The sequence below is a fragment of the Siphateles boraxobius genome, unplaced genomic scaffold, assembly GCF_051911475.1.
Source record: "Siphateles boraxobius isolate OS27281-9 unplaced genomic scaffold, OSU_SipBor_1 63, whole genome shotgun sequence".
Taxonomy (NCBI): domain Eukaryota; kingdom Metazoa; phylum Chordata; class Actinopteri; order Cypriniformes; family Leuciscidae; genus Siphateles; species Siphateles boraxobius.
This window is the reverse complement of record NW_027509190.1, coordinates 291250-413145: the sequence shown is the minus strand read 5'-3', so window position 1 is coordinate 413145 and position 121896 is coordinate 291250. Positions and strand designations below refer to the sequence as shown.

Genomic DNA, 121896 nt, shown 5'->3' with positions numbered 1-121896 from the left:
AATTGAATTGTAACAGCACATTGGCCAAAAATATAATAAAATGTAAAATGAGAAAATATCTATTGATCCTATCATTCATTATATAACTAAAGGACCTGCTTTCTTTCTTTAACTTATTTTTTTGTCTGTGTATTACCACACTCTACTACTTATACAGATTTAAATAAGCACCGTTAGAATAGAAAAATGTGTGGGAAGGTATTGCTAGAATGTGAGTATATAATATTTAACAAGTACCTTTTAAAAATGACTTAAAATCAAAAATAGTTTGCACATAGTTTGTAAGAGAAAGCGTTTATTAACAGTAATGAAGGTTACCCTTGAAATGGCAACAAAGCAGATTCATGATGACTTAATTAATAATACGTGTATAATTAATTGTGCATAAGTGGAATGTTACCTGAGAAATACAGAATGAAAGACGTAGCTTCAGTAGCCAGTTGGAAAAATCAAGAGAGATGCTATGAAGGACGCGAGTGTCCTTTAACCCATAATGGCAAAGCCCAATTAGAGAGGAAGAGGAGAATGCAAGAGCAGAGCCCAGAGAAGAAAGAGAGATCACATAGGTTACATTGTTCTTTCACCATTTTACTTGATCTAAACCAACCTGAGACAGTGAAACTGACCAATAAGCAGACTACAGCCGCCCCTGTACAAGGTGTCACAGCTGGCAGGTAGGTGTAAAAACATACCAGCCATTTCCACTGAACTTAAACCTTTATACTAAACGTATATTAAAACTGCAATTATATATATATATAATAAAAATGTTATTACCTTTGACAAACTTGGTATAATTTTAGAAGTAGGCTGGGGTGGGAGCTGACGCTGACTCTGCGCCATGACCTCCTGTGCTGGTCCAGTAGCGGCAGACTGTTGTTCAACAACCCTTGGTGTTTGTCCAATAGAGGCTGTGGCCTGCTTAAGACAACCACAAAAATACATAGGCTACAATAATTGTTGAACGAGAAGAATTTGTTCAGTAAATTAAATATATATAAAAAAAATACAAGTTACATCTTTACATTTTTACCTTTTGAGTGTGAAAACCACATATGCACTTTGGGACCGCTCCGAGCAAGGTTGTCTGGCCGCGAGACTGCATCGGACATCTTTCAATCTGTAAACATTATCACACATATAATATAGAATACATGCATTTCTAACTTATCAGTATGAATGCCACATTAATTTATTGTAGTCTGTCATTTATTTTTATTCATGTTCTTTGAAGGGGAGATACAAACTGTAAAATTAGAGATAAAGAGTGAGTAAAGTTTGTATCCTCCTTTAAAAGAACAAGAGAGGAACATTTCACACCTTCAAAAAAACATCCATTCACTCAACATCCCCACCCCCACTGCCTCAAATCTCTGAATCTCCCAGTGCAAAAAAAAGTTTTTTTTTTTACATAAATAAACATAAATCTCAAATACCTGCAACATTATCTACATACATATCCATAAATAATGATGACATTGATTTAAATGATTAGGATTACAATTATTACATCATGCAAAGGTGACAAAAGCACACTCACCCTTTGGTACACGTCATGCCACTTTTTCTGTCGAGGAGCTGGCCTGTTACCCTCATTTGATGGCCAAACTCCTGTGCTGGCAAACTTTTTTAGCCTTGCAATCCAGTCAGTATCTGACATGGCTTTATGGGATTTTTTGCCAGACATTTTTTTGTTGGGGGGCTAACGGTTAGGTTATATCGTTTTGAACAAAACTACTATAATACAAATTATTTCTTTAAAAAAAGCACACACGATATTTACAATTATAATATATACAATTATATACAAATATAAAATTACATTGTCCGAAAATACAGTTAAAGTTACCGAAAAATAAGTTTCGCAGTCCTCCGTTAAAATGATGCTGCCTGACCTCCGTGACAGTGATGCTCGACATCTGAACTTTTTGACCTCTGACACGCCCCTCAGGATATGTCATTACTTCGTACACCTTCGGCTCAGTTCGGCAACTTGATTGACACTCGGCTAGCTTCCTGACTCCTCCTCCTAGCGGTGCTAAGCGTAAACGTGCCATCGACATTTCCTTGTACTCTGATTGGTCAAATGTCGAAAATGATAAGGAAAAAGTCAAGAATGGCGCTCTCTGATTGGCTGCAAATGTTATAATGTCGAGAATGGCCCTCTCTAATTGGCTGCAAATGTTATAGCGCGTCGACGTGATTGGCTGTGGCGTTCAACATTGTTCAACATTAACCCCATTTTGACGGACTATCCTTCGGCAGCTGGCGTTCAGGTCGCAGTCTCCCCTGGAGGCGTGGGTTCGAATCCCACTTCTGACAAACCTAACCTTTGGCTGCAGGCTCAAGCTAGAGTCTTTAACCCTCTGGCAAGTTTATCCAGAAATGCAGTAATGTTGACAAAGTACTGCAATTCAGTTCATGCTAGAATTAACCAAACATTAAAGTAACACTGACCTGCAGTACATGACCTTTAAAGTAACACTTTAGTGCAATTTACGGGATTCTATGGCACTTGGAATTTCAAGTCATGACATTTCAGAAAAATTGTAAAGCAAACGTGTTATCCACTACACTACGGAAACCTATTGATGAGACGCATGTGTTTTTTAGAAGATGGCTCCTTCCCATAATCTGCCCTGCAAGCAGTGTGACAGTCTGTAAATTCCACAAACAACAGAACAGAGGTCATTCAGCATGGCAGTCTGCCTACAGCTCCTTGGTACGATGGCCTTCACCTGTCTCAAAAGTAAGGGTTTTGTAGCGAATTGCTGGATTACAGCGAAACACAGGAAACCTCAATGGTCATTTGTTTTATTTTTGTCCTTTTCTAAAGAGATTAAACCACAAACATTCCTGCAAGTGTACCGACCTGCTCAACAGAAAATCACATACGATATTTTTGCAAAAACCACCCACAGTTTCCGCCCAGTTTCGAACTGGGGACCTTTCGCGTGTGAGGCAACGTGATAACCACTACACTACGGAAACAGTCTTCATGTTGCAGACATAAATCTTTAGGTGCACGCTTATTAAAAACCATATAAAGGAAATGAGTGCTCCACCCACCTAGCGTGGCAAACAGTTTCTGTCAGAATCCAACCGCGATTGAATTTAAACCACAAACGTCCCTGCAAGTGTACTGACCTACTCAACAGAAAATCGCATATGATATTTTTGCAAAAATCACCCACAGTTTCCGCCCAGTTTCGAACTGGGGACCTTTTGCGTGTGAGGCGAACGTGAAAACCACTACACTACGGAAAAATGTCTTCAAGTTGCACACAAAAAATCTTTAGGTGCACGCTTATTAAAAAGCATATAAAAGAAATGAGCGCTGCACCCACCTAGCGTGGCAAACAGTTTCTGTCAGAATCCAACCGCTGTTTCTGCTCGGTTGCGAACCGAGGACCTTTCACGTGTTAGGCGAACGTGATGACCACTACACTACAGAAACCTATTGATGAGACACATGTGCTTTTTAGAAGATGGCTCCTTCCCATAATCTGCTCTGCAAGCAGTGTGACAGTCTGTAAATTCCACAAACAACAGAACAGAGGTCATTCGGCATGGCAGTCTACCTACAGCTCCTTGGTACGAGTGTTATAGCGAATTGCAGCATTTATATTTAAAATGCCTCCACTTGTTTCCGGACAGTTTTGAACTGAGCACCTTTCGCGTGTAAAGCGAACGTGATAACCACTACAATACGGAAACTTGATTTGGACGTCAGTCCCACCTCTTCTCAAGCACAATCAGCACCTACACCTGCACCAATGCCGTCTGCACTGACTGAAACAGCTGTTCCCAGCTACTCGAAGAAAAAAAGTAAAGACAGTTAAACACACGTGCATTAAATGTGTTATACACGCAGATATATATATATATATATATGCATTTATTTCCTTTGCTTTGTGTTCCGTGCAGTTCTGCCACAGCCTTCACCGACATCACATGCAGTCTCTAGTTCTCCCAGTCCACCAGCTCCTGTGTGTAGACCTTCTTCACAGACTGATGGCTCTGTACCACCTCCTGCAGCACAATCAGCACCTACAGCTCCTGCATCAATGACGTCTGCACAGACGGAAGCACCTGTTACTAGCTACTTGCAAGATGTTATGGAGTAAAGATGGAGGCTTTTGGAGTCCAGATGGAGGATGTATTGACTTGCATTATTTTATCTTGCTCAGATGTGTAAACACTAAATGTTAATAACTGTTATCATTAAACACTACATAATTATTGATTTAAAAAATCTTTTTTTTCCCATGTTCTCCACAGCTTTATATTTTATTATTATTATTATTAATGTTATTTTTGTTTAATCTATAAGTATTTAATACATTACCTTTTTCAGTTTTACATAATAATATGTATATTTTTGTACTATAAATAAAACGAGAAACTTATTATTTGGTGTTTACTGGTTATATTTCATATATATATTGGATTTGTGTACATAGTTAAACAAATATAATGTAAATATCTCAATGTAAAATGTAAAGGTCTAAAACATTATCAAAATGTTCTTTACAATTATTCACATTAAAATATTTTCTATATTAAAGAAAACTATACCCTATTATAATGTAAATGTTTATTAAGGTAATTGCACATTTTGTACATCCTACACAATAACAAATCTTACACGTTTTATTCTATTTTGTGCACAAAGTTAGTTTATTATATGTAAATCATACTTAACATGAGTTTCTAATCATTTTTGAATCTACAGTAGATACACTTTATGGTATTTGTGGTCGAGACGGGAATCGAACCTGTTATTTCGTGTATTTTTTCAGTCCCCCCTCCCTGGAATTTCCTGCGTTCTTATTGGCTAGCAACGCTCTACACCTACATGCGACTGGCCGTTGCGTGTAAAGCGAACGTGATAACCACTACACAACGGAAACTTGATTTGGACGTCAGTCCCACCTCTTCTAGGGTACGCTTGTTCAAGAGCGACTGAAACTATAGACTGCCCAGTGTTTTTAACATGGCAAAAAGCTGCTAATTTAACTGCAGGGCATAGTCTGCCACCGTAGAACAGCCCTGACGTTAACATAGCAGCTGATCGTGGATGGAAACCGCATTCGAGGTTTGTGCGAAGACAACTTGAAAGTGTTCCAGAAAGCAACTCAACGATTGTAGAGCAGGTTAGAAACCCATAGCTCATTCCTGTACCCATAGGATATCTTGGCTCTTTCAGAGATGAATTGGTGGGCGTGGATCTCCATGTAAAGTCGACACTGCAAAAGGAATCCACTGCAAGTCTCGTCTCCCGAATATGAAGCGGGTCGGGCCATGGGGCTACTGGATGCCGGTCGGAGACTCTGTAGAGTGCGACTAAGTTCAGCGAGGGTTTCTTGAAGTGTAGTAGGTGGACTGGATGATGCAGCGTCCGCTTCGAAGAGAGGCGAATGTACTGTGGCAGTCGATGCGGTGGCGCCCTGAGTGGTCTCAGCACCGGAATGTAGAACATTATGAGCCGATGAAGCTTGCATAGTATGGTCCGGTCTTCTGTCAGGCTTGTACTGATGGACGAAGACACAAAGATAGAGTGACAATGTTTATTTAAACAAGTATAAGCAACTTCAGAATACTTGAAGGCTCGTGATGTCCCGGGGAATTGACCTTTCGCCGGCCCCTCCCCCAAAACGGCCATTGACCAATCACACATCATAGCAACCGTTACTATGTGAGCAGGTCCGTCAAACATTGACTCCAAGCAAGATGGTGAAGCGGTGCCCACGGCGTTTGTAAATCGGACACTAGATACCCCGAGAGATTGTCTGGAGGAGTTGTGTTCTATCCGTTTCCAAAGCCGAAAACACAACGTGAGCGGTGCCTACAATGGATAAAAACAGTGTGGACGGCCCCACTCCCAGTTACATGTGTTGAACATGGTTAACTCGCGTGCAGCGTGCGTGAGACTGACACTGAGATTAGTCAAAGAAACATGGAGAAAGCAGATCAAGAGGATCCACAAAGGAATTACGTTTTCTAAAGGTTTGTTGTTAACATGATATTTTCGGGGAGAAATGAGCAACAGTCACTAGCAGTGCAGCACCTGTAGGCTAACGTTACAGTTTAGAGGAGTGCAGGTTCGCAACGGGGAAAGCATGAAGCTTGCTTGACAACATCAGTTAATATCAATATCGTAACGAATAGAAATAACCTTTAATAATGTATGATTATCTGCATCTTTCTGTCTCTTATGTATAGTTACTTTATAAACACGAAAATCGCATTCAGCATGACACGCAAGCGGTTGCCGTGGTAATGAACAACCTGCTCGTTAAAGAGAATGTATAATCCTGTATCGGAGGCAAAATTACTAAATATGCAGCGTGAGTTATATATTTCTAACTCCAAACAATTGGCCACTGAACCAGCTTATAAAATCTTCTTAAAGGCTGTGCTGGTTGCATTTGAGGTACAGGTCATAGGGTTTCTCAGATTTCGCTTGAGACAGTATAAGCATTAGCCTCGATAGTAGTCGTGTCTCCTTCATTGCGTATTTTATATTTGGAATATATCCCTCCTCTGCATACTGTAACCCATTTTGCCTCGATCTGGAGGATATCGCGGAGGTATTGATCCAAAAAAGGTCACTGACACGCACGGGTACACCTCTTCCCGTCATGGCAATCTGTCCCGCTGGTCGTGTTTGACCATTTGTTTGTCGGTCGTAGCAACAGTAACTAAGGGGGGCGGGGCTCGGCGAAAGGCTAATTCCCAAGTCCCAGAGGATTCCGTGAACAGGAGTGATACAGAAAGAGCTCGACTTGATCAGCTGGATCTTACTGAAGGACACTTGAACAGTCGTAGATCAGTGCAGGTGAAACACAGGAAGGTGATCGTGAGTATCAAGAAACCCAATTCACGGCCGCCGCAGAGGAGATATAAATAGGACATTAGCATGGAGTGAAAACCACTTGAAGTCAGGCAATAACTGGAACCAGGCGATGAACACAAGGAACCAGTGAGTCACAGGTAACGGATAGACGAGACCGGACGCTGAGTGAGAGGAGACTGAAGCTTATGAATGGTGTGCAACAAGGTGTGTAATGATGATGAGCAGGTGGAAGCGATTAGAATTCCGGGGATGTTGAGCGAGACCAGGTGCGCTGAGTTGCGATTGATGAAGTGGTGTCATTGATGAATGAATCGGTGACAATAGGAGGACCGAACCTGCAGAAATTAAAACTGAATAAATAAATATGTAAATGAATAAAAAGATAATTGGTGATAATATGTGATAATAGGAAAATAAATAAAGGATTAAATGGATTGATAAAATAAATATGATTTATTCTTAATCAAAGAATAAATTGTAGTTTTTTTCCTTAATTTATTTTCTTTTTTACATTTTTACATACAAAATATTTTTTAACTTTTATTTATTCTGTAATTCATTTTTATATTTGGTAAGCAAGACCAACCCACATTATTATTATGCACGGCAAAGACATGTAAGAATAAATATAAAAAGAAAGAAAGAAAATGTAAATAAATAAAGGTTAAAAATAAATAAATGTGGAAATAAATACATATTGGAATAAATGCATATAAAAATAAATGAATGCATAAATAAATATAAGAATAAATGGAAAAAATTAATTCAAAACAATAAAAATACATTAAAATATAAAAGCAAATAATAATTAATTAGGGGACAAATAATACAAAAATACATTTGATTAAAAATTAATGATATTTATTTTATTATAGTCGTTGATTCATTTATTTATTTTCCTATTATCATATTTATTTATTTATCTATTTATTCATTTATTTATTCATTTTTAAATTCTGCAGGTTTGGTCCTCCATACTACTGCACATTACATCTTACTTCACTTTTAACATATTTTAAACATATTATTTGAGTGCATCATATAATGAAACATTCAATGATGAAATCAATGATGAAACATTCACCTTTACAAACAAAGATACCATTGTAAAATAACAGCTGTATTTAAACCCAGGAGTTTGGTTTGCTGTTTCTTAACGTCACAAACCATTCAACACGATAACAATACGATTACATGATAATATACATGCAATTTAAATGATAAAATATTTGAATAATGATGTAAATGCAGTTACCTGAGTATAAATCTGTCTGCAGGTAAGGTAGTTTAGACAGTAACAAAACAAAACAAGTTTCCTAACAAGTTGGTAAACAAATATCTCTCCGATATTGGCACAAAATCCAAGATGGCGCCGCGGGTGGCTGCCTCGGTGTGGAGCTCTCCAGCTATTGTGTTGTTTTTGTTCGTTTGTTCTGCGTTTAGTCATTCTTTTCCTATCAGTTTAACTAAAGACGAACTACTGGACATTAGGAAACACACACCAGAAACCTTTTCTACAGCTTTTGATTATTCAGACGTTTTGCTGGACATTCTCGTCGGAGGTGCAGCGGTGTTGTTCAAACGCGCCAGTATTCATCTCGCGAATCTCCGATCCCTTCCTAACAAAACGGATGAACTACTTCTCCTCACCCACACTAACAAGGATTTTTTAAACTCTGCTGCTTTGTGCTTCACTGAAACCTGGCTGAGTGAAGCCATACCGGACAACGCAATACATCTGCCGGGCTTCCAGCTGTTCCGAGCGGATCGCATCGCGGAGCTAACGGGGAAAACGAGAGGTGGTGGATTGTGTTTCTACATTAACGAAAGTTGGTGTTCAGATGTAACAACACTGAAGAAGATGTGCTCTCCTAATTTAGAGGCACATTTCATAAACTGTAAACCCTTCTACTCGCCTCGGGAATTTTCCTCTTTCATTCTCGTGAATGTTTACATCCCTCCAGACGCGTGCGTGAGCGTGCCGCTACAACAGCTGGCTGAACAAATATCTGAAACGGAACAAAGGTACCCAGACTCTCTTTTAATCATTCTTGGGGATTTTAACAAAGCAAATCTTTCCCGTGAACTACCAAAATACAGACAGCACGTTACATGTCCCACCAGAGACAGTAATATACTGGACCACTGTTACACCACAATAAGAAATGCGTATCACTCCGTTCCACGGGCAGCTTTGGGGCTCTCTGATCACTGTTTGGTTCATCTCATACCGACCTACAGGCAGAAACTGAAATCAGCTAAACCTGGAATAAGGACTGTAAAAAGATGGACTAATGAAGCAGAGCAGAATCTACAGGCCTGCTTTGATTGCACTGATCGGACTGTTTTTGAAGCTGCTACCAATGATCTGGATGAGCTCACAGATACTGTAACATCATATATAAGTTTCTGTGAGGATACATGCATTCCTACCAGGACATTCTTATCATTCACTAATGATAAACCATGGTTTACTGGGAAACTCAAACACCTTCGTCATGCCAAAGAGGATGCTTACAGAAGTGGGGATAAAATCTTGTATAACCAGGCCAGAAACAGATTGACAAAGGAGATCAGAGTTGCTAAAAGGAACTACTCTGATAAACTGAAAAAACTGTTTTCATCCAACGACCCATCATCAGTCTGGAATGGCCTGAGGAACATCACCAACTACAAGTCACCATCCCCTCGATCTGTGGACAATCAACACCTGGCTGACGATTTAAATTCATTTTACTGCCGGTTTGAAAAGCCCTCATTCACAACACACACCCGGTCTGATCTGCACTTCACACATTCACCATCACCTCCTGCACTCCAATTATCACTCCCCCCTCCTGCCATCCAACCTGAGCTTAAGGTCTGTGTGGAGGACGTGAGCCGAGTCTTCAAAAAACAGAAGACTAGGAAAGATTCAGGCCCAGACGGCATCTCATCTGCTTGTTTAAAAGCCTGCGCTGACCAACTGGCCCTAGTCTTCACGCAGATCTTCAACAGATCATTGGAGCAGTGTGAAGTTCCCTGCTGCTTCAAACGCTCCACTATCATTCCTGTCCCCAAAAAACCCAAAATCACTGGACTTAATGACTACAGACCTGTCGCTCTCACGTCTGTGGTCATGAAGTCGTTTGAAAGACTGGTGCTGGCCCACCTGAAGGACATCACTGGACCCCTGCTGGATCCCTTTCAGTTTGCTTACAGAGCAAACAGGTCTGTGGATGATGCAGTTAACATGGGACTGCATTATATCCTGCAACATCTTGACAGACCAGGGACTTATGCAAGGATCCTCTTTGTGGACTTCAGTTCGGCCCTCAATACCATCATGCCTGGTCTTCTCACAGCCAAACTGACCCAGCTCTCCATACCATCCTCGATCTGTCAGTGGATCACCAGCTTCCTGACGGACCGGCAGCAGCGAGTGAGACTGGGGAAAAACACATCCAAGACACTCACAATCAGCACCGGAGCCCCCCAAGGGTGCGTTCTCTCCCCACTGCTCTTCTCCCTGTACACTAATGACTGCACTTCTAAAGACCCCACTGTCAAGCTCCTGAAATTTGCAGACGACACCAATGTCATCGGTCTCATCAAAAACGGTGACGAGTCTGCTTACAGACTGGAGGTTGAACAGCTGGCTGCCTGGTGCAGTTATAACAACCTTGAGCTGAACACGCTCAAAACAGTGGAGATGATCGTGGACTTCAGGAGGAACAGCTCAGCACTCCCCCCACTCACCATCATGAACAGCACTGTGGAAGCAGTGGAGTCATTCAGGTTCCTGGGCACTATCATCTCTCAGGACCTGAAGTGGGACAATCACATTGACTCCACTGTGAAAAAGGCCCAGCAGAGACTGTACTTCCTTCGCCAGCTGAGGAAGTTCAACCTGCCACAGGATCTGCTGATTCAGTTCTACTCAGCCGTCATTGAGTCTGTCTTGTGCGCTTCCATCACTGTCTGGTTTGGTTCAGCTACCAAATCAGACATCAGGAGACTACAACGGACAGTCCGGACTGCGGAGAGGATCATTGGAGCCCCCCTGCCAAACCTCCAGGACCGGTACTCTTCCAGAGTGAGGAAGAGAGCAGGTAAAATCATCACAGACTCCACTCACCCTGGACACCACCTGTTCGAACTGTTACCGTCAAGACGGAGACTCAGATCACTGGCCACAAGAACATCTCGGCACAGGAACAGTTTCTTCCCACAGGCCATTTCCCTCCTGAACAGTTAACACTCCTCCCAAGGCATATGCCTGTAAGTGCAATACTCCCACTGTTTAGTGCAATATCCTACAACTCAGGTGATACTTATATGTAGATTTATTTATTTATAATATTCAAAACACTGTAAATAGGTTCATAATCTGTAAATCTGAAAATGTCTATTCTGACTAAACCCAACTGTGATAGTTTTATTCTCATATATTTATATTTTTATTTTTTATTCTTATAATTTGTAGTATTATGTTTCATGTTGTATTTGTATTTGTATATGTCCACTGGAAGCCTCAGTACCAAAACAAATTCCTTGTGTGTGCAAGCACACTTGGCAATAAAGCTCTTTCTGATTCTGATTCTGATTCTGATCGTAAAACGGGTCTCCCCCCTCCACTGCGAATGATTGATTGACAGATGACACTACGCTTTTTAAATTCCCCGCCACAGAAAAGCGAAACAGCGCCAGGAAGTCTACGTTTGGCCAAAGGTATATTGCATCCGTAGTGTTAAGCACTACCATAGAGAATGAATAGGAAAAGTTAAGGGAAGTTAAGCTTAACCATTTTTTAAGTGCCAGGTCCAAACCAAGAGAGTTTCAAATTCATCTGCACCTGCCAGCTGCTAATGTATTGCGAAAATTCTTGCTGACCTCACAACCGGGCTTCCAGTCTACGTTCAAATGCCTGCGTTGGTGGTATAGTGTTGAGCATAGCTACCTTCCAAGCAGTTGACCTGGGTTTGATTCCTGGCCAACGCATCACATTTTTAAATTAAAGACCTTGATTACGAGCATTCTTGCTGTATGGGTTCGATTCCTGGGTCTGTCCATTCTTGCTGTATGGGTTCGATTCCCAGCCAACGCATTGCATTTTTCTCAAGCTGTCTTTAAAACAGTCATCCGGGTCCCCTTGCCAACTTCTCCTGTAACTTGTTTGCTGGTGCGAAACTTTTGTTAAGGTCTTTTGGCAGCAGTAAAGGACTGGATCTCCCCATCAGGGAATCGAACCCCGGTCTTGCGCGTGACAGGCGAAGATACTTTCCACTATACTAATGAGGAGTTGCAGAGACAGGTAGTTGTATCCGATCAGCTCAACTTCCAGGAACGGCGTCATGCGTCATTTTAGCTCAACGCTTCACAGAAGCCAGTGAATCCAAAAAATAATCTAATACCGTTTGAAGTGTCTGTATAAAACGTGTTACATTATTAAATTAGAGACCTTGTTTTTTAATATGGTGCCTGGTAGGTCAGGTCAATAAGTTCATGCAATTTTTTTAAGTGCCAGGTCCAAACAAAGAGAGTTTCAGTTCATCTGCACCTGCCAGCTGCTAATGTATTGCGAAAATTCTTGCTGACCGCACAACCGGGCTTCCAGTCTACGTTCAAATACCTGCGTTGGTGGTATAGTGTTGAGCATAGCTACCTTCCAAGCAGTTGACCTGGGTTTGATTCTTGGCCAACGCATCACATTTTTAAATTAAAGACCTTGATTACGAGCATTCTCGCTGCATGGGTTGGATTCCTGGGTCTGTCCATTCTTGCTGTATGGGTTCGATTCCCGGCCAACGCATTGCATTTTTCTCAAGCTGTCTTTAAAACAGTCATCCGGGTCCCCTTGCCAACTTCTCCTGTAACTTGTTTGCTGGAGCAAAACTTTTGTTAAGGTCTTTTGGCAGCAGTAAAGGACTGGATCTCCCCGTCGGGGAATCGAAACCTGGTCTTTCGCGTGACAGGTGGAGACACTTTCCACTATACTAATGAGGATGATGAGGAGTTGCAGAGACGGGTAGTTGTATCCGATCAGCTCGACTTCCAGGAACGGCGTCATGCGTCATTTTAGCTCAACGCTTCACAGAAGCCAGTGAATCCAAAAAATAATCTAATACCGTTTAAATATGAAGTTTCTGTATAAAACGTGTTACATTATTAAATTAGAGACCTTGTTTTTTAGTATTGTGCCTGGTAGGTCAGGTCAATAAGTTCATGCAATTTTTTTAAGTGCCAGGTCCAAACAAAGAGAGTTTTAGTTCATCTGCACCTGCCAGCTGCTAATGTATTGCGAAAATTTTTGCTGACCGCACAAGCGGGCTTCCACTCTACGTTCAAAGGCCTGCGTTGGTGGTATAGTGGTGCGCATAGCTACCTTCCAAGCAGTTGACCCGGGTTTGATTCCTGGCCAAAGCATCACATTTTTAAATTAAAGACCTTGATTACGAGCATTCTTGCTGTATGGGTTCGATTCCTGGGTCAGTCCATTCTTGCTGTATGGGTTCGATTCCCGGCCAGCACATTGCATTTTTCTCAGGCTGTCTTTAAAACAGTCCTCCGGGGGCCCTTGCCAACTTCTCCTGTAACTTGTTTGCTGGAGCAAAACTTTTGTTAAGGTCTTTTGGCAGCAGTAAAGGACTGGATCTCCCCGTCGGGGAATCGAACCCCGGTCTTTCGTGTGACAGGCGGAGATACTTTCCACTATACTAACGAGGAGTTGCAGAGACAGGTAGTTGTCCCCGATCAGGGCTACTTCCAGGAACGGCTTCATGCGTCATTTTAGCTCAACGCTTCACAGAAGCCAGTGAATCCAAAAAAATGATCTAATACCATTTAAATATGAAGTGTCTGTATAAAACGTGTCACATTTTTAAATTAAAGACCTTGATTACGAGCATTCTTGCTGACCGCACAACCGGGCTTCCAGTCTACTTTCAAAGGCCTGCGTTGTTGGTATAGTGGTGAGCATAGCTGCCTTCCAAGCAGTGGCCAGCCGCACGTAGGTGTAGAGTGCTGCTAGCCAATAAGGAGCTGAGGAAATTACATGGAGGAGAGCCAGAAATAATACACAAAATTAGAGGTTCGATTCCCGCCTCGGCCACAAATGCCATAAAATTACCATTCATATTTTTATCTAGATACACGTTAAGTACGATTAACATATAATAAACAAACTTTGTGCACAAAAATAAAATAAAACTCGTAAGATTTGTTCTTGTGTAGGATGTACAAAATGTGCATTTATCTTAATAAATATTTACATTATAATAGGGTAGCTATCTTTAATATAGAAAATATTTGAATGTGAATAATTGAAAAGAACAATTTGATAATGTTTTAGACCTTTATTTTTTAGAGATATTCACAGAAATCCAATATATATGAAATATAACCAATACACACCAAATAGTAAGTTTCTCATTTTATTTATAGTACATATTATATAAATCTGAAAAAGGTAATGTATTAAATACTTATAGATTAAACAACAACACCATTAATAATAAAAATAATAAAATCTAAAGTTTTGGAAAACACAGGAAAAAAAAGAAAAATATTTTAAATTAAATAATTATGTGTAGAGTTTTAGAAGTTACAGTTATTAACATTTAGTGTTTACACATCTGAGCAAGATAAAATAATGCAAGTTAATAAAATAAACTTTAATAACATTAAAATACAATGTAAACAGGCTTCCGGGTGGACTGAGAGACAAGATGGCTGTGTGATCTTGAGCTCCCGATAGCAAGTTCGAATTAGCCCCCCTGAATTCACTAAATGCAAACAACTCGTAGTAATTTTATTTTGGAATGAATAGGGGAGCGATGACTAGAAGTCAAAAGAAACGTGACGCACAGAAAAGGAAGAATAAACCAGAGATGGACGACGCTCAGAGCCCCGACGGTAACCCCGCGGGAGACATGTGCTCAGTGCTTCGAAGTATCAGTAGAGAAATACGCAACTTCAGGACCGAACACAAAGCGGATCTAAATAGTCTCAAAGCAGAACTCAAGGAAGACATGAAAAACGAACTCAAAGAGCTTAAGCAGGAAATTTACCAAAAACTTTCCGCTAATTCCGCCCAGACACAGGCAAATGAAGCCAGGCTGAATGAAGCGGAAACGCGGATCAACGAGACCGAGTTGGCTAGTACGGCTATGAAGGAGGCGCTCATTAAGTCCATGGAAAAACAGAAAATAATGCAGGAAAAATTGACTGATTTAGAGGGTCGGAATAGGCGGAACAACATTCGCATCTATGGCGTACCTTAAGGTAAGGAAGGCAACCTCGTGTCTGATTTTGTGGAGCACCTTTTGAAAAGCGAACTTGAACTGACAGCGGACACTAGCTTGCGGTTTCAACGTGCCCATAGAGCATTAGCTCGCAAACCAGAGCAGAATGAGCCACCCAGGTCCATAGTGGTACATTATCTGGAGTTTACCACCAAAGAAACAGTACTGAAAAAAGCCTGGGGAAAGAAAATAATGATTGATGGACGACGCCTGATGTTTGACCATGATTATGCTACGGAGATCGTTTAGAAGCGCAAGGCGTATGCGGGAATAAAGAGGCTTTTGAAAGAGAAGGGAATACGATTCCAGACACCGCTGGATAAGATACGCATCCACTGGGAATCTGGACCACGTATTTACGAGAGTGCACAAGAAGCAGCGCAGGAGCTGAGGAAGAGAGGGTACTCGGTGGAGACACCTGGCCGCAGCACCGCGAATCCGAACCGGAAGGTGGAGCAGTTTCTTCAGGCCCTGACATCGCAGCGAGCCGGAGTGTGGAGCGCTGAGGACACAGCGATCCGTGCAAGGGAAAGACTACAGGAGTTTGGGCGGTCCCCCTCTAACTAATTTCCATTCCCTATTTTGTCAGGGTATGTGAAACTTTCTTGGCCCTTAATGAAACCAGCTGTGAGAAGTTAACGTTAAACGACTATTACATCACTTTTGCCTGTGAGGTGAGCTTTAAATCTTTCTATGCATATTCTTACGCCACCCTTGAGACTATCTTATTGATACTACATGAAAAGTAACTTTACTACAATTTTGAGTGATATATCGTTTCACTTTATTCTATTCAATTTTTTATTTTATTCTATTTTTATTTAGTTATTCAGTTATTTATGTATGTATGTATGTGTGTATGTATGTATATGTATATATATATATATATATATATATATATATATATATTAGTGCTGTGCGTTAAACGCGTTATTAACGGCGTTAACGCAAACACATTTTAACGGCGTCAATTTTTTTATCGCGAGATTAACGCTCTTTTTGGCCTAGCAAACAACATCACACCGGATAGCTAGACCGGAAACAAAACAACAGGCACGCCGCACGTACTTGTTTGGGCTTGCGCGCCGGCCAAAGAGTAGTAGGCTAACGGTACGTTTTGAGTGGATGGCGCGAGCGCGAGACGCCGATCTAGAGACGTGCACTCTCAACGCAGTAGAGTGCGGCGCGGGACTAGATTTGATGGCCGAGTGCGAGGGCGGGCTCGAGCGGTAATGCACTCACTCTGTGTGCGGATACGGGAGAATAAAACGATTCGCGGGACTCCCGCAAACTAGAAATATCTATGAATAAAACATAAAAACTAATACATTTTTATTCATGTTGCAGAAAAGCAACAAGAACAACTAAAACAAAATAGAAACGATTTACAGGCCAGAGTTTCTTTTTATAACATGTTTGCAGCGTTGAGGGATGTAGCCAATCACAGACATATGAAGAAGCATCAGAAGCATTTAAAATAGACTCCCCTCACCGCTCAAAACAGACTTTTTGTTCAGTGCTGAATTCTGTAAGCTGGCAAATCCTCAAATTATAACAAACAAAGTGTATATATTATGAAAGATGCATTGTGCAGTCAGCTTCACTGATAATAACAGATGTGTGAGATTGCGATGAACTGATGTCAGCTTTTTAGGAATTATTAAGGGAGCGCACTTTACGCGCATTCAGTCATGCCAAACCATGCACTCAGTAGCCTGCTTGCTTTTATGTTATAACAGTGGTTTGTGTGTTAATGCTTTAATAACAAATAATTTATCAGGAGCATTTATGCTGATGTGTATGGTGGCGACACGTAGGCGAAAGTATTTGGAGGTAGCCTACAAAAAAGATTCTATTTGCGGGCGGGAGCGGGACAAAAATGTTGCGGGCGGGAGAAAGTAACATAGAAAATAGTTGAGAACGTCAGTTATAACGACCCACGTATGAAAAAAATTGACGGGTTTAAATCGGGCTTGGGCTCATAATTACAGTTTATGTGTCGGGCCGGGCTCGGACACAATGCGCACGGGCTCGGGTCGGGCTTGATTTTTTGGGCCCGATCTAAGCTCTACAATGGATGACTTCAGACAGAAGCACATGGATACCACAGCTAAGAACAAACTTACTGCTGATCCACTTTTCCATGTTGATAAGAGCATTAAAATTAGAAAAAATAATGAGACAAATAGAAATGAAGGGACATTTAGAATAGATAAAAATGTGCGATTAATCGCGAGTTAACTATGGCATTAATGCGATTAATCGCGATTAAATATTTTAATCGTTTGACAGCACTAATATATATATATATATATATATATATATATATATATATATATATATATGTATGTATGTATGTGTGTATATATATTTTTATTATTATTTTTTTAATATTTTATATATATATATATATTTTTTTTTTTATATCTCTATTTAACTTTAACGCTGGTGAAGGGGGGCCAAAATACTTAAGACTAATGCTGACGACTTCAATAGGAATAAAATAAACGCTATCGGACGACGTTGGACTACTAAGATGTGTGAAACGAGGGTTTTCACAACTAGTGAGGGGCCCTCCCGGAGGAGGCTCCCCCCTCTGCCTACCAATGGGGACTTAGGGTGGCAAAGGCTCACCCTATCTTGGAGGTTAATTGTTTCCTTTTTGTTCTTTTTAGTTAGCACAAGTTGTCCAGATGTTCAGGTCTGTGCAGTTTTAAGCTGTCTGGAGGTGAAAGAATGTAACATGGGTTTGGATCACTTAAATGCCATATAACAATATAAAACTAGTGTCACTTAATGTCAATGGGATGAATAATCCAAGTAAAAGAAGTAAGGTTCTGGCTAAACTAAAGAAAGAAAGGGCTCAGGTACTATTTCTACAAGAAACCCATCTGCCCCAAAAAGAACACGAAAAGCTAAAACGCTTTGGATTTAGGAATAAATTTTACAGTTCGTACAAACCTGGACGGAGGAGAGGAGTAGCTATTCTCATCACAAATACGGTTCAATTTGAATGCCTTAAAGAAGTTCGGGACACTGAAGGGAGATATGTACTAATTAAAGGGAAGCTAGAAAACAGAATGGTGACACTGGTCAATGTATATGCCCCCCCAGAGGTACCAAATGTTTTCTCAGAGCTCTGTTTAACACTATTGCTATAAAACTGAAGGTATTTTGATATGTGGAGGAGACTATAATGTGGTCATGAACCATAACTTAGATACAACAAGCCGAAAAGGAAGTAAGATGTATTTAACCAAGTTTATTAATACATTAGTCCAGGAAATGGGACTAATTGACGTATGGAGAGAACTTCACCCACAAGAAAGGGATTATACACACTACTCAGCACCTCATTCTGTCTGCTCCCGAATCGACTACTTTTTAATCAATGCAATTGAATGCCACAGGGTAACAGAGAGTAAAATTGTTGTGGCGGATGTATCAGACCACAGTGGGATCAGCTTGACAATACACCTCAATAATAGGAAAATAAACACTGTCTGGAGGGTAAATGTGGGTATCTTGAATAATAAGGGGTATGTGAGATACTCAGGACAGATATAGAAAAGAGGGCAAGATTTGTAAAGCAGACCTACTACGAATCAGGCACAAAAGCAACAAGACTTTTAGCTAGGCGCTTACGGAAACAACAGGCAGTTAACACGATTCATAAAATTAGGAACCCTCAAACCAACCAAATATCACATGACCCAGATGAAATTGAAAGAATATTTGAAGATTACTACAAGAAGCTCTATTCTAAACCTCTATCAGCAGATGAAAAAACAATAAGGGGCTTTGTAGACTCACTTGATCTGCCGTCTATTGGTAAGACACAGAATGACACTATTATGTCACAACTCACAGTTAAGGAGCTGGGAGCTGCAATAACTAGGCTAAAGGCTAGTAAATCTCCAGGTAACGATGGTTTTCCACCGGAATGGTACAAGGCCTTTCAGAAGGAGCTAAAACCTTTGCTTCTGCCCTGTTTTAACTGGACTCTTAATAAAGGTTGGGCCCCCCCATCGTGGAAGGAAGCAATCATTACAGTTCTACCTAAAGAAGGCAAAGATAAAAAGAACTGCAAAAATTATAGGCCAATTTCACTTCTAAATGTAGACTGCAAACTATTTACATCAATTATATGTAAAAGATTAGAGGCCTTCATTCCAGATTTGATCGACGAGGATCAAACTGGGTTCATTAAAGGACGCCAAACGCACGATAATATTAGAAGAACCCTTCATATTTTAGATAACGCTCGAAAAAGTGGTATAAGTACAATTCTTGTAAGTTTAGACGGCGAAAAGGCATTTGATAGTGTTAGTTGGTTATTCTTATATGAGGCAATAAAGAGATTTGGCTTCAACGACGGCGTAATTCAATGTATCAAAACTATTTATCAAGAGCCCACAGCGAGGATCAGAGTGAATGGAAGCCTGTCCAATACAATCCAGCTGGAGAGGGGGACAAGACAGGGTTGTTGTCTGTCTCCTACTCTTTTTGCTTTATATGCTGAGCTTTTAGCGCAGGCAATACGGCAGAATGGGGAACTGCTGGGTGTTAATATAGGGGGAACAGAACATGTAATTGGCATTTTCGCGGATGATGTCATTATTTTCCTGCAACAACCAGATATATGTTTCCCACACCTAATGTATTAACTGGAAAAGTATGAATACTATTCAGGATATAAACTGAATATATCAAAAACACAGATTCTCTCTCTAAATTATTCTCCAGCCCGACAAATAAGAGAGGCATATAATTTGGAATGGAATTCTAAGACAATGAAGTACCTTGGAGTAACTCTTACTAAAACCCTTAGTGATATGTACGAAAACAACTATAGTGAAATTGAGGAAAACATCCAAAAATATATTGAAAGGTGGTCTACCCTTCAGTTAGGCTTTAGTGCTAGAATACAAGCTGTCAAAATGAATATTCTACCTAAACTGTTATATTTATTTCAATCTCTTCCAATTAATATCCCCCAAAACAAATGTATTGCTTGGGACAAGATGATCTCTAGATTCATTTGGAATGGTAAAAAACCAAGAATAAAACTTAATACACTCCGACTACCTAGAAGTAAGGGTGGAATGGCTTTACCTAATCTTATAGAATATTTTTATGCAGCTCAGCTCAGACCTCTGGCCTGTTGGTGTAGTCCTGACTATGAGTCTAAATGGAAAGAAATAGAAAAGGGCATACAGGGCTATCCGACCCAGATACTGGTCGGGGATGAACATTTGATAGGTGCTTTAAGGCACGCTATGAACCCAATAATAGCATTTACACTAGAAATATGGAGTGCTGTAGTAAGAAAATACAAACTTAAGAGGGATACGTGCATATTGCAGTGGTTTGCGTATGACTCAAATTTTAAGCCGGGGATGTATGATCCAGTATTCAAAGAATGGGCACAAAAAGGTATGACAGCAATATGTACAGTTTCGACAGGTAGAGAATTTCCAACCTTCAAAGATCTTAAGGCAAAATACGACCTAGAAAACAAAGATTTTTATAGATACATGCAGTTAAGAGACTATTTCACAAAAGAGATAAAGCCACTTGAAATGACAAATAAGGTGATTAGAGTCATTGTGGACTTGTACAAACAGAAGGGGTCTCGGCTCATCTCTGCTTTCTATCAAGCCCTGGGTGAGAGTAGGCAGGATACGACACTCTATATAAAAGCAAAATGGGAAGCAGAACTACAAATTCAGATACAAGAGGAGGCATGGAATCGCATGTGCGAGACACAATGTACTTCTACAAGTTCCTTAATATGGAGAGAGTTCTGCTGGAAAAACTTAGTTCGCTATTCCATAACACCGAAAATAAAATCGAGGCAACTCGCTAAACAACAAAAATGCTGGAGATTGTGCGGGAATGTGGAATCAGACCATGCACACATCTTCTGGAACTGTACAAAAATGGGGACATACTGGCAAAATGTTCACCTAGTTGTTAAAAATGTTTTGGGATATGAAATCCCAAACACTTGTCTAGTGATGTACCTAGGGAATATTGAGGAGGTTGTAAGGAAAGAAGATCTGTATTTGACTAAAGTATTACTTGCATCCAGTAAGAAAGCGGTCACAAGAAATTGGCTCAATATCAATATCCCAAAACAGGAACAGTGGTTGGAAATTGTCCAGGAAATCTTTGAGATGGAAAAATTGACATACCTTTTGAGAGTCAAACAGAATGTCTTTGAAAAGAACTGGGAAAAATATGACACGTGACACAAACTGAACAAATGCCAAATAGAACAGTGGACTGTGTAGCACATCATCTCCAGACAGATTGTTAGTGTTATTACTATTGTTATTTTGATTTATGTATCATTTACTGTATTATTTTGTTGATATACATGTGAAAATTTAATAAAAATGAAAGTTATAAAAAAATTTTTTTTTAAATTATTTAAAAAAAATACAATGTAAACAAGGACAAAACTTTTGGTACAGTATTTTAATGAACAAATGGAAATTAGTAAACTACAATTATAATAAAATTTAAAGTTCAGGAGAGCACAGGAAAAAACAAGATCTTTATTTTAAATTAAATAATTATGTACAGAGTTTAATTGTAAAAAATAATTAACATTTAGAGTTTTTTTAAGTCTGAGAAAGATAAAATAACAATGCAAGTCAATAAATTAACTTTAAAAAACAATAAAATACAGATTCAGATTATTTTATTTAATGCCATGTCAGCATTCAAAGCTATTTTTATGGCAAAAATTCAATTACAAAAATACAAATATCATATAAATACAATAAAAACAAAACAAATATAAGCTACAAGTCATTAAATAAATTAATCTGAATCTGTATTTTATTGTTTTTTAAAGTTAATTTATTGACTTGCATTGCTATTTTATCTTTCTCAGACCTAAAAAACACTAAATGTTAATTATTTTTACAATTAAACTCTGTACATAATTATTTAATTTAAAATAAAAATCTTGTTTTTCCTGTGCTCTCCACAACTTTAGATTTTATTATAATTGTTCTTTACTAATTTCAATTTGTTCATTAAAATACTGTACCAAAAGTTTTGTCCTTGTTTACATTGTATTTTAATTTTTTTATTGTTTTTATTGTTTATTTTTTAAGTTTATTTTATTGACTCGCATTATTTTATCTTGCTCAGATGTTAATAACTGTAACTTTTAAAACTCTACACATAATTATTTAATTTAAAAATTTTTACTTTTTTTTCCTGTGTTCTCCAAAACTTTAGATTTTATTATTTTTATTATTAATGTTGTTGTTGTTTAATCTATAAGTATTTAATACATTACCTTTTTCAGATTTATATAATATGTACTATAAATAAAATGAGAAACTTACTATTTGGTGTGTATTGGTTATATTTCATATATATTGGATTTCTGTACATAATTGTACAAATATAATGTGAATATCTCTAAAAAATAAAGGTCTAAAACATTATCAAAATGTTCTTTTCAATTATTCACATTCAAATATTTTCTATATTAAAGATAGCTATACCCTATTATAATGTATATGTTTATTAAGATAAATGCACATTTTGTACATCCTACACAAGAACAAATCTTACAAGTTTTATTTTAATTTTGTGCACAAAGTTTGTTTATTATATGTTAATCGTACTTAAAGTGTATCTAGATTAAAAAATGAATGGTAATTTGGTATTTGTGGCCGAGACGGGAATCGAACCTCTAATTTTGTGTATTATTTCTGGCCCGCCTCCATGTAATTTCCTCAGCTCCTATTGGCTAGCAGCGCTCTACACCTACGTGCGGCTGGCCTCCGCGTGTGAGGCGAACGTGATAACCACTACACTACAGAAACCTATTGATGAGGCACATGTGCTTTTTAGAAGATGGCTCCTTCCCATAATGTGCTCTGCAAGCAGTGTGACAGTCTGTGAATTCCGCAAACAACAGAACAGAGGTCATTCGGCATGGCAGTCTGCCTACAGCTCCTTGGTACGATGGCCTTCACCTGTCTCAAAAGTAAGGGTTTTGTAGCGAATTGCAGCATTTATATTTAAAACACATCCACTTGTTTCCGCCCAGTTTTGAACTAAGGACCTTTCGCGTGTAAAGCAAACGTGATAACCACTACACTACGGAAACTTGATTTGGATGTCAGTCCCACCGCTTCTAGCGTACGCTTGTTCAAAAGCGACTGAAACTATAGACTACCGAGTGTTTTTAACATGGCAAAAAGCTGCTAATTTTGTTGGCAGACCGAACATTTTATATTATTGGACAGGAAACTTCAATGGTCATTTGTTTTATTTTTGTCCTTTTCTAAGAGATTAAACCACAAACATCCCTGCAAGTGTACTGACCTGCTCAACAGAAAATCGCATACGAAATTTTTGCAAAAATCACCCACAGTTTCCACCCAGTTTCAAACTGGGGACTTTTCGCGTGTGAGGCGAACGTGATAACCACTACACTACAAACACGTCCTCATGTTGCAGACATAAATCTTTACGTGCACGCTTATTAAAAAGCATATAAAGGAAATGAGCACTGCACCCACCTAGCGTGGCAAAGAGTTTAAATTTTCCGTCAGAATCCAACCACTGTTTCTGCTCGGTTTCGAACCGAGGACCTTTCGCGTGTTAGGCGAATGTGATGACCACTACACTACAGAAACCTATTATTAAGACGCATGTGCTTTTTAGAAGATGGCTGCTTCCCATAATCTGCCCTGCAGGCAGTGTGACAGTCTGTAAATTCCACAAACAACAGAACAGAGGTCATTCGGCACCCACCTAGTGTCATTCGGCATGGCAGTCTGCCTACAGCTCCTTGGTACGATGGCCTTCACCTGTCTCAAAAGTAAGGGTTTTGTAGCGAATTGCAGCATTTATATTTAAAATGCATCCACTTGTTTCCGCCCAGTTTTGAACTGAGGACCTGTCGCGTGTAAAGCAAACGTGATAACCACTACACTTCCGAAACTTGATTTGGACGTCAGTCCCACCGCTTCTAGCGTACGCTTGTTAAAAGGCGACTGAAACTATAGACTGCCCAGTGTTTTTAACATGGCAAAAAGCTGCTAATTTTGTTGGCAGACCGAACATTTTATATTACTGTACAGGAAACCTCAATGGTCATTTGTTTTATTTTTGTCCTTTTCTAAGAGATTAAACCACAAACATCCCTGCAAGTGTACTGACCTGCTCAACAGAAAATCGCATACGAAATTTTTGCAAAAATCACCCACAGTTTCCGCCCAGTTTCGAACTGGGGACCTTTCGCGTGTGAGGCAAACGTGATAACCACTACACTACGGAAACAAGTCTTCAGGTTGCAGACATAAATCTTTAGGTGCACGCTTATTAAAAAGCATATAAAGGAAATGAGCACTGCACCCACCTAGTGTGGCAAACAGTTTAAATTTTCTGTCAGAATCCAACCACTGTTTCTGCTCGGTTTCGAACCGAGGACCTTTCGCGTGTTAGGCGAACGTGATGACCACTAAACTACAGAAACCTATTGATGAGGTGCATGTGCTTTTTAGAAGATGGCTCCTTCCCATAATCTGCTCTGCAAGCAGTGTGACAGTCTGTAAATTCCACAAACAACAGAACAGAGGTCATTCGGCATTGCAGTCTGCCTACAGCTCCTTGGTACGATGGCCTTCACCTGTCTCAAAAGTAAGGGTTTTGTAGCAAATTGCAGCATTTATATTTAACATGCCACCACTTGTTTCCGCCCAGTTTTGAACTGAGCACCTTTCGCGTGTAAAGCGAACGTGATAACCACTACACTACGGAAACTTGATTTGGAAGTCAGTCCCACCTCTTCTAGGGTACGCTTGTTCAAAAGCGACTGAAACTATAGACTGCCCAGTTTTTTTAACATGGCAAAAAGCTGCTAATTTTGTTGGCAGACCGAACATTTTATATTACTGTACAGGAAACCTCAATGGTCATTTGTTTTATTTTTGTCCTTTTCTAAAGAGATTAAACAACAAACATCCCTGCAAGTGTACTGACCTGCTCTACAGAAAATCGCATACGAAATTTTTGCAAAAATCACCCACAGTTTCCGCCCAGTTTCGAACTGGGGACTTTTCGCATGTGAGGCGAACGTGATAACCACTACACTACAAACACGTCTTCAGGTTGCAGACATAAATCTTTAGGTGCACGCTTATTAAAAAGCATATAAAGGAAATGGGCGCTGCACCCACCTAGCGTGCCAAAGAGTTTAAATTTTCTGTCAGAATCCAACCACTGTTTCTGCTCGGTTTCGAACCAAGGACCTTTCACGTGTTGGGCGAATGTGATGACCACTACACTACAGAAACCTAATGTTGAGAGGGATGTGCTTTTTAGAAGATGGCTCCTTCCCATAATCTGCCCTGCAAGCAGTGTGACAGTCTGTAAATTCCACAAACAACAGAACAGAGGTTATTCGGCATGGCAATCTTCCTACAGCTCCTTGGTACGATGGCCTTCACAAGGGTTTTGTAGCGAATTGCAGCATTTATATTTAACATGCCTCCACTTGTTTCCACCCAGTTTTGAACTGAGGACCTGTCGCGTGTAAAGCGAACGTGATAACCACTACACTACGGAAACTTGATGTGGACGTCAGTCCCACCTCTTCTAGGGTACGCTTGTTCAAAAACGACTGAAACTATAGACTGCCCAGTGTTTTTAACATGGCAAAATGCTGCTAATTTTGTTGGCAGACCGAACATTTTATATTACTGTACAGGAAACCTCAATGGTCATTTGTTTTATTTTTGTCCTTTTCTAAAGAGATTAAACCACAAACATCCCTGCAAGTGTACTGACCTGCTCAACAGAAAATCGCATACGAAATTTTTGCAAAAACCACCCACAGTTTCCGCCCAGTTTCGAACTGGGGACCTTTCGCGTGTGAGGCGAACGTGATAACCACTTCACTACGGAAACACATCTTCAGGTTGCAGACATGAATCTTTAGGTGCACGCTTATTAAAAAGCATATAAAGCAGTGGTCTCAAACTCAATTCCTGGAGGGCCAGAGCTCTGCACAGTTTTGCTCCAACCCTAATCAAGCACACCTGATTCAGCTAATCAAGGTCTTCAGGATTGCTAGAAACTTCCTTGCAGGTGTGAGTTTGAGCTGGTTGGAGCTAAACTGTTCAGAGCTGTGGCCCTCCAGGAATTGAGTTTGAGACCACTGATATAAAGGAAATGAGCGCTTCACCCACCTAGTTTGGCAAACAGTTTAAATTTTCTGTCAGAATCAAACCACTGTTTCTGCTCGGTTTCGAACCGAGGACCTTTCGCCCTTTAGGCCACCGGGTTAGGGAAGGGGACCCCCGCGCGACGCCCCCTAGGTGATTTTTCGGGGACCGGCCGACGGCGCCGACGAAATCCGGCCCCCTCGCCCGCGATCCGGGCATCGGCCACAGGGGGGCGACTCGCCGACCGCCCTCAGTCGATTCGACACGCGCCGAACAGGTTGCGGGCGGGCGTCCACGGAGCGCAAGCGCGTCCCCCTGACCGCCCTTTCGCGAAATTCCCTGACCGCACCCACCGACCACGGAGCGCCCGTCCGTCCCACCTTTGACCTGCGAACAGCCCCCTGGCCACGCCCACTGACACGAACAGCCTATTCGTCCCACCGACCGCCTGTGTGACCACGAACGGCCTTTTCGCCCACGGCCAACCTGGGTGACGGCCCCTGGCCCCGCCCACTGACACGAACAGCCTATTCGTCCCCCTAACCGCCTGTGTGACCACGAACGGCCTTTTCGCCCACGGCCAACCTAAGTGACGGCCCCTGGCCACGCCCACTGACACGAACAGCCTATTCGTCCCCCTAACCGCCTGTGTGACCACGGACAGCCTATTCATCCCACTGACCACCTATGTGACCACGAACGGCCTATTCATCCCACCGACCGCCCAGTGACCACGGACAGCCTATTCGTCCCACTGACAGCCTATGTGACCACGAACGGCCCGTCCGTCCACGGCCAATCTAAGTGACGGCCCGTGGCCCCGCCCAGTGACTACGGACAGCCTGTTCGTCCCACTGACAGCCTGTTTGACCACGAACGGCCCGTCTGTCCACGGCTAATCTAAGTGACGGCCCGTGTCCCTGCCCAGTGACCACGGACAGCTTATTCATCCCACTGACAGCCTGTTTGACCGCGAACAGCCCGTCTGTCCACGGCCAATCTAAGTGACGGCCCGTGGCCCCGCCCAGTGACCACGGACAGCCTATTCGTCCCACTGACAGCCTGTTTGACCACGAACGGCCCGTCTGTCCACGGCCAATTTAAGTGACGGCCCGTGGCCCCGCCCAGTGACCACGGACAGCCTATTCGTCCCACTGACAGCCTGTTTGACCACGAACGGCCCATCTGTCCACGGCCAATCTAAGTGACGGCCCGTGGCCCCGCCCAGTGACCACGGACAGCCTATTCGTCCCACTGACAGCCTGTTTGACCACGAACCGCCTATTTATCCCACTGACCGCCTGTCTGGCCACGGACAGCCTGTTCGTCCCACTGACAGCCTGCTTGACCACGAACGGCCTGTCCGTCCACGGCCAATCTAAGTGATGGCCGGTGGCCCCGCCCAGTGACCACGGACAGCCTATTCGTCCCACTGAAAGCCTGTTTGACCACGAACGGCCCGTCTGTCCATGGCCAATCTAACTGATGGCCAGTGGCCCCGCCCAGTGACCACGGACAGCCTATTCATCCCCCTAACCGCCTGTGTGACCACGAACAGCCATTTTCATCCCACTGTGCACCTATGTGACCACGAACGGCCTATTCATCCCACTGACCGCCTGTGTGGCTACGAATGGCCTATGTGTCCCATCAGAAGAACTATGCATTATTAGACTTAAAATGGCATGTCCATGGACAGCCTATTTGGACTCTGTCAAATAAGTTACAGGTCGGCAAAGTAAGGGCCCACCTGTAACTTATTTGACAGGGTCCAAATAGGCTGTCCGTGGTCAATGCATTAATAGGTCATATTTCATAATTACAGTGGTTTTATTAGGTGAAACCTACTGTACACCACACAGGGGCCACAATACAACACACTGATGTACATTAAAGCTATCAATTATGCATAATTAGCCTAAAAATGGACTGTCCACGAACAGCCTATTTGGACCCTGTCAAATAAGTTGCAGGTGGGCAAAGTAAGGAACCACCTGTAACTTATTTGACTGGGTCCAAATAGGCTGAGCGTGGTCAATGCATTAATAGGTCATATTTCATAATTACAGTGGTTTTATTAGGTGAAACCTAATGTACACCACACAGGGGCCACAATACTACACACTGATGTACATTAAAGCTATCAATTATGCATAATTAGCCTAAAAATGGACTGTCCACGAACAGCCTATTTGGACCCTGTCAAATAAGTTGCAGGTGGGCAAAGTAAGGGCCCACCTGTAACTTATTTGACAGGGTCCAAATAGGCTGTCCGTGGTCAATGCATTAATAGGTCATATTTCATAATTACAGTGGTTTTATTAGGTGAAACCTACTGTACACCACACAGGGGCCACAATACAACACACTGATGTACATTAAAGCTATCAATTATGCATAATTAGCCTAAAAATGGACTGTCCACGAACAGCCTATTTGGACCCTGTCAAATAAGTTGCTGGTGGGCAAAGTAAGGAACCACCTGTAACTTATTTGACTGGGTCCAAATAGGCTGAGCGTGGTCAATGCATTAATAGGTCATATTTCATAATTACAGTGGTTTTATTAGGTGAAACCTACTGTACACCACACAGGGGCCACAATACAACACACTGATGTACATTATAGCTATCAATTATGCATAATTAGCCTAAAAATGGACTGTCCACGAACAGCCTATTTGGACCCTGTCAAATAAGTTGCAGGTGGGCAAAGTAAGGAACCACCTGTAACTTATTTGACTGGGTCCAAATAGGCTGAGCGTGGTCAATGCATTAATAGGTCATATTTCATAATTACAGTGGTTTTATTAGGTGAAACCTAATGTACACCACACAGGGGCCACAATACTACACACTGATGTACATTAAAGCTATCAATTATGCATAATTAGCCTAAAAATGGACTGTCCACGAACAGCCTATTTGGACCCTGTCAAATAAGTTGCAGGTGGGCAAAGTAAGGGCCCACCTGTAACTTATTTGACGGGGTCCAAATAGGCTGTCCGTGGTCAATGCATTAATAGGTCATATTTCATAATTACAGTGGTTTTATTAGGTGAAACCTACTGTACACCACACTGGGGACACAATACAACACACTGATGTACATTAAAGCTATTAATTATGCATAATTAGCCTAAAAAATTACTGTGCACGAACAGCCTATTTGGACACTGTCAAATAAGTTACAGGTGGGCAAATTAAGGGCCCACTGTAGCCTAAAACTGGACTGTCCATGAACAGCCTATTTGGACCCTGTCAAATAAGTTACAGGTGGGCAAAGTAAGGGCCCACCTGTAACTTATTTGACGGGGTCCAAATAGGCTGTCCGTGGTCAATGCATTAATAGGTCATATTTCATAATTACAGTGGTTTTATTAGGTGAAACCTACTGTACACCACACTGGGGACACAATACAACACACTGATGTACATTAAAGCTATTAATTATGCATAATTAGCCTAAATATGGACTGTCCACAGACAGCCTATTTGGACCCTGTCAAATAAGTTACAGGTGGGCAAATTAAGGGCCCACTGTAGCCTAAAAATGGACTGTCCACGAATAGCCTATTTGGACCCTGTCAAATAAGTTACAGGTGGGCAAATTAAGGGCCCACTGTAGCCTACAAATGGACTGTCCACAGACAGCCTATTTGGACCCTGTCAAATAAGTTACAGGTGGGCAAATTAAGGGCCCACTGTAGCCTAAAAATGGACTGTCCACAGACAGCCTATTTGGACCCTGTCAAATAAGTTACAAGTGGGCAAAGTATACCTGTAACTTATTTGACGGGGTCCAAATAGGCTGTCCGTGGTCAATGCATTAATAGGTCATATTTCATAATTACAGTGGTTTTATTAGGTGAAACCTGCTGTACACCACACTGGGGACACAATATGACACACTGATGTACATTAAAGCTATTAATTATGCATAATTAGCCTAAATATGGACTGTCCACGAACAGCCTATTTGGACCCTGTCAAATAAGTTACAGGTGGGATCTTTTTTATATTTTGTTGTCATGATTGATAAAAATGCATAAAAATGATTAAATATCAATTTTAAGTTCATCTTTGGGCCCCCCTGAGCAATTAGCAGCCTTCAGAACCCCGAAATTCCACTGTCCACGAACAGCCTAAATTTTTGAATGGGATAAGTTGCAGGTGGGACGTCCAGATCTCAGCCTCTGGACACAATTTGGAGCTGAAACCTGAAACAGGGACCACCTGTAACTTATTTGACGGGGTCCAAATAGGCTGTCCGTGGTCAATGCATTAATAGGTCATATCTCATAATTACAATGGTTTTATGTCGTCAAACCTACTGTAAACCACACCGGGGACACAATACAGCACACTGATGTACATTAAAGCTATTAATTATGCATAATTAGCCTAAATATGGACTGTCCATGAACAGCCTATTTGGACCCTGTCGAATAAGCTACAGGTGGGATGCTGTTTTTAACTTAGACATTTTCAGCGGATGAATCCCCGTAATGATTAGGCGATTTTATCACATGTGGTGAAGTCCCACCTGCAACTTATTTGACGGGGTCCAAATAGGCTGTCCGTGGTCAATGCATTAACAGGTCATATTTCATAATTACAGTGGTTTTATGAGGTGAAACCTACTGTACACCACACAGGGGACACAATACAACACACTGATGTACATTAAAGCTAATAATTATGCATAATTAGCCTAAAAATGGACTGTCCACGGACAGCATTTAGGGCACCCGTCAAATAGGTTACAGATGGAATGCTGTTTTTGACTGTAACGAACTTAACGGGGTACTACGGACCCCAGTCTTTGCGGACCGTCTGAGGGGACCCTGAGGGGCCACAGATTTCAAATCGGAGCCATTCGGAGCTATTGGGACCGTTGCGTGGGGATGTCCACCAAACGCCTATGAAAATGAATGGGATAAGTTGCACGTGTCAGTGGCTCCCGCTCGGCCCCCGGGGGTCCGAGGGGCCCCAAACTCTACAAAAAGTTGCGTCACGTGGCCCTCTGCGACAGACAGAGCGGGCTAGGTCGAGACATGCCAAGTTTATTTTTAGCTATTTTTTATGCACCTCTCTGTCTCCCATTGATCTCTATGGGAGCATGTGTCTGCAAGGGTTAATTCAGCAGTTAGGATTAGACGGCCTACTTGTTCCAACTTATGTGCAACTTATTCCATGGGGCTGTTGGTGGCCAATTAGCGCGAAAAAAGGTCAGAGTGACGCGGAACTCTAGAACCCGTCCCCGGGGCCCGTGACGAGACCCACGTGTCGGTTTCGGGCCGATCGGGCGTTTCCTTCAAAGCGTTTGGCTGAAACACATACTTAGAACCCATCTAGAACCACCAAGCCCGTGATCTAGAACCGGGGGCCCCCGGACCACAGCCGTGCCGAATTTGGGGCCGCTGCGACCTTTCGACCCCTTTTGGCCCCTGTTTTTTTGACGTCCCACGTGCAACTTATTCCATGGGGCTGTTGGTGGCCAATTAGCGTGAAAAAAGTTCAGAGGGACGCGGAACTCTAGAACCCGTCCCAGGGGCCCGTAACGAGACGCATACGTCAGTTTCGGGCCGATCGGACCTTTCTGTCCACCCTTCACCGAGCACATGGTCCAATTAATGGCAGCCCTCTTGCACACACAGAAAGACATATGCTCAGTAGAACCAAAAGTGAGGAGATTTTTGAACAAAAAAATGATACACTTGGAACCGATTTAGAACCCTGCGATCCGGGATCTAGAACCGGGGGCCCCTCGACTACCAGGGCGGCGAATTTGGAGGCGGTGCGACCTTTCGACCCCTGTATTTCCGCCCTCCCACGTGCAACTTATTCAGTTTAAACTTCACAGTCGCTTCCAGGTCAAGGGGGGCTTTTTTCGGCCAAACGAGCAGTTTTGGGCACGGAACTCTAGAACCCGTCCCCGGGGCCCGTGAAGGGACGCATATGTCAGTTTCGGGCCGATCGGGCGTTTCCTTCGAACCGTTTTGCTGAAACACATACTTAGAACCCATCTAGAACCACCAAACTCGTGATCTAGACCCGGGGGCCCCCGGACTACCGCCGTGCCGAATTTGGGCCCGCTGCGACCTTTCAACCCCTTTTGGCCCCTGTTTATTTGACGTCCCACGTGCAACTTATTCCCTGGGGCTGTTGGTGGCCAATTAGCGCGAAAAAAGGTCAGAGGGACGCGGAACTCTAGAACCCGTCCCAGGGGCCCGTGACGGGACGCATACGTCAGTTTCGGGCCGATCGGACCTTTCTGAAACACGTCCACCAAACACCTGTGGAAATGAATGGGATAAGTCACACGTGTCAGTGGCCCCTGTACGGCCCCCGGAGGTCCCACGGGCCCCAAACACTGCGTGCCGGGGCCCCTCGGGCCCCCGAACGACATAGCAGGTGGACGAGTCTCTAGAGCTCAGGGCTAATTTTTTCTCCACATTTGTTCAAGTTTCTCTTCAAATGCCACTTGCACTCATAGTCAGCTCATAGACTGGCATTCCCTCTTGAAGGGTCAAACTGAAAACACACTCGGAACCGATCTAGAACCACCAAACCCGGGATCTAGAACCGGGGGCCCCCGAACACCCACCGCGTCGAGTTTGGGGCCGCTGCGACCTTTCGACCCCTTTTGGCCCCTGTTTTTTTGACGTCCCACGTGCAACTTATTCCATGGGGCTGTTGGTGGCCAATTAGCGCGAAAAAAGGTCAGAGGGACGCGGAAACTCTAGAACCCGTCCCAGGGGCCCGTGACGGGACGTACGTGTCAGTTTCGGGCCGATCGGACCTTTCTGTCCACCCTTCACCGAGCACATGGTCCAATTAATGGCAGCCCTCTTGCACACACAGAAAGAAATATGCTCAGTAGAACCAAAGCGAGGAGATTTTTGCACAAAAAAATTATACACTTGGAACCGATCTAGAACCCTGCGATCCGGGATCTAGAACCGGGGGCCCCTCGACTACCAGGGCGGCGAATTTGGAGGCGGTGCGACCTTTCGAGCCCTGTATTTCCGGCCGCCCACGTGCAACTTGTTCAGTTCAAACTTCACAGGCGCTTCCAGGTCAAGGGGGTGTTTTTTGGCCAAACGAGCAGCTTTGGACGCGGAACTCCAGAACCCGTCCCAGGGGCCCGTGACGGGACGCATACGTCAGTTTCGGGCCGATCGGGCGTTTCCTTCGAACCGTTTTGCTGAAACACATACTTGGAACCGATCTAGAACCACCAAACCCGTGATCTAGAACCGGGGGCCCCCGGACCACCGCCGCGCCGAATTTGGGGCCGCTGCGACCTTTCGACCCGTTTTGGCCCCTGTTTTTTTGACGTCCCACGTGCAACTTATTCCCTGGGGCTGTTGGTGGCCAATTAGCGCGAAAAAAGGTCAGAGGGACGCGGAACTCTAGAACCCGTCCCAGGGGCCCGTGACGGGACGTATGTGTCACCGGGCCGAACCACCGAAACGCACACTTGGGAACCACGTAGAACCTTGAAACTAAGGATCTCGCCTCGGGGCCCGCTGGGCTACCCTCACGCCAAATTTCGAGGCCCTGTGACTTTTCGGCTCAGAGTTAGAGACACAGTGAATTGAGACAAAAAACAGGTGGTTAGGGGTCAAAATAGGCACTTTGTGGTACTGAGGATGACTATGGTGAAGTTTAGGTGGTTAGGGGACCCCACAGGCACTTCGTGGCAATGGAGAAGAAAATAGGTGGATAGGGGTCAAAATAGGCACTTCGTGGTACTGAGGAAGACTATGGTGAAGTTTAGGTGGTTAGGGGACCCCATAGGCACTTCGTGGCAATGAAGAAGAAAATAGGTGGTTAGGGGTCAAAATAGGCACTTCGTGGTACTGAGGAAGACTATGGTGAAGTTTAGGTGGTTAGGGGACCCCATAGGCACTTCGTGGCAATGAAGAAGAAAATAGGTGGTTAGGGGTCAAAATAGGCACTTCGTGGTACTGAGGAAGACTATGGTGAAGTTTAGGTGGTTAGGGGACCCCATAGGCACTTCGTGGCAATAAAGAAGAAAATAGGTGGTTAGGGGTCAAAATAGGCACTTCGTGGTACTGAGGAAGACTATGGTGAAGTTTAGGTGGTTAGGGGACCCCATAGGCACTTCGTGGCAATGAAGAAGAAAATAGGTGGTTAGGGGTCAAAATAGGCACTTTGTGGTACTGAGGAGGACTATGGTGAAGAGTAGGTAGTTGGTGTACCCCAAAAGCACTTGGTGGACTCCCACGTGGTGCAATGGCACCCCCAGAGGCGTCCACAGAGAGCCTATGGTAATATATGCTAATCTTGGCCTCTTTATATGCGATTTTGGAAAAGTGACACGGCACCACTGAATAAGCAGCTTGTGTCGTCCATTTCGAGCACGCGGACCTCGAAGTGTCGGTGCTGACAATGGCAACTTAAATGAATGGGGAAAAGCAAACGTGATAACCACTACACTACGGAAACTTGATTTGGACGGCACCCACCTAGTGTCATTCGGCATTGCAGTCTGCCTACAGCTCCTTGGTACGATGGCCTTCACCTGTCTCAAAAGTAAGGGTTTTGTAGCATTTATATTTAAAATGCATCCACTTGTTTCCTCCCAGTTTTGAACTGAGCACCTTTCGGGTGTAAAGCGAACGTGATAACCACTACACTACGAAAACTTGTTTTGGACGTCAGTCCCACCTCTTCTAGGGTACGCTTGTTCAAAAGCGACTGAAACTATAAACTGCCCAGTGTTTTTAACATGGCAAAAAGCTGCTAATAGGCGGCGAGCTACATAGGCCTACCGTGCACCTCCCCCACCTCCCAACAAAACCATACTTTTCTGAAAGGTCTGGATGTGTAGAATATGAATCTGAATGTTAACATTGAAAATGTTGGGTTGCACTACCTGTTTTAGGCCTGTGAATAGGGAAACCCTAAAAAACGATTGTAAGCGATTTTAACACGTCGAGATTGTCCTAGTCAATCAGAACAGCTTTTAGGGGACCCAATACACACTCAAACTTAACATATGATGACTTAGGTCAAATATCTACCATGCTGCTTATTGGTAGGTGTCTAAAATGAACATAGGTAAGGCTTTATGTTGATATAATGAGCCCATTTCATGCATAGGCCACGACCTAGATTCGCCTATCATACACCCCAACCCCCTCCCCTGACAAAATCATGCTTTTCTGAAAGGTCTGGATGTGTAGAATATGAATCTGAATGTTAACATTGACATTTTTGGGATACACTACCTGTTTTAGCCCTGAATATGGAAACCCTAAAAAACGATTTTAAGCTATTTTAACACGTCGAGATTGGCCTAGTCAATCAGAACAGCTTTTAGGTTACCCAATACTCTTACTACACTACATTGATAGTTACTTTAAATAGTTGTTTTTAATTATTTTTTATTTAATATAGTTAAGGCCTTGTATGGATATAATCGATCAAGGTCCATTTCCATAGTATCAGTTAATATGCTAACGTGCTAACATTCCAACCCTCATTACCCTTTCCATCAAAGGTGTGTGGCTCACAAGTCATTTCATTGACAAATCAGAAACCTGTCTGGGTTGTTCATCCAATGACAAAATAAGATATTTGTTGAATTTTCATTAATAGTTTCCTCTGTGTCAGACAGGTATATAAAGACCGTCCTGAAAGACTGTTCTTACTCACACAGACAGATTCTCCAAGTCTGCATCCTCTGCCTATACAGCAAGAAATTTGTTTCACTGAATTGCTCGATGTTTGATATTTTAGTTTACAATTTAATATAATTGACCCGTCTTACTACACTACATTGATGCTTACTTTAAATATTTGTTTTTAATTATTTTAAATGACATTTGATAGATTAATAGATATATACTTTATTCATCCCAAAGGGAAATTTTAGACGTCCAGTAGCTTATACATACACACACACACATATCTCATACACATAGATAATCTAGTCGGTTATGTAGTTGGTTTCTTCAACATAGCTGAACTGCTCAGTTATGTCTGAGTCAAGACATGAGTCAGTGGGCCAAGTGACTGCAGGTCCTTCAAGGCATAGGGGATGTCATGGGACAAAACCAAAGTCCAGATGTATTGTGCATGTCCCTGGTCTTGTATATGGACCACTCATGCAATTATGGGCAAACGCAGATTCTGATGCAAGATTAGCCAGAATGAAAGAAATACGTGACAAGAGATTAGCTGAACCACTGGAATCTGCTCACAGAATGACTGTAAGGCAAGGCAAGGCAAGGCAAGGCAAGGCAAGGCAAGGCAAGGCAAGGCAAGGCAAGGCAAGGCAAGGCAAGGCAAGGCAAGGCAAGTTTATTTATATAGCACATTTCATACACAATGGTAATTCAAAGTGCTTTACATAGAAGAAATTAAAATAATCAAAAGAAATCAGAATAATTAAAACAGTTTAGAATAAAAGATAAAATACAGAAATCAGAATAATTAAAACATAAAATAAAATACAGTGCAAACAGTCGGACGAACAGTGGCACAGTGCTCATTCAGTAAATGCACAGCTAAACAGATGTGTTTTGAGTCTGGATTTGAATGTGACTACTGTAGGAGCACATCTGATCTCTTCTGGAAGCTGGTTCCAGCTGCGGCTGGCATAGTAGCTAAAAGCGGACTCGCCATGCTTAGAGTGAACCCTTGGTATTTCTAGCCGATGTGATCCTAATGATCTGAGTGATCTGTTGGGTTTATATTCACTGAGCATATCTGCAATGTATTGAGGTCCTAGGCCATTGAATGATTTATATACCAGTAATAATACTTTAAAATCAATCCTAAATGTAACTGGCAGCCAGTGTAAAGACCTGAGGACTGGTGTGATGTGTTCATATTTTCTGGTTCTGCTAAGAATCCTAGCAGCAGCGTTCTGTATGAGCTGCAACTGTCTTATGGTCTTTTTGGGAAGGCCAGTGAGAAGTCCATTACAATAATCCACCCTACTGGTGATGAAAGCATGCACAAGTTTTTCTAAGTCTTGACTGGAAACAAAGCATCTAATTCTTGCAATATTTTTCAGGTGATAATATGCTGATTTAGTTATTGCTTTGACATGACTACTGAAACTAAGGTCTGACTCCAGAGACACACCCAGATTCCTGACTTGATTTTTAGTTGTTTGACCCCTAGACTGAAGGTGTGCATTCACCTTGAGAACTTCATCTTTGTTTCCAAACGCAATGACTTCAGTTTTGTCTTTGTTTAACTGAAGAAAGTTTTGGCACATCCAATTGTTTACTTCATCAATGCATTGGCAAAGGGAGTCAATGGGGCTGTAATCGTTAGGCGATAGGGATAAGTAGAGCTGTGTGTCGTCTGCATAGCTATGGTAAGCGATTTGGTTCTTTCTCATTATTTGGCTCATTGGGAGCATGTACAGGTTGAATAGGAGTGGCGCAAGAATTGAGCCTTGAGGGACTCCGCATGTCATGGATGTCCACTCAGACTTATGGTCTCCTATACTCACATAATAACCTCTGCCTCCTAAGTATGACCTGAACCATTTTAGGACTATCCGAGAAAGCCCGACCCAGTTTTCCAGCCTGTCAAGAAGTATTTTGTGATCGACAGTGTCAAATGCAGCACTGAGGTCGAGTAGTACCAGCACTGATAATTTGCCTGTATCAGTATTTAAGCGAATATCATTTATTATCTTTATGAGCGCGGTCTCTGTACTGTGGTGCGGTCGGAAACCAGATTGAAAATGGTCAAAGTATCCATTCGAGCTTAAGAATTTGTTCAGCTGATTGAAGACAACTTTTTCAATGATCTTGCCTATGAAAGGAAGATTTGAGATCGGTCTATAGTTGTTTAATATGGTCTTATCCAGATTGCTCTTTTTCAGGAGGGGCTTGACAACAGCAGTTTTCAGGGAGGTCGGAAAACTCCCAGAGAGAAGTGAGGCATTTACCACTTCTAGGAGATCTGCTTCTAAGCTGTGTAACACATTTTTGAAAAAAGATGTGGGAAGTGCGTCAAGGGGGCAGGTTGATGTTTTTAGGTGCTGCACGGTTTCTTCCAAAATTTTGCCATCAATTTCTTCGAAATCAGACATAGTGGCTACTTTCTCAGGCTGTTGTCTGATCTGCCTGACCCCAGCGCAACTCAAGGATGAGCTGATCACCTTTCTGATATTATTGATTTTCTCAGAGAAGAAAGAAGCAAACTCACTGCACTTTCTCACTGAGAGCATTTCACTGGGAATCTGGCTTGGGGGGTTTGTCAGTCTCTCTACAGTAGCAAAAAGAGTGCGCGTGTTGTTTATATTGCTGTTTATAATATTCGAGAAAAAAAGTCTGTCTAGCTTTGCTTAGTTCCTTATTGAAAGCATGGATGCTGTCTTTGTAGATGTTATAATGGACTACAAGTTTTGTCTTCCGCCACATGCGCTCTGCTTTTCTGCATTGTCTTTTCATATTTTGCACTACTGTTGAGTTTCTCCAAGGTGCTTTTTGTCTGCCACTCTTCTTCCTGACTTTCACAGGAGCAATATCATCAATTACACTCTTAACTTTTGAGTTAAAAGAATCAAGGAGAAAATCAACAGAGTCAGCAGATATGCTTGGTGTTAAAGATATAGCCTTCATAAATAGTACACTAGTGTTCTCATTTAAGCATCTCTTCATGACAGACACAGATCTAGCTTCAATGGCAGGAGAGATCAATATATCAAAGAAAATACAAAAATGATCAGACAGTGCTACATCCTTAATAACAATTGATGAAATGTTTAGACCCTTACTGATAAGTAAATCTAGAGTGTGTCCACGATTATGTGTGGCTCCATGTACATGCTGAGTCAGATCAAAAGTTTTTAAAACAGTTTTGATTTCTTTTGCCATATTGTTTTCTGCATTATCTATGTGAATGTTAAAATCTCCAGCAATGGCAAAGCAGTCAAACTCTGAGGAAATAGAACTTAACAGTTCTGTTAAGTTCTCAGCAAAAGCTGGAGAGTATTTTGGAGGCCTGTAAACAATGATAAGTAAAATGCGTGGAGCACCTTTTAACACAATAACCAGATATTCGAAAGACGGGTAATTCCCAAATGATATTTGCTTACATTGATAGACATCTTTATAAAGAGCAGCTAAACCTCCACCTCTTCTGACAGCTCTGCAGACACTCATAAAAGTAAAGTTAGGAGGGGCTGTTTCATTGAGGACTGTTGCACTGCAACTTTCTTCTAGCCAAGTTTCATTTAGCAACATAAAATCCAGGTTGTATGTGGTTATTAAGTCATTGACTAAAAGTGATTTATTTTTAAGTGAGCGGATGTTTAAAAGTGCTAACTTAACAGTCTTACTTTTTGTCCCCACAGCAATCTTGGTATGTCGTGTAATAGGCACCAGTTTAGATGGGTTTGCTGTACGGCTTTTGAAGGCCTTAGACTTTCTATCATGTAATTGAACAGCAATAGAAAAAGATACAGGCACACTGGGTTCCCGCTTGTTCTGTAAACATTTGAGAAAGTTATTGTTATCATAGCGGGGACCCGACACATATCACTGAGAGCTGGTATCAGTTGTTTTTGGTTCACCTCGAGCCGCTGGAGGAGGGTGTGGGCCCTGGCGCTGTGGCAGAGGCCGAAGAGCTCTCACAGGAGGAGGGGGAGGGCGAGCTGGGCCCGTAGGCTTTGGTGGTTGTGGGGCCTGGCGTTTTTTGGTTGGTATCTTGGGGCTCGCAGCAAAAGAGTGGGATAGTCTAGTTCCAGCGTGCACCAGTTGTTCCATTTTCTCTGAGAAGCACAGAAGTGGAGATGCTGGAGAGAGTGATAATGTTTCCAGTGAGAGTGATTTTTGTTCTGGTGTTATTGGAGGCTGTAATATGCTGTCCTGGTTTCCCTGGCTGTTTTCCAGAAAGTCGTCCTTGGGTGCTGTATATTGGAGCAGTGCTGGTATGTCACAGTCTGTCTGTGGTGAGCTCTGTGGGCAGGGCTCAGCTGAGATTGTGTCCGTGAGCAGAGGTTGTTGTGGCTGAGTGGTGTTATCACTGTCCTTGTGTGATGTGTCAACCGCATGTCCATTCAGGGGCTGAAGTGAAATCCTGTGGTCATTCATACTGTATCCAGGTGTGTGTGTGCCATTCAGGTTGAGTGGATTGGCACACATTGCAGAAGGATGACGGAGGGAGAAGTAGATATTGTCCTTTAGCACTCTTGAACCAAGTTTGTTTGGGTGGTGGCCATCCTGTTGAAACAGTTGCCTCTGACTCCAGAAAAGATTGAAGTTGTCAATAAAGTTCACTCCTTTTATATTGCAGGTTTTTTGCAGCCATGTATTAAGCCCAAGCAACCGTGAAAACCTGTTTGTTCCTCTTGCTGGGAGTGGTCCACTGATGAATGTTTGAACTTTCAGTCTTTTAAGTGTTTCAAAAAGTTCATTGAAATCCTTTTTAAGAAGTTCCGACTGCTCTTTATGAATATCATTCTTCCCCACATGAATGATGAGTCGATTTGCAGTCTTATGTTTCATCAGAATGTTCTGAAGTTCCCTGTTTACATCAGATGTTGTTGCTTGTGGAAGGCAGCACGTTGTTGTATCCCTGCTATTAATGTTTCTGATTACGGAGTCGCCCACTATCAGAGTCCTGGGCTCGGATGCACTGTGAGCTGAGTGCCGCTGTCTGCTCGACCTTGAGCCCCAGTTAGCATCAGTGTTAGCTACTGGCTGATTCTGTCTGTGTGTGATCACATTCATCAAATTTGGGGATTCCTCATTCATTAATACTTCAAATCTGTTCTCAAGATGTATAGGCGGTGGTAGGAGACCAGTGTTTGCAGTCCTTGTCAGAGCCGTATCTGGGGTAGAGGATGCTACTGCAGTAATATGTGATGCTCGTGACAATCTGATGTCTCGAGTGCCTTTGGGTCTCGCACCCTGTTTGTGCCATCGATTAGTAAAACGATCGGCTTGTTTCTCTACACTCAGTATGGCCTGTCGAGAAGCACTAGATTCATGGGACTCACCGGCTGTATGCTGAGGACGTCCATGACGAAGCTCTGTTGTGTGTTCCGTCTGGTTTGGTGGTCCCGCAATTAACTTTGTTTCAAGAATTGCAATCCTTTGTAAAAGTCTGTGGCAGTTGGAGCAGCAAGTAGATTCCAGAGGAGGCATTTTCTTATCCTTATGAATGTAGGCAGTTTTGTTTTCTCTTCCCCGGAATGTAAGCTTTCAGTGGGAGGCTGGTTGAATAAAATAGTTCTGCTTTTTTTTTTTTGTAGTAATCCAAACGTTTGAGCACTGTGCTGATTTGCTGAAGTTAAAATTAGGTGATAAAAGGAGATAAAATATAGAAATATAAAAGCGATAGAGCAAAGCGCGGAGCAGTAAGCGAGAGCGTCCGAACAGTAGCTGAGCAGGAAGTAAGTCTGTAACCTGTGAACTTATACCAGACACCATTACAGAAGGTGATGGATATCACAGAGAATGCTACCAAAGATTCACCATGAATCTCAAAAGACTCGACCAGAAGCCTGAACTATTAGCAGCAAGTTCAAGGCAAAGTCAGAGGGCCTCAACTGGTGACAAGGTGCTCTTCACACCTGACTGTATATTCTGCAACTCAATTACACGGAAGAAGGTAAAAAATAAAGGGATATGGACGACTGAGGGGTTAAAAGAGTTTGAGTGTGATGGGTGGAGAACAGTCCTCAAAGTTGCAGAACAAAAATTTGATGAAAATTTGCTTCACAGAATTAGAGGAAAGGATCTATTTGCTACAGAAGCTAAATACCACAAATCCTGTAGAGTCCAATATACACAAAATTTAGAAAAATGGAGAAGTGCAAGCACAGAAAACAAGGCCAAACAAATCCAACTAGTAGAAGCTCACGGTGAGGCATTTGGTGCTGTATCTCGAGTAATTGACAAGGAAATCATCGGCAGCAACAAAATGATTGAAATTGACTGATCTGACCAAAATCTACATAGCTCATCTGGAATGCACAAACTTCCCCAATCCCAAATTGCGTGGGGAAAAGCTCAAAGCTAAGCTAGAAACACATGGACAATACAAGGAAAAGGTGGCATTCTGCAAGCTAAACAAAAAAGGCCGTTTCTCGACATACATTGTGTACAACTCACAAAGTGACATTACAAACCTAGTGCAGTGTGCATATGAACTTGGTTCCAAAGACATGATCCAGGAGACTGGCCATTATCTACATGAGGAGATTCTGGAAAGCTTTGCAAAAGCTGATGAGTTGAGATGGCCACCCTCTGCCCAGGATCTTGTAAGCATGAACATTGTAATTCCATCTAATTTGGAGACATTTCTGTGTCATGTGATATGTGGCAAACCAAAATCACAAAGCTCCAAAATGAACAGGCTTGTAAATTCAATAGGGCAAGACATATATCGCGCCACAACAAATGGAGAATGGAAACTTCCAAAGCATATGCTTATATGCATGACACTTAGACACCTTTTTAGGAGTGAAAAATTAATTACCCTATTTAATCGATTGGGCCATTCAGAGAATTATACATTCTCCCTTGAACTGGAAACTGCACTTGCTGAGGCTGTGGCTGAGACATCCAGTCTTTTGTCTACACAAATCATTAGATCACCAGGAGCCCCTTCCATTTTCCACTCAGAATTTGATAATTTTGATCAGTTGCTCAACAACTTAACTGGAATGGATTCAATTCACACTGCACATGGCATTATGTTACAGGACATAGAAGGCAAGCCGGAGAATCATGGCGGAGTCCGTATCGATATTCCATCCACTTCCAGGAAAACAAAACGACGTTCTTTTGAGCAGGGGTCAGCTGAAGCTCTTCCTGACTGCTATATTACACAACGGAAAAGTCCTCAAATAACCATACACCAAAGAGTAATTCCTGATGGTGAGAGGGCTCTTCAAGATGCTACCATGAAGCACTTTCTGTGGGTCTTGATCCATACAGCATGCAGCAAATCAGATCAACAATTTCCAGGATGGACAGGTTTCATCACAATGTCAGGACGAACCCCTGAAAGTCTGACAACTATTGATTATTACCCTGTTATTCCAAGCCCAATTACAGACTACAAGACAGTAAAAGAATGCCTTCGATATGCTGAGGAGGCAACAGCAGAAATCCAACAACAGTATGTTGTTACAACATTCGACTTGGGGGTATGCATGAAAGCATATCCCCTGATTTGGAATGATCAATCTAGGTATGATAAACACATAATATTGATTGGTACATTTCATCTGGCTTGCGCATATCTGAAGATGGTGGGCAAGAAAATGGATGGATCGGGTCTCTCTGATATCTTGTTGGAAGCTGGGCTGATTGCATTAGGTTCTCTTCAAGGTGTCCTTACTGGTAAACATTATGACAGATCACTACACTGTCATAAGACAGTATTGGAATGTCTTGAAAGACTTCTCCTATCACAATACCTCACAAGTATTGGAGAGAAAGAAGTATTCTCTCAATTACCAGAGGGATCAAAGGGGATACTAGATGAACTGCTGAAAGCTCCTTCTAAAGAAGCCTTAGATGCAACAAGGAATGATGTTCCACTGCAGAAGTACATCGAAGGATATCAACAGTTTCGAGAGAGTGTAAAAGCTGGACATCTAGGGAAGACAGCACAGCTGTGGACATCTTACATGGACCACATCTGGTTGGTACTGTCTCTCATCCATGCAGTGAAACATAATGATTTTCTCCTTTATGCTCATTGTTTGCACCTTATGGCAGACCTGTTTTTCAGCTTTGGAGGCTAGAATTATGCCAGATATCTCTCTTACTTCTCCATATTCATTGCGAACATTGAAGTGTCACATCCTGGAGCCACAGAGTTGTTGAAAAGAGGGGCTATTAGCGTTGCACGTTCCTTCATTCCAGGTAACCGCTGCGCCGTAGATAAAACTATGGAGGAGACCTTCATGCGACATGCTAAATCTCATGGGGGTGCTGGTGGAAATGCTTTTGGTGTGTCAGGAATTCTGACAAATTATGATGCCTACCACCGTTGGGTACGATCAACCCATGCTAGATCTCAGTATGTTAATGCAACCCTCAGTATGGCTGACATGCTGTCTGGAACAGCTGCAGAAACCAAGCATAATGAGCTTCGTCCAGCTGAGATGTTGAAGAGTGAAAAGTTGGTGAGAAAAACAATTGAGGCAGTGGAGAGCTTCCTTAACCCTTTTGAGTTGGGAAGCACTGACAACTTGTTTATTCTTTCTTCTGATGCTGCAGTATCTGCTGAGGTCCAAAGAGATGTTTTGAGAGCTGAACAAGCAGGCAAGGTTGCCAAGGATATTTTTATTGCGACACGCCTGGAAAAAGGTTGTGACTTCTTTGAGCCTATCAAGCGCCTTGGCCTCAAAACCTTCACGGACATGAACAAAAAGAGCAAAGTTACAACAACAACACACAAAGTAATACAGTATCAGCAGCAAGGGAACATTGCTTTCCAGTTGTTCATGAAGTCCCAACAGCAAGGTCTACAATTGGACATGAGGGAACTACTCACGTACCCCTTGACTCCTGTGCCGTACAGTATAGGCACTGCTGATGGTTTCTTGTCCAAAACAGATAAGTCAAAGTCATTTGCTTACCTGGTAAAAGACATCAATGATGCTGCCCTACCATCCACAGATCAAACTCTTGTAATTATTGATGGAAATGCCTACTTTTACTTCTTGAAGGAGGTACCAGGCAGCTTCAAACAGATATGCAGTAAGGTGTTTGACATGATGCCAAAGACAGGCAATGTTGTGTTCAGCACAGATAGTTACTTCCCCAATTCTGTGAAAACAATGGAAAGACAGAGGAGGGGTTGTGGTCAAAAGCTTATCATAAAAGGTGAAAATACCAAAAGGCCAGCATATTGGAAACAGTTCCTCGCCAATGATGAAAACAAGCAACAATTTATTGCACTACTCACCCGCCTTTGGAGTGAAGACTCATATGCCAGGAAGCTACATGGGAGACAAGTGATCATAACCTGTGAAGGAACAGCATATCTGCTAACATCTGAAGATGGCAGCTCAACATGCAGAACAGAAGTCCTGGGCCTTAAGTCTACCCAAGAAGAGACAGATTCTAGAGTCATTCTCTACTGTGACTTTGCCAGAGACAACAACTACAGCAATGTTGTCGTTAAGAGTCCTGATACTGACATATTTTTCATCTTGTTACACTATGCTCTGGCAATGTCAGACTTAAATATTATGTTTCACACTGGCACAGGAAACAAGAAAAGGCTCATTGATGTGAGTGAAATGTCTCGTAGTTACTCTCAGCAACATTTGACAGCACTAATGGCACTTCACGCCTTCAGTGGTTGTGATACCACTTGAAGGGGTCGGATTGGAATCCACTGCTGCTTCAATGTATATGTAATGATTGATTATAATTAAGGTATTAATCAATATTTTTCCTTCTAAATATCAAATGAGTTGAATGACTTCTCTGGAGATTTTACTTTATTTATATAAGTTACCATTGTGATTACTGAAATGTTCTTTTCATGTATTCTTTAATGTCTGTATTTGATATCTGAATGCAGTGCTTGCGTATTTAACACAGCTTCCAGAAATGAAATAGGGACTTGTTTTGTGTTTGAGAAAGGTCTTCAATGTGTTAAAACATATAGGGGTCATTGAAGCCAATAGTTTAAGGGGCCATTTCTTCGTTAAAGCCTTTCTTTCCAGTTAGACTAAAGTTTAGCTATCCTTCAGAGAAAGAACGCATTATCTTGATGTTTTGAGAGGACTCTCCTGTTTATAGTGAGAGCCTGGCCAAATCCAACCTTGGAAAAGCTGTGTGTCGGTGTGTGTGTTAGTCTTCTTGGTTACAGGTTAAGGAACCACTGGTATTATTGGAGATTGACTGAGTTGTTGTTCTGGACATGCTGGCGCCCAGCAACCCAAATCTGCGACCTGGAAGGTCATGACGTGCCTAACTTCAGCTGCATAATCGATGAAGATATGCTTCAGTCTATCTGTATATGTGTGGAAAATTACTGTGTTTATCTATTTCATAGCCAATGAGAATCATTCATCCTGTAAGCAATGACGTAGCTTAGACCTTGGAAATCGTATTACTTGCTGTGATCTTTGTAACTGTAAACGGGGCGGCCTACGAACTCCTGTACGAGTATTAAAGCTGACTTCTGCTGATGAAACTGCAAACTATCTTCAGTAAATATTTTCTTTAATTTTTTATAATTCTGACTATGGGTCTTCATTCTTCATATCTGGTTCTGGGTCTTTAACTGTACACCCCTTACACACTAGTGCATTCAAGGGGTTAGGCAAAGTCAGGCCATTGAAAACCCTCTCTAGGATGCCAAAGTTTGGAGAAACTCTTGCCAGGCTGGGAGACACATGGGATGTACCGAGGGATCTCTTTGATCTCCTCAATGAGTTCACCTGTGCTCTGTTTAGTAGACCACGAGTACGAAGTGTTGATGAGTTGCGTTTCTTGCGAATGAGTGAGCTGTGCTCCAAAGATGACAAGCATCTAGCCCACTCAAGAAATGTGGACCTGGCTACACTCCCCCCATGTGGGAGGAGTTTAGAGCAACACATCAGGAGGGTTAACTACCAGGTTGGAATATGGAAGGTGGCCCATATTGCCAACCCTGACATCCCTGATGCTTGCAATGGACACGGTTGGACACTGGTTGACCAAAAGATTGAGCCTCTGTGGTATGAGGGATGTGTTCTCCCACAGCAATTGGCAGATATCATTGAATCTGTGAGTGGCAGGGATGAGGAAGATGAATCAGATGATGATAGCGTAACAGATGAACAGTACTTATCTGATGATGACAACTCTGAGTCAGACCAGGATTGAAAAACAGTTTGAGTGTCATGTTACACCTGACATATGCATGAAATATACATGTATTTTATTGATTGGTAAAACATATTACCCTAATAGTAGGTCATTATACCTACTATTTGTTCAGTGTTTCTTTGGGAAAGGGAAGCTATGTATGCTGTAGTTCTCTTACAGCATGTGTGTGTGTGTGTGTGTGTGTGTGTGTGTGTGTGTGTGTGTGTGTGTGTGTGTGTGTGTGTGTGTGTGTGTGTGCATGATGTATATAGGTCTTGTGTGTTAATGTGTGTTCTTGTGCATTTGTGTGTGTGTGTGCGCATGCAGTATATAGTTATTTTCAATGCTGTATGTAGTTCTTGTATATAATTATTGTGCGTTTGTGTGTCTGTGTGCATGCTTGCATGCTGTATATAGTTCTTTTCCATGCTGATTTTAGCTTTTGTATATAGGCCTAGTTATTTTGTGTGTCTGTGTGCATGCTGTATATAGTTATTTTCCATGCTGATTGTAGTTTTTGTATATAGTTATTTTGTGTGTCTGTGTGCATGCTGTATATAGTTCTTTTGAATTTGTGTGTGTGTGCATGCTGTATATAGTTAATTTCAATGCTATATGTAGTTCTTGTATATAGTTATTGTGCGTTTGTGTGTCTGTGTGCATGCTGTATATAGTTCTTTTCCATGCTGTATGTAGTTATTGTATATAGTTATTGTGTGTGTCTGTGTGCATGCTGTATACAGTTCTTGTGAATTTGTGTGTGTGTGTGCATGCTGTATATAGTTATTTTCCATGCTGTATGTAGTTCTAGTATATAGTTATTGTGCGTTTGTGTGTCTGGGTGCATGCTTGCATGCTGTATATAGTTCTTTTCCATGCTGTTTGTAGTTTTTGTATATAGTTAGTGTGTGTCTGTGTGCATGGGAAATCCGGAAATTACAAAGGTAAACAACAGCACGACACACGTAGATGGTGCACGTGTCAGCAACGTCTTTGTTATTAAACATTGTGAAGTGCTGTTCCAATCCCATCTATACCTATCTGAGCCCATGTGGTCTCACACACTCACTCACTTAGCACCTGAGATCAATTAAGTCTGTGAGTCTTTAGTCCTTAGTCCTCAGGGCTCACTTTGGGATTGGCCCTTCGTGTGTGTGTGCATGCTGTATATAGGAAATGGGCTCATTAAATCAACATAAGGCCTTAACTATATTAATTTTAGTCACTTACCAGGAAGCAGTATAGGGTGCCCTTTGACCTAAGTCATCATATGTTAAGCTTGAGTGTGTAATGGGTCACCTAAAAGCAGTTCTGATTGACTAGGCCAATTTCGACGTGTTAAAATCGCTTAAAATCGTTTTTTAGGGTTTCCCTATTCACAGGCCTAAAACAGGTAGTGCAACCCAAAATTTTCAATGTTAACATTCAGATTCATATTCTACACATCCAGACCTTTCAGAAAAGTATGGTTTTGTTGGGAGGTGGGGGGGGTGCACGGTAGGCCTATGTAGCTCGCCGCCTATAATTTTGTTGGCAGACCGAACATTTTATATTACTGTACAGGAAACTTCAATGGTTATTTGTTTTATTTTTGTCCTTTTCTAAGAGATTAAACCACAAACATCCCTGCAAGTGTACTGACCTGCTCAACAGAAAATCGCATACGAAATTTTTGCAAAAATCACCCACAGTTTCCGCCCAGTTTCAAACTGGGGACTTTTCGCATGTGAGGCGAACGTGATAACCACTACACTACAAACACGTCTTCATGTTGCAGACATAAATCTTTAGGTGCACGCTTATTAAAAAGCATATAAAGGAAATGAGTGCTGCACCCACCTAGCGTGGCAAAGAGTTTAAATTTTCAGTCAGAATCCAACCACTGTTTCTGCTCGGTTTCGAACCGAGGACCTTTCGCGTGTTAGGCAAATGTGATGACCACTACACTACAGAAACCTATTGTTGAGACGGATGTGCTTTTTAGAAGATGTCTCCTTCCCATAATCTACCCTGCAAGCAGTGTGACAGTCTGTAAATTCCACAAACAACAGAACAGAGGTCATTCGGCACCCACCTAGTGTCATTCGGCATGGCAGTCTGCCTACAGCTCCTTGGTACGATGGCCTTCACCTGTCTCAAAAGTAAGGGTTTTGTAGCGAATTGCAGCATTTATATTTAAAACGCATCCACTTGTTTCCGCCCAGTTTTGAACTGAGGACCTTTCACGTGTAAAGCAAACGTGGTAACCACTACACTTCCGAAACTTGATTTGGACGTCAGTCCCACCGCTTCTAGGGTACGCTTGTTCAAAAGCGACTGAAACTATAGACTGCCCAGTGTTTTAAAAATGGCAAAAAGCTGATAATTTTGTTTGCAGACCAAACATTTTTTATTACTGTACAGGAAACCTCAACGGTCATTTGTTTTATTTTTGTCCTTTTCTAAAGAGATTAAACCACAAACATCCCTGCAAGTGTACTGACCTGCTCAACAGAAAATCGCATACGAAATTTTTGCAAAAACCACCCACTGTTTCCACCCAGTTTCGAACTTGGGACCTTTTCGCGTGTGAGGCGAACGTGATAACCTCTGCACTACGGAAACACGTCTTCAGGTGGCAGACATAAATCTTTAGGTGCACGCTTGTTAACCCTCTGGGGTCCAAAGTGTTTTTGGGGTTCTGGAGGTGTTCTGACATGCTCTAACATTTGAGCTTTTTTCAGTTATTTATAAACATGTTAATGGCAAAGGTGTAAATTCACTCTATATAGCACAAACAGGGCTACCATAATATGTTAGCAAGATGTATGTACATGTTTGTATTTTTGAGAGAATATTGTTTATGCATGGTTATTGAAAAAACTAAAACTTAAAGTCTCTGAAATAAGGCCACAAAACACATACTAAATATGTGTCCACAAGACTTTTGACTAATTGATGTTCTCGCCTAGGATTTTTGCTTCAAAATGATCTGAAAATCATCCTTCCAAATCATTCACATAAAACAATACATTGATTTAAATTTAGTAAAACACTTTTTGTTTGGAAAGGCAATATGCGAAATGGGCGTGACTCATGTATAATGGTCTGATTCAAACCTGTGAAGACAAAAGACATGCTTAATGAGCCGCATAATGAGCTTTTCACAGGTGTGTCACTGAGCCACAAGAAAGAATACAAGGACACAAGAAAAGAAATGTGTATATATACTACAAAATTGGTTCACAGTTGGAAACATCTATAAAAAATAGTATTTTTCCACTTGTATTTTTGCTTGCAAATTGTATAATATCCAAGGTGAACATTTCTAGTAATTGTGTAGTTAATTCTCATACTGTATTTTCAGAAAGTTTTGAATATGTATCCTCTCCCCAAATTTGTCACTAATAAAACACAATACAAATAATTTGAAGAGAAGGCTTATATTGACCTTTTAAGATTTTGTTTACATCTACCTTGTAAATATATTATTTGCTATTTTATTAAAAAGGTTACAATTACAGCAACAATTAAAATAACAATATTTCAAGTGTAATATTTCTTTGTAAAAACTAAAGTGTACATTTTATCATACATATTTCAAATTTAAGGATTCATTAGTTTGAATAAAGCCTACATTGGAACAAACACTATAATAGCATCCTAGTTGATGACTTTATTTTTGACAAAACAAACATAGCCTAATATATTTAACATTTGAGCAGAAATTGGTGAACAAAAGCTTATTCAATGTGGCAGTAGTCTATAGTTTAGGCTACAGTAAACAGTTAATAATCTATTTAAAACTAGTCAACAAAATGTTGTCTTTCATATTTCTTCTGTAACATAGGCATATTGTTTGTTGTTTTTATGATAGCCTATATTAGGGCATATAAATATTAATTTGCAGTTTAATACGTTGCTAATACAAAGACATTTTAACGTTATTTCAACCTATTTCAGTCGATTTTCACTCATCTCAGTATAGCAATAGGGTTTGGTAAAAACTGTTCAGTTCATTCATTCACACACGCGATTCATATTTAAACAGTCTTTTTGCAGTTTACATACACTATGATATCGCGATTAGAACAATAATAAAAAAACTTACTTCTCAGATGGATATTTCATATTTCTTTGTAAAAACTAAATTATACATTTTATCATACATATTTCAAAGTTAAGGATTCATTAGTTTGAATAAAGCCTACATTGGAACAAACACTATAATAGCATCCTACTTGATGACTTTATTTTTGACAAAACAAACATAGCCTAATATATAACATTTGAGCAGAAATTGGTGAACAAAAGCTTATTCAATGTGGCAGTAGTCTATAGTTTACAGTAAACAGTTAATAATCTATCCAAAACTAGTCAACAAAATGTTGTCTTTCATATTTCGTCTGTAACATAGGCATATCGTTTGTTGTTTTTATGAGCCTATATTAGGGCATACATTTTAATTTGCAGTTTAATACGTTGCTAATACAAAGACATTTTAACGTTATTTCAACATATTTCAGTCGATTTTCACTCATCTCAGTATAGCAATAGGGTTTGGTAAAAACTGTTCAGTTCATTCATTCACACACAGACGCGATTCATATTTAAACAGTCTTTTTGCGGTTTACATACACTATGATATCGCGATTAGAACAATAATAATAAAGAACTTACTTATCAGATGGATCCGTTGCTCCTCGGAATGAAAAAAACACAGCACATGTTCTGAGGTAAATGTCCCAGGATTACTCCTCACACAGCCTCGCAAGAAGAAATAGTAGGCTACATTAATCTGATGATTACATTTGTTGTGTTATCGCGTTTATGAGGGGCGTTGACACTTTGCATGTGTTGCTTCAGATCATTTGCGTTTGAATACCGCGCGCTCTCCGTGGGCGTGTCAGATTAGCAGAATAATGAGCTAAGAGAACGATAATGAGATCGGCTGACACCTCTCTCTTTTTTAATAGATTACATAAACAGAGAATATTTATTTTAGTTTTGAATTAGATATTTTAAAAGTACAAACTTAAATGATTACAAAGATATATTGCTCGTGCTTGTGTGAATAGTATTCGCTGAGCTTTGTTTAAGTTTAGAGACGTGCACCAGAAAAAAATTTAACGGAGACAGAGAGGCAGAAAGCACACCCTGTTTATTTTCTTCATTTTACAAAAGCACACGGTTTTGATGTTAATGTGAGTGTACACAAAAAAAGAATACCCTCTATAGTTTATAATCATGTATTGATTTTATTTATATGACATAAAATGACGGAGTATTTTAAGTCTATGTTGCTGCTATGTGGAAAAAAAACGACCCAAGAGAGTTAAAAAGCGTATAAAGGAAATGAGTGCTACACTCACCTAGCGTGGCAAACAGTATAAATTTTCTGTCAGACCCCAACCACTGTTTCTGCTCGGTTTCAAACCGAGGACCTTTCGCGAGTTAGGCGAATGTGATGACCACTACACTACAGAAACCTATTGATGAGATGGGTGTGCTTTTTAGAAGATGGCTCCTTCCCATAATCTGCCCTGCAAGCAGTGTGACAGTCTGTAAATTCCACAAACAACAGAACAGAGGTCATTCGGCATGGCAGTCTGCCTACAGCTCCTTGGTACGATGGCCTTCACCTGTCTTAAAAGTAAGGGTTTTGTATCGAATTGCAGCATTTATTTTTAACATGCCTCCACTTGTTTCCACCCAGTTTTGAACTGAAGACCTTTGCGTGTAAAGCGAACGTGATATCATGGCATGTGCTTTTTAGAAGATGGCTCCTTCCCATAATCTGCTCTGCAAGCAGTGTGACAGTCTGTGAATTCCACAAACAACAGAACAGAGGTCATTCGGCATGGCAGTCTGCCTACAGCTCCTGGGTACGATGGCCTTCACCTGTCTCAAAAGTAAGGGTTTTGTAGCATTTATATTTAAAATGCATCCACTTGTTTCCGCCCAGTTTTGAACTGAGGACATTTTGCGTGTAAAGCAAACGTGATAACCACTACACTACGGAAACTTGATTTGGACGGTACCCACCTAGTGTCATTCGGCATGGCAGTCTGCATACAGCTCCTTGGTACGATGGCCTTCACCTGTCTTAAAAGTAAGGGTTTTGTAGCGAATTGCAGCATTTATATTTAACATGCCTCCACTTGTTTCCACCCAATTTTGAACTGAGGACCTTTCGCGTGTAAAGCTAACGTGATAACCACTACACTACGGAAACTTGGTTTGGATCTCATTCCCACCTCTTCTAGCGTACGCTTGTTCAAAAGCGACTGAAACTATAGACTGCCCAGTGTTTTTAACATGGCAAAAAGCTGCTAATTTCGTTGGCAGACCGAACATTTTATATTACTGTACAGGAAACCTCAATGGTCATTTGTTTTATTTTTGTCCTTTTCTAAAGAGATTAAACAACAAACATCCCTGCAAGTGCACTGACCTGCTCAACAGAAAATCGCATACGAAATTTTTGCAAAAATCACCCACAGTTTCCGCCCAGTTTCGAACTGGGGACTTTTCGCGTGTGAGGCGAACGTGATAACCACTACATAACAAACACGTCTTCAGGTTGCAGACATAAATCTTTAGGTGCACGCTTATTAAAAAGCATATAAAGGAAATAAGCGCTGCACCCACCTAGCGTGCCAAAGAGTTTACATTATCTGTCAGAATCCAACCACTGTTTCTGCTCGGTTTCGAACCGAGGACCTTTCGCGTGTTAGGCGAATGTGATGACCACTACACTACAGAAACCTATTGTTGAGAGGGATGTGCTTTTTGGAAGATGGCTCCTTCCCATAATCTGCCCTGCAAGCAGTGTGACAGTCTGTAAATTCCACAAACAACAGAACAGAGGTCATTCGGCACCCACCTAGTGGGTGCTTCTCATTTCTTATTTGTGCATCCTCGTTTCCTTTCCTCGCTTCCTTTCCTAGCGTCTCAGCTCCACCCCCTGTAGGTTTTGAGGGAAGGACGCAAGGAAAGAAAATGAGGACGGAGGAATCGAATGAAAGCTTTTTTTATTCATTGGAATACTTGATCACTCGCGCGTCACTTCATAGCGTCATCAGCAGCGCTCAAAGGATCTGCCCTTATGTTGTTGAAGTTTGTTTATTTAAGAAATTCATAATAAATGATAATAAAGCAAGATACCCTGTTGAAATATGTGTAATGTGTGGTTTATATAAACTGCAAAGGTAAAGTATACATTAAAACAGATTGTGATCGATGTGAAGGGGGAGGAGAATGTATACGCGCGTCACGTTTAGTCGATAAATCTCTTCCGCATAGGATACACCTGTGTATCCTCGCTCATGACTCCTCTGGAAGCCTCCTCACTCCTCGATCCTCGCCTCCTCGCGGTGCAATTAGAGAATTGAGATGTCCTTCAAGATGGCTGCGCTCGATCGGTTTCCGGGTCATATGATGGAGGACAGAGGAACGAGGAGACGAGGAGGGATATTGCGAAGCACCCAGTGTCATTCGGCATGGCAGTCTGCCTACAGCTCCTTGATACGATGGCCTTCACCTGTCTTAAAAGTAAGGGTTTTGTAGCGAATTGCAGCATTTATATTTAACATGCCTCCACTTGTTTCCACCCAATTTTGAACTGAGGACCTTTCGCGTGTAAAGCGAACGTTATAACCACTACACTACGGAAACTTGGTCTGGATCTCATTCCCACCTCTTCTAGCGTACGCTTGTTCAAAAGCGACTGAAACTATAGACTGCCCAGTGTTTTTAACATGGCAAAAAGCTGCTAATTTTGTTGGCAGACCGAACATTTTATATTACTGTACAGGAAACCTCAATGGTCATTTGTTTTATTTTTGTCCTTTTCTAAAGAGATTAAACAACAAACATCCCTGCAAGTGTACTGACCTGCTCAACAGAAAATCGCATACGAAATTTTTGCAAAAATCACCCACAGTTTCCGCCCAGTTTCAAACTGGGGACTTTTCGCGTGGGAGGCAAACGTGATAACCACTACACTACAAACACGTCTTCAGGTTGCAGACCTAAATCTTTAGGCGCACGCTTATTAAAAAGCATATAAAGGAAATGAGCGCTGCACCCACCTAGTGTGGCAAAGAGTTTACATTTTCTGTCAGAATCCAACCACTGTTTCTGCTCGGTTTCGAACAGAGGACCTTTCGCGTGTTAGGCGAATGTGATGACCACTAAACTACAGAAACCTATTTGTGCTTTTTAGAAGATGGCTCGTTCCCATAATCTGCCCTGCAAGCAGTGTGACAGTCTGTAAATTCCACAAACAACAGAACAGAGGTCATTCGGCACCCACCTAGTGTCATTCGGCATGGCAGTCTGCCTACAGCTCCTTGTTACGATGGCCTTCACCTGTCTTAAAAGTAAGGGTTTTGAAGTGAATTGCAGCATTTATATTTAACATGCCTCCACTTGTTTCCACCCAATTTTGAACTGAGGACCTTTCGCTTGTAAAGCGAACGTGATAACCACTACACTACGGAAACTTGGTTTGGATCTCATTCCCACCTCTTCTAGCGCACGCTTGTTCAAAAGCGACTGAAACTATAGACTGCCCAGTGTTTTTAACATGGCAAAAAGCTGCTAATTTTGTTGGCAGACCGAACATTTTATATTACTTCACAGGAAACCTCAATGGTCATTTGTTTTATTTTTGTCCTTTTCTAAAGAGATTAAACCACAAACATCCCTGCAAGTGTACTGACCTGCTCAACAGAAAATCGCATACGAAATTTTTGCAAAAAACACTCACAGTTTCAGAACTTTTTTTTTTTTTCAGAACAGAACAGTTAAAATTTTCTGTCAGAATCCAACCACTGTTTCTGCTCGGTTTCGAACCGAGGACCTTTCGCGTGTTAGGCGAACGTGATGACCACTACACTACAGAAACCTATTGATGAGGTGCATGTGATTTTTAGAAGACGGCTCCTTCCCATAATCTGCTCTGCAAGCAGTGTGACAGTCTGTGAATTCCACAAACAACAGAACAGAGGTCATTCGGCATGGCAGTCTGCCTACAGCTCCTTGGTACGATGGCCTTCACCTGTCTCAAAAGTAAGGGTTTTGTAGCGAATTGGAGCATTAAATTTAAAATGCCTCCACTTGTTTCCGCCCAGTATTGAACTGAGGACCTTTCGCGTGTAAAGCGAACGTGATAACCACTACACTACGGAAACTTGATTTGGACGGTACCCACCTAGTGTCATTCGGCATGGCAGTCTGCCTACAGCTCCTTGGTACGATGGCCTTCACCTGTCTTAAAAGTAAGGGTTTTGTAGCGAATTGCAGCATTTATATTTAACATGCCTCCACTTGTTTCCACCCAATTTTGAACTGAGGACCTTTCGCGTGTAAAGCGAACGTGATAACCACTACACTACGGAAACTTGGTTTGGATCTCATTCCCACCTCTTCTAGCGTACGCTTGTTCAAAAGCGACTGAAACTATAGACTGCCCAGTGTTTTTAACATGGCAAAAAGCTGCTAATTTTGTTGGCCGAACATTTTATATTACTGTACAGGAAACCTCAATGGTCATTTGTTTTATTTTTGTCCTTTTCTAAAGAGATTAAACAACAAACATCCCTGCAAGTGTACTGACCTGCTCAACAGAAAATCGCATACGAAATTTTTGCAAAAATCACCCACAGTTTCCGCCCAGTTTCAAAATGGGGACTTTTCGCGTGTGAGGCGAACGTGATAACCACTACACTACAAACACGTCTTCAGGTTGCAGACATAAATCTTTAGGTGCACGCTTATTAAAAAGCATATAAAGGAAATGAGCGTTGCACCCACCTAACGTGCCAAAGAGTTTAAATTTTCTGTCAGAATCCAACCACTGTTTCTGCTCGGTTTTGAACCTTTCGCGTGTTAGGCGAATGTGATGACCACTACACTACAGAAACCTATTATTGAGACGGATGTGCTTTTTAGAAGATGGCTCCTTCCCATAATCTGCCCTGCAGGCAGTGTGACAGTCTGTAAATTCCACAAACAACAGAACAGAGGTCATTCGGCACCCACCTAGTGTCATTCGGCATGGCAGTCTGCCTACAGCTCCTTGGTACGATGGCCTTCACCTGTCTCAAAAGTAAGGGTTTTGTAGCGAATTGCAGCATTTATATTTAAAATGCATCCACTTGTTTCCGCCCAGTTTTGAACTGAGGACCTTTCGCGTGTAAAGCAAACGTGATAACCACTACACTTCCGAAACTTGATTTGGACGTCAGTCCCACCGCTTCTAGGGTACGCTTGTTCAAAAGCGACTGAAACTATAGACTGCCCAGTGTTTTTAACATGGCAAAAAGCTGCTAATTTTGTTGGCAGACCGAACATTTTATATTACTGTACAGGAAACCTCAATGGTCATTTGTTTTATTTTTGTCCTTTTCTAAGAGATTAAACCACAAACATCCCTGCAAGTGTACTGACCTGCTCAACAGAAAATCGCATACGAAATTTTTGCAAAAATCACCCACAGTTTCCGCCCAGTTTCGAACTGGGGACCTTTCGCGTGTGAGGCAAACGTGATAACCACTACACTACGGAAACAAGTCTTCAGGTTGCAGACATAAATCTTTAGGTGCACGCTTATTAAAAAGCATATAAAGGAAATGAGCGCTGCACCCACCTAGTGTGGCAAACAGTTTAAATTTTCCGTCAGAATCCAACCACTGTTTCTGCTCGTTTTCGAACCGAGGACCTTTCGCGTGTTAGGCGAACGTGATGACCACTAAACTACAGAAACCTATTGATGAGGTGCATGTGCTTTTTAGAAGATGGCTCCTTCCCATAATCTGCTCTGCAAGCAGTGTGACAGTCTGTAAATTCCACAAACAACAGAACAGAGGTCATTCGGCATTGCAGTCTGCCTACAGCTCCTTGGTACGATGGCCTTCACCTGTCTCAAAAGTAAGGGTTTTGTAGCGAATTGCAGCATTTATATTTAACATGCCTCCACTTGTTTCCGCCCAGTTTTGAACTGAGCACCTTTCCCGTGTAAAGCGAACGTGATAACCACTACACTACGGAAACTTGGTTTGGATCTCATTCCCACCTCTTCTAGCGTACGCTTGTTCAAAAGCGACTGAAACTATAGACTGCCCAGTGTTTTTAACATGGCAAAAAGCTGCTAATTTTGTTGGCCGAACATTTTATATTACTGTACAGGAAACCTCAATGGTCATTTGTTTTATTTTTGTCCTTTTCTAAAGAGATTAAACAACAAACATCCCTGCAAGTGTACTGACCTGCTCAACAGAAAATCGCATACGAAATTTTTGCAAAAATCACCCACAGTTTCCGCCCAGTTTCAAACTGGGGACTTTTCGCGTGTGAGGCGAACGTGATAACCACTACACTACAAACACGTCTTCAGGTTGCAGACATAAATCTTTAGGTGCACGCTTATTAAAAAGCATATAAAGGAAATGAGCGCTGCACCCACCTAACGTGCCAAAGAGTTTAAATTTTCTGTCAGAATCCAACCACTGTTTCTGCTCGGTTTTGAACCTTTCGCGTGTTAGGCGAATGTGATGACCACTACACTACAGAAACCTATTGTTGAGAGGGATGTGCTTTTTAGAAGATGGTTCCTTCCCATTATCTGCCCTGCAAGCAGTGTGACAGTCTGTAAATTCCACAAACAACAGAACAAAGGTCATTCGGCACCCACCTAGTGTCATTCGGCATGGCAGTCTGCCTACAGCTCCTTGATACGATGGCCTTCACCTGTCTTAAAAGTAAGGGTTTTGTAGCGAATTGCAGCATTTGTATTTAACATGCCTCCACTTGTTTCCACCCAATTTTGTACTGAGGACCTTTCACGTGTAAAGCAAACGTGATAACCACTACACTACGGAAACTTGGTTTGGATCTCATTCCAACCTCTTCTAGCGTACGCTTGTTCAAAAGCGACTGAAACTATAGACTGCCCAGTGTTTTTAACATGGCAAAAAGCTGCTAATTTTGTTGGCAGACCGAACATTTTATATTACTGTACAGGAAACCTCAATGGTCATTTGTTTTATTTTTGTCCTTTTCTAAAGAGATTAAACAACAAACATCCCTGCAAGTGTACTGACCTGCTCAACAGAAAATCGCATACGAAATTTTTGCAAAAATCACCCACAGTTTCCGCCCAGTTATGAACTGGGGACTTTTCGCGTGTGAGGCGAACGTGATAACCACTACACTACAAACACGTCTTCAGGTTGCAGACATAAATCTTTAGGTGCACGCTTATTAAAAAGCATATAAAGGAAATGAGCGCTGCACCCACCTAGCGTGCCAAAGAGTTTCCATTTTCTGTCAGAATCCAACCACTGTTTCTGCTCGGTTTCGAACAGAGGACCTTTCGCGTGTTAGGCGAATCTGATGACCACTACACTACAGAAACGTATTATTGAGACGGATGTGCTTTTTAGAAGATGGCTCCTTCCCATAATCTGCCCTGCAGGCAGTGTGACAGTCTGTAAATTCCACAAACAACAGAACAGAGGTCATTCGGCACCCACCTAGTGTCATTCGGCATGGCAGTCTGCCTACAGCTCCTTGGTACGATGGCCTTCACCTGTCTCAAAAGTAAGGGTTTTGTAGCGAATTGCAGCATTTATATTTAAAATGCATCCACTTGTTTCCACCCAGTTTTGAACTGAGGACCTTTCGCGTGTTAGGCAAACATGATGAACACTACACTACAGAAACCTATTGATGAGGCACATGTGCTTTTTAGAAGATGGGTCCTTCCCATAATCTACTCTGCAAGCAGTGTGACAGTCTGTGAATTCCACAAACAACAGAACAGAGGTCATTCGGCATGGCAGTCTGCCTACAGCTCCTGGGCACGATGGCCTTCACCTGTCTTAAAAGTAAGGGTTTTGTATCGAATTGCAGCATTTATATTTAACATGCCTCCACTTGTTTCCGCCCAGTTTTGAACTGAAGACCTTTGCGTGTAAAGCGAACGTGATATCATGGCATGTGCTTTTTAGAAGATGGCTCCTTCCCATAATCTGCTCTGCAAGCAGTGTGACAGTCTGTGAATTCCACAAACAACAGAACAGAGGTCATTCGGCATGGCAGTCTGCCTACAGCTCCTTGGTACGATGGCCTTCACCTGTCTCAAAAGCAAGGGTTTTGTAGCGAATTGGAGCATTACATTTAAAATGCCTCCACTTGTTTCCGCCCAGTTTTGAACTGAGGACCTTTCGCGTGTAAAGCAAACGTGATAACCACTACACTACGGAAACTTGATTTGGACTTCAGTCCCACCGCTTCTAGGGTACGCTTGTTCAAAAGCGACTGAAACTATAGACTGCCCAGTGTTTTTAACATGGCAAAATGCTGCTAATTTTGTTGGCTGACCGAACATTTTATATTACTGTACAGGAAACCTCAATGGTCATTTGTTTTCTTTTTGTCCTTTTCTAAAGAGATTAAACCACAAACATCCCTGCAAGTGTACTGACCTGCTCAACAGAAAATCGCATACGAAATTTTTGCAAAAACCACCCTTAGTTTCCGCCCAGTTTCGAACTGGGGACCTTTCGCGTGTGAGGCGAACGTGATAACCACTACACTACGGAAACACGTCTTCAGGTTGCAGACATAAATCTTTAGGTGCACGCTTATTAAAAAGCATATAAAGGAAATGAGCGCTGCTACCACCTAGCGTGGCAAACAGTTTAAATATTCTGTCAGAATGCAACCACTGTTTCTGCTTGGTTTCGAACAGAGGACCTTTCGCGTGTTAGGCGAACATGATGAACACTACACTACAGAAACCTATTGATGAGGCACATGTGCTTTTTAGAAGATGGCTCCTTCCCATAATCTACTCTGCAAGCAGTGTGACAGTCTGTGAATTCCACAAACAACAGAACAGAGGTCATTCGGCATGGCAGTCTGCCTACAGCTCCTGGGTACGATGGCCTTCACCTGTCTTAAAAGTAAGGGTTTTGTATCGAATTGCAGCATTTATATTTAACATGCCTCCACTTGTTTCCGCCCAGTTTTGAACTGAAGACCTTTGCGTGTAAAGCGAACGTGATATCATGGCATGTGCTTTTTAGAAGATGGCTCCTTCCCATAATCTGCTCTGCAAGCAGTGTGACAGTCTGTGAATTCCACAAACAACAGAACAGAGGTCATTCGGCATGGCAGTCTGCCTACAGCTCCTTGGTACGATGGCCTTCACCTGTCTCAAAAGTAAGGGTTTTGTAGCGAATTGGAGCATTACATTTAAAATGCCTCCACTTGTATCCACCCAGTTTTGAACTGAGGACCTTTCGCGTGTAAAGCAAACGTGATAACCACTACACTACGGAAACTTGATTTGGACGTCAGTCCCACCGCTTCTAGGGTACGCTTGTTCAAAAGCGACTGAAACTATGGACTGCCCAGTGTTTTTAACATGGCAAAATGCTGCTAATTTTGTTGGCAGACCGAACATTTTATATTACTGTACAGGAAACCTCAATGGTCATTTGTTTTATTTTTGTCCTTTTCTAAAGAGATTAAACCATAAACATCCTTGCAAGTGTACTGACCTGCTCAACAGAAAATCGCATACGAAATTTTTGCAAAAACCACCCACAGTTTCCACCTGGGGACCTTTCGCGTGTGAGGCGAACGTGATGACCACTACACTACAGAAACCTATTGATAGCGCATGTGCTTTTTAGAAGATCCCTCCTTCCCATAATCTGCTCTGCAAGCAGTGTGACAGTTTGTAAATTCCACAAACAACAGAACAGAGGTTATTCGGCATGGCAATCTGCCTACAGCTCCTTGGTACGATGGCCTTCACAAGGGTTTTGTAGCGATTTGCAGCATTTATATTTAACATGCCTCCACTTGTTTCCACCCAGTTTTGAACTGAGGACCTGTCCCGTGTAAAGCGAACGTGATAACCACTACACTACGGAAACTTGATTTGGACGTCAGTCCCACCTCCTCTAGGGTACGCTTGTTCAAAAACGACTGAAATTATAGACTGCCCAGTGTTTTAAACATGGCAAAAAGCTGCTAATTTTGTTGGCAGACCAAACATTTTTTGTTACTGTACAGGAAACCTCAACGGTCATTTGTTTTATTTTTGACAGAAAATGTGCCTGCATCCCTGCAAGTGTACTGACCTGCTCAACAGAAAATCGCATAAGAAAATTTTGCGAAAACCACCCACAGTTTCCACCCAGTTTCGAACTGGGGACCTTTCGCGTGTGAGGCGAACGTGATAACCACTACACTACGGAAACACGTCTTCAGGTGGCAGACATAAATCTTTAGCTGCACGCTTATTAAAAAGCATATAAAGGAAATGAGCGCTGCTACCACCTAGCGTGGCAAACAGTTTAAATTTTCTGTCAGAATCCAACCACTGTTTCTGCTCGGTTTTGAACAGAGGACCTTTCGCGTGTTAGGCGAACGTGATGAACACTACACTACAGAAACCTATTGATGACGCACATGTGCTTTTTAGAAGATGGCTCCTTCCCATAATCTACTCTGCAAGCAGTGTGACAGTCTGTGAATTCCACAAACAACAGAACAGAGGTCATTCGGCATGGCAGTCTGCCTACAGCTCCTGGGTACGATGGCCTTCACCTGTCTTAAAAGTAAGGGTTTTGTATCGAATTGCAGCATTTATATTTAACATGCCTCCACTTGTTTCCACCCAGTTTTGAACTGAAGACCTTTGCGTGTAAAGCGAACGTGATATCATGGCATGTGCTTTTTAGAAGATGGCTCCTTCCCATAATCTACTCTGCAAGCAGTGTGACAGTCTGTGAATTCCACAAACAACAGAACAGAGGTCATTCGGCATGGCAGTCTGCCTACAGCTCCTTGGTACGATGGCCTTCACCTGTCTCAAAAGCAAGGGTTTTGTAGCGAATTGGAGCATTACATTTAAAATGCCTCCACTTGTTTCCGCCCAGTTTTGAACTGAGGGCCTTTCGCGTGTAAAGCAAACGTGATAACCACTACACTACGGAAACTTGATTTGGACGTCAGTCCCACCGCTTCTAGGGTACGCTTGTTCAAAAGCGACTGAAACTATAGATTGCCCAGTGTTTTTAACATGGCAAAATGCTGCTAATTTTGTTGGCAGACCAAACATTTTATATTACTGTACAGGAAACCTCAATGGTCATTTGTTTTATTTTTGTCCTTTTCTAAAGAGATTAAACCACAAACATCCCTGCAAGTGTACTGACCTGCTCAACAGAAAATCGCATACGAAATTTTAGCAAAAACCACCCACAGTTTCCGCCCAGTTTCGAACTGGGGACCTTTCGCGTGTGAGGCGAACGTGATAACCACTACACTACGGAAACACGTCTTCAGGTTGCAGACATAAATCTTTAGGTGCACGCTTATTAAAAAGCATATAAAAGAAATGAGTGCTGCACCCACCTAGTGTGGCAAACAGTTTAAATTTTCTGTCAGAATCCAACCACTGTTTCTGCTCGGTTTCGAACCGAGGACCTTTCGCGTGTTGGGCGAACGTGATGACCACTACACTACAGAAACCTATTAATGAGACACATGTGCTTTTTAGAAGATGGCTCCTTCCCATAATCTGCTCTGCAGGCAGTGTGACAGTCTGTAAATTCCACAAACAACAGAACAGAGGTCATTCTGCATGGCAGTCTGCCTACAGCTCCTTGGTACGATGGCCTTCACCTGTCTCAAAAGTCATACCGATCTTTATGGGAGCTCCCTGGGCACAGCGCTATGGAGGGCCAGGATCGGAGTTGGGCTTGCACGATTGGAAGGCGCAGACGGAATATCTGGCCGGATTACAGGGACTGAGTGCATCACAGAAAGTACAGTTTGTGTTGGGGTCTTTGGAAGGAGAAGCCAAAAGAGAAGTTCTTGCTGCATCAGAAGCCACACGGGCTACCGCGAAAACTATCTTCGATTTCCTGTCCGGATTATATGGAGACTCTACCCCGGTGGCCACTCTTCGTGCCCAGTTCTTTAACTATCAACAGGGGCCTAAGCAGACTCTACGGGCATACTCCTTGAAATTGTGGGAGCAGTTTGGCCGGCTGTTGGGTGAACTTCGTCGGGGTCGAGTCGAGGGCGGATCGATGGTGAGAGAGAGGTCGTATTCGGAGAAGGGGCGAGCTCCTGTGCGCCGCCCCCTACGTCCTGTGGGCCCCCGGTTCCAGTGGGATGACCAGGGAAGGCCCATCTGTATTAATTGTGGAGACCCGGGATACATCAGTCGTCAGTGTGGGCTCCGTCGGGGTTCTCAAGGGGGTTTTTAGTCCCACCGGCTACTGTGGGTCAAGTGGCCGGGACCCCTTTGTGTGACCCTCCTTCTGTTCCTGTTTTACGAGACCACAGGGTTGGGCGCTGTCCCACCGTGGAGGTTCAAGCTAACGGAGTCACGATAGATTGTCTGGTCGATACAGGTTCTCAAGTTACGTTATTTTCGGAGAGCCTGGCCCAGGAGTTGGTTGCAGATCATCGGCTCCAAGCAGTGGACGCTTCTAGTCTGACTTTACGGGGGCAAATGGTCTGGACATCCCTTACACTGGGTACATCGTGTTAGACTTTCTGGTCCAAGGGGTTCCCGTCCAACAGAAAGGGGTCGTTATCGTCCGAGATCATTGCTTGGGCATTCATCGAGCACTCCTAGGGATGAACGTTATACTGGATTGCTCGGAGGAATTGTTTCTGGGACGGCCAACTCGGACTTCTCTGTCATCGGCGAAGCAGGACAGGGACCGGATTCTGGCCGATTGCCGAAGAGTGCACGTGGCTAGTCAAGTGAAGGAGAGAGAAGGCATCGGTCGAGTAGCCTGTCGGTACGCTTTGTCTGTCCCAGCCCAGAGCGAGACCGTGCTTTGGGTCCGAGTACCTGCAGGACCCTGTGGGACGGGTACCTGTGTCCTGGTAGAGCCCCAGGACTGTCAACCCATTGAAGTGGCTCACGGGCTGACGGCCATCCACCGTGGGCGAGTCTCAGTAAAGGTGCGGAATGCCAATCCCTACTCCGTGCTCCTTCGTCGACACCAACGTCTGGTTCGAGTTTCCTCGGTACGCTCTGCCCAGGTTCACAAGCATCAGTACGTCTGCTTCAGGCAGGTGAGCTCTGCGGTGGTGGAAGTCGCCGTCCGCCCAGTTGAGGCAGAACCAGGCTCTGTGGGAGGAGGGGTGCCGACCCATTTGATGGGAGAGTCCCTGAAGGGTGAAAATCTGGAGGAGGAACAGATGTTACAGCTCCAGGAGCTCTTGAGAAAATGGCAACATGTGTTCTCGACCCACGAAGAAGACTATGGCTGCACAGGGGTAGTGAGGCATCAAATACCTACCGGTGAGGCGATGCCTAGCCAAGAGCGGTATCGTCCGGTGCCACCCACCCTCTATGCCGAGGTCCGCGCCCTGTTGAAAGGGATGCTGGAGGGAGGAATTGTTCGAGAGAGCAGTAGTCCGTGGGCGGCGCCAATTGTTCTGGTTCAGAAGAAAACGGGAGCTTGGAGGTTCTGCGTTGACTACCGCAAACTCAACAGTGTAACGAAGAAAGATACATTCCCGTTGCCACGGATTGAAGACTCACTCACCTGTCTCACACAAGCGGCGTGGTACTCCACATTGGACCTGGCGAGTGGATACTGGCAGGTGCAGGTAGACGACCGAGATAGAGAGAAGACAGCCTTCACCACCCCGTTTGGGTTATTTGAATGGGACCGGATGCGGTTCGGCCTGTGCAATGCTCCTGCGACCTTTCAGCGCTTGATGCAGCGCTGTCTAGGGGGACAACTGGTCGACTCAACGCCGGTATACCTGGACGATGTGATCGTCTTCTCCCCTGACTTCCGCACTCACCTGCACCATCTAGGTGGGAGGAGGACCACCTAGGGAGGAGGAGGAACACAGGAAGTGTTCAGGGCCATGGAGAAATATGGGCTAAAGCTTAGGCCAGACAAATGCCAGTTATTGCGGAAGGAGGTACAGTTCTTGGGACATCGTGTCAGTGCTGCAGGGATATCCCCCGACCCGGAGAAGGTGGCGGCTGTCCAAGGGTGGGAGCCACCCCGGGCAGTGAGACAGGTGCGGTCGTTCCTGGGGTTCGTGGGATTTTGTCGACGCTTTATAAAAGGATTATCTGGGCTTGCTTGGCCATTGAACCAACTCCTTGCTGGTTCCGGACGTGCCCGTGGCAAAGGCTCCCCGTCAGTGCATTGGGATTCCACCTGTGAGACCACCTTCCAGAACCTCAAGCAGGAACTTCTGAGGGCCCCTATCTTGGCCTACGCAGACTTCACCCAGCCGTTCCTTCTGTACACTGACGCCAGCAATGCAGGTTTGGGAGCCGTGTTGGCCCAAGAGCACCAAGGAGTGGAGAGAGTGATTGCATACGCAAGTCAAAGTTTACATCCCGCAGAGCGGAACGCGGCAAATTACAGTTCCTTCAAAATCGAACTACTGGCAATGAAGTGGGCCATGACGGAGAAGTTCAAAGATTACCTGTTGGGAGCCAAGGTGACGGTGATTACGGATAATAATCCATTAGTACACTTGCAGACCGCCAAGTTGGGGGCAGTAGAACAGCGTTGGGTGGCACAACTAGCAAATTATGATTAACAGCTTAAATACCGACCCGGCAGAGAACACGTAAATGCGGACGCCCTGTCCAGACTCCCAGTCATCCGGAGGGACAACCAAACACCCCTTTGTACCCCTGGCCCTGAAGACGAGTTGCTGATGGCAATGGTGGAAGCTCCCGGGACCCTGAGGGCTGTTCCGTCTAGTTGGGGGTGGGACCCCAGGCGGTGGAGAAGGCTGCAGCTGGGAGATGCAGACCTGTGTCAGGTTACGTTGTACCTTAGACAGGGATACATGCCGAGAGCAGAGGAAAGCGGGCTCAGACAGTGGGAGTACAACATCTCCTAAGGCAGTGGAAGAGGCTGCGACTTAGAGAAGGGGTAATCTGCCGTTCGATGCAAGATCCCCGAACACAGGAGACAGTACACCAGGTGGTGGTACCGGAGGGCCAAGTCTCGGAGCTATTGACTGCATTCCACACCCATACTGGCCATCAGGGCCAAGAGAAGACGCTGTCTCTGCTGAGGAGGTATTTCTACTGGCCTAGGATGGAAAAGAAAGTTGAGGAGTTCGTTCAGAGTTGTCCACTGTGTACGTTGTTCAAACGCAGGAAGGAAGTCCGAGCCCCATTGGTCCCCCTGTGGCCCAAAGCACCTCTGCACATCATAGGAATCGATTTCCTGACTTTAGGTCGGCCGACGGATCGATTTCAAAATATCCTGGTGATGACTGACCTATTAACTAAATACGCCTAGGCCATCCCCACTGTAGATCAGACGACAGTTACCACAGCCAGCGCCCTTTGGAGGGCAGTGATACAACCTTTTGGCTCCCCAGAGACCCTACACTCAGACCAAGGTTCAAATTTTGAGTCCCGAGTGATCCAAGAGCTGAGCCACCTTTATGGGTGCCGGAAGACCCATACGACCTCATACCATCCTCAGGGTAACGGGGGTGCGAAAGGTTGAACCAGACCCTGTTGGGGTTATTGGGGACCCTAGAGAGTGAACAACAGGGCCAATGGGCCGAGAGTCTCCCCTCTCTGTTGCAAGCCTATAACAATAGTGTGCACAGTATCACCGGGTATGCTCCTTCCTACCTTATGTTTGGGCGCCATCTCCGCTTACCTGTGGACTTGCTCCTGGGGACCGAGGCTGCAGAAAGAGGGTATAGTACCACTGACTGGGTGAATCGGCACCACCACCAACTGATCGATGCCTACCGACGAGTCTCAGATCATCTGAGTGCAGCAGCCGCCAAGAACAAGCGGTTATACGACCGGACTGCCCGAGAGGCCCCTTTGTTACCAGGGGAGCGAGTGCTGGTAAGGGACAACCGGCGCTCAGGGAAGGGGAAGCTCCGCGATCGCTGGGAGTCGACGCCATATGTGGTGGAACGACGACAAGGGCCTGATGCTCCAGTTTACTCGGTACGACCCGAGGGGAAACCAGGACCGATACGGGTGCTCCATCGAAACTTGCTCCGTCCATGTCCGAACTATTCGCAGCTAGCGGCCGAGGCCCCAAGTGCGCCACCCGCCCCAGAGGTACTCATGGTAGGGTGCTCTGTGGTCCCGAGGGACCCTGAAGTTGAAGCAAGAGTGGCTCCGCCCTCGCCACCCCGACGGTCTCAGCGGGACACCCGAGGACAGCCTCCTGAGAGGTATGGCGAATGGAATTGAAGAACACCGGTTCTCGGGACTAGAACCGATTGGCGGGGGGGATGTCACGGGTGACAAAAACGCGTAGTGAGCGGAACCCTCTTGGTGAGTCACGAGTTTCTCGAGGGAACGATTTGTTTGCGACACATCCCACTCCAGTTCCAGGTGTGGCAGAAACATTGCCCGGCCTGATTAGCGCTAATGCACTGCAGGTGCAAGAGAGAGAGGAGCGGCGTTCACACAGGTGTCCGGCTTCACAAGCCAAAGATAAAAGGGCTATCCAGAGAGGTTTCGGGGAACGGGACGTGGATGTGGTCTGTTTTGTTTTTGGAGCAGTTTGGGGCTCAAGCTTTACTCGGGGAAGTTGTCTGGATGTGGGGAAGAGAGAAAGATAAGTGAATTGATTTCATCTTATGAACATTCGAAAAGCTTGAAGAGGATGCAGTGAATGTAAATCTGACTGTTGGGGAAGCTATGTGTTTCAGAGTGTGTTGAGGAGGAACTGAGGATTAAATATCCCCCACGGGAGTGTAACGAATGGATTGAGGCCTCTGATCAACCCTATCGTGTGAGTGAATTGCAGTGTTTTTGCCTTATTTATATACATTGATTCATGGCTGTGGATTTGAAGTGAACACGAGTGCGGTGTGCTTTTACTGAGAAGCGGCCCCAACCCCTGCTTACACGTTTGTGAAAAGTTATTATATCTGCTCTCCATCAGAAGCCCAGAGTGATACAGCTGAGTTTGGAAGTATGCAGTATCGCTGGTGAAGTAAGCTTTTAAATCACTGTCTCACTACTTTGCACTGACGAACAGTATCCTATGTTGAGAAGAATCCTTTACCTTCCTACTTATCATCTGAGTCTGGAAGTATGCAGTATCGCTCGTGAAGTAATTTTTTTAAATCATTGTTTCACTACTGTGTACTGACGAAAGTATTCTATACTGAGAAGAATCCTTACCTTCCTACTTAACGTCTGAGTCTGGAAGTATGCAGCATCGCTGGTGAAGTAAGCTTTTAAACCACTGTCTCACTACTGTGCACCGACGAAAGTGTTCTATACTTTGAAAAATCCTTATCTTCCTACTTACGGTCTGAGTCTAGGAGTATGCAGCATCGCTGGTGAAGAAAGCTTTTAAGTCACTGTTTCACTACTGTGCACTGCTGAAAGTATCTTATACTGAGAAGAATCCTTACCTTCCTACTTACTGTCTGAGTCTAGAAGTATGCAGCATGGCTGGTGAAGTAAGCTTTTAAACCACCGTCTCCCACTACTGTGCACTGACGAAAGTTTCATGTACTGAGAAGAATTCTTATCTTCCTACTTACCGTCTGAGTCTAGAAGTATGCAGCATTGCTGGTGAAGTAAGCTTTTAAATCACTGTCTCACTACTGTGCACTGACGACAGTATCCTATACTGAGAAGAATCCTTACCTTCCTACTTACCGCCTGAGTCTAGAAGTATGCAGCATTGCTGGTGAAGTAAGCTTTTAAATCACTGTCTCACTACTGTGCACTGACGACAGTATCCTATACTGAGAAGAATCCTTACCTTCCTACTTACCGTCTGAGTCTAGAAGTATGCAGCATTGCTGGTGAAGTAAGCTTTTAAATCACTGTCTCACTACTGTGCACTGACGACAGTATCCTATACTGAGAAGAATCCTTACCTTCCTACTTACCGCCTGAGTCTAGAAGTATGCAGCATCGCTGGTGAAGTAAGCTTTTAAAATCATTGTTTCACTACTGTGCACTGACGAAAGTATTCTATACTGAGAAAAATCCTTATCTTCCTACTTACTGTCTGAGTCTAGAAGTATGCAGCATTGCTGGTGAAGTAAGCTTTTAAACCACCGTCTCCGACTACTGCGCACTGACGAAAGTATCTTGTACTGAGAAGAATCCTTACCTTCCTACTTACCGTCTGAGTCTGGAAGTATGCAGCATCGCTGGTGAAGTAAGCCTTTGAATCATTGTCCCACTACTGTGCACTGACGAAAGGATTCTGTATTGAGAAGAACTCTTACCTTCTTACTTACCGTTTGAGTCCTGAAGTGAGCCGTATCCTTGGTGAAGTTGTCACAAGGTGACGAACTAGAGACGGAACTACACAGCCCACGGGGGGATGTTTCCGCCCGGAGCGGTTTCAACTGAACACCAAGCCGGCCTCAGATGCGTCGCTACCATAGGAACAGCAGCCGCTGATGGCAAAGTGACAGAAGGTGCGGCGCATTAAGTGACTGTGTGACGATTGGGACATGTCGCTTTTAGGAACAGACAAAAGCAAAACTTTGAGAGACTGAGTGGGTTGGGTGGGATTGCTGCGGCGTTCAAACTTTTCTTCTTGCTGAGAGAGAGTGAGAGATTTCTGTGGGACAAATCGGCTGGCGAGATCGATCCGTGGGAAGGGAATCCGCCACGAAGAACTGGGTGACGGAGAACAGAGAGGCAGAGGGCGAAGTCATCTATGAAGTATTATCGAGTCCACTTACTGGGGTGAAGATAAGTACCAACCTTCTACTGGCTGTATTATATGTGGGTTATACACGAAAAGATTATATATGAGGAGAAATGACATAAAAAACAGAGTCCAGATGTCTGAATGAGAAGACAGCTGTTAGGATTTGTGATTGCAGTCGCTGAATTCTTCCGTCTAATTACCCCCGCTGTCCAGAGCGAGGAGGTTGGCCGTGACCTTAAATTTCACGGAGTGGATGAGAGTGACGTGAGTTAATGCTGTGTCCCACTGTGTGTGGTTGAAGTGGAGTTATTGAATGCTTACTGTACAGAATTCTGTCACATGTCAGTCGGTCTTGCCTTGTGTTACAGTCGGGAGTTTTCTGAGGAAGAGATTAAGTGAAAACGGACTTTAAGCCTGCTGTATTCTGATTCATCATTGATGCTGTTCTGGAGAACGGGGAAAATCCAGTTACCTGCTGTTCTGAGTGTTGAATATCCAAAGCCTGTTGTATTCTGATTCATCATTGTTGCTGTTCTGGAGAACGGGGAAAATCCAGTTACCTGCTGTTCTGAGTGTTGAATATCCAAAGCTTGTTGTATTCTGATTCATCATTGATGCTGTTCTGGAGGACGGGGAAAATCCAGTTACCTGCTGTTCTGAGTGCGTCCCATCTGAAGCCCGCTGCATTTGTCTCATCGTTGCTGTTGTGGAGAACGGAGGAAACCTCAGGTACCCGTTGTTCTGAGTGTTGTGTATCTAAATCCTGTTGTACTCTGCTTCATTATTGATGCTGTTCTGGGGGACGGAGAAAATCCAGTTACCTGCTGTTCGGAGTGTGTTCCATCTGAGGCCGGTGCATTCTCGTCTCATCCTCGCTGTTCTTGGGAGTGGGAATAAACCCAGTTACCTGCTGCCCAGTCGACGCCCTTCACAGCCCCAAGCCTTCTGCACCGACGTATTGGGAAGACCAAACGTACGTGGAGTACCTACTTGCTGTCCAGTCGATGCTCCTTCACAGCCGTAAGCTTTCTGCACCTGTTGAATTAAGAAGAACCAACTGTATTGAGAGGATTTACCTGCTGCCCAGTCGACGCTCCTTCACAGCCCTAAGCCTACTGCACCGACGTATTGGGAAGACCAAACGTACGTGGAGTAGCTACTTGCTGTCCAGTCGACGCTCCTTCACAGCCGTAAGCTTCCTACACGTGTTGTACTGAGAAGAACCAACCGTACTGAGAGTAAGCCTTTGGCACCTGAGAGACTGAGAAGAGTCAACCGTACTGAGAGTAAGCCTTTGGCACCTGAGAGACTGAGAAGAGTCAACCGTACTGAGAGTAAGCCTTTGGCACCTGAGAGAATCAGAAGAGTCAACCGTACTGAGAGTAAGCCTTTGGCACCTGAGAGACTGAGAAGAGTTCACCGTACGGAGAATAAGCCTTTGGCACCTGAGAGACTGAGAAGAGTCAACCGTACTGAGAGTAAGCCTTTGGCACCTGAGAAACTGAGAAGAGTCAACCGTACTGAGAGTAAGCCTTTGGCACCTGAGAGACTGAGAAGAGTCAACCGTACTGAGAGTAAGCCTTTGGCACCTGAGAGACTGAGAAGAGTAAACCGTACTGAGAGTAAGCCTTTGGCACCTGAATGTATCGAATAGAATCGAATGTAGTTCTTTAATGAGAACTAGTAATGTAGCTAGTTTTATTTAAGTTACTTATAAGCCATAAGCAATCGTCGATTAAAAGAGTATTTGGGGATTGCAGTTTGCTGTTTGACTTATCAATTTGTGTCGATAAAGTATAATAGGGTGAATCATGTATATAGTGCTTGCATAGTGCATATACTTGTAGCTGTTATGTATCTTTGGAAGTCCTTGAAATTAATAGGTTTCAAAGCGCAGCGCAGCGTTCCGCGTCCTGTCTAAAAGGTGCTTCAGTCCTAGGCGCGCGCAAGTACACGAACCCCAACCCCCCCTGTTTGTAGATAGATAGATAGCCTATATATACACACACACAAACATATACACAAAAAAAGTGTACATGCAGACCCGCTAACAACATGTCTATAATTAACTAAGAATGTGAATTATAAAAAACATGAATTATAGAAAGCATCAAAGGCCCAGTTCCTCATTAAGGCCATTTGGTTCTACTGTGTTAAGAGTGAAAATCCAGAAAGCGTCCCATTGTAGTAGGGACTTCACTATGTCACCTCCTCGCTGGGAGGGTAGAATTTTTTCAATACCCAAAAATTTTAAGGACGCACTGGAACGATGATTAGCTTGTACATAATGCCTCGCAATTTCATAGTCCATATTTCTGTTACGAATTGCTGCTTTGTGTTCTGCAGCCAGTAGCACCTCAATGCAGTACATGAGATCCACGGGGAGGAGTCGGATCAAGATCCAAGGGGTGGAGATGGGTAGGATTAGGGTTGGGTTTAGGGATTAGGGGTGTGTTTAGGGATCAGGGGGCGGAGTTGGCTAGGTTTAGGTGTATGTAAGGTGGGAGGAGTGGATCCGACTCCTCCCCGTGGATTTCATGTTCCGCAGTGAGAACCATCTCCCGGCAGCCCTGAAACACACACACACATCCCTCAGAGCACTGACCCGTGGTGTTGGTCATGTCATGTCAGATACCTGAGTGTAGAGACCTGCACTTCTGCGAGACTACCCCGGGACCCAGCGCAACCGAGTGCGGCGCGGGACAATATTTGATGGGTGAATGCGGGTGCGGGCGGCAAGATATTATTGTGTGCGGGTTGCGGGAAAATAAAATTATTTGTGGGAAATATAGAACAAAATAAAATAACTAGAAACAAATAAACCGTTATTTATCTAATGCACAACCAACAAGGATAACTAAAATAAAAACGATTTACAGGCACATGGTCGGAAGCTAACTCTCGCGTGGTTCATAGGCGCAGAACAGCCAAGCCTACCACACAGAGGCAAAATGTCTGCACCGCATGACACACGCCATGTACTTTGCATTCCAGCTTCCAGCGCACCATCGGAGAGGGCTTTCAGTATTTGCGGTCGCATACTGGAGCAGAGACGGATTAATCTGAAGCCCTCATCAGTGAACGACATGCTATTCCTGCATGGGCACATTAAGTAGTCATACAGTTTTTTTTAAATTGTTTTAGTTAATTCAGTTTTTTATTTTATTTAGCTAAATATTTAAAATTGGTATATTTTGTTATTGAGGAATAAGGATAGTTTTTGTTTAATGTTTGAAGGAATTGCTAAAAGCAAAGGCGGCATTCTTAAGCAGTATTAGGCCCTATATATAGGCTACTTTTGAACATGAAAGAAATCCAGGTTTATTATTATTATATAATTTATTAGGCTATACTATAATCATTATGGTATATTTTTATTTATGTACATTTCTTACTTTTTTACTGTATTTATTTGTTCTAAGTTCCTTGTTCATGTTCATCCATTGAATTAAACGCAAATAAAACGAAACATTTGTTTATTTTACGTTTATTTTTTATTTTATTTTTTATATTCAACAGGGGAGCAAGTGAAAAAAATCACAGAGTAGCAGGCAGAATATGCAATGTATTTTTAAAAAAAAGTACTTATACGTTTACCCGCGGGATTTTGCGGGCGGGAGCGGGACGAAACTTGATTGTTGGGGGCAGCAGCGGGAGAAAACAACATATATTTTTGCAGGAACGGGATAAAATCCGTACCGCGCAGGTCTCTACCATGTCAGATAAATGAGTGAGTGTGTGTGTGAGTGAGCATTGACCCGTGGTGTTGGTCATGTCATGTCAGATATATGAGCGTGTGTGTGAGTGAGCACTGACCCGTGGTGTTGGCGTGTGTCTGTACGAACAACGCGTTCTTGCTCAGCCCCCCGCACAGGAAGAGGGTTGTGATGTCATATCCTGCCTCTTTCATGGCATCTAGGATGTGTCTGGTGCCAAGCTTCATACAACAGAGACACACAATCACATTAACACTGTAATACTGAACACTTAGTTAGTGTGTGAGTGAGAGTGTGTTTGTGTGTTTGTATGTGAGAGAGAGTGTGTGTGTGTGTGGTGTGTGTCTTACAGCGATGGCCTGAAGAGTTGCTAGATACAGCAGAGCTAAATCATCCAGTGTCTGTGATAAAGTGAGTCCCACAACCTGCACACACCAGCAGTGACATCATCAATCAACTCTCCACCACTGCAAACATTAGTTATAAAAGCTAAAACTATCTGATGTGTCTTTTTTCTTAATGGTTAAAAATAAGAAATTATATTAAACGTAAAGAAAATCTTTCTTTCTAGAACGTAAAGAAAAAAGTACTTTCTAGGGCTATTAACATTATTTTCATGACATTAAGCAAATGTCCCTGTTAAATCCACATTTATGTCCTCTGAAATAAAGGAAAAAAGCCCAAAAATATAATTAAAAAAAAAGATTGTCATTACTATAAATGTTAATTTGGAGTTCATTCTCAATATTCTCATTCTAGCAGCACCAACAACCCTAGCAACCACCCACAACATCCGAACAACTGCCTGGTGCCAAATTTTGCCGCAGTAAGCACCACTCACATATTCTGCAGAAAATGTACGTCCAGTTATCAGTTTTATTAATAAATAATAAAAAATTAAATTAAATTAAAGGCAGTACAATGAAAACTATTATATTTTTAATTCAGCACTGTAACAAGCACAGCGTTCCTCACCGATCCCCGTGATGTCTAGTCGGCCAGAGGAGAGCGGTTGCCGTGGAAATCAGGCCAGATGTGCAGGCCGGCCGTCAGCTGCTCCAGCTGTGCTGCGTCTCCAGACATGTGCTCCAGATGAGGTTCAGGCAGGAGTAAACGTGTTTCCCACTGCAGAGAAAAGCTCAGCGATCAGACTGAGTGAGAACAGAAACGCATCAGAGCGACTGATGCTCACCTCTTCTCCGCCTGCTCTTTCAGCTGCCTCGAAGCGGCGTGTCCGTTCACCACATGGTCCACCTGAAAGCACATGACATCGCTCTAATTAAGATATTCATATATTTCCATGTAAACCATCTGTATATATAGCGTATTATGTGTTTATTGTAACGTTTGTCACAATGTCCTGTAGTACAGTGATGACTGTCTGGAACCAAGCAGCCAAACTACCAACCAACCAATAAACTAAAAAAACAACAGCCAACCAATCAACTACACCAATCAATCAGACCAAACAACCAATTTAAAATATCAACCAAACAACCAACCTAACGACCAACAAAACCAACCAATCAATCAAACTACCAAGGAAACAACCAACCAAAAACCAAGAAAATAACCAAACAAACAACCAACCAACCAAGAAACCAACTAATAAACCAAACAACCAAGAAAACCACCAACCAAGTAAAAAAACGACCAATCAACCAACAAACCAATAAAGACAACAACCAATCAACCAACCACCCACCAACCAAGAAAACAACCAACCAACTAATAAACCAAACCAAGAAAATAACCACCCAACTAATCAACCAATCAACTAAACCAACCAATAAAAACAATCCATCAATCAACCAAACCAAGTAGAAAACTAACCAATCATCCAAGAACAATACAACCAATCAACCAAAAAACCAATCGAATCAATCAACCGATCAATAAACCGAGAAAAAAAAACAACCAACCAACCAAATCAACCAACCAACCAACCCAAGAAAAACAACAAAAACCAAACAACCACTCCTTTCAAGAACAAAACAACCAATCAATCAACCAATAAACCAAGAAAAAAAACCAACCAACCAATCAAATTAATCAACCAACCCAAGAAAAAACCAACAACCAATCGAATCAATAAACCAAGTAAAAACAACAACCAACCAATCAAATCAATCAACCAACCAACAAACCCAAGAAAAAAACTAACGAATCAATCAACCAAACAAACAATCAACCAAGAAAAAAACCCAACCAACTAATCAAAATCTACCAACCAACCAATAAACCAAGAAAATAACAAAACAACCAACCAATCGAATCAATTAACCAACCAATAAAAAAACAACCAACTACCCAACCAATCAAATCAATTAACTAATCAACCCAAGAAAAAAACAACCAACCAAGTAGAAAAAACAAACAAACCACCAATCTTCCAAGAAAAATCAACCAATAAAACAAACAACCAACCAATCAAATCAATCATAAATCAATCAAGAAAAAAACCCAACCAAGTTACCAATCAAATCGATCAACCAACCAACCAATCAATCAATTAATCAACCAAGACATCATGGCTCTGTTTCAAACCCAAATAAACTGTCTTTCTGTCAACATTCTCAAGCAGCGTCTTAACACAAAGCACAACCTCATAAATGACTGAAGCTCTGAGCATCAAACAAACACAGATCGCACAGGAGACTCGACTCACAAAGGAGTCGAACAAGGATAAAAACACAGTGAACGCACAACTATTCATAGTTTTCACTGGAGTTGGCTATCGTTTTTTTTTTTTTCCGGTGCCAAATCAATACTTTTAAAACGGTACCGCTGCCTAAACGGTGCCTGAACCGATACTTTAAAAAAAGAGCCTCAAAACGATGGTGAATGACATTAAAGAACGGCTTTTTTATTGAAAAATAAATAAATAAAATAATCTTAAAAATTAACAATATATAGATTTTTTAAAGTATACTGAAATATTTAAAGTGTACTAAATACAAAACACAACAAATTTTCATAATAAATTCACAATAAAACCCAAGCCACCTAACCCAACTACAATAATTTAACACTAAATAGCAGTTACATTTCTAATAACAGCAAAGTAGTGTGTATTCTTGGTGTGCTACAAACTAGCTTCTCTTTTGCAGAAATATTAACACATTTCTTGTCTTCTCTGGCCAAATATGACACCTCTCCTGACTCCTGACTAATTTATTAGATGTATGTAGGTCTGTTATTGTAGGGACATCAATTTTACATTTTCACACTAAACATGGTGCGGAACAAAACGTGATTGTGATTGGTTGCGTGACGGGCGAGTCAGTCCTTGGCTGATATTTTTTATTCTTAAATACATGTAAGTGAATGTGTTTTGTCTTTTAAGAAACCTTTATAATGGTCATGACTCATGTTAGTTGATCTAACGCATAATGTTCGCCATGTTAGTACGCACCGCAGTTCAGAGAATTGCATCTGTCAGATTTAGGCCTATAGCGCGTCAATTCATCCACTTCTCCCAAAATACATGAAAGTGGCCAGTGAAGTGTGAGAAGAATAGAGTAAATTTTATAGTTACCTACACAATATGCATCTAAACACGTCTTCAATTTATAATTGAAAGGATTGTTATTGCTGCTTCCATGGACATCGTTGTGTATTTTACAAACAATAAATGTATTGTTTGCTAGTAGGTAGTCTACTTATGTGTCTAATCACACCGGTGTGAACGATCGTACGTGTTAAAGGGTTAACTAGCGATCACGTGCGGTGATGATGCTTCTTACGTCCGTTTCGGAGAACCAGAGGGAAGTATTTCAACCGACAGCTGAGGCATAAGTGGCACCGAAATCTGCGTTTTGATTCGGTCCGAGTACATGTCGGTAACTTATGGCTCGTTTCGTTATGGCCGGCGCGTTTTGCTCGATTTTTTTCACATAGCAGGAAAATAGACTTAAAATACTCTGTCATTTTTGGTCAAACACACTTAAGAAATATAAAAAAATAAACTGTTGAATGTCTATTTTTTTATGTGTCCACTTACAATCGAAATAAAACATTGTGCTTTTGTAAAATAAAGAAAATAAACAGGGTGTGCTTTCTGTCTCTCCATCTCCGTTAACCTTTTTTCTGGAGCACGTCTCTAAACTTAAACAAAACTCAGCGAATACTATTCACCCAAGCATGAGCAATATATCTTTATAATCATTTAAGTTTGTACTTTTAAAATATCTAATTCAAAACTAAAATAAATATTCTCTGTTTATGTAATCTATAAAAAAGAGAGAGGTGTCAGCCGATCTCATTATCGTTCTCTCAGCTCATTAGTCTGCTAATGTGACACGCCCACGGAGAGTGTGCGATATTCAAAAACAAATGATCTGAAGCGACACATGCAAACGTGTCAACGTCCCTCATAAACGCGATAACACAAATTTAATCATCAGATTAATGTACCTTTTCGGCTTGTGAGGCTGTGACTGTGAGGAGTAATCCTGGGAGATTTACCTCAGAACATGTACTGGTTTATTTTCATTTTGAGGAGCGACCGATCTAGCCGAGAATTGTGAGTAGCTACCCTAACATTTTTATTCTTGTACTTTGTTCTAATGTCTGTGAATGCAAAAAGACTTTAAATTTGAATCACGTTTCTGTGTGTGAATGAATTAACGGCACAGATGGGCGCTGTTGTATGTTTAGCCTAATATGTTGCAGATGAAATATGAAAGATAACTATGGGATCAAATTCCCGCCAAATGTATTGCGGCCACGGATCAAAATATAATAAGCGTGAATAAAAAAATAACAAGCATGAATAAAAACTTTAAACACATTAAAAAATATTTTTCACAAAACTTTAACAAGAGTTTATTTTAAATTTTACAAGGACTTTTAAGCAGTAAAGCTATCTGAACTCTGGACATATACAAATAATTAAATTCCTCTTTTTTGAGGTAGCCTACATTTTAATGCGCACACTGGTAATTGGTGTTAAACAATGGCTCATGATTATGCTAAAGCAGCTCTAAAACATCATGCAGTTTTGAAACACTACATTTCTTTGCTAAAATTAAGTTAAAAACGACCATTTTACCCATCTGAAGAATTTAGGACTTTGACCTTTCAACGCTACACACAGCCTTTATATTATTTAGTTCCATTACAGACAAGGCATACAGTGCAAAAAGTACAAGACGAATACAAAGGCATTTGTGGTACAGTTCAGAGTATGTAAAACAAAGAACAACAACTAAAATTTAAAATAAACCTGTAGCCTTTGTAAAAGGGAAAAAAAATGCACAGCCTACCTGGTGATCCGTTACAGTTAAATACGCCATCCTGAAATATTTTCTTAATTGTTGTTGTTAAGCGATCATATAGCCTAGGTAGCATGGTAAATGAATTCTAGACTAGATAGATGTACCATTTGACTAAAGATTAATGAAAATGATAGTGTACAGAGGAGATTACAGAAACCAGGTGGATTTGATATGCAGTGATTTATTATAATTATTGTGTTCATTTGCATAGCTACATAATTGCATATTACTTTAGGATTAATGTTTTAAATATAGCTTAAATTTTTAATACATTAACATGAAAATTATTGAAAAGATCAGGGATAGGTAACGTTTCTGGAGTGCCACTGTCCTGCAGAGTTTAGCGTCAACTCCGATAAAAACCTAGCTAGCAGTATTAATAATCCTAAAGATGATGATTAGCTGGTTCAGGTGTGTTTAATTAGGGTTGGAGGAGCTAAACTCTGCATCCAGGAGGACCGACATTGCCCTTCCATGTCATAGATTAAATATGAAAGTAAAACGGCCAGTAGGTGGTGGCAAGTTACTGTCTTTATAAGTGAGTCATTCATTCAAACTTCTCGTTCAAATCAGGAATTCTTTAATGAAACACTGTTGTGTGGCTCGCAGGTGATCAACGCTCACAGTGCAAGGTCCAGAAGTAAGGCCAGGGCTTTAAAGATGAACTGAACTGAAATTTGAAAAAATGTGATATAACAGATGTATTTTATTTATTCTCATTGGTACAATTATTTATATGGCAGAATTTGTTGAAAGGGATAAAATGGTACTTTGAAAATGTTGTTGTTGTTACACGGGCGCGCCATGTTGGATTTCAACATTCGACTACTTCACTGGAATGGTAGGCTACTCCGATGCTAACCAACACTATCAGAGCTAGCTTCTCTCTACCCCATGCCTTGTCAACAAAATTATTCTAGTCGTGATTTCTAGTGTTTAATCCTAGGTACGAGAGACAGATGTGTTGAAAACATCAATGAGTACATGAAGCGTCTGACATCAAATGTTTTATTTAGCTACAAGTCCAACGCATACTAGAATCCTTGATGTTCAGCTGAGGGGAAAATATGTAACGTTAACGTTAGTTCACTGCACAGGATGGGAACGGAATCTTATTCCTCCTTCCCAAATGCCCCCTCGCCCAAAGAGTGAACTGCCGGTACACTGTTAAGCTTAACAGTCTGAGAAAAGGATATAAGTTAGCCTAGCCTAGCGCAGTCGCCAATTCGTAAAATACACTCTTACATAGCAGCTACTTATGGGGCGCTCCAGCGTCTCAGCTCGGACATCCCTTAGAGATAGCATAGCCTCCTCCAACATGTCTCTCTCACCGCAACAGCATCCGAAATGAACGGTGCATGGTGATGCATTTTCGCCGATCAATAAATGTTCCAGGTTGACCTCTCTTCAACAGATCGACTCCGGTGCAGTGTCCATGCTCCGGCAGCGCCCGCGCCCACACACTTCCCCCCAAACGATCCTGTACTGTATGTGGAGCCTGAAACTGGTCGTCCTCCATGTGGTGGTAGTCAGATACAACTGGCATGTCCCTCACATGCTCAAATGCGTAACTCATGCCATTAAAATTACTCATTTTCGTGTGTGTATATAGGACTTGCAGCTGTTGCATATATACCTTTGCGGGTCCTACCATGCCAGTGACGTCATCGAAATTGCCAGCGTAACAAACGCAATTTTTGTGCTGCTTAAAAAAAGCTATATTGATATTTTTAGTTACAATTTTTAATGTAAATTACTTTTAATTGTCATAAACAACATGTTATCAACGTTGATTTTTTTCAGTTCAGTTCATCTTTAAAGGTTAATATGATGGATCGTCAGACAGGCACAACTGTCAACTAACGACACAACAGGTCGTCGTCGTTAAAGTGACGAATTTAACGATAATGGATCGCCAGGTAGACGTAACAGGTCGAGTTGCAGGCACACATACAGTTTAACGGTGTCCTGCCACGGAAAGATTTTTGCCAGCTGAGCTGATGGTTATCTTCACCTGTAGCTACGAGAGAACATCAGTACAGTAGCGCGAGTCGCATTGGAGTGACGTCAACTCCCCTCTTCGTTTGATTGGCTAGAGGAGGAGCTGTCAATCTAGAACTAGTGGACCAATGGTGACGCTTAAGCCTGCCCTAATTTACATGAAACTCGAACTGCAACATTTGGAAGAGCAAGCGCAGAACATGGAAAGATGAGCGAAGAGGAAAACAGCACAAGCGTACAAAAAAATAAATTATGAGCAAAAAATGAAAGAGAACGCAAAGTACAGAGTAATAAAACCAAGGAAAACATAATTTTAAAGAAAGCATGAACACAAGTTTAAGTTTTGTAAAAAATATTTTTTAATGTGTTTACATTTTTTTTTTCCATGCTTGTCATTTTTTGATTCACGCTTATTATATTTTGATCCGTGGCCGCAATACATTTGGCGGTAATTTGATCCCATAGATAACATTTCGTAGTTTTGGATAGATTATAAAGTTTTTATTCTAAAATATCAAATAAGCTTTTGTCACCCAGTTTCTGCTCATATTTTAAATATATAGTAGGCTATGTTCTGTCAAAAATAAACTCATCAACTAAGTTGTTATTATAGTGTTTGTTCCAATGTAAGCTATATAAAAACTAATGAATCCTTAACTTTAAAATATGTATGATAATACTGTAGGATAATACTGAGGAATACTGTAGGTTTTTTTTCATTCTCAAGTGAATCGCGTTTCTGTTTGTGAATGAATGAACAGCAGAGATGCGCTGTTTACCACAACTCGCAAAAAGACAGTTTAAATTTGAATCGCGTTTCTGTGTGTGAATGAATGATCCGCTTTTAGCAAACTATATTGCTATACTGCGATGAGTAAAAATCGACTGAAATATGTTGAAATAAAATGTATTTGTATAAGCAACGTATTAAACTGCAAATTAACATTTATATGTCTTATATAAACGAAAGACCTATGTTACAGACATATGAAAGACAACATTTCGTTGACTAGTTTTGGATGGATTATACATTTTTACTGTAAAATCTTTGCCATCTCAAATAAGCTTTTGTTTGCCAATTTTGCTCATATGTTAAATAGCCTATAGCAGGGGTTCTTAACCTTTTTGATGTCGGGGCCCAAATTTTACAGTACAAAGTGGCCCAGGGCCCATTCAAATATTAGCACTGTATTGGTTTATTGATCTCACCATTGGTTTGATTTGTATTCAATAACTAAATGAAATCCACTTGCAGTTTAACAGGTTATTGTGTATGTAAACCTGCACATAGGCTACAACAAGATGCAAAACACACAACAATTCATGGAACAAATCAATCTGCATCAAGAACAAATTTAAAGGCTCAAGTCAGGCATATTAGCCTAACTAGTGCTGCACGATTAATCGTATCGCAATCGCGATGTCAAGCCAATCCGATTATATGAAGCAAAATGCTGCGATTTTATATGAAATAAACAAATAGGGCTATTAACGCAATTAACGCAGCATCTGTTATTTTTGTCATCCTTTGGCTAGTGTTACATGATCCCGCTCTTATACGTGCGAATGCTTTTGAACCATTCATGCGCGACAAGACAAAAGAGAATTTGCTGTATCACTTGAATCGCTGCCTGTGAATGTCACTGCCTGTGAAAATGTATATAAATAAAAATAAAAACAATAAAATGTGTTGCTTAAATAAATAAATTCATAATAATATTTTTCAAAATAAATAAGTTGTTGTCACAGTGTCTGGTTGTGTTTCCCTGGGTTATCACTAGAGGTCCTCGTTCTCACGGTGTCATTCACATTAGACTACAATTCCCAGCATTCTGTTCTGTCACTTATCTGAATATTGCACTCAGCTGTTTCCCATCACCTTGTTAGTTCTGTGTGTATATATTCCCTGTCTGTGTTAGTGTTTGTTACGGAGTCCTTGGTTTATGTCACCTCACTTTCTAGTCTGTATCTGCCTGTTTCTTGTTTTTGTCTTGTGTTTTGGATTGCCTTATTGGATTTTGACACCTGCCTGGATGACTACGAGTTTGGATTGCCCTTTAAGTAAAAACTACTGCTCTTGGATTTTCTGCCTCCTGTGTTTGTTCCGTGACAGAAGGACTCCGTCACACCTAATCCAGCGGTATGTTTCGTAACATCCCTTCCCCAGCCACCGAGCGGGAGAGAAGGGAATTTTTTAAAGGGACCCGATTGGTCAAGTTTCGCGGGACCCGTGGAGGTCGCAGTGGAGGAGGTGGTCGAGAGACTGTTCAGGTTCCGTCTGCCCAGTCAGAGACTGTTCACGTCACGTCTGCTCAGCCAGAGACTGTCCACGCTATGTCTACCCGGTCAGAGACGGATCAGGAGATGCCCATTCGCGTGGCCGCGAGGGCACGGATGGACTATTTGGAGCATCTGATTCGGATCCTAGACATGCCTGTGCTCGCTGTTCCAGAGCTGGAGCCAGTGTCCGTTCCAGAGCCTGAGCCAGTGTCCGCTGTTCCTGAGCCGGTGTCCGCTATTCCTGAGCCGGAGCCGGTGTCTGCTGTTCCTGAGCCGGAGCTGGTGTCTGCTGTTCCAGAGCTGAAGCCAGTGTCTGTTCCAGAGCCAGAGACAGATCAGGAGATAACCATTCTCGCACCCGGGGGAATACCGAGCAACTATCTGGAGCGTCTGGCACGGATCCTGGAAGAACCCTGCAGACCTTTTGTGTCCCTGGTTCCAGAGCCGGAACCAGTTTCTGTTCCTGAGCCGGAGCTCGTATCTGCTGTTCCTGAGCAAGAGCTCGTGTCTGCTGTTCCTGAGCAAGAGCCCGTGTCTGCTGTTCCTGAGCCGGAGCCAGTGTCTGTTCCTGAGCCGGAGCCAGTGTCTGTTCCTGAGCCGGAGCCAGTGTCTGTTCCTGAGCCGGAGCCAGTGTCTGTTCCTGAGCCGGAGCCAGTGTCTGTTCCTGTGTTTGTGTCTGTCCTTGTGGTTGTTACTGTTCTGGTGTCTGTTCCTGAGCCGGTGTCTGTTCCTGAGCCGGTGTCTGTTCCTGAGCCGGTGTCTGTTCCTGAGCCGATGTCTGTTCCTGTGCCGTGGCCGCCCGAGGGTTCTTCACCGCCCTGGCCTCCCGAGGGTTCTTCACCGCCCTGGCAGCCCGAGGGTTCTTCACCGCCCTGGCAGCCCGAGGGTTCTTCACCGCCCTGGCCGCCCGAGGGGTCTTCACCGCCCTGGTTCTTCACCGCCCTGGCCCCCCGAGGGTTCTTCACCGCCCTGGCCCCCCGAGGGTTCTTCACCGCCCTGGCAGCCCGAGGGTTCTTCACCGCCCTGGCCGCCCGAGGGTTCTTCACCGCCCTGGCCGCCCGAGGGGTCTTCACCGCCCTGGCCGCCCGAGGGTTCTTCACGGCCCTGGCAGCCCGAGGGTTCTTCACCGCCCTGGCAGCCCGAGGGTTCTTCCCCGCCCTGGCCGCCCGAGGGTTCTTCACCGCCCTGGCAGCCCGAGGGTTCTTCACCGCCCTGGCCGCCCGAGGGGTCTTCACCGCCCTGGCCGCCCGAGGGTTCTTCACCGCCCTGGCAGCCCGAGGGTTCTTCACCGCCCTGGCCGCCCGAGGGTTCTTCACCGCCCTGGCAGCCCGAGGGTTCTTCACCGCCCTGGCAGCCCGAGGGTTCTTCACCGCCCTGGCCGCCCGAGGGTTCTTCACCGCCCTGGCCGCCCGAGGGTTCTTCACCGCCCTGGCCGCCCGAGGGGTCTTCACCGCCCTGGCCGCCCGAGGGTTCTTCACCGCCCTGGCAGCCCGAGGGTTCTTCACCGCCCTGGCAGCCCGAGGGTTCTTCACCGCCCTGGCCGCCCGAGGGTTCTTCACCGCCCTGGCAGCCCGAGGGTTCTTCACCGCCCTGGCAGCCCGAGGGTTCTTCACCGCCCTGGCAGCCCGAGGGTTCTTCACCGCCCTGGCCGCCCGAGGGGTCTTCACCGCCCTGGCCGCCCGAGGGTTCTTCACCGCCGCCCTGGCCACCCGAAGGACTGTCTGCTTCGCCCTGGCCGCCCGATGGGTCGTCTGCTTCGCCCTGGCCGCCCGATGGGTCGTCTGCTTCGCCCTGGCCGCCCGATGGACAGTCTGCTTCGCCCTGGCCGCCCGATGGACAGTCTGCTTCGCCCTGGCCGCCCGATGGACAGTCTGCTTCGCCCTGGCCGCCCGATGGACTGTCTGCTTCGCCCTGGCCGCCCGATGGACTGTCTGCTTCGCCCTGGCCGCCCGATGGACTGTCTGCTTCGCCCTGGTCGCCGGCTGAGCCATCACCCCCTGTTCTTGTTCCCCTTCATGGTCCTGGCCCTCCCATCCCTCCCTTGGATTTCCCACCTTCCTCTTGGACTCTTGTGTTGTCTTGTGTACTGTCATGGAGCGTCTGGTAGCCGCTCCGTAGAGGGGAGGTTCTGTCACAGTGTCTGGTTGTGTTTCCCTGGGTTATCACTAGAGGTCCTCGTTCTCACGGTGTCATTCACATTAGACTACAATTCCCAGCATTCTGTTCTGTCACTTATCTGAATATTGCACTCAGCTGTTTCCCATCACCTTGTTAGTTCTGTGTGTATATATTCCCTGTCTGTGTTAGTGTTTGTTACGGAGTCCTTGGTTTATGTCACCTCACTTTCTAGTCTGTATCTGCCTGTTTCTTGTTTTTGTCTTGTGTTTTGGATTGCCTTATTGGATTTTGACACCTGCCTGGATGACTACGAGTTTGGATTGCCCTTTAAGTAAAAACTACTGCTCTTGGATTTTCTGCCTCCTGTGTGTGTTCCGTGACAGTTGTAAATTAAAATTTAAATAAAAATATATCTTTATAATCTGCAAAATAATTTGATAATTGTTTCAGCAGTCTACATTTTTGCATGGTAGAACCTGAAGTTGCTCTTCATATCTGTTATAAATGAACAATAACAATCACAACAGTCTAATTTGAACAAGCTACAACTCCCGATTTATGTTCCCCTCTTAATGAGACACTTGGGCCTGCTTCACAGATATGATCAGATCCAGCCTGGGTGGAATGGGGGAAAGGCTCACTCTCAGAGTAGCCTCCAGTGTTGGCATTACTGCCACTAGTGGTGGGATGGTGCATTGTAACGGCTGTTTCACACCGCAAGCGTGAGCGGCGCTTGAGCAGTGCGTCAGCGTAACTACATCGTCACTGCAGCTGCAGACACGCGAGAGTATTCACACTGGAAGCGTTTGTACAGTGTCACAGTAGCGGCTCCAAAGCTACATATAAGCGAACAATTATTTACAAAGACAACTATACATTTGATTTTAGAAGTTGGTAAACCATATAAATGTCAGTAAACAACAAAACAACCAAGAAAACAGCTCCAATCTTGTCGTTTCATTCATAGCATATTTTCAATAGGTTTACAAGAATGCAAACTCCGCAGATAAAGCACACACACACACACAAAACCGCACACTCGGGTTTGATTTGGGTTGTGCTAGCCTATGTAGCTGTCTGTGTATTTCATAAACTAAAAGAAAGTTTTTATATAATATTTTCTGGCTATTTTACTTTAGTTTTTTTAGTTTTTTATAATACACCATACTTTCACCCAAACTGAATTTGCCTATATTCCTTGCCTTTTTTGCCTACTCTAGTTCTTGTTAAAACTCACTAGACATGCTTATTCTGTGCATTTTGGGCACTTTTTGTGTGAAATAAAATTTATTTTGTCCATCTAAAGTGTGCTTTCACTTTAATGGAGCGTGAGCATCGCAGCAAATATAGACTCGGCGCCGAATCCCCCGCTTCACTGCTGCTCACGCGACGCTCCTGCTTGACGCTCACGCGCTGCTCCTGCTCGCAGTGTGAATGCACTCATTGATTAACATGCAAGAAAAAAATATGCGCTGCTCACGTGCCGCTGACGCTTGCGGTGTGAAGCGGCCGTAACTGTCTCATGGATAACAGTGGTCATTCTGGTGTCTTCAATTGATAACTAGTTTGGTCCCGCGGCCCACAGGTGAAAAACTTAAAGTTTTTTGCGGCCCTCCAGGTGGCGCTCGCCGCCCAAAAATAAAGTAATCAAATAATATGTTATTATGTGTTTGTTCCAATGTAGCCTAGGCTATATCCAAAGTAATGAATCCTTAACTTTGAAATATGTATGATAAAATGTATACTTTAGTTTTTACAAAGAAAGATTGCACTTGAATTGTTGTTGTAATTGTAACATTTTTAATAAAAAAATATATTTACAAGGTAGATGTAAACAAACTATTAAAAGGTAAATATAAGCCTTTTCTTTAAATATTTTTTATTGAGTTTTATTTGTGACAAATTTGGGGAGAGGATACTGTTGTAAACCTTGTTCTTCTTAAGTGTAGAAAAACTCAGAAGCGAAGACCAGGAAACTTGGCTTATCTTTTAAGCAGGATTCTTTATTTGCTTTAGTCTGCTTCGTCCAAAATCTTACCCAAGTCTAACTAAGGCAGTATACATTTTAGTTCATATACCCTTTCAGGGGGAGGAATTACATAAAGGTGGAGACACTCTGAAACAAAAGCATGTAAATGAGGCATACAAGTTTAGGAACTTGCCCTAGACTGAGAGTGTTACCCATCCTAATCCAATCAGCATAACAGTGTAATGTAAATATCCTAATCCAATCAGCCAGACTCTTCACCGATACCTTCACATTATCATAGAGCTTAATGGCCAGGCAGTGCATAAAGACAAAAGGTGATAGTCTCAGTGCTCTGATCAATTTAACTTACAATAGAGAGAGCAGGACAGACAGGAACAGGCAGGTCTGTGACATCAGATGAGAAGTAACAAAACGGTTAATGTCCTATGCCTCAAAATGGTAACTTCCTCAGTTAAAATACTGTTGAACCTAAATTGAAACATTTTAATAAATTTGTAACACTACAACGCCTATCAAGTAAGGGTACTGTTGGCGGTGGAAATGCAAGCCAGATCAGGGTTTACCATCCCAAATCGTACTGTACTGTACCGTACCGTAACGTACCGCTCCGTGGAAACGAGCCATTAGGTACCGGTTCCATATTGGTACCAGGTTTCGGTACACAACCCTTGTTTTCACTATGAAAATCTTCACACCCTGTTAGAAATATATTTTCTCCCTCAGCATAAATCTATAACATAAGAAGGATTCTTTGTTCAGCCTAAAACTGACACGTTTGCACATTCTTTTCTATGTATGTAAAGTTAAACATCTGGTATTCATTAATGAGGAAGGGAGCCCCCTTCTCCTTTCTCTTCCTTTTCTTTCTTTGTGTTTCTATGTTATACATTGAAGAGCTTCCTCTGAGCTCCAGGCTTGCAAGGAGATTCTAGCGGATACTGCCCATATAAAGAAGTTGTTATATAAAGTCTATATGATATGCCAATGATGTAATGTTTGGTTCTATTTGTTAGACTTATACTCCTCCCTGTAATACTTTGCCTATATAATGTATAATTTAGACATTATGAGCTGAGCGTTTTGTCTCCCTCCGGCGCTGGAGTTGTGAATTGTTTATTCATAATAAAAAACCAAGAATTTTGGCACTTCTCGTTTGGACCATTTCATTTCGATTCTAACACGTGGGGGCGTCGTCAGGGATTTCTCCAGACAGGTAAGAATTTTTTTTTTTTTACAAAAGAGAAAGTTGATTCTTACTGTCTGCTGAGAAAACGTATTTGTAGTGCCGTGATTTTTACCATATTTGGTGAAATCAGCCTCGTGTTTTAATTAATGCGGGAAGAGCAGAAAAAAGGGAACTGATCTCTCTCTCTCTTTTTGTTATTTGTCCTTGTATAAAACGATACAGGACGGTAGCCTCGTATTTTTAATAAAAAATGTGAGAAGAACAAGCAAAAGAGACTTGAGCTCCCTCTTTTGATGTTATTTGTCTTTGTTTAAAACGATACGGGACCGGTTATCCTCCTGTTTTCGATAAATGCGGGAAGAACGTAAGGAAAATTGATCACTTTCCTCCGTTTTTTGCAAGAAAAAAATAGATTTGCTACACAGATAATTTGTTTTCTTTTGCAAAGTCTATTTTAATTTCCCTTTGGTCTAGGGCTATGAATAAATAAATCACTATTTTTTTTCTCTTCACTTTCTCTTCTCTTTTCTTCTCTCTTATTTCTCTCTCTATTTGCCAATTTACTAACACAATTAATTTGAAATTGTATACTTTTCTTTGAGTTCTGTAAGGAACCTAGCTATATGAAATATTAATAATCAATAATAACTTGTTATGATTAATTATGAATATTTGGGTCAGTTAATTGGATTAACTTGACATGGCTAAATTAATATTACAATCAATTAATCAGTTCGTCCAACGAACTCTTTTGATTATTCATTAATTCTAAGAAAAGGGTATCTTCCCTGGACACAGAAGAATAATTATTTCTTAATATGTACAGCGTTTTAAGCATGTAGCAAGAACAAAAACCATAAAGGGACTTCGTATTGCAAGCAAATCAGAACCAAATACATAAAGTGCATAAGTTTTATTAACTAAATCATAAACATGAATAAATTAAAAACACATATATACAGAATTACAGAAATAGGTTAGTGATAGGATTAAATTGGCAACCGGAGAAAGGGACTAGTGAAGTGCAGTGTGAAGTGGAAGTTGGTTGAGAGTTCTCTTTCTCCAGGAACGCAGGTTTGGTCAGGGCCTGGGGCCCTGTTGAGGCCACGCTGAGCACTCAGGAGAAGTGAGGAAGTCGGAAGAGTGAGTGATTGGAGTCGTTGTTGGTTGGAGTCTTTGTTCCAAAACTCCTGAGATTGTCCTTGGTTCTTTGTGAGAGTCTTCTCTCTCCTGCCTGAACCCATATCTGGTTGGATCGAGGCCTGCTGGGCCCTGGGGCCCCTGTGGAGGGGGAGGGGGTTCCCCAGGATCACCAGAGCAGTGTTGCGGCTGGATGAAAGAACTAAGAGAGGGAGGTCACATGTGGGCTGTCTCTAATAAAGCCTGGAAAAGATCCTCCCCTAAGGGTTGAACTCGACCAATCAGAAAGGTGACATGTCTGAGAGGGAAAGTGGCTCTTAATTGATTTACGGGTCTTTGTCCCTAGCGTGGTTATACCTTCATTAATGCTCAGATAGCTATAACACATCCACACTGCATTCTTGAAGAAGGTGATGTACATCAAAGTGTGAGTCATTAAATGAGCATTAATTAGGTAAGAGGCATGATACAGGTGAGGTTACATTGATCGTTTGTTGGTTGTATACCAGGATACATACCATAACATATACCTAATAGTACACGAGACAGTAAACCATTTACACTGTTTCTTTCACAGTTTTATGCATGTTCATTTATAGATCAGTTCCCTTTCAGTCGATAACGTCGGACGTAGTCGACGCGACTGAAATGGGATCACGCTAGGGAGCCTATCATCTTCGAGTACTATTGAACGAGCCAATGTAATTGGCGTGCGTGATTCGCATCACACACTCCGCCCCCGCGGCGCGGGAATAAATACGGAAGTGGATGCACGCACTAGTTGCCTTTCGCTTCGGAGCCGATCGTTTGATGTCTCTGAGAGTGCTGTTGTCTACAACGAGCGAGTCTGTCGGTGTTCTTCAGGAAGACTCTCCCAGTGCTGGTGTTCTACAGCGCGAGTGCAGCGGTGATCGCGAGCTTTGAGCTCTCAACTGCTGTTTTAACAGCAACAAATTTCTAAATGTTTGTGTGTGTTGATGGCTGGTTAGAGGGCGGAAAAGTGAGTGCTTCACTGTTTCAGTTCTCTGTTCAGTGTTGCCGCGGTCATTCCCCTGTGTGCTCCGGCACTGGTGACGGTCCTATTTTCTGAAAGAGCAACACGGGTGCGTTTGCGTCTTTTTCAAGATGTCATTCCGCCCGTGCGTTTCTGGGTGCGGTCGTTCCCTGTCTCTCTCTGATGGTCACAACTGTTGTGTCACGTGTTTGGCTTACAGCACGCTGAGACAGCTTTTGTGGACAGCTCATGTTTTCACTGTGGGAACATGACTGTTGCAGTGTTGAGGGCGAGACTCGCCTTCGTTCGCGGAGAGCGAGTCCCCATTACCATGCCCCACCCTCGGGTGCTGTGTGGGATGGGTGACCGGAGGATAGTGTTGGATGTCCCACCCGGTAACCATTCCCTGTGGGCTCCTCACTCCTCCCTTCCACTGCAACCACTGGAGCCTCCTGTGTTGTCTGCTGGTCCATCGGTAATGGGTGGGCCAGCGGTTTCACTCGGGGCTCCCCTGGAGGACAGGACGCCGATTGCAGCATCGGAGGGTGAGCTGACTTCTAGAGATGATGACTCGGCTGCAATATCTCCCTCCGGGAGTTCAATGTTGCCCGAGCCGGATCCAGAATTATCAGAAAAATATGCGCTGCTCACGTGCCGCTGACGCTTGCGGTGTGAAGCGGCCGTAACTGTCTCATGGATAACAGTGGTCATTCTGGTGTCTTCAATTGATAACTAGTTTGGTCCCGCGGCCCACAGGTGAAAAACTTAAAGTTTTCTGCGGCCCTCCAGGTGGCGCTCGCGGCCCAAAAATAAAGTAATCAAATAATATGTTATTATGTGTTTGTTCCAATGTAGCCTAGGCTATATCCAAAGTAATGAATCCTTAACTTTGAAATATGTATGATAAAATGTATACTTTAGTTTTTACAAAGAAAGATTGCACTTGAATTGTTGTTGTAATTGTAACATTTTTAATAAAAAAATATATTTACAAGGTAGATGTAAACAAACTATTAAAAGGTAAATATAAGCCTTTTCTTTAAATATTTTTTATTGAGTTTTATTTGTGACAAATTTGGGGAGAGGATACTGTTGTAAACCTTGTTCTTCTTAAGTGTAGAAAAACTCAGAAGCGAAGACCAGGAAACTTGGCTTATCTTTTAAGCAGGATTCTTTATTTGCTTTAGTCTGCTTCGTCCAAAATCTTACCCAAGTCTAACTAAGGCAGTATACATTTTAGTTCATATACCCTTTCAGGGGGAGGAATTACATAAAGGTGGAGACACTCTGAAACAAAAGCATGTAAATGAGGCATACAAGTTTAGGAACTTGCCCTAGACTGAGAGTGTTACCCATCCTAATCCAATCAGCATAACAGTGTAATGTAAATATCCTAATCCAATCAGCCAGACTCTTCACCGATACCTTCACATTATCATAGAGCTTAATGGCCAGGCAGTGCATAAAGACAAAAGGTGATAGTCTCAGTGCTCTGATCAATTTAACTTACAATAGAGAGAGCAGGACAGACAGGAACAGGCAGGTCTGTGACATCAGATGAGAAGTAACAAAACGGTTAATGTCCTATGCCTCAAAATGGTAACTTCCTCAGTTAAAATACTGTTGAACCTAAATTGAAACATTTTAATAAATTTGTAACACTACAACGCCTATCAAGTAAGGGTACTGTTGGGGGTGGAAATGCAAGCCAGATCAGGGTTTACCATCCCAAATCGTACTGTACTGTACCGTACCGTAACGTACCGCTCCGTGGAAACGAGCCATTAGGTACCGGTTCCATATTGGTACCAGGTTTCGGTACACAACCCTTGTTTTCACTATGAAAATCTTCACACCCTGTTAGAAATATATTTTCTCCCTCAGCATAAATCTATAACATAAGAAGGATTCTTTGTTCAGCCTAAAACTGACACGTTTGCACATTCTTTTCTATGTATGTAAAGTTAAACATCTGGTATTCATTAATGAGGAAGGGAGCCCCCTTCTCCTTTCTCTTCCTTTTCTTTCTTTGTGTTTCTATGTTATACATTGAAGAGCTTCCTCTGAGCTCCAGGCTTGCAAGGAGATTCTAGCGGATACTGCCCATATAAAGAAGTTGTTATATAAAGTCTATATGATATGCCAATGATGTAATGTTTGGTTCTATTTGTTAGACTTATACTCCTCCCTGTAATACTTTGCCTATATAATGTATAATTTAGACATTATGAGCTGAGCGTTTTGTCTCCCTCCGGCGCTGGAGTTGTGAATTGTTTATTCATAATAAAAAACCAAGAATTTTGGCACTTCTCGTTTGGACCATTTCATTTCGATTCTAACACGTGGGGGCGTCGTCAGGGATTTCTCCAGACAGGTAAGAATTTTTTTTTTTTTACAAAAGAGAAAGTTGATTCTTACTGTCTGCTGAGAAAACGTATTTGTAGTGCCGTGATTTTTACCATATTTGGTGAAATCAGCCTCGTGTTTTAATTAATGCGGGAAGAGCAGAAAAAAGGGAACTGATCTCTCTCTCTCTTTTTGTTATTTGTCCTTGTATAAAACGATACAGGACGGTAGCCTCGTATTTTTAATAAAAAATGTGAGAAGAACAAGCAAAAGAGACTTGAGCTCCCTCTTTTGATGTTATTTGTCTTTGTTTAAAACGATACGGGACCGGTTATCCTCCTGTTTTCGATAAATGCGGGAAGAACGTAAGGAAAATTGATCACTTTCCTCCGTTTTTTGCAAGAAAAAAATAGATTTGCTACACAGATAATTTGTTTTCTTTTGCAAAGTCTATTTTAATTTCCCTTTGGTCTAGGGCTATGAATAAATAAATCACTATTTTTTTTCTCTTCACTTTCTCTTCTCTTTTCTTCTCTCTTATTTCTCTCTCTATTTGCCAATTTACTAACACAATTAATTTGAAATTGTATACTTTTCTTTGAGTTCTGTAAGGAACCTAGCTATATGAAATATTAATAATCAATAATAACTTGTTATGATTAATTATGAATATTTGGGTCAGTTAATTGGATTAACTTGACATGGCTAAATTAATATTACAATCAATTAATCAGTTCGTCCAACGAACTCTTTTGATTATTCATTAATTCTAAGAAAAGGGTATCTTCCCTGGACACAGAAGAATAATTATTTCTTAATATGTACAGCGTTTTAAGCATGTAGCAAGAACAAAAACCATAAAGGGACTTCGTATTGCAAGCAAATCAGAACCAAATACATAAAGTGCATAAGTTTTATTAACTAAATCATAAACATGAATAAATTAAAAACACATATATACAGAATTACAGAAATAGGTTAGTGATAGGATTAAATTGGCAACCGGAGAAAGGGACTAGTGAAGTGCAGTGTGAAGTGGAAGTTGGTTGAGAGTTCTCTTTCTCCAGGAACGCAGGTTTGGTCAGGGCCTGGGGCCCTGTTGAGGCCACGCTGAGCACTCAGGAGAAGTGAGGAAGTCGGAAGAGTGAGTGATTGGAGTCGTTGTTGGTTGGAGTCTTTGTTCCAAAACTCCTGAGATTGTCCTTGGTTCTTTGTGAGAGTCTTCTCTCTCCTGCCTGAACCCATATCTGGTTGGATCGAGGCCTGCTGGGCCCTGGGGCCCCTGTGGAGGGGGAGGGGGTTCCCCAGGATCACCAGAGCAGTGTTGCGGCTGGATGAAAGAACTAAGAGAGGGAGGTCACATGTGGGCTGTCTCTAATAAAGCCTGGAAAAGATCCTCCCCTAAGGGTTGAACTCGACCAATCAGAAAGGTGACATGTCTGAGAGGGAAAGTGGCTCTTAATTGATTTACGGGTCTTTGTCCCTAGCGTGGTTATACCTTCATTAATGCTCAGATAGCTATAACACATCCACACTGCATTCTTGAAGAAGGTGATGTACATCAAAGTGTGAGTCATTAAATGAGCATTAATTAGGTAAGAGGCATGATACAGGTGAGGTTACATTGATCGTTTGTTGGTTGTATACCAGGATACATACCATAACATATACCTAATAGTACACGAGACAGTAAACCATTTACACTGTTTCTTTCACAGTTTTATGCATGTTCATTTATAGATCAGTTCCCTTTCAGTCGATAACGTCGGACGTAGTCGACGCGACTGAAATGGGATCACGCTAGGGAGCCTATCATCTTCGAGTACTATTGAACGAGCCAATGTAATTGGCGTGCGTGATTCGCATCACACACTCCGCCCCCGCGGCGCGGGAATAAATACGGAAGTGGATGCACGCACTAGTTGCCTTTCGCTTCGGAGCCGATCGTTTGATGTCTCTGAGAGTGCTGTTGTCTACAACGAGCGAGTGTGTCGGTGTTCTTCAGGAAGACTCTCCCAGTGCTGGTGTTCTACAGCGCGAGTGCAGCGGTGATCGCGAGCTTTGAGCTCTCAACTGCTGTTTTAACAGCAACAAATTTCTAAATGTTTGTGTGTGTTGATGGCTGGTTAGAGGGCGGAAAAGTGAGTGCTTCACTGTTTCAGTTCTCTGTTCAGTGTTGCCGCGGTCATTCCCCTGTGTGCTCCGGCACTGGTGACGGTCCTATTTTCTGAAAGAGCAACACGGGTGCGTTTGCGTCTTTTTCAAGATGTCATTCCGCCCGTGCGTTTCTGGGTGCGGTCGTTCCCTGTCTCTCTCTGATGGTCACAACTGTTGTGTCACGTGTTTGGCTTACAGCACGCTGAGACAGCTTTTGTGGACAGCTCATGTTTTCACTGTGGGAACATGACTGTCGCAGTGTTGAGGGCGAGACTCGCCTTCGTTCGCGGAGAGCGAGTCCCCATTACCATGCCCCACCCTCGGGTGCTGTGTGGGATGGGTGACCGGAGGATAGTGTTGGATGTCCCGCCCGGTAACCATTCCCTGTGGGCTCCTCACTCCTCCCTTCCACTGCAACCACTGGAGCCTCCTGTGTTGTCTGCTGGTCCATCGGTAATGGGTGGGCCAGCGGTTTCACTCGGGGCTCCCCTGGAGGACAGGACGCCGATTGCAGCATCGGAGGGTGAGCTGACTTCTAGAGATGATGACTCGGCTGCAATATCTCCCTCCGGGAGTTCAATGTTGCCCGAGCCGGATCCAGAATTATCAGCTATGCTGTAACGGGCCGCCGAGGCTGCCGGGCTCGAGTGGAACCTCCACCGTGTCCCGTTCAGTCTCGGTTGGAATCTGGAGTTTGGTAACTTGGGGCGGGCCGCGCTGGTTCTCAGCTCGCCGCCCCAGTGCCTTTCTTTCCCGAAATGCATGGAGAGCTTATCAGGTGGTGAACAGCATCTTTCTCTGCCAGAAACTGCCTGAATAGCTTTTCCCCCTCATTACCCTTGATGGAGGAACGGTGAAGGGTTGCGAGGTGTCCCTCCATTGGAGCGGTCTGTCGACACAGGTGCACCTGTGTCCGGCGGCCGCTGCCTTTTGGGGGGATCCTCGTCTCCCCCCTAAGGCCTGTGAGTTTCGTCCGTTCCGACGGGCAGAGCTTACAAAGCCTGTGGGCAAGCCCCTTCCTCTTGCGTGCCATGGCGTTGCTGCCGGCTAGGGCACCCATGGCATGCACGAGGGTAATCCAGACCGTGCGCTCATAGGTGAGCACCGCACTGCATCCGACCTCACCCTCCGGGGTACGGGTGTCGTAGCGTGCGTGATCGGTCTGGCGATGTCCACCTTGGTGGTCCAGTAGCGCCTTCGTTGGCTCAGCCTGGTTGGTATGGCGGATGCGGACAAGGTTCGGTTCCTGGTCTCCCCAATTTCCCAGGTTGGGCTGGTCGGCGACGCGGTGGAGAACTGCATCAAACAGTTCTCTGCCGCTCAAGCGCAGACGGAGGTCATCCGGCACATCCTGCCCCGGTGGCCAGCTGCTGCCTCCACCCGCCGCCGGTGGCAGCTCCTCCGCCTGCTCGTCGCCGTGGGCGTTCTCCGGCCGCCGCTCCTGCTGGGCCTCCGCAGCAGCCTCCACCCAGGCCTCAGCAGGGAGCCGGCCGCAGTAGAGACGCCCAGCCCGCTCCAGGCGCTGCCAAGCCAGGTGGCAAGCGACAGCGAAAGCATTCCGGAGCGGGCCGCCCAGGAATGGATGAGATGCTCTTGGAGTGGCACGATCACTCCCTCCCCCCGGGTGAGGGCCGGGTGGAGCCTTTGTTTGTGTGTGTGTCTGTTCCGCCGCTGGCTCCCTAAAAAAAAAAAAAAAAAAAAAAAAGCGGAGCAAGCGGTACCCACACTTCAAAGAGAGAGCAATTTCATCTGTTCCTGGGTCCCAAGAGGGCCAGTCTGGCGGGTGTGACCCTGTATAGCCTTACACCCCTCAGCTCCCCCTTGGTCGCCAGCAGGCAGCTTGGTGCGTTCGAGGACCCGGTCATCCGCCTTCTCACGCGCCCCCTGCCGCTTGTGGAGACAGGTAAGTGTTGCACAGCACACTAACACCACTCTCTCTACTTTGCTGCCCCACCTCAGGCTCGGCTACCCCGCTCAAGTCAGTGATAGTCATCACATTAGGTGTTGAGCAGACGTGCTCCTGAAAATTCAGTGATATTCATCACACCGAGTGTTGAGCAGTGCTCCTGACTTGTGCGTGCTTATCTTATCCTGCTGGCGAAGGATTTGATATAGCCGCTCCTCCAGCCGGTACGAAGGCCAGTTGTAAACTCGTTCTTCGTGCTACTAGGTGGTGGGTCGTGACCATCTTGGCCCAAGATTGGTCTGCAGCTTTGACCTGAAAGACATGTGCTTCAGATCTCTACCTCCCGCACCGCAGGCCATCCTGTGTGTTGCGTCTAAGGGTGGAGTATCAGTACAGTGTCCTTCCCCTCGAGTGCTCCAGAGCCCGTTGGGTCTTCAGGTCAACTGGAAGAGAGTAATCTCGCCCACGGGCTGAGTATCTCTTTTCTAGTTTTGGAGAGGTACTCGGTCCAACATGTCTCTCCAATGAGAATGTGTTCAGCTGGTGTTGAAGTGAGAAAGGGTCCCACTGAAAGAACTTTCAGAGGCTCCTGGGGTATATGGTAGTCGCAGCCTTTGGCTCCCTCCATATGTGACCGCTTCAGCGCTAGCTTCACGATCGAGTCCCGAGGTGACCGTGGCAGAGCAGCTCACCCTGTGTGACTATAGTTCATCCCGGTCTGCTGCCAAACCCTCTTCAACAGAGCGGCCATGTACAAAGGGCGTGTTTTAACGGGGGCCTGGGCGACCCCCGACTACACGGGCATTCGTGCCTCGAGTTGTTAGACATTGCGACCGTTGCGCAAGCTTCCCCTGCATGTCACAAACTCACCCGTCACCTCCTCCTTGGAGTCAGACGCTTCTGAGGGCGCCTTATTCCACTCCTCCCGCTTACTCAATCGTCCCGCCATCGAGCCTCACGACAGTTATAGCCAGGGCAAGTGGAGACTCCATCCCCTGGGTCCGGCTGGGTCATGACCATTCCGGGGCCGCTCAGTTGCCCCCCCGGTTTTATTTTTCCGCCAGTGTTTGGGTAAACCGAGCGGACTACCCTTGGACAAACACTGGGACTCAGCGGCCCCAGGGGCCCGCAGAAATGCGTTTAACCCCAGTGAGCCTTCTAAAAGTGACTGCGACTCATGGTCGCCTTGCGCCTGCAAGTCAGTGAAATCATCACTCTTCATGTTGAGCAGATTTGCTCCTGAAACTCAGTGAAGTTCATCGCACTCTGGTGTTGAGCAGCAATGCTCCTGTAGCTCAGTGAGTCCATCACAGGTAGCTCAGTGAATTCATCACACGCAGTGCTGAGCAGAAATGCTCCTGGTGCTCAGTGAAGTTCCTCGCACTCAAGTGTTGAGCAGAAATGCTCCTGAAGCTCAGTGAGTTTATCACACTCAGGTGTTGAGCAGTAATGCTCCTGAAGCTCAGTGAACTTGTCACACTCAAGTGCTGAGCAGAAATGCTCCTGTCGCTCAGTGAGGTTCTTCGTACTCAAGTGTTGAGCAGAAATGCTCCTGAAGCGGTGAGTTTATCACACTCAGGTGTTGATGTCACACCCAAGTGCTGAGCAGAAAATGCTCCTGAAGCCCAGTGATCTTCACATGTTGTGTTGAGCAATGCTCCTGTCTTTTGCGCCCGTCACTTGCACCGACGTGCCATGTCAGGAGAGGAACAGGTCTTCATAGTTGCCCCTTATTGGCCCAACTAGACCTGGTTCCCTTCAACAGCCTTCCTGACTTCCCCTGGAAACTCTTTCGGGGACGGGGCACGATGGCACACGCGTTCTTCCCCCGGAGATTCCGGGCGGTCTTACATCTGAACGCGGAGGTTCAGGTGGCTATCACAAGAACATGTGATAGTTACCATCACTTCTGCGAGCACCCCCTAGAATTGGGTAGCGTGCTTACGCCTTTAGAAGTGGAACCTAGTCGTTGAGTGCGTCTTCTCTCCAGAGGAGATCCTGAAAGCTTTCGATCACTTCAGTGCTCTCTTTCCTGCAAAATGGGTTGCAGTAGGCTGTTTTCCTTCACCCTCAAAATGATGTTGCCTCGGTGTTTAAACGACGCTCATCGTGTTGCAGAAGTATGCAGAAGCACGTTCTGGTCGTCAGGTTCCTGAGGAGCAAGGTCTTGTAAATCCTTGTGTCCCTCTTTATCCTCTTGGGCCTTGTCCCTGGTGCGACTGCACTGCAGAGACCGCCCCTGAGCCACTGCAGGCAGTGAGTTAAAAATTCTGTTATATCAGTTCTCCTGCTCGCGTGGTCTCTACTAGAGGGTAGGGACTTGCTCGCTTTCGGTCAACGTATTGTGCCTGGAGTCTGGGCCGGCTAACTCTCACAAGCTGAGACCCCGGCTCGGATTGTGCCCAAGGTTCCTACCTCTCCCGTAATAGGAGCAGGTGGTGAGCCTGCAAGCGCTGCCCTGGAGGAGGCAGATCCAGCCCTGGCTTCTCTGTCCGTTCGCTTGGATGTGTACAGAATGCAAGTCATAGACCTCAGACCAGCTCTTCAAGTATCTGTTGGAATTCAGCAGAGAGGGAAGGCTGTTTCCATGCGAAGTTGCACTTAGTGCTTGCCTTCATTTCGGCAAAGATCCGAGATGCAACATGTCCACTTAGGTGTTGAGCTCCTCTATGATGAGTGTAAAGTGCTCCGCCTGGGCGTTGACGATATACTTTGCTAAACAGATTCTAGAGTTGGGGGCTGGACGACACCTAGTTGAACCGCTGCTTCCCGTGGGCTCCCTTCTCATGAAGCCAGTTTCACCGTGAGCCCGGTTCAAGTGTCGGCTTGCTGCGCCATTCCCCTCCTATGGACTGGATACGTGCGCCTTTCTACTCCAGTTGAGTTCCCTTAAAATTGAACCCTGTTGAGTTCCTCCACACCCCTCCGACGTCGGACGTGCGGAACGTCTGGTGTTAGGCCTACCACTCGTAAGCAGTGTGGAACCTGTGTTAGGCTGGGTCCATATGTTGCGGTCCCTTCGGTGACCCCATATGTGTATTCTTCCACGATACGGCTCCCTGCGGTGAGCCCGGGTCTTCCCTCGGCAGAGTCTCTCTGCCGTCACTGTCCGGTGTGTCTCCCCCCGTCTTAGGCTGGAGCCACCCCAGTGACATTCCATATGTTAGACTGCCCGGTTTCCGCCCAGTTCATATGTGTATTCTCCACATTTCCTCCCTCGGGTTGGATGTGGCTTCCGCAGCGTCCCTTCCTTCCAACGTACGGGGAACGCTTTCCCAGTGGTCCTGTAGGAACAGCAGTGACTTCCCTGGCCTAAGCCCTGTCCTTCCCCGCCTTAAGTTTGCGGGGGCATCAGGAGGCTTTGGTTTAGGCACTGGAAGGTGGCAGCGTTAGTGGCGTGTTCAATGGTTGATCCCATTTCAGTCGCGTCGACTACGTCCGACGTTATCGACTGAAAGGGAACGTCCTGGTTGCGTATGCAACCCACCGTTCCCTGAAGGAGGGAACGGAGGACGTAGTCCCCTTGCCACTACCGCTGGACCACCGCTGACCCCGGGTTACTCTCGGCTCCTCAGCGAAAAGCAACTAGTGCGTGCATCCACTTCCGTATTTATTCCCGCGCCGCGGGGGCGGAGTGTGTGATGCGAATCACGCACGCCAATTACATTGGCTCGTTCAATAGTACTCGAAGATGATAGGCTCCCTAGCGTGATCCCATTTCAGTCGCGTCGACTACGTCCTCCGTTCCCTCCTTCAGGGAACGGTGGGTTGCATACGCAACCAGGACGTTAGTCTATGATTAATGCAGCAAAGTCTGTTTTAAAGAGGGTTTCTGTTTCATAGTCTCTCTCTTGTGCATGTGGCCACGTTCCTCGGAGGTCGTAAAATCTCCTTATCATGCCCTGTAACATGACACTGTTTCTGCCCTTGTGTTCGTTCATTTGGGCTGTTAGTTTTGGAGTTTCATAAACCTTTGTATATAATGAATAATTAGTGTCTGATTGGTCCATACCCTACAGTTCCATTTGGCTATATTGCAATTTATTTAAGTTGCATGAAGGAGAAATTTTTGTGTGTTTACAATGGGAAATAAAATTAGTCCACCGTTAGAAAATGAATCTCCGAAAGATTTTATGATTAGAAATAATCAAGCATTTTTTACGGAGCCATATGTGTAAAATTTAGCTGGCTGGTCAACTGGCAAAACACAATTAGATGCGTTTCCTCGTGACGGCTCATTTAAAGACACATATATGCGTGAAGCAAAATACATGATTTTTGGAAATTGGCGCGATCCCGATTGGGATTATTCGTATATGAAACGTTCCTATAAGATCTGGAAAGACATGCAATCTTATTGGAATCGTGGTCCAAAAGTGGATAACAACAAAAATCTTTCTCCCCCTCAAGCTTAACAGCCTGAGAAGGAGAAAGTTATTTCACATCCTGCTGAAGTCAGAGCGCCCCTCCCTCCCAGATATGAGAGCATTCAAACTTCTCCTGTCTCGGAACCTATAAAAAATAAATCCTACCCTGTTGATGAAAATTATTTACTGTTTGTGAACACATTTTTGAATAACATGCACAACGAGACTGCACAAATGATTCGAATAACTATAACCAACATTAGTAACATTTCTGTTGATGAATTGGGTAGACGCTTGCGTGAACTGTCGTCTGCTGGGGCATTTGAAAACTCCAGAGGAAAAGTTCCCGCAATGTTCCAAGTTAATTCCACTGTCCAAAATCGCCCGCCACCCAATGTCAGGAATGACATAAAGTGTTTTTTATGTCACACACAGCGGACACACACAGCGATTTTGCAGAAAAAAAGCTGAGAGATTTCAGCAAACTAATGAGAAACCGATGTTTAGGCGCTCTGATGGCCTCCCTTTCTTTCTCCCTCTGAAAGACAGAGACCTGCGTATCCGCCTGAATGGGGAAAGGAATAACAGACATTAAATTCTATAGGAATAGATAATATTCCAGTGGTCTGTAATTTGACACCACCTTTACCGGTTACTTCTAATGATATACCATCATTGTTCAAAATGCATGATTTTTGCAATTATAACTGATTCTTTATTCTGCTTGTTAGGTAGAGATTTAATGCATAAGTTGGGTGTTAAATTAGAATTTGATTCTGACTCTTTGCAACTCATGTTTCCAGCAGCCTTTTCTCTTACGAACCAACACAGGAAGTGCTCTCTTCGAGGATGTGTCTGCAACTGAGCTCGGACAGGAAGTAGCTGATGTAAACCCGAAATTGTGGGCGGCCCATAAGGATGACTTGGGACTTCTTGATATCCAACCTTATGTTGCCAATTTGACAATGAATAGGCCTGTGTTTATTTTTTAAAAAACAATATCCGCTTTCAAAGGAAAAAGAGGATGGAATTCGACCCCTCATTGATCAGTTTCTGGCTCAAGGCATTCTGGTTCGCACTCATTCACCTTACAACACACCAATTAATCCAATCAAGAAAGCAAATGGTTCTTGGCGCTTAACGCAAGACTTGAGAAAAATGAATGATTTGATAAAACCACATGCTCCTATTGTGCCAGATGTACAAACTATTATTAATTCTATTCCTTTAGAACATGCATTTTATTCTTTCATTGATTTATGCTCCGCCTTCCTCAGCATTCCTGTTGACCAACAAACTCAGCCACTTTTGCTTTCTGTTTTCAGAATTGCCAGTACATGTGGACAAGACTCCCTCAAGGGTTCAGAGATTCTCCGGCTGTTTTCTGCGCTGTAGTGCACGCAACGCTGAAGGATGTCAGACTCCCTCCTGACACCTGCCTGCTCCAATACGCTGATGACATTCTCGTCACTGGTGCCTCTGCTCCATGTATGACAAAATCCTGCGAGACGCTACGCTGGATGATAAAGAGGACATTACATGGACAAGTGAGATGGACCAAGCGTTAAGACATTTGAAATCCTCTCTGTTAAGGCCTCCCGCCCTCGGCCTTCCTTGCTACAAGCGAGATTTCAACCTGTACGTGCACGAAGGTGGCAGGAATCCTGGCCCAAGAGCATGGGGGCACTTTTGGTCCAGTAGTTTATTTGTCTAAAACTCTTGATTCAGTGGCTCGGGGACTCCCGGCCTGTTTACGTGCAGTGGCTGCTGCAGCGATCATGGTACAGGATGCTGAAAGGGTTGTTTTATCATATCCACTCAGTTCACACATCACATCAGGTAGGAGCAATTATGCATAACATTTCTACTCAACACATGACTGCTCAACGTTGTTCAGGCTATGAGGCTATATTATTAGCAACTGCTAATTTAACGTTGAAAGTAACTTCTGTTATTCATGGTCCTACTGTACATCTGAACAGGTTGTTGACGGATGGTGAATTTGAGAGTGACGACCACGACTGCCTGATGTAAAGACTCTGGGGCGGATCTAATCCGTGGGGAATTTGCATATCATAATTAATAATTGGTAATTAATAATTATTACATTAGACCTTACATTATGACACAAAGACAGGCGAAGTAACAGAGCGAGCGGAGGGGGGAAGCGTCATTTATCACCTTGGAGAAATCCGGCCTCTTCCTGTTGACTTGGCCAATTAGAGGGTTGGAATTTCACAGGCGGGACTTTGGTTTTTATTGCTCTTTGTCTAGGAGAGAGACATTTGAAACCCTAATTTCGTCGGTGTTTAAGAGCAGAATCTTCACAATTCTTATAATACTAATGTGTCACAAGTTTAGCAAAATGTAATGTCAATTAACAAATGGGGAATGAAGATTGGAGTTTATCGAGACCAAACTTGCCACAAATGGATTTGGTTAAACATTAGTTGGCAAAGTTTAAAACATTATCGCATTAGAGTTGTCGAGAAACATAGACCAAACCACAAAAAGGCAACTCATGAAATAGGGAACTTAGATACATTGTTCATACAATTCTCAAGTGGATATATAATAGCATATATCTATGAATACAGGATTCATTTCTCCTCCTTGGTTAGAATTCAGAGAGAGCCACAGTTCTGTGAACATTCCTTTGGGTCGTAAACGCTGTTATCTAAGAACACCAGCGATGTTAGTTTTGGTCTCTTTTCACTCCAAACATGGAAAACATAGTAAACTATATTTTACTGGATATTACTGTACGTATTCTGATTGATCACACCGAAAGCATTCTGGAGGTGTCCAGAACTATGTGTACAAGTTATGGGAATAGACAGTTATATTTAAAATGCATAATGAAGGTATTTATAATTCACCTTAAGCTACGATAAAATCATAGTCATTCCAATGTGACATGGGCAAATGGACACACAAAAAAAAACACTTCCGATCAGTCATAAAATGTCTTGTAAGCGGACACCACGCTCTGTCCTGAGTGTGGTCTTCACTGGTGGGGGAATGTGTGTGTGTGTGTGTGTGTGTGTGTGTTTGGGTTAATTTACATTCAGAGACTTTTGGTCTTTAGCAGAATGTATTTAGTAATTCAGATTCACCCACTTAGCCCAGTCCTTACAGTCCCCCTTTTTGTCTGATGAAGTCCCTGTGTGGACTTAATCGGACAACACTCATCACAATGGACGGATGACAGGTGAATCATGATGATCGGGTAGCAGGTGCTCTCAGGCTGAGGCTGAGGGCTCAGCTTGATTAAGTTCGACGCAGCCCCCAGCGTGGTACCCTCTTCCTGAGGGTCCCGTGGGCTTGGCTGTAGATATTCGCACCTCGTTGAGCCTCTTGCGCAGGATGACTGTCGAGCGTCTGGGTGTGGTTGATAGAGGTAACAGCGTAGGGTCGGCCGCAATCCAGGATTGGACAGCAGGTGTGGTGGTTAAATAGGGCAGTTGAGACAAAGCTTGGAGGGCTGTGTCGATAGGATAAATGTCAATTCGCTGGGACCCCCCCCTTTCGCAAACCACAACTCCCATTCTGGAGTTAGGGTGAAAGTGTGGTTACTGGAGAAGGATGGGATTTCCAGTTCTAATTTGTGCTCTTTGCTTGGAAGATGGTACCATGCCAGGTCGTCAAGGTGAAGGATGGCGCCTTTCGGTACTTGGATTCACATGCTCTGGTGGAGCGAGGTGACACAGGTGTCAGTGTCATTCTGGTCGTAATTGAGTGCAGCTGTGCGCACAGGAGTGTTAACGAGCCCTGTCACCTACAATCTCTGCTTGGGTCTCGATGATTTGAGTGCGAGGCTTAGCTTTGGCAGGGCAGCGGGTGTCGCTGATCTGCAGCCTGCAGATTCCGTCAGTGTTGTCTCCGAGGAAGGGTTTGTTAGGGCAGAGATAGTGAGTGTCTTTGGTCAATGTGCACACGTACGGGTTCGGAGCTAAGGACAGCTTTGTGTAGCTGTCGTTGAAGTCAACCACGTCCGGCGTGCGGATCTTGATGTGAGTGTTACTTTTCAAAATCTGACATTGACAATGTTCTTGAGCCGGTAGATTCGGCTTGGCTCTATGATGGGTAAGTTCCGAAGCAAAACCCACTTCTCTCTGCTTGGGGTCGACGCAGAGTGGGCTGGCACTACCCAGCGAGTAGGCAAGGTGTATTTGTAGAGAGACAGCTGGCGTGGTGATGGCGGAAGCCAGCACGGTTTGCACAAGGCTTAAGGGTATCCGGTGCGGTGGAATTCTACCCATGGCTAGGCTGTCAATGGAGGAGTTCACCTCCAGCAGCGTGTCTATTATCAGGGCTGTTACCAGCTGAGTTTGAGCAAAGTCATTCTGGAAGACAGTAAACAGCTGTTTCATGGAGTTCACTCTCTGGGTCAGCAGAACGCTGTGAGTGTTGAAAATTACCACAATCCCCTTTAGTGTCTTGTCGATGGTCTGCAGGGATGCACTCTGTGTTGCGAGTTGCTCTTTTATCTGTGGAATCTCTGTCTGGATTTCGGCTGCATGCCGCCTCACGGTGGCTAGGTTCACTGTATTCAAACTGGACATACAAGTGTTAAACAGAGTGGCGGCGGCTCTGGGCAAAGCTCCCCGGAACTGTTTGGAGCTGTGGTTGTGTCCACCTAACTCCGCTTGTGTGATAGTCATTTTCTCAAGTTCGTTGAGCATGTGCTCGACATCGGCCTCAGCGTGAGTGAGGGTGTCTTCTGTGCATCGGCCCCTACCCAGCTGTATTGTGTTCTATAGGCGTTGCGAGGATCAGGTGGCACATACACTTTCTGAGTGCGGGTCCGGCAGAAAAGGAGTCCTGGTTGTTCCCTTAGGACGATGCCTGATGCCGGACCTGGTGAGATGTCCGATTGCGGCTGCCCTCTGGTTGGCTGGAGGCACAGCAGCATCCTGGTAAAAGTGAAAGGGAGAGAGAAAGAGAAAGGGAGGAAAAAATTCAGCGAGTGTCGTCCTTGGTTGGCTAGGACAGTCTTTCCGCTTTTGAGGACGCCGGTATGCCACTTGGTTCGGTGTCTTGCAAGTGTCTCTGGTGCTGCGGTGTGCAGCACATGGTGCGTCATGGGCATACATTGGCATGACCCCCCTTTTGCACTGTGGCACCACAAGCTGTGGCGCAGAGATGGCATCAGGTGCAGAACGCTGAATGTTGTCTTGTGCACGCAGCATGTGCCGGTTGATGTCGGTTGTCTGGGGCATTGGTTGTCGGTGGGTGCAGACGGCGTTCGTGGGTGGTTGGAGGGGTATGAGAGGTGGTTTCTCATAGTGTCCATTGTTTGTCATAGTCTTTGGTAAGCTGGAACGTTAAGGTCAGGTTAAGCAGAGGCTCTGTGACATTTTGTCGCACTTGTGGTGAGACTAATGCATGACCCTAAAAGTTCAGAACCAAGGTTTAATGGGTTCGCTAGGAATGTAGCATAAAGCTATGCGTTTCACGTGTATCTAGCTAGTGAAGTGTGTCTTGTATCCTTATCTTAGCTGTGGATGTTAGGAGGCTAAGACTTATGTTGGTTCCGCTAGTATTTCCTGGAAAGGGCCTATCCGAGATTAAATAAATGACTTAAGATGGTTCTTATGACTAAATTATTTCTCTGGACTTTTGTAGTGGTTCACTACGGCTTGACAAAGTGAATGATAGGGGGAAAAAGGACAGCTTTCCTATTCAAATTATGCTTATTATCAATCCTCAGGACTATAGTTATGCCCTAGTAATCGTTGAAATTACTTGTGTTGCAGGGTCATAAAAATGAGTGCACTTGTTGAAAATAAACAAAATCACAAATAAAGGTGTCTCTGTTTCCTTTCTGGGCCCTATGGGAAATGGAACCACATTCCAACAAGAGAGGAAATGGAATTGGATCATATAGATGACCGAAAAGACAAGGTAATAGCTGACTGCTATTATTATTAAAGTAAAAATAAAAATAAAACGTAGGTGAGTGGTCAAAACAGCGGGAATGATCTGAATGTGAGAATAGTCAGTAGCACTAGTGACTAAACTTTGAATTCGCTTGGACCAACACTCCATGGTGGGTTACAGCGGTTGCGTGTTCACGACAGCTCTGTGTGTCCCTTCAAAGGTTTAGTCAACATGCTGATGAAAATTCTCATTACTATACAGATTCTTCTTTAGCTACACATTTTACATGTACTTAAGCTTAAGTTTAATTGGCGATTTAGCCTACAGTGCTCAGCAAGGACTATGCCTAAAATAGTGAAGGTGAACTTTAGCTGAGCAGAATTGAAAGTACGGAAAGTGAAGAATTACAAACCCTAACTGGGGTTAAAGAAAGTATTCTAGAATACTTTGGGCTGTATAAACAGCAGCGGTAATTAAGGCTTCAAGTAAATGATGCTAACTGCTAACTGTAGAAGTTATTATTTAGCTTAGCCTAAGCTGGATGGATGTTAGGTTAGGTTAGCCTAGCCTAAGCTGGATGGATGTTAGGTTAGGTTAGCCTAGCCTAAGCTAGATGGATGCTAGGTTAGGTTAGCTTAGCCTAAGCTGGGTGGATGGATGCTAGGTTAGGTTAGCTTAGCCTAAGCTGGATGGACGCTAGGTTAGGTTAGCTTAGCCACCTAGGCTGGATTGTTTACAAAGTGACATCACGAGTTAGCACTTCCTGTGACAAGTCGTTGTCATGGGAACCAGAGCATGTCAGAACAATTCGACAGTACCTGAAGAATGTCCTGGTACTGAACATTCAGTACCAGGAATGGTACTGAATTCCTTTTAATGAGTTAAAATGCACCTTTTTAATGAGTTATGCATGTTTAAACGGGTTAAAAGGGGGCGCCTATACTTTAAGTCTTTCAAGAACTTGATGTTACATTTAGTAAACTGCGACTGTGTTTTGGCATTTGCTAGTTTTACTCATGTAACTCTTCTCTTTACTTTACCCAACTTATTCTATTTGTTTACCGAGTAAGGAAATGGATTTGCTGTAAGTCAAAGGTTGTCTAAGCATCTATAGTTACGTCCCTCTCATGCACAAATGCTGGTTTTTCCGCGAGTAAACAGTTTTGATCGCTAGGTAGCTCTCTGCTTGTAGCTAGAATTTAGTTGAATTACATCAATCTAACAATAATTTGTAAGGCCTTTACATTGTAGAAAGGGGAGCATCACCCAGGTCTACATATATATAACTCTGTCCTGAGCTTTCTATGTCAGGAACAGGTTTAGCAATACTGCAATTTGGGTTTCTTTAACCAAAGCAGAATAGATATCGGTACAGTTTACAGGCTGCTGATATGAGATTTCTTTGTCAAACAGACTTACGCTTTACTGCTGAACTTACTGATATTAGTTGGAAATCTAAGACTCTTTCACTTACAGTAGGGATGTCAATTTCAGCTATTATTTTATCTGCATTTAGACAAGCCAGCAACCAGTGATCAAAATGCGTATCGCATGTTGTGTTCCGTTTGGATCGCACTGAGCACATGCACACCTGTAGGTTAAAAGTAGTTTAAAACTCAGGTGGTTTTCCTACCCTATGGCGTAAAGGTGACGTATGCCTTATTGGGAGCTAGTGTTTCCTGTAACCCTTTATTGTCATGGAAACTAATGTTTAGCAGTGTCATTTCAACCAGCATGTAGCAAATGTTTGTTTCGAAAAAGTTGTGCATAGTGTGTTGGCAGGTGAGGCTTACACGTCCATTCAAGATTTTCTTTAAATCAGTTGAATTCTAAATTGTGTAATGCAGAGCCTTGCTTCTCTTCGAGCACACATTTTCATCTACTTTAAAAGTTTTATGTTTTATGCTGACCAGGGACCCTTTTACAGAGTCTTGCATTGTGTTCATTCTGTGTGCCTTCTGGTTTTGCAGTTCGGAAACAATGGGATCTTAGGGGACCCTTTCTGAGGAGGCCTTATGTGTTAGAGGCCTTCTGTATCAGTTCACGCATCGTTGAGCAGCATTTCTTGGTCTCTGGCGAGCTGGAAGGTGTAGGGTAGCGAACTTGAATCTTGACTTGGTGCTGAGGCTGTGTACCCATGGATGGCTGCTGGAGTTCCTGGGAACTCTGTGACCTTGGAGTCTGGCTGTACGACTGCACGTTCAGCTGTCACGTTTGGGGTATAAGAGTTCGATCTTTGCTCTTAGCTTTAGTGCCGAGTCTTTCAAAGGGCTGAGCTGACATTAAAGTGAGGTCTGAGCCGGTGTCTACCAGGGCTTCCAGGCTCACCTCATTTTCCAAAGTGATGGCTAGGTAGAGTTTCCGGGCCACCCCCCCTTTTCGATCAGGTTCCCCAGGAGTCTTAGCGTAGGGGCTGGTGTGGTGATCGATGGGCGGTTAGGGCCGGTCTCATGTGGTTTGCTGCGGAGGCAGGTAGCCAAAACATGGGAACTTGTGCCGTCCTGCTCAGGCTGGGCAGCTGTCAGCTGTGGTGACTGGGTGATGCTGTCATTTTGTGATGTGACAGTTAGCTCTGTGCTGTGAGGCTGACGAGCAGTGTTCTGGTTGCCTGGTTCAGGTCTTACGCTTAGACATAGGATGTCCGTCTCGTCCCTCTTGTCTCCTTTGGAAAGTCTTTTGTGAAGAAGCTCTTTCAGCGACTTCAGGGTCTCAGCTGTCTCAGATGTGGCGGCACTTTTTTTTTCTGATGTGGGTTCAGACTTGTGCTTACAAGTGGCATGTCAAGAGGGGTTCCGCTCTGGGCTGTCTGGGCTTGATGGTCTGGTCGATGGGGCTCGGCTCTTTCTGGGCCATTGGTCGGCTTCCCATGTGGCTCCACCTTTTGGGTGGTCGGGTGGTTGTTGCAGGTCCCAGAATCTGTCAAAGCCCTCGCTCTGGTGTCTTGGACGAGCACCATCGCAGTAGTGCTGCCCTCTGTTGGCCTGGAACGGTCTTGACTCTCTGTAAACAGGGCTATGGTGTTGTGGGGCGCCCTCTAGAGGCAGCTCTGAGTAGGGCTCAGAGACAGAGTAGATTGTGGGGTTTTTCAAAGTCTTTTCGGACACAGTCTTTTGCTTTGTGTAAGCTTCTTTTAGCTGTTGAGTAGTCATGCTATGTGGTCAGGCCAGGATGTCTAGATGATGACTCACTGCACTCAAAAAAATGATTCAAGCCCTTCTTAGAGGTGACACATTTAAATCTAATTTGCTTTATTTAAATAAATCTATTTAAGATCATATGTGTAAATATATTTAATTGGTTTAACTAAAAAATTATTAATAGCTCCACTCAAAAAAAATATTCATTGGATGAACTCAATTAAGTTGTGGGCAGGATTTCCATCCAATAAATAAATGTAGCCCCAACTCAATCTGAGTACATCCATTCAACAGAATGTAAATCAGTTAGCCTAACTCATTTGTAATAAATAGATGCAAAAGAATATAAACGAGAGAGGCTAGCTTATTTTTAACAAATACTTATCACTAACCAGAATGACTTTATTTCTGTCAGGCGTCTACAAATGTTTTATTGAGAATTAACAGGGGTTTAACTCTATGTTTTCCATTTGAAGTCACCATAACAGTGATCAATGATTCCATTAGTTGGGCTCTTAACTCTTATTATATCTTTTGTCTTTTTTTGCTGCTGTGACAGTGTGTTTGCTAAACACATTTGGAGCAGCAAAGAAAGCTAAAGTGAAATGAGATCAGCTGATGATGGTTAATGGTTGATGGTTTTATAATCATCATGAACCAGACTGATTCACTGAGGTATTTTAATCTAACAATTATGTTTTTTTCACAACAAACCTTGTTACTGCAGCATGAGATCAAGCATTATTATAACAATAAGTTTGAAAACTTTAACGAACATGAGCACAAAAAATCAGTTTCTGATGACACACACAGACATCAACAATCAGCGTATGAATCTCAACAATGGTAACAATCACAAATATTTAGATAAACAGATTAATTCAGAACATCACTGAAAAGCTACTAATTCACAACAAACACAACAGCAAAAAATAAAAGCAAATATTTAGAATCAAACAAAATTATAGGACAGTTCAGCTGCATAATTTATTCATGTTGCAATGCATGCTGGGAGTTTTGTACTATGGTGGTACCCAGCATGCATTGCAGCAAAGTACTTTTGATTGTCACCATTGTTGAGATTCATACGCTGATTGTTGATGTCTGTGTGTGTCATCAGAAACAGACTTTTTGTGCTCATGTTCGTTAAACTCTTCAAACTTAGTGTTATAATATTCCTTGATCTCATGCTGCAGTAACACAAGGTATGTGTTGTGAAAAAAAACGTGAAAACATAATGGTTAGATTATAAAAACCTCAGTAAATCATTCTGTTTCATAATGATTATAAAACCATCAACAGGTAACCATCATCAGCTGATCTCATTTCACTTTAGCTTACTTTGCTGCTCCAAATGTGTTTAACAAACACACTGTCACAGCAGCCTAAAAAGACAATAGATATAATAAGAGTTAAGAGCCCAACTAATGGAAACACTAATCACTATTATGGTAACTTTAAATGGAAAACATAGTTATAAACCCCTGTTAATTTTCAATAAAACTTTTGTAGACATCTGACAGAAATAAAGTCAGTCTGGTTAGTAATAAGTATTTGATAGAAATAAGTTAATCAAGTCACTCATTTATATTCTTTTGCATCTATTTGATACAAATGAGTTAGGTTAACTAATTTACATTCTGTTGAATGGATGTACTCAGTTTGAGTTGGGGCTACAAATATTTATTGGATGGAAATCCTGCCCACAACTTAATTGAGTTCATCCAATGAATTATTTTTTTGAGTGTGTGGGGTGCAGATTTCGGAGAGACAAAGTTCTGAAGTTGAAATCATCCTCCATGCCGGACTGATTGAGGTCCATGGGTGTGATTAGTCTTTGGTCTGATTCTGGATCAGAGAATTCTTTAGTGAAGGCCTGCCGCAGCGGCTGGTAGTCCGACTTGACTGTCTCTGGTTGACGGTCGAGGAAGCTGCGCTCATCACGACTGGACGTGATTCTGAGCAGGTACAATCTGTCCCACGCGGTGACGTTGGTAACAGTTTGTAAGTGAAAGTCAATGTCCTGCGGATGGCGTGCACGTTGTGGCCTCCTGCATGGTTCGGAGTGAACATAGGGATGTTTCTGGCCAGCTTGTTAAGTCTTTTGGGAGCCATGCCGTGGTTAGTGGCCGGGGCTCTCCTGGAAAGGCTCTTCCCCCCTCGCTGCTGACGGGGGTTCTTGTGGGCTTGCTGGTGATGTTTTGAACAGTGGGCTTTCACCCCCCTGTACAGCTCTGGGTTCTTGGCTGAAAGGTGCGGACTGGCTGGTCAGGGAAACTTTGTGGTGTGCGTTTCCCCTTCCCGGTCCTTCTGCAGTCTATAAGAGGGTTTCAACTCTGTGTGAACGGTGTCAAGTTCGTGTTCGAGATCTTGTCTCTGCTGAACGAGCTTGTGGATGGTAGCACGGGCCTCTTGCGAGTTTCTTTCGCAGGCCGTGGCTTTCGAGTCTCTTTAAGTTCAGTCTCTGCTCTTTGCAAGGGGCTTCACTTTTGTCGGAGTTTCTCGTTGAGTTCCTCTCTGGTTCTTTTCTCTGACTGCACTCTTTGGTCTATGTGCAGATGAAGATCAGATAGGGCAGTTTGAAGTCTTTCCACTTCCTTCTGTAGCTCGGGGTCGTTGTCATCCTCGGCTTGCATCCTTAGCGTTGCGACTTCGTGCTCCAGGGCGATGCGGCTCCTTTCGTGGAGACGTGCTTGTGCGATGAGCTGGCAAGTGAGGTTGACGTGTCTGACCGGTCTTTGTCGTGGGAGCTTTGGCTTGGTTTGTGCGCCATCAGCCTGTCCACGTCTGCGATGCTCTTGGCTCGGGGCTCTGAGTCACTGGCGACCTTGGTCAGGAATGGAGGTGTCATGAATCTCAGCCATGTCTCCAGGTTGTCCCAGCGGGTTGTGGGACTGTAGGACCGGAACATACTGGCTTCACTGTGGGACAGAGGAACACAACACACACAGAGAGAGACCAATGGAACTGAATTGCCCCTTGGGGATTAATAAAGCTATCTGTATCTGTATCTGTATCTGTATGCAGGTTCGTTCTACGTTTAACAAGCTATAAAACGGGCTATGCCGCGTATGAAAATTTTGGTTAACTGATGCCGACAGTTAAATCATTTGGTGGGACAATTTGGGTAGGTCAGCATGGGCCTGAATAAAGATTTTTAACTGGGCGGTAGCTTAGGGGTCACCTGTTGATGCTAACGGCTTGGTTGTCAAACTATTATTCAGCATTCCTTGTTGTCTCAGATAGGTTCTGTCTCTAGGTGAACTGAAAGGAACAGAGCACAACAGAAAACAGCAATGGCAAGATAGCAAAGTTTGAAGTAACATGCAACCATCCAAGATGGAAAGGTCTGTATTGAAATGGCGTTAATAGTACACAGGAAGTGTTACAGGGGAAGAGGAGGCCTAAGCCTGCGATTTGTGGCTCGGAGAGGAGGAGGGAGCCAAACACTTCAATGACCGGGGGAATCCCTAGATTCTGTGGCCAATACTAAGTGGATGGATTTAATACCTTTTCTAGTTTCCCTGGGGTGAAATGAGGTCATTCAGGTTGGAGTCAGCATCGTGGTTGGTCTTTCTGTAGTCCCCAAACACTTGACAGCAGTCTCTCGGGCCCTTCCGTATATCTGTACCGATGTGTGCCCTCACGCAACTTGACTTTGAACACAACCGGCAGTGCCAAATTGGTGATGTCGTGTTGCGGGCCGCACCAACGGAGAAATACAGGAAAGTCCGAGACTCGTGCTCAGTCAGCGCTGGTGACGCAGGTCAGACGAACCAGCTTGCTGGACCCCAAGTAGAGATGACTGTCAAATCACCACAGCACGAGAGAAATTTCTACCTACAAACACAAAACAGGATGAAGGACAAGTGAACCTCAACGTGAATTAAAGCTCTCTCTATCTAAATCAAGTTGAGTGTCTATTTTTTTTTTGTAGAAAAGTCATCAAAGGCAACGGCTTTACTAAAATTATGGTACAAACAAAAAGGGAATTATGACAATGTTAATTATCAGAACAACCTAGCCTCCATTCAGAGAAGAGATTAAGTGCAGCAGGAAGAGCACAGGAGGAAGCAAGCTGTAGTGGCGCGTTTGGGCCACTAAGGGTTTGGGCCACTTCCTCCTAGTGGTCAACCTGGCTGACAGAGAACTTGATTTAAAATTGCATTCAAACTGGTTTAAATACAATTCAAATCAAGCGTATGCATAGATGTTAAGTAACTTCTAGAATAGTAAGGATACAGTTGTCATAACGTATCAAATACATAACGTGACGTATCAAATCAAAATTATTAAAAATAATTTGAAAAGGGAAATATAGAAATAAAGCCATAAAACCATTCCCAACATGAAAGGAGACTTAATTCAAATTGATCTTGAAATTTGTTTGTTTCAAACCAAATTTGATTAAGTGTAGGAAATTAAAGGTTTGCATTGTATTTGATGATGATCACGACTACGGTGAGGTATCAATGATAATAACCAAAATAAAACCAACTGGGAGAAAGCCACTTCAGAAAAGAATGATGTTAGGAACTAAGTGATGAGCTGACGTAGAGGGGGAGGCCACAAGGGGCGCATTCCTCCTAAGTGGTCATCAGAAACTGCTACTGCTTACTTTTACATTTTAAATTCAACTGTGGTTTGAACCAAATTCAAAATAAGTGTACACAGTCAGGAGTGAAATCATGTTAGTAAATCTGGAACTTGCACATGCATTGAAAGTTAGAAACACAATTTCAGAAATTCACTGGAAAAATCTGAAATTGTGATGAGAGAGATTGTTTAGGAAAGGACGACCTCGTTACTAGTGTCCACGAGATGGCGCTATTTCGCTCATGGAGGGTAAAGTCAGGGGGCGGTGCGTAATTCGACAACTGTCAAGCACTTAGGCCTCAGTGCTGCCCTCTAGTGTTTGTCAGCGGAATAACAACCAGCCTGCTTCCATGTGTGATTCAAATTTGAGCGTGCAGACGCTTTGTTTTCTGTAAGATCACACTTATCCAAAATAAAATCTCAGCTGGGTTTTTTTCTTTTTCTTCGGCATATTTCACAAAACGGCGTGGCAGGAATTTTTTCTACACACACACATAGGGACAACAGGAATTAGGCATCGGTTTTTCGATTCCCACATACAACAATTAGCGCTATGATTCACACGTGTTCGCTTATGAACTAAATGAACTTATGAACTTATGATAAACCTCGGCGGGTTTTTTCTCTTCGACACACGTGTGCCCGGAAGGATTTCTTCGCTTCCACACACTAATATGGACAACAGGAATTATACGTCTGTCGTTCGGATCCAAATAACATTTATCAAATAGCACTTATGATTAAAAATGTTTTTAGGTTTTGGATTTTTTTGGTGCTATATTTTAACAAACACGTCTGGCGGGATTGCTTCGCTGCGTCGTGCAAAATAAAACAGGAAATATTCGTCTGTTTTTTCGACTCCCATGACATATTATCAAATAGCACTTATGATTAAATATGCTTTAGGTTTTTTACAATTGAGTAGCTACGTCAATGTTTAACCAGGAGTTTATCGTTAATCTAACGATTATAATATCAGGCCTTTCTTAAGAATAGTGAAAGAGCATCGTTTCACTAAATCTAGTCTTCACCCTGACAGAAGAATCTCGTTCGGACAGGGGAGTTTAACATTAAAATGTCACAATTCAAAAGAGGTTTCTTCGTCTTTTGTTGGACAAATTTAATACTATGAAACTGTAGTTTTACTTTTAGTTATTAACAATGGCAAAAGGAATGTTAGACATTATTTTGCAGCTGTTAATGTGCTGAAATGGACTCGGCTTTGTGCCTTTAATCAGTCAGCCAGTGAGTTCGCGTTGCGTTCGCTCACTCGAGGCGCGCGTACAATATTAAATCACAATATAGACATCGATTGAAACTGAATTGCTCAAAAACAAGTTTAAAATGTGCCCGCATTCTCCACCAATTATGTAAAGACTCTGGGGCGGATCTAATCCGTGGGGAATTTGCATATCATAATTAATAATTGGTAATTAATAATTATTCATACATGTTTGGATTAGATCAGTCTTACATGTTAATAAAACTCCCGATAAGGGGTGATATGTCATTTTACCTGCATGCATGTCTGTGTATCCTTGCACTTAACCACAAGTTGATTGCAATTAACTACACGGACCACGTCTTACAAAACAGGCTAAATTAATTAGCTCAATTGTCAGACTAATATTTGTGGGACTCCACAATATCATCTTACTTTATAGGATTTCAGGAAAAGCAATTCTGTGGCCACAAGAATTGGGTTTCCTGCCCTATAAACACATACTCTTTAAAGTATCTTTAATTTGTAAGCTTGTTGCTATAAGATCTTTTGGCACTTAAGGGACTTGAAAATGAGCCAAAGGCAGTACATCAATCAGATGAATATAATGAATTTAATAAGGCAGAACTACTTATGTATTTACTACGGTTACATGGGATATATGTATTTACAAACATAATAAACAACAATACACGATAAGGCATCGATGAACGAGAAATGCATAGAGTGTGGACAATGGAAACACGTGTGAGAGGGGAAGAGGAAGAGAGAGAGAGAGCATTGGCAACATTCCCCCTGACAGTCCCCTGTCTGTAACAACACGAAAACATCATCTTAATGCTTCTTAGAAGCTCTATAAAGAGATATACTTAAGTTTCTGGGTCTCTCTGTGTCGCGGCATTCCTGCGCGTGCGTCAGAGGAGTCCTTTAGGAAGCGTCACTGGGTGCTGCTTGGCGCGCGTGTTGAACGGAGTTTCCAAGTCTTTGGGGTAACATTACCAAAGGAAAATAGTTCGGCTAAGTTCGTTTCACTTTGTGGAAATGAACAGAGTCGACTACGGAAAACAAAACTTTGACTAACAAAGAAAAGAAATAAAGATCTCTACGGGGAAATCACGCGGAGTTAACGTCACATCTTCGCATGGCTGGTGAAGAAGCGTGTGTGCGTCTCTCGCCACGTGGTCACGTGCGCGTGTTTCTCCTTCAAAACGAGCGCCCGCTCGTTTAAAGGTCCCTTGTAGATGGATTTGCTGAAGAGATATGTCACGCGGTGTTCTTTTCACTCGTCGATTGGAATTAAACACGGAGACTTATCTAAGACTGAAAAACACAAATTAAACTAGAAACAAATAAAAGAAAGGCGAAGAGCTCGCCCGGAGGCGAGACCTTACATTATGACACAAAGACAGGCAAAGTAACAGAGCGAGCGGAGGGGGGAAGCGTCATTTATCACCTTGGAGAAATCCGGCCTCTTCCTGTTGACTTGGCCAATTAGAGGGTTGGAATTTCACAGGCGGGACTTTGGTTTTTATTGCTCTTTGTCTAGGAGAGAGACATTTGAAACCCTAATTTCGTCGGTGTTTAAGAGCAGAATCTTCACAATTCTTATAATACTAATGTGTCACAAGTTTAGCAAAATGTAATGTCAATTAACAAATGGGGAATGAAGATTGGAGTTTATCGAGACCAAACTTGCCACAAATGGATTTGGTTAAACATTAGTTGGCAAAGTTTAAAACATTATCGCATTAGAGTTGTCGAGAAACATAGACCAAACCACAAAAAGGCAACTCATGAAATAGGGAACTTAGATACATTGTTCATACAATTCTCAAGTGGATATATAATAGCATATATATATGAATACAGGATTCATTTCTCCTCCTTGGTTAGAATTCAGAGAGAGCCACAGTTCTGTGAACATTCCTTTGGGTCGTAAACGCTGTTATCTAAGAACACCAGTGATGTTAGTTTTGGTCTCTTTTCACTCCAAAGATGGAAAACATAGTAAACTATATTTTACTGGATATTACTGTACGTATTCTGATTGATCACACCGAAAGCATTCTGGACGTGTCCAGAACTATGTGTACAAGTTATGGGAATAGACAGTTATATTTAAAATGCATAATGAAGGTATTTATAATTCACCTTAAGCTACGATAAAATCATAGTCATTCCAATGTGACATGGGCAAATGGACACACAAAAAAAAAACACATCGAATATATCTGGTTAAATGTCTTTTATAGAAAAGAAGTTCCTTTTCGCTTTGGAATCCACTTCCTTTGGGACATTCCGATCAGTCATAAAATGTCTTGTAAGCGGACACCACGCTCTGTCCTGAGTGTGGTCTTCACTGGTGGGGGAATGTGTGTGTGTGTGTGTGTGTGTGTGTGTGTGTGTGTGTGTGTGTGTGTGTGTGTGTGTGTGTGTGTGTGTGTGTGTGTGTGTTTGGGTTAATTTACATTCAGAGATTTTTGGTCTTTAGCAGAATGTATTTAGTTATTCAGATTCACCCACTTAGCCCAGTCCTTACACTGACCAGAATCCAAACTTCGACTGCCTGCAGGCCAGATGTGTCGACATCTGTCCTGGAGGAGGGAGATAATTGGTATATAGACGGATCCTGTTTCAAGCCAAATGACAATTTATACTTGTGTGGATTTGCTATTGTCAAATTACCTGATCGTGTAATTGAGGCATATTCATTGCCATATAAATCAGCTCAAGTAGCAGAATTAATTGCTCTAACAAGAGCTTCTCAGTTGGCAAAAGTTCAGTGAATCAATATATACACTGATTCCAAATACGCGTACGCCGTTGTCCACGTTCCGTCAGCCTGTAAAGGCCTCGGGACCTGACGCCACCCTGGTGATTTTTGTATGCCACCAATGACATGTTGTCCGACGGGACTAAGACATGGCGGCCTTTTATCTGGGGACAAAAACGCCATAGCGCGTTGTCAATGGCCAGCATTTCTAGACAGTTTATGCGTAGGAGCTTTTCCCGCTCTGACCACTGGCCGAAGAACAGTCTGCCCTCGAGCAGCGCTCCCCATCCCGAGGTGGAGGCGTCCGTAGACACCACCGTCACACTCGAGGGAGTCCCCAGACTCACGCCTGACTGATACCAGTCGGCTATTTTCCAAGGTTCCAGAGCCGAAACGCATTTCCTGTCCACCCTGAGGTGAAACAGACCAGAGGTCCATACCCGGGGTGGAACTCGCACTTTCAGCCATAACTGCAGTGGGCGTATGCGAAGCAGGCCCAGCTGGAGTACTGAAGATGCCGAGGCCATGAGGCCCAGCATTTTCTGAAACCTTTTGAGCAGGACTATAGAGCCGCGGCGAAAGGATTTCACGGTGCGCTGAATGTCCAGTTCTCACTCTGGCGACAGACGTGCTGTCATAGACAGCGAGTCCCGCACTGTTCCCGAAAAATAGATTTTCTGGCTGGGAAACAGCGAACTCTTCACCAAATTGACTGTGAGACCCAGATTCTCGAGATGCTCGAGTAATGTGGTTCTGTGTTCTATGAGCTCTGAATGTGATCGAACTAGAATCAGCCAATCGTCCAAGTAGTTCAAAACTCGCATGCCCTGAAGTCTCAGGGGTGCGAGGGCCGCATCCATGCACTTCGTAAATGTACGGGGTGCTAGGGATATGCCGAACGGTAGGACTGTGTATTGATATGCCTAGCCCTCGAAGGCGAATCTCAAGAATCGCCTGTGACGTGACGCTATTTGTATTTGGAAATAGGCATTTTTCAGATCTATTGACATAAACCAGTCTCCCTGGCGGATTTTCCTGGTTGTCAGCATTCTGAACTGGCGCTTCATAAGCACTCTGTTCAGCTGTCGCAGATCTAGAATGGGTCTGAAACCCCCGTCTTTTTTCGGTACCAGAAAATATCTGCTGTATAGCCCCCCTTCGCTCTGAGCCTGAGATAAAGGTTCTATGGCCCCTTTGCTCAGCAGTTTCGCTATTTCGGCTCGAAGTAGATGAAATACTTCGTTGTTTACCGTGGTTTCGACTCACGCCGTGTTACGGCAGGGACGTCGAGCGAACTGTAGCGAATAGCCTCTTTTTATAGTGTTCAACACCCATTCTGATACCCCGGGAAGCTTTGCCCACGCATCTGCGTGAATAGCTAGGGGTAGAATGAAATCCGGGCTCTGGCTGCGGCATAGCGGCAGCTGCAGAGCTTCGGTGTGCTGAGACATAAACACTGTGTTTATAGTGTGTGAGGCGGGAGGCGCGCCGATCACGGCGGGCAGCCTGGTCGCACTCGAATTCTCTGTGACAGGTTGTGGAGAGAGAGCGAGCGGGACAAACCCTGTGGGGTTGAGCGTGTCTGTGAAGGAATGTGGGCGCGGGACTGCGGGCACATTCACTGCACTGAGAACACCGTCGGCTTGTGCTGACCGAATGTGTGTCGGTTTCGTTTTTACAGAAAACGAGGGACACGCATCGTGTAGTGTTTGTTGGCACTGTGTCATGGGCACATTCACTACATTTTTGCACAATCGACATGAGTCGATTTTATTTGTTCTAGCCCTGAACTGTGGCGGGCTGTGTTTGTGTGTGGGAATGGGCACTGAGACGTGGGCATTCTTACAACACTCATAACACCATCGGCCGTGACCGGAATACCAGAAAATACACTCTTTTGGGATTTATCTGGGTCGCCGTAAAAATGGCATTTGTGTGCAGGC

At 43.4% G+C, this 121896-nt stretch overlaps 20 non-coding genes across 20 annotated transcripts; all 20 read right to left on the bottom strand.

The window, feature by feature from the left end:
* Nucleotides 1-23208: 23208 nt before the first annotated feature.
* Nucleotides 23209-23281, bottom strand: trnav-uac (transfer RNA valine (anticodon UAC)). Its single transcript has one exon. It is a non-coding gene; the product is annotated as a tRNA-Val (tRNA).
* A 459-nt stretch (nucleotides 23282-23740) lies between these two features.
* trnav-aac (transfer RNA valine (anticodon AAC)) lies at nucleotides 23741-23813 on the bottom strand. The gene has a single exon. It is a non-coding gene; the product is annotated as a tRNA-Val (tRNA).
* Nucleotides 23814-24386: 573 nt separating this feature from the next.
* Nucleotides 24387-24459, bottom strand: trnav-cac (transfer RNA valine (anticodon CAC)). Its single transcript has one exon. It is a non-coding gene; the product is annotated as a tRNA-Val (tRNA).
* Nucleotides 24460-24582: 123 nt separating this feature from the next.
* trnav-aac (transfer RNA valine (anticodon AAC)) lies at nucleotides 24583-24655 on the bottom strand. Its single transcript has one exon. It is a non-coding gene; the product is annotated as a tRNA-Val (tRNA).
* Nucleotides 24656-24869: 214 nt separating this feature from the next.
* On the bottom strand, nucleotides 24870-24942 carry trnav-uac (transfer RNA valine (anticodon UAC)). The gene has a single exon. It is a non-coding gene; the product is annotated as a tRNA-Val (tRNA).
* Nucleotides 24943-25402: 460 nt separating this feature from the next.
* trnav-aac (transfer RNA valine (anticodon AAC)) lies at nucleotides 25403-25475 on the bottom strand. Its single transcript has one exon. It is a non-coding gene; the product is annotated as a tRNA-Val (tRNA).
* Nucleotides 25476-26015: 540 nt separating this feature from the next.
* Nucleotides 26016-26088, bottom strand: trnav-cac (transfer RNA valine (anticodon CAC)). The gene has a single exon. It is a non-coding gene; the product is annotated as a tRNA-Val (tRNA).
* Nucleotides 26089-49058: 22970 nt separating this feature from the next.
* Nucleotides 49059-49131, bottom strand: trnav-aac (transfer RNA valine (anticodon AAC)). The gene has a single exon. It is a non-coding gene; the product is annotated as a tRNA-Val (tRNA).
* Nucleotides 49132-53106: 3975 nt separating this feature from the next.
* trnav-uac (transfer RNA valine (anticodon UAC)) lies at nucleotides 53107-53179 on the bottom strand. Its single transcript has one exon. It is a non-coding gene; the product is annotated as a tRNA-Val (tRNA).
* Nucleotides 53180-53849: 670 nt separating this feature from the next.
* On the bottom strand, nucleotides 53850-53922 carry trnav-aac (transfer RNA valine (anticodon AAC)). The gene has a single exon. It is a non-coding gene; the product is annotated as a tRNA-Val (tRNA).
* Nucleotides 53923-55588: 1666 nt separating this feature from the next.
* trnav-uac (transfer RNA valine (anticodon UAC)) lies at nucleotides 55589-55661 on the bottom strand. Its single transcript has one exon. It is a non-coding gene; the product is annotated as a tRNA-Val (tRNA).
* Nucleotides 55662-55992: 331 nt separating this feature from the next.
* Nucleotides 55993-56065, bottom strand: trnav-aac (transfer RNA valine (anticodon AAC)). Its single transcript has one exon. It is a non-coding gene; the product is annotated as a tRNA-Val (tRNA).
* Nucleotides 56066-56278: 213 nt separating this feature from the next.
* trnav-uac (transfer RNA valine (anticodon UAC)) lies at nucleotides 56279-56351 on the bottom strand. Its single transcript has one exon. It is a non-coding gene; the product is annotated as a tRNA-Val (tRNA).
* Nucleotides 56352-57656: 1305 nt separating this feature from the next.
* trnav-cac (transfer RNA valine (anticodon CAC)) lies at nucleotides 57657-57729 on the bottom strand. The gene has a single exon. It is a non-coding gene; the product is annotated as a tRNA-Val (tRNA).
* A 2626-nt stretch (nucleotides 57730-60355) lies between these two features.
* trnav-uac (transfer RNA valine (anticodon UAC)) lies at nucleotides 60356-60428 on the bottom strand. The gene has a single exon. It is a non-coding gene; the product is annotated as a tRNA-Val (tRNA).
* Nucleotides 60429-60694: 266 nt separating this feature from the next.
* Nucleotides 60695-60767, bottom strand: trnav-cac (transfer RNA valine (anticodon CAC)). Its single transcript has one exon. It is a non-coding gene; the product is annotated as a tRNA-Val (tRNA).
* A 1595-nt stretch (nucleotides 60768-62362) lies between these two features.
* Nucleotides 62363-62435, bottom strand: trnav-cac (transfer RNA valine (anticodon CAC)). The gene has a single exon. It is a non-coding gene; the product is annotated as a tRNA-Val (tRNA).
* A 668-nt stretch (nucleotides 62436-63103) lies between these two features.
* On the bottom strand, nucleotides 63104-63176 carry trnav-uac (transfer RNA valine (anticodon UAC)). The gene has a single exon. It is a non-coding gene; the product is annotated as a tRNA-Val (tRNA).
* Nucleotides 63177-63442: 266 nt separating this feature from the next.
* On the bottom strand, nucleotides 63443-63515 carry trnav-cac (transfer RNA valine (anticodon CAC)). The gene has a single exon. It is a non-coding gene; the product is annotated as a tRNA-Val (tRNA).
* A 123-nt stretch (nucleotides 63516-63638) lies between these two features.
* trnav-aac (transfer RNA valine (anticodon AAC)) lies at nucleotides 63639-63711 on the bottom strand. Its single transcript has one exon. It is a non-coding gene; the product is annotated as a tRNA-Val (tRNA).
* Nucleotides 63712-121896: the final 58185 nt, after the last annotated feature.